Source organism: Zingiber officinale, chromosome 2B (genome assembly GCF_018446385.1).
Source record: "Zingiber officinale cultivar Zhangliang chromosome 2B, Zo_v1.1, whole genome shotgun sequence".
NCBI lineage: Eukaryota > Viridiplantae > Streptophyta > Magnoliopsida > Zingiberales > Zingiberaceae > Zingiber > Zingiber officinale.
In genome coordinates, this window is record NC_055989.1 from 137,259,247 (window position 1) to 137,403,425 (window position 144,179).

Consider the following 144,179-nt stretch of genomic DNA (forward strand, 5'->3'; position numbering starts at 1 on the left):
CTCTTCCGGAAGACCTACCTTTTCCTTCCGCTGCTTCTTCTTCCACAGAATCTTCTTAATGACGTTAAAGGACAAAGATATGACTCTTCAATCAAGTTATTTGTCATTATGTTTATATATTATTTATTTTCTTATGTTGTGTTCTAGATGAAACGAAAATTCATGCTCATATGTTCTTATTTTTCCTATTTGAATTCTTATTTTAGTGGTTTAGAATTCATGCGGCTTAGGTTTTACGAGAACTATCAATTGGTATCAGCGCCAAGTTTCTGTTTCGTCGTTTTTTATTGGCAATTACTCTGTACTGCAGTTAATAATAAGGAAAGCAGAATAAAGAAAGAATTTAAATACTTTCTTACTTGGAGACGGCGAGGATGATGCTGATGTGTGTGTGATGTTGGAGAATGGAACACTGCTCTGATACCAACTGTAACAACCACCCTTCTTACTACTACTCTCTAAGGGTGACCGTTACCTAACTACTACTCTACTCACTAGTGTCACTTATGCTATTATTAGCGGCACTTAGATTTATCACGGCCCTAGAGGAATTCCTACCGAAAAATTTCGACAGAGTCTCCCCTGTACCGGTGACCAAATCAGCAATACAAATAAATAATAAACCATCAGCCACATGCGGCTGGTATATATACTTCACAACCACGCAGTAATAATGTCACAATAACTAAAAAGAAACTATTCTAGCAATAGTAAACAGATAGAACTCCAACGATAAGACATAACAAGCTACAAGTGCGGAATAGACCCAATTACAATCTCAACTTCATCATAGCATTAAGGAGAAAAGAAAAAGGGAACTCTAAACAGGTAAGTTTTGACAACTCCTTAGCAAACTCTTGATCTCTCCATAGTCCAGCCATCACACACCTTCATCACCACCACCTTGTCGCTTTCCTTTCATACTTTAGCTTTTCCTTTATCTGCAGTAGGAGGAAAAAAGAAATCTATAAGCGAAACGCTTAGTAAGTACTAATCTATCTGACAAAAACTCGAAGTGCATAGAAATAATGCAACAATACTAAAACTGAAATGCTAAAAGAAAAGCTGCATGTACTCATCTAATAGCAAAGTTCTCATGGTGTACAAAAATAAAACTGAACACTGAAAATAATACTAAAGTAACTGCTCATGTGTAAACTGATAGCAGAGAAAAACTAAGGAATCTACTCATGTAATTCTAATAGCTAATCATGTTGCTCATCTAATAGGTAAACATGAAAAACTACTCATCTACTAGATAAACATGGTAGAATAAAGAACTAAACTTAATGATTTTTAGAACTATATGAAACTTATTTCATTTGTTCTAAACTTAATCTTTAATACTTTATGTTTATATAAAACTCGTTTTACTTGTTCAAAAACTTATACTTATAATACTTCAAAATAATAATCAACTTCTTCTTGGGCCCAGGCTTAGTACCATCTTATACGCGTTCCCTAATAGGTTGGGGTAGCGAGCCACCAATCCTAAAAGAGCAGACCTTGGTCTACCAGGGCCAAGACCTTGGAATTGGACACCTGGATTTGTTTAACGACAACCTTGTGAAGTCGGGTACTAGCCTCTTCTTAAAAGTAAAATACTTATAATCTTAATTACTTCTTCTTTAAATGCCTTGGCATTTTAATAAGCACCTTGTGTGCATGAATCCCTAAAGTCTTGACTTTGGGATCTACTTAAGGCCTTGACCTTTTTCTTTCTTGTAGTTACCCATAATCCTCAAAAGGTTTAGTAGGGCACATAATCATACCACTAAAATACATGACTGCTCATGCTTGTTAAAATAGCAAATTAACACTAGAAAATCTGCATATATGACTAATAAAAATCTACACATATGACTAATAAAAATCTGCACACATAACTAATAAAAATCTGCATTTAAGCTATAAGAAATCTGCATGCCATGCTAAACTGAAGTGCCTAAAAATAACATGGTACAACACTTAAAACCTCATGATCAAGAAAACCAAGAAGCTAACACTATATACTTAAATAAAGGTTGTTCTTGCCTTTTTGAGTAGCAAGGAAAATGCTAACTGCATGCTTAAATAACAAAGGTTATTCATGTTCAAAAACATGGAAATCCAAGGCTAAGATACTAAACTTAAAACTAATCATGTGCATGGAATTAGCAAAGAGGTCTAGTCATGCTCAACTAATAAATAAAAGCTGTACATGCTCATTTAATAACAATGAATGCTACTAGTGCTCAACTGATCGCAATAAAAGCTGTACATGTCCAACTAATAGCAAATAAAAGCTACTGTTAAGGAACTACATACTGGAATTCTGCATTCAATAGAAAAACTAAAAACTGCACTTAAAAAGAATGCATTGTTCTAAGCTCCAATGGAACTGTTTGTTGTTCCCATAAAAAAAATCTGCATTTACTAAGGTAAAAACACATCTAATTCTGCACCCATTTCATGGCACAAACCCAAATCCGAACAGCAAGCTTAAGGATTTGTTTATGCCCATCTTTCCTAACATCTAACTGGTTGGCACAGCAAGATTACAAACCCAGATTACTCCACAATGGGGTGATCTCTTATTCAACCTAGAATATTCGGAATTTATAGTCATGGCAGCAACTAACACCATACAACCCGAAATCTAAAATCATGCTTCATTAGATTGGCAAGAAAACAATCAAAACCTTGGATCTATTCTAGAATCCCTAACATCAGAATTCACTACAGGTTCAATTCCGAAAACACAACGGAAGCAAATTCTTCCCGGAATAGTGGCACGGCAGAAAAAACTTGAACACATCCATGTTCCTTCTTTGAAGGTCACGGCAGATTCGAAACAAGGAGAAACAAAACCGAAAACAACTCCTACCACAGGTGAGTAGTACTTACCGCGGTTTGCTTGAACTTACAACCGAAATCGGCTTCTACTGCTTCTAGGGTTTCGGGTGAGATGAAGATCCCAGTGATCTCTTCCTATCTTCTTGTTCTCCTTGGCGAGAGGAGCTCGAATCCACAAGGTTCACCGAAAGAAGACCTTCGTCGGAGACGAAGCTAGGGCTTCGTATTTCTTCGCTCGGCAGAAACGGTGCCGTCGCATGCGAGAAGCAGAGAAGAAGAGGAGAAAGGTTTTCGGGTTTGGGAAAACACTTAGGGGAGTGTATTCAATCAAGAGATTGAATGACTTTCATTGACTTTTTTTTAATGATAGACTTTTGTGGAGTTGATTGATTTTTATTGACTTGTATAAAATCTCGCGTAATTGTGAAAAGAATTCTATGGAGTTCTATAGACTATTTTGCAAGACTTTTACAGACATTTATAAACTTTTTCATGGAAACTTGTGGATTTATGAGAAAGAAAAATTCGTTTCGTTATTGCCAATATGATAAACATCGCTCCACATTCGATCCGCTATTGTATCTCTCCATGCATTGACATTTGCTCGTTGTTCTTCTTGAGTATCAAATAATTGATCAAAGCAATCGACACCATGAACTTGTTCTGGTAAGGATGATGAAACTTCATTATCTGGTTCAACTAGAAATTCATCAGAACGACACTCCTTGCGAAGAAAATTATGTAATCCGGCACAAACCAAATTTTTTGTAATAAAAATTTTATTTTAAAAAAGACCGTAAACTTTAAAAAAAATTAAAGAAAAATTAAAAACGGTAAACTAATAAAAAAACATAAACTAAAAAAATAGTAAACTTAAAAAAAAATGTAAAGAAAAAAAACATAAACTTTAAAAAAAACTTAAACTAAAAAAACGTAAAGTCAAAACTTTAAAAAATCCCTAAACTAAAAAAAACATAAATTTAAAAAAAACGTAAACTTTAAAAACAAAAAAAAATAGAGAAAAGCATAAAATTCAAAATAATAATAATAATAAAGTTAAAAAAAAACATGTATAGTTAGTTTTGTAATAGAGGGTAACACACCCCTAAAGTAATCTCTATGGTAGACCGCCGACGTGATCAAGGTGGTGAAGGAATAACATCGAGAACAGTGTTAAATTTGATCAAGGTGGTGAAGATTCTTTGTTGAATATGCGTCAAGTTGGATTGTATACTATTGTATTGGTAGGCTCTGGACGGGGCTCAAAGAAATAATCAAAATCGAGGAGCGGAAAGAGAAAGGACTTATTCGTAAAAAATTAAAATAATTTGAAGTCTATAGAAATCTCAAGGGTGAGGAGAAGACTTTTTATTTTATATTTAAACTTGTACCAAGTATTTTGGAGAGCTCTCATTGGTTAAAATTTATATCCAAGGAATTCTAAAAGAATTCATGAAAATCTATTAAAATTTTGGATACCAAAAGATTTTCATGGAGTTTTAAAAAGTCGAGTTTGAATACCACATGACTTTTTAAAACTCTATAAAAATCCAATTTGGATACCATTAGATTTCTATAGAGTTTATAAAAGTCTAGATTGAATACATCTAGACTTTTAAAATCCATAAAAGTCATTCAAAGTAATTAAAAGTCCAACATTGAATACACCCCCCTTAAGCTTTCTTTTAAATCTAGGGTTTCCATTATAACTATACTTTATATATATCTCGCTTCATACTTATTAACAAACCACGCGTAGCCCAGTTGGTTGGCTGTGTCCGGTTGGGTCAAGTTCGGCTGGAGGTTTTGGGTTCGAATCTCACCTTCAACATTTTTGGTCAAAACTTTTTTCTTTTTGTAAACATACTAAACGACCTTCAAAAATTACGTAAAAATACTCTAAAAATTCCTAAAAATCTCTAGAATATTTTAAAAACATTTCCAAATATTTTTATGAACTTTTAGAACTTGAAATAGGGAAAATTGGGTCGTTACAATCCCCCATACCTTATAAAAAGTTCGTCCTCGAACTTAGAATAGTTCTGAATATTTCTGTCTTATACTGTTCTCACGCTCCCAAGTAACTTCCTCGTGCTTCTGGTTCTGCCAGATAACGTTCACTAGTGGTACTTCTTTATTTCTTAGTCTCTTGACTGCTCTATCCACTATCCGTGTAGATCTACTCTTATAACTAAGATCCTCTTGGATCTGCAATGACTGAGGCTGAATCACTTGGCTTGGGTCGTGGAGACACTTTTTTAGCATGAAGACATGAAATACATTGTGTATTGCTGACATATCTTGTGGTAAGTCCAGCTTGTAAGCTACTTTCCCAATCCTCTCTATGATCAGGTAAGGTCCTATATAGCGAGGACTTAATTTGCCCTTCTTGCCAAATCTCATCACTCCTCTCATAGGAGCAACCTTGGGAAGGGTTGAATCTCTTACTTGGAATTCCAATGACCTACGACGTATGTCAGCATAACTCTTCTGTCTGCTCTGGGCAGTCTCAATTCTCTGTCTGATTTTCTGGATCGCTTGAGTAGTCTCATCAATCAGCTCTGTCTGAATCCCCAGCTCTACTTCCATTTCTTTTCTCTCACCTGCTTCTTGCCAGCATATGGGTGATTTGCACTTTCTGCCATACAGTGCCTCATAAGGTGTCATCTTGATGGTGGCCTGATAACTATTGTTGTAGGCAAATTCAGCTAAGCACAAATGCTTGCACCAACTTCCCTTGAAATCTAGTGCACAAGCTCTGAGCATATCTTCTAGAATCTGATTTACTCGCTCTGTCTGTCCATCAGTCTGAGGATGGAAGGCTGTGCTGAACTTGAGTTTGGTGCCTAGTGCAGTCTGAACACACTCCCAAATGTGTGAGGTGAAGTACCCATCTCTATCAGAAACGATAGATTTAGGAACTCCGTGAAGTCTGATTACCTCCTTAACATATAGCTGTGTCAACTGCTCTATGGAGTGGGACACCTTGATGGCTAGAAAATGAGCTGACTTAGTCAATCTGTCCACTACTACCCATATTGCGTCATATCCATTTGTAGTTCTTGGAAGACCTGTTATGAAGTCCATGGATATATCTTCCCACTTCCACTCTGGTATAGAAAGAGGCTATAGAACTCCTCCTGGCCTCTGGTGTTCTGCTTTGACTCTCTGGCATGTCAGGCAGGTACGGACATATTTAGCCACGTCTCTTTTGAGTCCAGACCACCAGAACCTCTGTTTCACGTCTTGGTACATCTTGGTGGAACCAAGATGCATGGAGTAGGGTGTACTATGAGCTTCCTCTAAAATTTTCTTTCTCAGCTCTTCATCAATGGGAACACAAAGGCGGCTCCCCTGATAAAGAATTCCACTGTCTGATACTCGAAACTCCGAATTTTCTTCTTTCTGTATCCCTTGCTTGATCCTCTGGATGTCTGGATCTTCACTTTGCTTTCTCTGTATATCCTCAAGCAAGGTAGACTCTAAGGTCGATACAAAGAGTTGCCCATAAATAATTTCGAGTCCAAAATCTGACAACTCCTTCTGCAGTGGCAGGGCTAATGATGACGGAAACATCAGGGATGCACTGGACTTTCTGCTTAGTGCATCTGCCACTTTGTTTGCTTTGCCTGGGTGGTAGAGGATTTCACAGTCATAATCTTTGACCAACTCTAGCCACCTACGCTGTCTCATGTTTAAGTCCTTCTGAGTGAAAAAGTACTTAAGACTCTGATGGTCTGTGAAAATTCTGCACTGAACACCATACAAATAATGTCGCCAAAGTTTTAGTGCAAAGACCACAGCTGCCAGCTCAAGATCATGAGTGGGGTAGTTCTTTTCATAATCTTTGAGTTGTCTGGAAGCATAAGCTATAACTTTTCCTTCTTGCATGAGTACAGCTCCTAGGCCCATCTTGAAAGCATCACTGTAGATGTCAAAACTCTTGTCACTCTCTGGGACTGTCAGAATGGGAGCACTGATCAGTCTCTTCTTTAGCTCATGGAAACTCTGCTCACACTTATCTGACCATTCAAACTTCTTGTTCCTCCTGGTTAAGGCCGTTTGTGGAGAAACTATCCTGGAAAAATCCTCCACAAACTTCCTGTAATACCCAGCTAAACCAAGGAAGCTTCTGATCTCCCTGACGTTCTTGGGTCTACTCCAGTTGTTGACCACTTCTATTTTGGCTGGATCCACTTGAATGCCTTCTCTAGAAATAATGTGACCTAGAAATTCCACCTGATCTAACCAGAATTCGTACTTTAAGAATTTAGCATAAAGTTGTTTCTGCTGTAGAGTCTGCGGTACTATTCTCAAGTGCGTGTCATGCTCCTCTGGAGTCCTTGAATAGACTAGAATGTCGTCGATGAACACAATGACAAATTTGTCAAGGTATTCTCTGAACACTCTGTTCATCAAGTCCATGAAGACCGCTGGTGCATTAGTCACACCAAAAGGCATGACTACAAACTCGTAGTGTCCGTATCTGGTCCTGAAAGCTGTTCTGGGTATGTCTCTTTCTTTCACTTTTAGCTGATGGTACCCAGAGCGCAGGTCTATCTTTGAGAATACTGTCGCCCCTCTCAACTGATCAAATAAGTCGTCGATCCTGGGGAGGGGGTACTTGTTCTTGATTGTCACTTTGTTCAGCGCTCTATAATCTATGCACATTCGCATAGATCCGTCCTTCTTCTTGACAAACAACATAGGAGCTCCCCAAGGTGAGTGACTAGGGCGAATGAAGCCTTTGTCAAGTAACTCCTGTAGTTGTGCTTGTAACTCTTTCAACTCTGCTGGAGACATGCGATACGGAGCTTTTAAAATTGGACCGGTACCAGGAACCAATTCAGTCTCAAACTCCACTTCTCCGTTGGGAGGTAGTCCAGGTAGCCCTTCTGGAAATACCTTTGGATACTCACAGACTACTCGAACATCTTTCTGCTTGAGTCTTTCTTGTTATCTTTGTCCTTCCAGTTCTGATTACTTGACTGGGGTCCCTGTTTCACCACTATTTTATCTTCTATCTTGACTGACTTGTGTTACATTTGTTGTGCCTTGTTGCTGTTCAGATAGTGCTTACTAATGCCCTGCTGACCAGTTCTTCACCAATCTATGGTTGGTGAGTTTCACTACTCACTTTAGGTGTTATTTCTGGTCTCAGCATTAGGAGCGTCAGTCTGACTCGTTCTTTCACTGTACTTACTAATTCTAGGCACAGGTGAGCTAGCCTGTTAAATCTTTTGACCGCTTTTTCTACTGGTAGGTCACCTTGTCTAAATTCCATAAGCTCCTCATACTATTTATTGGTGATCCGTTGACGGAAGACTTTTTCGTAAAACTCTATCTCGAAGTCAACCCAGCTCATCTGGTTGACTGCTCTCTTACTCTCCACTCCCTCCCACCACATACAAGCATCTCCAGATAGGCAGAAAGAGGCACACTTAACCTTCTCGACTCCTGGTCAGTCAAGAAGCTCCATTGTGCTCTCAAGTGTCTTGAACCAAACCTGCGCATCTCAGGGCTCAATCGTGCCTAAGAAGCTCTCTGGTTTCAGTTTCAGCCACTGTATCAGGTAGACTTCTTGTCTCTGAGGTGTTGTGACGACTCCCAGGGCAGCTGGTGGAACCTCGGTTACCCCTGGAGTCTCCACAGTTACTGTTGGAGGAGTGGGAGGAACTGGTTGCTGATTTACCATCAGATTGGCAATCACTTGTTGCTGCTTTGCTATTTGTCTCTGAAGTTGAGCAACAACTTCAGAGAGATTGGGCTCAGTTGATCTAAGATGTTCGTTCTCTTGATCTTGGTTCTCAGTACGAACGGTACGGGGACGTCCTCTTCTTGACGTCTAATTATGCAAAGAAAGAGACTTGCTATCTTCTCTATCCTTCCTAAACATACATATATATGGATCAAGAAAGGAGAAACAATAATTTCTATCTTATTTAAGTACTCATAAGCAATTACTCTGTACCGCAGTTAATAATAAGGAAAGCAGAATAAAGAAAGAATTTAAATACTTTCTTACTTGGAGACGGCGAGGATGATGCTGATGTGTGTGTGATGTTGGAGAATGGAACACTGCTCTGATACCAACTGTAACAACCACCCTTCTTACTACTACTTTCTAAGGGTGACCGTTACCTAACTACTACTCTACTCACTAGTGTCACTTATGCTATTATTAGCGACACTTAGATTTATCACGACCCTAGAGGAATTCCTACCGAAAAATTTCGACAGAGTCTCCCCTGTACCGGTGACCAAATCAGCAATACAAATAAATAATAAACCATCAGCCACATGCGGCTAGTATATATACTTCACAACCACGCAGTAATAATATCACAATAACTAAAAAGAAACTATTCTAGCAATAGTAAACAGATAGAACTCCAACGATAAGACATAACAAGCTACAAGTGCGGAATAGACCCAATTACAATCTCAACGTCATCATAGCATTAAGGAGAAAAGAAAAAGGGAACTCTAAACAGGTAAGTTTTGACAATTCCTTAGCAAACTCTTGATCTCTCCATAGTCCAGCCATCACACACCTTCATCACCACCACCTTGTCGCCTTCCTTTCATACTTTAGCTTTTCCTTTATCTGCAGTAGGAGGAAAAAAGAAATCTATAAGCGAAACGCTTAGTAAGTACTAATCTATCTCACAAAAACTCGAAGTGCATAGAAATAATTCAACAATACTAAAACTGAAATGCTAAAAGAAAAGCTGCATGTACTCATCTAATAGCAAAGTTCTCATGGTGTACAAAAATAAAATTAAACACTGGAAATAATACTAAAGGAACTGCTCATGTGTAAACTGATAGCAGAGAAAAACTAAGGAATCTACTCATGTAATTCTAATAGCTAATCATGCTGCTCATCTAATAGGTAAACATGAAAAACTACTCATCTACTAGATAAACATGGTAGAATAAAGAACTAAATTTAATGATTTTTAGAACTATATGAAACTTATTTCATTTGTTCTAAACTTAATCTTTAATACTTTATGTTTATATAAAACTCGTTTTACTTGTTCAAAGACGTATACTTATAATACTTCAAAATAATAATCAACTTCTTCTTGGGCCCAGGCTTAGTACCATCTTATGCACGTTCCCTAATAGGTTGGGGTAGCGAGCCACCAATCCTAAAAGAGCAGACCTTGGTCTACCAGGGCCAAGACATTGGAATTGGACACCTGGATTTGTTTAACGACAACCTTGTGAAGTCGGGTACTAGCCTCTTCTTAAAAGTAAAATACTTATAATCTTAATTACTTCTTCTTTAAATGCCTTGGCATTTTAATAAGCACCTTGTGTGCATGAATCCCTAAAGTCTTGACTTTGGGATCTACTTAAGGCCTTGGCCTTTTTCTTTCTTGTAGTTACCCATAATCCTCAAAAGGTTTAGTAGGGCACATAATCATACCACTAAAATACATGACTGCTCATGCTTGTTAAAATAGCAAATTAACACTAGAAAATCTGCATATATGACTAATAAAAATCTACACATATGACTAATAAAAATCTGCACACATAACTAATAAAAATCTGCATTTAAGCTATAAGAAATCTGCATGCCATACTAAACTGAAGTGCCTAAAAATAACATGGTACAACACTTAAAACCTCATGATCAAGAAAACCAAGAAGCTAACACTACATACTTAAATAAAGGCTGTTCTTGCCTTTTTGAGTAGCAAGGAAAATGCTAACTGCATGCTTAAATAACAAAGGTTATCCATGTTCAAAAACATGGAAATCCAAGGCTAAGATACTAAACTTAAAAGTAATCATGTGCATGGAATTAGCAAAGAGGTCTAGTCATGCTCAACTAATAAATAAAAGTTGTACATGCTCATTTAATAACAATGAATGCTACTAGTGCTCAACTGATCGCAATAAAAGTTGTACATGTCCAACTAATAGCAAATAAAAGCTACTGTTAAGGAACTACATACTGGAATTCTGCATTCAATGGAAAAACTAAAAACTGTACTTAAAAAGAATGCATTGTTCTAAGCTCCAATGGAACTGTTTGTTGTTCCCATAAAAAAATCTGCATTTACTAAGGTAAAAACACATCTAATTCTGCACCCATTTCATGGCACAAACCCAAATCCGAACAGCAAGCTTAAGGATTTGTTTATGCCCATCTTTCCTAACATCTAACTGGTTGGCACAGCAAGATTACAAACCCAGATTACTCCACAATGGGGTGATCTCTTATTCAACCTAGAATATTCGGAATTTATAGTCATGGCAGCAACTAACACCATACAACCCGAAATCTAAAATCATGCTTCATTAGATTGGCAAGAAAACAATCAAAACCTTGGATCTATTCTAGAATCCCTAACATCAGAATTCACTACAGGTTCAATTCCGAAAACACAACGGAAGCAAATTCTTCCCGGAATAGTGGCACGGCAGAAAAAACTTGAACACATCCATGTTCCTTCTTTGAAGGTCACGGCAGATTCGAAACAAGGAGAAACAAAATCGAAAACAACTCCTACCACAGGTGAGTAGTACTTACCGCGGTTTGCTTGAACTTACAACCGAAATCGGCTTCTACTGCTTCTAGGGTTTCGGGTGAGATGAAGATCCCAGTGATCTCTTCCTAACTTCTTGTTCTCCTTGGCGAGAGGAGCTCGAATCCACAAGGTTCATCGAAAGAAGACCTTCGCCGGAGACGAAGCTAGGGCTTCGTATTTCTTCGCTCGGCAGAAACGACGTCGTCGCACGCGAGAAGCAGAGAAGAAGAGGAGAAAGGTTTTCGGGTTTGGGAAAACACTTAGGGGGCGTTTGGTACGCGCGTTTTCCATTTTCATTTTCTAGAAAACGCGCGTTTTCTGAAAAACGGTATTTGATTTGCATTTTTCGCGCGCGTTTTCTAAAAAATTGGCTATCGTTTTCTAGAAAAATAGAGAATGACAAAAAGTCATTTTCTGTTTTCTAGAAAACGCGCGTTTTCTATAAAATGAAAATGAAAACGATGCAAACCAAACGCACCCTTAAGCTTTCTTATAAATCTAGGGTTTCCATTATAACTAAACTTTATATATATCTCGCTTCATACTTATTAACAAACCACGCGTAGCCCAGTTGGTTGGCTGTGTCCGGTTGGGTGAGGTTCGGCCGGAGGTCTTGGGTTCGAATCTCACCTTCAACATTTTGGTCAAAACTTCTTTCTTTTTTTAAACATACTAAACGACCTCCAAAAATTACGTAAAAATACTATAAAAATTCCTAAAAATCTCTAGAATATTTTAAAAGCATTTCCAAATATTTTTATGAACTTTTAGAACTTGAAATAGGGAAAATTGGGTCGTTACACTTCTGGCTCTATATTCTTGGAGAAGTTGGAATGTTCCAAACATTGTCTATTAAATATTGTTGGATAATATCAAGTTGTCTCCATAACGAACATTGAAAAGTATCTTCTCGTCTGAAATATTGAGAGAGTTCTTGAGCTCCAAATTTCATAGTCTTTTGGTGCCCATAAGTTTCAACTCTTTTCTGTTTATCCATTGTTGCACAAGTATATGTTTAAGTTAAAAGGCGAGATAAAGTATCAGCAAGTGAGTTGCTTATGCCTTTAATATGTTTCCAATGAATTCTTAATCCTCTATTAAGGATAGCATCTGTAAATTTTATCCAACGTTTGTATCCAAGTCCTTTTCTAACTTCTTTTGTTTGTTGACTATATTTGACTATGGTCTCACAATCGGTTCTAAGGGAAATTTCAAGTTTGCCACAAATGAATAACATAAAGACTTTTAGACAATAAATAACTACAATGATTTCATAATCTAATGAAGTCTTCCAATTTCTTTGTATTTGCCTGAAGCATATCGACAAAGTGTTTTGGAAGTCTTTGGCTCGTATTTTGATTTTTTTTACTAAATAGGGCTCCACCCTAATCAGTTTCACAGCCATCTGTTTCTATAACAAGATAATCAAATCTAAAGGAAGTGTTAATTGCGGAATCTGGTATACCATTAATTTGATTTGTCTCACCAGCTCAATATCTTGCTGATTAAAATATTTCTGTCATGTTTGGGATGTTTTATTGTATAAGGGCCCACTAATTTTTTCAATATCTTTCAGATATGGTCAGACATAATTAAGTAATCCTAGAAAAGATCGAAGTGTTTTTATGTCTTCCATTTTATCTGGAAACTCTAATAATTTGCTCGTTATATGAGCTTGTAGAGTTATTTTTCCTTGGCCAATAAGACTGCCTAGGAATTCAATATGAGTTACGGCTAATTTCATTTTTTTTCTAGACACAATTAACCCATATTTTTCGAATAAGTTAAACATTATATGTAAATGAGCATAGTGTTCCTCTTTAGTATGAGAGAATATTAAAATGTCATCTATATATATATATATATAGATCTATATATATATATATATATATATATACACGTAAAGTTTGTCACAGGTCTAAAAATATCATCCATTTTTCGTTAAAATATTTGAGGTGCGACCTTAAGTCCGAAAGGCATTACTAACCATTCAAAGTATCATTCAGGACTGGAGAAAGTTGTCCATAGAACAGACTCCGGATGCATACGTACTTGCCAAAATCCTGATTTCATGTCAAATTTGGAATACCATTTAGACTTTTGGATTTTATTAAGAAGTTGATCTTTATCTGGTATTTTATATCCATCTTCATGACAATTGTCATTAAGACGTTTATAGTTGAACACCATCCTAGATTGTCTATATTTGTGTTCTGCTCCTTTATTTATAATAAAAGCAGGACTTCTGTGTCTAGAGTCTGATCATTGTATAGCTTTTAATGCCAAGAGTTGAGTAATATGCATTTTACATTCTTCTGTCTCCCAATTTGTATATTTTAAGTCTTGTGCCTTAACGGTTAAGTCTAGATTAATAATATTAAATTTACAATATACTTTATCCTTTTCCCGATGCTATTGTCAACCTGAACTTATGAGAAAAGGTGATCAGATTCAAGTACAACAAAATAACACTATCATAGCCCTACTTACTTCATTACATTACAGATTAACGTTACTCGAAACAAAACTTCTCCAAGTAGAACAACATACATCGGGAGGATTTTACTCAAGTGCTTTTCAAGATGCCTTTGCCAAAATAAATAAAATTTTAAGTCAATTATCTTTAGGAAAATCTATTTTGAAAACTCCACCAATTACTTCCAAATTTTTACTTATAAACAACCAGACAAGTCTCATAAAAGCTTAAGCTTTTACTGGTCCTTCCCATTTAATTTGTTCTACAGAAACTAATACCACTTATTGGCTAGATTCGTTAACCAAATGAAATAGTACTTCAGCATTAGGACCTCATCGTTTTGAAGAAATTATAGATGTGAATAAAGATTTAACAATCTTTTCCAATGAACAATTAAATACTTTAAATCTTGAAATTATACAGTCAAGGGATTCTTCATTTTTCTATTTCTATCTATAGACATCACAGACAAGAAGCTCTTCATATTCCTGCCAGTTTAATGACTGAAGAGGTGGCGAAAGCACTCTATATGTGAAAACACAATTATATCCATTTGGGATTAATTGTATTTAGCCTATGAGGACTTACACAAGCCAACTTAGGAGGAAAAGTATTACTTGTCTTACATGATACGCGGTTCTCTGATACGGGAAAAGCTATTATAGGACTGATTGAAGTAGACATGAATGCCAACTTAGGTATTATTTACTTATGTCCCAATTTTAATATAACGATTAGAGACTTTGTCAAACACATCCAAATCCATATTCAAGATAAAGGATATGGACAATTCTAAGGAGATAATCTGCAACTTCATATAGTATTTCTGGGTAAAACTATGAATCATATGCACAACCATTTTAAAGTATCTGTCACAGATATGATAGAAGCTTTAACAACAAAAGGAATACATTTTCTAAAATCGAGAGAATGCAATTCTAAACTTTTAGCTGGAATGGAATGGAATATTAATCTACAAAATACAGACACCACATTACAACCAACTTCGTCACTCATGTATAAAGATACAAATAATCAACTTTATATGAGATTCTCTGGATATTAACTAATGGCTTTAACACCTAAAATAGAAATAGAAGAACAGTTAGCTACTCAACTTAACTTAATGCTTCAAACTATAGATAATATGCAAACTCTTAGACTGTTGGCTTATAAACATCTACAACTCACCAAGAACTTACCCAATAATGTAAATCTTATGAATCCTGCAGAATCATCAGCGACTTCTAAGCCATATGAAGTAAGGTTCCAGCGAGTACAATGAAAACTATGGACTATGGTTAAAGACATCCACCTAGGACTAGAATAGTACCATATACTAATAATAATCTCCTAGTTAGAACCATAGGAAAACGAAGACCACCAGAAATGACTTTCTTTGGAAAAGATGCAGTTTTACTAAATATAACTAAATGTGATTCCCAATTATATGATGCGTATTTAGAACAATGGATAGTCTCAGTAAAACGAGACTATCGGGCTAAACATGAAAATAGGCATAGAAACTGGAGAGGCTTTGATCAGAGTAGGTGAAAATTACTTAGGCGACATAGCTAGAGCAGCTTGGGAAGATTTTAAACTTCATTTTCCTGAAGAAGTAACTAGGATTGCCTCACAAGGTAATAATGTACTTAATTTCTGTTATGCCATACATAAACTGTTAACGACTATAAACTATTAACAGCTAGGGATGTTAATACTGGTTTGGACATTAGGCAAAAAGAAGCCATGCGAGATTTAGAACAACTCCAATTATTTAATTGGAATTATATTAAACCTTTCTATAGAGACATCTTAGCTCTTATAGCAGTCTCAGAAAATTATTGTAATCCAGCTTTAGGAGAAAGACTTTTTAGTAAATTATCAGGGGAATTAGGAAAAAAATACATAAAACTTGGACAGATTTACAAGTACCACCATTGTATGACAACATAGGAGTCTGAATTCAACACATACTGACAACACTTAAAGCCAAATGCACTTACATCCAAATTCAAAAGCAACATAAAAACCAACATTATGATTTTTGTAGTCAAATTTATACCCCTCAGCAATATGAAAGTAAACAAAACTAGATCAGATATGATAGACGACGATAGATAGTACCTACACCAAAATCCAAGTTTACACCCAAAAAGACTTATTATCTTAGAAAAAGTAAAGAACGGAAATCGTATCTTAATAAGAAAAACATGTTAAGAGATTTAAACCAAAGAAAAATTATACTAACACTATCACTTGTTTTGCTTGCCATGAGCCTGGACGCCTTTCCTCTACTTGCCCTAAAAGAACAAACTTATTTAGTCATGAAGCGGAAGTTGTGGGCAATACAAACTTTGTACAATCAGATTTATCTAATACTTCTTCAATTTATTCAATTCTTTCTATACTTGATCTAAAAGAATTACCTCCAGAGGTTAGAAAAGATTATTCTTTGATTAATTCCTTTTTAGACCCACATAATGATGATTCTGTAGGATCGAAACGCGCTAGAGGGGGGTGAATAGTACTCGTGGCTATTTCGTTCATTTTAAGTAAATATGCAGCGGAATAATGAAAGAAAAGAAAACACAACAATGCTAACAAGTCCAAGATTTTACTTGGTTCGGAGCCTGTAGCGACTTCTACTCCAAGGCCCGCACGTAAGAGTGTTTTCGATGGACAATCACTAATCAATTCGAAATAATACAAAATGATTACAGTTGTAGTACAAGTAAGGGGGCGTTTGGTTTAGGGGAATAGGAGTGGGGAATGGGAATGGGAATCATTGATTACCATTGTTAATATTTGGATTATAGGAATAGGAATACAAATAAGGGAATGAATCCTTGAAATTGGGTAATGACTCATTCCCATGTACCTCCCCTTCAATGAGTCATTACCCTATTTTCATCAATCAAAATATTTCTTTATTCCAAAAATACCCTTGACCTAAAACTAAAATTTTCTCTTTTAATATCAAATATCAAAATATATTTATTTATTTTTTCTTTCATATCACTTCTCTCTCCTTGTTCTCTCTCATCATATTTTCTCTCTCATCATTTTATCACACACTTTCTCTCTCATCATACTTTCTCTCTCCTCAATCTCTTCCATCGCACTCTCTTCCTTTTTTTTTTTTTCTCATCATACTTTCTCTCTCCTCAATCTCTCCCATCACACTCTTTTTTTTGTCATCACACTTTCTCTCTCCTCAATCTCTCTTGCCATAGTTCCTCCTTTTTTTTCATCAACACACTTTCTCTTTCATCATATTTTCACCCTATCATACTTTCTCTCTCCTCAATCTCTCACATCACACTCACTGTTCTCTTTTTTCTCATCACACTTTCTCTCTCATCATACTTTCTCTCTCACCATATTTTCTCCCTCCTCAATCTCTCTCATCACACTCTCTCTCCTCTTTTTTCTCATTACATTTTATCTCTCTTCATCCTCTCACATCATATTTTCTCTCTCATCTTCTCTCATCATGCTCTCTCCTATCACACTCTCTTTTCTCATTTTCTCTCATCACACTTTCTCTCTCATCATACTTTCTCTCTCATCATTCTCTTTCATCATATTTTTCTTTTATTTTACTTTAAGGGTAAAAAAGGAAATTTTGATTTATTCCGATAGAAAATATTCAAGTAACCAAACATTGCTTTTAAGAGTGATATCCATGCTCATACCCATTCCTATTCCATAATACAATGATTCTCATTCTGATTCCTATTCCTAGGAAAGAACCAAACGCCCCCTAACTTTTAAATAAAACAATACTGACAACTTCGTATGAGGAAATCTCTAGAAGAATCATCGTTGGAGCTTTCGGGAGTCGTGGAAGCGTTTTCTGAGTAGCTCGAAGAAGCGAAAGTCGTTCGCTGTATTGTTCTGAAGCTCCTGGTCGAAACTGCTTTTATAGGTTATTCCGGACGCCAGGAACCTCCGGGCGCCTAGACGACGTGGCTCGGCCACTCCGTGCGCACCACATCAACTAGGCGATAACTTTTGAGTTCCGAGCGCCTTGACCGACTCCGGGCGCCTGGACTAGCTCAAGGCGCTCGGACCCCTTTCGAGCACCCAGACCAGCTTTTTCCAGCCCCTTATTTTCTGCAAAATAAAGTTAATCCAGGCATAAAACAATATATATAAACTGAAATTTGACAGTCTTTGACTACCCGGTTCTGACTTTGAGTTTCGTCGAAACTCTAGGTCGAATCGACACCTACTGTTTCCTCTTCGAAGAACGCGTACTCACCTACTTCTCTCAAGGGAAGTTACCTGTTGCTAGATTGATCCTTCAGACTAATTGGACTTTTACTCAGCGTCCGAAGCTTCCGATCTTCATGCTGGACGTACGCTCCATGACCCGCCCAGACTTCCACCCAGTTTGCGACACCAGGATTTCAACCTAGAGTCCTCGACTCTAGGATTTTGCCCGAAGCTCTCGACCCGCCAAGACTTTCCACCTAGGATTACCACCCCTAGGACTTTCCACCTGCTTAATCGCAACTAGGACTTTTACCTAAGGACCCTTAGGACTTTCCTGTAATCTCATTCAAACTTGTTAGACCACAAATAATCTTAACTTTGAACCCTTTGTCATTATCAAAATTCAGGTTCGATCGTCGGATGCTTCCCGCACCAACAATCTCCTCATTTTTTATTATGGCAACACGGTTTAAAGTTAAGTAAAACATAACAATAAATAAAAAAATTTAAGCATGAGTATAAATATAATAATTTGTAAAAAACTCCCTTATGCTCCCTCTTTCATAAAACTTATATTTAAATTCTTAACTTTGACTTTTCTCTCCCCCTTTAACATAAATAAAAAATAATACTAAGTAGAGAGAAGGTTATTTGCATGTAAAGATAGAAAATATTTATTATATTTAACTTTAAGCTCCCCTGAAAGGTAGCACTTAAAAACTTAGCTAATTTTTAAACATTTGAAAGTGAGTCTTAAAAAATTTAGCTAAACTTAGTTTTTGAAAATAATTGTTAAAAAATCTTAGCTAAATTAGAAATGCTTTAAAAATACTTTAAATTTTTTCAACAAAAACTTAGATAAACTTAAGTTTTAAAAATTACTTAGTTGAAAAAATTGATAAAAGCTCAGTTAAGTGCACAACTTAAAAAGCTTTTGTAAAAAAATACTTTAGCTTTTAAAAGTATTTTGATAAAATCTTAAAAAACTTAGCTTACAAATGATTTTGATTAATTAAAGCTTAGTTAAGTACTTAGCTAAAAAATAATTCATAAAAGCTTAGCTTTAAAAAGATTTTGATAAACACTTAGCTTTTAAAAATATTAAAAACATAGCTAAGTAAAAGATTTTTTTTTGAAAAATACTTTATCAAGTACTTAGTTTTTTCTTCAAAAAATAGTAATTTATTTTTCTTTTCAAAAATAGTTTTAAAATTTCACCTCCTCTTTCACTCCCCCTTAATTAATGGCAAAAAAAAATTTAATTAAGTAATTTTGGTTTGGGAATCCTAGAGTCTAAGCATGTAAATCAAAAACATAAAGATTATTATTTATTTTCCTAATTTTTCATCTCACTCATTTTATGTTATCAAACATGTTCAACTTATGAGTGTGTGTGAGACTGAGTTAAGTTGTTTTAACTTTGAAAAATATTTATGATATTGAAGTATATTTTAAAAATAATTTAAGTTAAATTTGGATTAAGTTTGAATTTAAGGATTTTTAATATTTTTAATTAAACACTTAGATTTTGAAAATGTGACTAAGTACCCAGAGTCACATAACTGACAAATGCTAAGTAAGTTAAAATTCAATTTATCAACCAATAGTACTTTTCGAATAATAAAATCGGAACTCAGTTCGATATTACCTGTTCCGATTACTTTAAGTTTTTCGTCATTGCCAAACGTAATTGACCCTAAGTTCTTGAGTTGTAGCTTAGTGAATTTCAATTTGTCTCCAGTCATATGTCTGGAGCATCTACTATCTAACATCCATTGATCCAATCTTTATGTTCTTATACATAAAGTATTTGATTTAATTCAATTTGACGGATCAAAAGATAGTTTAATTGAAATAAACTCCCTAATATTTCTTCTCACCCATTCTAAAAAATGATTAACCAAGTTGGGTAACGTCGAGCCTGAGGTGACCGACTCGACTCCATGGAAGTTTCCCACCGGCCACCAGGGTAAATCGGGAAGCGGTCGCAGCGGGTAGCCCAAGAGCCCAACATCATTTAGTTACGTGCCCCATTTGGAGGAAAAATTTCTACAAATTCGCTATAGTTGGGGCTCGAATCACGGGTCTCTGGGTGACAACTTGGATGCCCTACCACTGCACCATAGCCCCGGGGGCCCATCTCACCCACTCTAGATTGATAAACATGTTATTCATATGGGTGACTGTGAGATGGTTTCGTGTTTAATTAAATTTATTAAGTTATGAATGGGTTAAATTGATTAGTTTGAATAAGATTTATTAATTACGATTTATTTATTGCTTAATTAAGATTTATAAATTGGTTAATTAAGATTTATTAAATAATTAATTAAGATTTATTAAATGATTAATTAAGATTAATTAATTAGGATTTATTAAGATTAATTAATTAGGATTTATTAATTGATTAATTAAGATTTATTAATTGATTAATTCTAAATTTTACCTAGGTCCATCTCATCCTTTTCTAAATTATCAATCAGGGGACCTTATAGATTTTTGTGAGATGGTTAATTTTATTTTTGATTTAGATTATCATCTAAGGATTGATTTACATTTGAGTTAGACTCAGATTTTACAAACAGTCAATTAAATATTCATTTCAATGATTGGCTTCCAAGCTGTGGCAAGGCACTAGGCCTTCTTGGGTATGAGATTATCCACCACTTCTAGACAAAGCCTTTCAAAAAAATTGGATATTTAATTTCCTTTCTGAAACTCCTAGGTCTAACTAGTCAAGTGTAAATCACGCTTAGGTCCTTATCTATCATAGTCTAAGCATGCATAATGAAAGTAGTAAGGTAAGCACCAAACAAATCTATTTATTGATAAAAATAATTTTTCTATTGGCTCCTCCTGGATCATAGCCTCGATAGGGTCTATCAATGTAATAGATTTGATCCTTGGGGACCCAATATTGACCAAGTCCAACTTGATTAATCAAGTTTGACTTGGGGACCCATGCTTGGACTAATTTTCTATTTACAAGCGATAAATACAATTTATATTTTTGTTTAATCTTAAATCTAAGTTCGGATCGGTTGTAGACGACTCTTTGTTTTCCAAGAATCAGATCAAGAATTTTGGAACCCAAGGTGAACCGTTCCAACGTGTCCTTAAGTTCTTTAACTTGAGTTTTTAAATTGGAATTTTCATCCTGAACTTGCTTAGTCAAAGAACTTAGGTTAGTCTCCTCCTTGAGGATCATTATCTCCTTTTGGAGTGACATGACCCGGACGTTGGATTTGGTCAATTTCTTTAATAAATATGAAACTAAATTTTATAAATCATCTATGTTAGAACTAGAAATTAAAAAGCTTACTATGTGATTAGGCCATTCGGAAATGAATATGGATCCGTGGCTTCTCTCAAACTCGGTTTCCAATTCGCTCTCGATATCAAACTCGAACTCGGTTTTGGCAATGTATGCTTGGACCGGTATAGCAAGGTAGCTTGATTTCTTGTGTTCTTCTTCGTCTGACTCTTCCGATGACTTGTCCCATATTACCTTTAACACCTTCCTTTTTTTCTTACTTTTGATTTGGACAGTCAGGCTTGTAGTGTCCCTTCTGGTTGCAGCCATAGCAAATAACCCCAGACTTGGCCTTCGTGTTCGATTAAGTGACCTTCTTCTTTTTACACATTTTTCATACCAATTTTTCGAGCTCAACGATTATCTCGTCATCTTTTGAGTCTGATTTACCTTTGGACTCGGGTTTGATTTTGTGCTTTGCTTTTGATTCCCGCGTTCTGCTTATTCCTACGATTAGAGCTATACCTTTCTCGGTCGAACGTGCATTAGTCTGTTCGTGCAATTCAAATTCTAAAAACAATCCGTCTAGCCTAATTATCGAGAGATCCTTAGATACCTTGTAATCATCTACCATTGATGCCCACAATGGATTCCTCGGAAAAACGTTCAGTGCATACCTTATGACGTTACAGTTCTCCACCTTTTAACCGATTACGTGGAAGCCATTGAGAAGGTCTTGTATGCGAGCATATAGCTGGCTTGCTGACTCACCTTCCTGTATTTTTATATTATATAATTTATTTAAAATTAAATCCCTTTTACTTACCTTAGTATCGGAGGTGCCCTCGTGCAACTCAATCAATTTTTCCCACAACTCCTTTGCAATGTTGAAGGGACCAACCTGGTTAAGCTCTTCTTTGGTTAGACCGCATTGAAGAGTTTGTGTTACTTTTACATTGACTTCAATTTTCTTACGAGTTGGTGCATCCCATTTATCGTAGGGGACAAGTGCTCCGGTGCTGTCGACTGGTAGGGAGAAACTCATTTGAATGATGTTCCACATCTCTACCTCTGTCTTCAGGTAGTACTCCATTCTACCCTTCCAGTAGCGGAAGTCTTCACCGGAGAAAAGAGGCGGACGAGCTATGCTGTAGCCTTCTTGGTGGGCCATTAAAACAAGAATCTCGCACACACACAACAAAAATAATAACAAATGTTCCAAGACTTGGTATTGGATTAATAGTGTGGGAGAAAATTAAAAATGATAATTCACTAATTTCGAGAAAAAATAATAAAATATTATTACAAATTTTGGAGAATACAATATTTTGCTAATACTTACCAATGGTGAAAAGATGAAAATGAATTTTTTAAAAATAATTTTGGAGGAAAAAAATGAAAGGCCTAAGAATTTATTTTTTGAAAAAACGGACGAAAAAACAAAAATTGCTCGAACGGTAGTTGTATTGATTCAAAGCGGCTCCACTCTGATACTAATTGTAGAATCGAAACACGCTATAGGAGGGTGAATAGTGCTCGTGGCTATTTCATTCGTTTTAAGTACATACACAGCGGAATAACGAAAGAAAAGAAAACACAGCAATGTTAACAAGTCCAAGATTTTACTTGGTTCGAAGCTTGTGGCGACTCCTACTCCAAGGCCCACACGTAAGAGTACTTTCGATGGGCAATCACTAATCAATCCGAAACAATACAAAATGATTACAGTTGTAGTACAAGTAACTTTTAAATAAAATAATACCGATAACTTCGTATGAGGAAATCTCTAGAAGAATCGTCGTCAGAGCTTTCGGGCATTGTGGAAGTGTTTTCTGAGCAACTCTAAGAAGCAAAAGTCGTTCGTTGTGTTGTTCTGAAGCTCCTGGTCGAAGATGCTTTTATAGGCTGTTTCGGGTGCCCGGAACCCCTCCGGGTGCCTGGATCACGTGACTCGGCCACTCTGCGCGCGCCACATCACTTGGCGATAACTTTTGAATTCCGAGCGCCTGGACCGACTTCGGGAGCCTGGACCAGCACGGGGCGCCTGTACCCCTTCAGGTCGCCCAGACCAGTTTTTTCCAGCCTCTTATTTCCTGAAAAATAAAGTTAGTCCAGACATAAAATAATATATATAAACAAAAATTTGACAGCCTTTGACTATCCGGTTTTAACTTTGAGTTTCGTCGAAACTCTAGGTCGAATCGACTCCTACTGTTCCCTCTTCGGGGAACACGTCCTCATCTACTTCTCTCAGGAGAAGTTACCTGTTGTCAGATTGATCCTCCAAACCAACTGAACTTTTGCTCAGCGTTTGAAGCTTCCGGTCTTCATGCTAGACGTCCGCTCCACGACCCACCCAGACTTCCACCTGGTTTGCGACACTAGGATTTCAATCTAGAGTCCTCGACTCTAAGATTTTGCCCGAAGCTCTCGACCCACCAAGACTTTCCGCCTAGGGTTACCACCCCTAGGACTTTCCACCTGCCTAACCGCAACTAGGACTTTTGCCTAAAGACCTTTAGGACTTTCCTACAATCTCATTCAAACTTGTTAGACCACAAATAACCTTAACTTTAAACCCTTTGTCATTATCAAAACTCAGGTTCGATCGTCGGATACTTCTCGCACCAACAGATTCTGAGGAAGATGAGTTTACAGATCCCATGTTTGACCAAACATTACATGACTTTCAAACCTTATCCTTAATGTATCACCAATTCATCCCTCAAAACTTAATGGATCTCCGTTTAGACCACAGAACTTGTCCTCATGAGTGGACATTAAAAGAAGGATTTGAGAATATTCCTTGTTTCACATGTGGTTATTATCCTTCCATACTCAATAGAGGCACATGTAAACTGTGTAACAAATAATGTAGCAATCTTTGTCTCAATACTCTATTCCATATCATGATTCCTCAAACTCATACTGTTAAACGTAGTACACATAACACACTATTAGAATCTTGAGTAGCGATTCTAGAAACACAACTTAATTTATTAGAAACAGAACTTAATCTATTATGAGAAGGCACTCCTCTGCAATATACTCAACCTAGTCCTTCTTCCTTCTCTCCTGAGCTCACAATAGGTGATAAAGGACAAGGTCTCATGCCCTCTTCGAATGACTTTCAGTCACCCCATGACCCCAATGATACTGAGTTTGTTTTTATACAAACTCCTAGTATCTATAATTCAGGTATAACATTAGATATACGTGTTCAATGTATTCTCAACATTTAAGGACATGAATTAACTCTACATGCTTTCTTGGATAGTGGTGCTACCACTTCTACTATTGATGAATCCTTACTCACTTCTTTTATTCCACCCACACTGATTAAAACCAACAATACTCCTCTTTTGAGTATCCAATTTGATGGCCAATAACTTAGTTGCAATAAATTTATCAAAAATATCCATTTATGGTTCTTTACTAATTGCGGTGTTTTTAGTTCTCCCTTACTTCTTTCCCAGTTATGGACTCGGCCTATGCCACATAAAATTATTCTGCTCATTTTAGGCCTTAACTTTCTTATCTCCCTTAACCGGGTCTTTTTACTTACTAAGAACTATGCTATTTTCCTTTCTACCCCTATTATTTCTGCCATTCTTTCTGCCTATCCGTCTGAAGTTAGCGCTCTGAAGCATGGTGAACCCTCTCCCGTTGAATCCTGTAAAGTATTTAATTGTTCGTTGGAAAAGATTGTTAAATCTTTATCCACATCTATAATTTCTTCTAAACGATGAGGTCCTAATGCTGAAGTACTATTTCGTTTGGTTAATGAATCTAGCCAAGAAGTGGTATTAGTTTCTGTATAACAAATTGAATGTGAAGGACCAGTAAAAGCTTCAGTTTTTATGAGATTTATCTGGTTGTTTATAAGTTAAAAATTTAGAAATAATTGGTGTAGTTTTCGGAATAGATTTTCCTAAATATAACTGACTTAAATCTTTATTTATTTTGGCAAAGACATCTTGAAAAGCACTTGAGTGAAATCCTCCCAATGTATGTTGTTCTACTTGGAAAAGTTCTATTTCGAGTAAAATTAATCTGTAATGTAATAAAGTAAATAGGATTATTATAGTGTTATTTTGTTGTACTTGAATCTGATAACTTTTTCTCATAAGTTCAGGTTGACAATAGTCGTCTTTCCTTTATAGTAGAAAATTATTTTGTATATTCTATGACTTCTTCGTAATGAGAATTTTCATATTTGAGTTTGTTAATTTATATTTCAATTCTTCAAGTAATTGATGTAACATATCTAATTTTTCATATAATTGAGTTTTGTTACTTACTGTGACTTCTTTTGACTACAGTAATAATTGTTTAAACTCAGTTTCAAACTTCTTGGTTTCCTTAGAGGATTGTGTGACTAAGTTTTAGGATGCTTTTAAGTAGTCTAAGATTCACAGTATTTCTGATAACACTTGTTGATGTTGAAGTTATTTTGTAAGTAAACTTTCTATGCTTACCAATAGCTTAAGGAAGTGTGATTCCAAAGATAAGTTTTGTCTTATAAGTATATCAGTGAGAATATTTAATCCTTGAAGTTGTGTATTGAGTCGTCCGGTAGTCTTCGGAACTAGCGCCACGTCGAGCCGGAGAGAGTAGTGAGAAAGACTCAGCACTTCACTCCATCTGTATACTGGTGCAGCGTTGCTTCATTATCGAACCTATCCAGATGAACATCTGGATCAGTTGATTCGTTGTATGTCCTGATTGCCAGCGGGATATAGTGTCTGGGCAGAGGGTCTTGTAAGATCTCCTCGGAGAACTGCTGATTGATCCGTTCGGGTGACACGTTACCTCGTGACGCCTTGTCTTTTCGTGCATCCCGAACGAGAGCATCATCTGAAGACAATCCCCCTTTTTGATTCGCCTAGGCTATTTCTGAGGGGGTTTAGAACAAGGCGCGATGAAAGGAGATCGGCACGGGCGGCGCTTCCCCCTGTGTGTTGGTCAGCCTTCTATTCTGCCCCCATATAGAGATTTGCTCCGCTCGGTCTTCCTGCCCCACTCGTCTCCCAACCACCGATGTTACAGGCTGCGATGTTTACCGATTGGCTAACGTTTGTTGTTGCTGCTGCTTGCTCAACTTTGCCGCTCGATCTTGCATGAGCATGTCGAGCTCTTCCTGGGTGAGCGTCACGGTGGTGAGTCGTCCATCATCCTCCATCTTCTCGGCTCGGATGCAAGTGACATTCCCACTAACGGTGCCAAATATGATCTTGTCCGAAAATCGAAGAGATGGAAAGCCGGGGATGTGGCGCTCCCACTGACCGCTTGTAGACTCCGCTCAGACCCGCAACACAAACTATGTCAGGTTGAGCCATGGAAGGGGGTCCCCGACATTGACCCTCCGATGCTCAAGTCAGTCATCGGAGATAAAGCAGAAGGCGGAGCAAAAATGAACAGTAGGGAGCACAATGTCTCACGTATTGTGTACCTCCGCCGATGCTTGGATCCCCCTTTATATAGAGTTTCTGTAGCGTGCGTGCACGCTTCCCAAGGTGAGCATGCTTCTCAAAGTTTTCTTTGAAAAGACTTGTCAGTAAAGTGTCCCTGACACAATATCTTAACGGGCCGAGCATATCTCTGAAGTGATAGTGGAAGCTTCTGCCGTACGATCTTCTGGCTGTCCATACCCGATGTCGACGACACCAACTCCCAAAAGGATGTTGATGGATATCAAAGGGAGTGTACTGGTAGGCCGAGCAGGTTGACCACTCAACTGGGATTCGCCGCTCAGGTGTCCCGTCCGGTCAGCCAGAACCTCGCTACTCTTGTGCGTGTGTCCACTCGACTGAAGTTCCACTCTGCCATTGCGGAGACCTGCTGTCAGGCCGAGCGGGGTAGCCACTCAGCTAAAGTTGAACTCTACCAATGTCAAGCTCTGTTGTCTGGCCAAGCGGGGAAGACGGTCGACCCAGCTTCTGCACCTCGTCTTTTCCTCCGTTCGGCGTCCAATAATCCATTGAGCGTCAGTCGTTGGACTCCTCCCCCTTGTCGAAGGTGGCGACGGATCGGGACCTTCTTCCCTGGTCGGGGCATGTTTCGCCCGATCGACCGATGCTATCTGCGCGTTGGCCGCCTTGACTTTGACCTTTACCGTTGCCGCGAGGTGGGGCTCCTCATCATCACCGCATCATGTACCTACATTCATATACAAAAATAATTTAAAAATTAACAATATGGATTCTATAGTCAAATTTACACCTCTCAACAATATGGTCTTTCTCAATCCAAAACATGAACTAACAATAGACACATTCCACCAAGAGCATCAAAACACTTTGTAACAAACTATAAAACAGTAAGACCTAAGAAAACATACTATGTTAGAAAAAGTAGAGAAAAAAATTATACCTCAATAAAGATAAACATGTGAGAAAATTCAAATCAAAGAAAACTTGTGCTAATGCTATTACTTGTTTTGCTTGTAATGAACCTATTTTATTGTGGGAAAAAGAAGAAAAACAATGCAAGAGAAGCCCAGGAGTGAGGCGACGGTGTCTACCCTGATAGCCCATAGCAAGGGATCAGCAAAGGTAGATCATCCGGGTTAGCTCTGGCATTATATAAAAGATAGCTAGTGGGTGACATTATGTATATTCCTTGAAGCGGTAAACCTTGAGAGTTGTGAATAAAGTAAAATACTATGTTTCTTCTTTCTTGCATATGATTTTTATTCTAATATGTGTGTGACTTTTGTTAAGTATTTAACAAGAGATATTTTTTTTTTAAAATTGCAAGTACTTTATTCATCCTCTTCAGCCATTCTAAGTGTCCATTTTAATATGAGTTGTCCTTTCAAGATGGACAGTTGGCTAGCATATAGTGATATTATTATCATGAAGTTTGGAAGTCAAATTTTGGTTAGTAGCCTGATGCTTGCCCTCACTTATGCGCTATTTAACTATCCAAGGTTAGTAATTTATCCCTTCCATATTGACATGGAAATGAGTTGACGAAGGCGCTGGGACGAATAAATTACCTTTTACCACCATTACAATATGTGTCACATCTCCCGAGCACCCTACTGAGGTCCTTCATGAATCGACTACTACTCCTAAACAAGTAATCCTAGTCCCTACCTTCCCCTCTTGCATTCCCTCTACAACAACCTCCTCTCCCCAAAGGTGACACCTTACTTCTCTTCAGAAGTTTCCCTTGTCGAGCTTAATCCTATGCCACAAGATTCATCGATCAATCACCTAGATGCTCTGATTTCTTCATCATGAGAACCTAGGCTCCTCCCTCAAACAAATTTGTCATGTCCTGAATTTGGTAAGAATGAGCATTCATCGCTACTGTCCAGCTTCCTTCGCAATGTCCTAACCCCTCCATGTGTTTAATAGGGTCTTGATTTGGCACCACCAAGATATGATCCATCGCTCAAGGGCCAACAAAGTCAGAGCCGCCGCAACAAGGGAAGCATCACTCCATTCTCATTTAGCTCGTTTGACCGTTCAATTATCTTATTGACAATTGACGAAAGAGGAGTGGCTAGATGATAAATGTTGGTTTTGGGGGACAGAATGAAAGAATTATCTTTTATCAATCTTTTGCCATATAGATGATACAAATTGTCAACAGTAACTCTTTGTTTGAATGAAGTGAGAGAAGGTTCATTAACGAAAGGGGAATGAAGGGGGCATAAAGTATTTAATTTTTCCTTATTTGGGAGGGAGGGAAGGTTCATTAACCTAATATGTGTTACTTTGTTTGGGAGAAAAGGAAGGGGAATGAAGGTTAAATAGATAAAGTTACAAAATAACCTTACTTTTTAAATTAGATATTTTTCATAATATTAATATTTATTTTTAAATTTAAATTAGATATTTTTAATAATAAAATTAATTTTTTATATTATCATTTAAATTAGTTATTTTTTTAATTAAAAATAACCCTTTTATACTATTGATAACAAAATAATGAATTATCGATAGGGGCTATATCCCAGCTTTTTTTCAAAATTATTTGTATTAATTTTATTAAGTATTAAATTTTTTTAAGTACGAAATGAAGATACATTTAAAATTAGATTGAGATCGAATAAAATTCACCAGATAGACACTAAAATAAAAAATATGTTGATCTAAATTGGGATTGATTTAGATTTGATTTGATTAAATTATGATCACGGATCCAGAAATTTAAACATGGAGGAACGATTATTATGTAGAATAAGAGACAATATCTATCTCTATCGATAGAATCCCATAATACTAGGGATTTCTTAGCCGATAGAGGGGGCGACCGTTGATACCGTCCTCCGCTGGATCCGCCCTGATTATGAACTAGTTTAACTGGATCAAATCGATTTAAAAAGAGTTCTGGAATTTTTGAAAAAAATCTATTCTCTCTGTGTTTTTTTTCAATTTTTTATGATCTTGCATGCAGTCTCGCTCCCAGTATTTCATGTGCAAATCTTTCCATGCTCAATTTTTTTTTTTTTTTTTTTTGTTTATGCCTTAGGTTTTTTTTTTTTTTCCATTTTAATCATAACTTAGTTATTTTTCTCATTGTCTTCGACAACAACAAATCTCATTTCTTTTTCTAATTCTCAAGAGCGACAGTCCTTCTACTTCTGCCCTTTGTTATTTTTCAACTGACCAGCTCTCTTATTTATTTAGAAGCACTCTCTTATTTATTTATTTATTTTTGTGTTGTTGGAATTAGTTGAGATTCTGAAAAAAAAAGGTAAGACTTTCGTTTCTTCTTTTCATTTTTTTGAACGATATAATATAATGTAATGATTTTTTATTATATATAATTTATTATATATATTTTTAATAATAATATATAATTTATTACATTGAGTTCATATCTATCTAAATATTAGTTCGGGGTTGAGACGAACCCTAGTAGGATTTTCAAGTTAGGTCTTATTTATTATCGATCATTAGAAAAAAAAAATAAGAAGGGTTCACATACTCATAAATTTACTGTTCTTAAATTAATTATTCATTAAAAAAATTTATCCGTTAATTTATTAAAATTATAACTAAGTTCTTTAGATGTCTTACAAATGATGAAGGTCGCTGAATCATTGTACAGTATAGGTATTGACATCATTATTTTATAAAGGGAGGAGAACAGTGAAATATTATCTCTTGTTTTTTTTTTTTTTTCCCGAAGGACGTATCTCTTCCATCTGCATCCCTTTGATTTATGCAACTGTCGCGCAATCATGAAATCTAAAGCCGACACATATTTGAACACTCCCACTCAAGTTCGGGTAGCCGACCCATTCGATAATCTCAACATATTCGTTGAGTGATGTGAACACGTCCCGCTGACGATCAGAGCCGATTTTAAGATTGCTTAGGGCCTCCTATTTTAGAGGCCTCTATTATTCATATGTAATATTTTTATATTTAATAAAAAATTATTATATAAGACTTTTATCTGAAAATTAACCTAAAGACCTCTAATTTTCTGGAGACTGGCCATTTTCTGGAGACTGGCCATGGACTAGATATTGATGAAGATGGATTAGACTCTATTAAAAGATTTTATAAATTTTTGTGCTTTTGAAAAACAAAAAGGAAACAATTATCACAAGAGAGTCTTATTTAACTTAGAAAAAGCCGGCCCCTCCAGGTAAAAAAAATATAATAATATCATTTGCTAGGTATAATATCTAACAATTGCAGCCAAAAAAAAATTAAAATTAAGAAATGGGCTGCCAAATGTATTTTTTTAATGAGGATAATTTTTCTATTTAAAATTTTATAAAAATATATTTTTTATTTTTCTTTCGATGAAAAATATTGCGGAGACGAGAATTTTTTAAAAGAAAATTGCTAGAAAATAATAAAAATAGACGCTAAACGAAAACAATCCCGTCTCTCCATCGCCTAAAAGGAGATAGAACACCCGCCTTCTACGTCTTCTCCCTTCCGCGCCCTCCGTCCCCGCCTCCGATCATATCCGAAACCCTAGAGAAGTGAGGAATCCTGGAATGGCTCCATGATCCCACATTACTCTAATCCTTGACTTGAAGATGGATCAGGAGAATTAATTATTAATATGAGAGCCGGGTGCAGAGATGAGGCATGCTAGGTTCTTTTGATCACTTGCATTTCGGAGGATTAGATGCCTCACGGCCCTAACCCCATTGACCATCCTCTACGAGATTACGCGATCGCGTTGAGTCCTGTTCATCCCTATCGACATGCTGGAGACCGTCCATGAGATCGCCATTTACATTCATCGCTTCCATAACCTCGATCTCTTTCAGCAGGGGTAATCTTCTAGTTCCTTCTTCCTGTTTACATTCAATGGCAGGAGGGGAAAAAAAACGAGCTGGATCATCTTGGTTTTGAGTCAATTTTACTTGATGCTAATTTATTTGAAAAAGCAGATGGTATCAAATAAAGATAAGTGCGATGAGAGAAGATTCCGCCCTGCATTCTTATGGGACTCCATCTAGAGTTATTCAATATGAAGGTACAATTTTGTTTTTAGTTTTTGTCAGGAAAGGAGACGGTCAGGCCCTCCTTGTCTTGAGAAACTGTCCTTATAGTTTGTTCTCTATATTCTTTAGGATTTTAGTTGTTTTTAGCATAACTTTCTTTTTTTGACAAGGCTTGCAATGGTTGAATGGTGCTGAACTTGTTTGTGTTTGACAATAACTTAGTGAATATTTTTCCTAAAAGAGTTTGTATTCAGTTCGAGTTTCTGATTGAGATGGAAGATATGCTCCCATTGAATTACCTCATGTTTTGTTGTGTCATTGTAATGGGAAAATTACGACAAATATAGAAGTCTACCAATCACTTTTGTTGGCTTGAACCTTGGTTAGGGACCAAGATGTGAGGAGCTTGGCTGAAGCAAGATCAGTGTTTGAGTAATCTCAGCTGAACTGCAAGAAGCTCAATTAAAGTGGAATGAGGTTGACCAAGGTGTATATAACTCGGTCAAGGTGAGAGTGATGCAACAAAATAAGAGAGATTGAATGTTGAAAGGTTTGTGGAGTAGGAATTTGAAATTAAGTGGTAAGAAGTGTAGAAAGATTATAGAAACTTAGGTATCACACCTAAGGGCTCCCAGGCATCACATCATAAGGGGATTGCATCACACAACCTAAAGAGAATTTTCAAAAACTCAATTTCTATTCCATGTCCTAGCAATATAACTGTAGGATCGGGATGCCAGTGTGGTAGAGGAGGGTGCATATCAAAACTCGCTAGTGTTATATATAAATTAATGAGCAACAAAAGTAAGAACACAACTAGAAAATCAAACCAGAGTGACACCTTTAATTTACGTGGTTCATAGCCCTTAGGCTGGTATGTCCATGACCTATGCTCACAATATCCACTATCTTTTCCCTTTTTAGTAAATCACCGGAGGTGGAGAAACCTCTTACAATTAGTCAATAATAAATTGACAAATACAAGTAGAATGAAAGACAGTGAAGGTTTAAGAAAATTGAGCGTGGGTGTGATTTTCAAATCAATGCTTTGTATTCTTGCAGCCCCCCCAAGTCCTACGTATAACCTTTAGTTTGAATCTTTCTGTTGGATGATCTGGTGTTGATTGCTTGCTTCTCATTAGTTGATTGATCTTGAAATCTTATCCACATCATATGGTTGATCTTTTCATCTTCGGCTTTATTTGAATTGATTGTTGCAATGTCAACTGGTCTGAACCATAAGTTAACTCGTGGACATTTTGTGGTCTTCCAATGAGATTCAGTAGACTGCTCTAGTTGACTAAGAATCATTCTTGTTTCTTCAAACGAACCTCAGTCGACTTGGCTAGTCAACTATCCAACCTTCTATTCATTTGATAGGTCTGATAATCAATAGTCGGTTGATCCTTATCCATTAGTCGATTGATTCAACCATAATACCCCAAACAAACCTAACTTGGGGTATATGAATATTTCGATTACCAGTTAACTGAATCTCATTATCAGTAGATTGACATCTTGACTAGTTCTAAGATTGAATCCACCTAAAATTACTAGTTTACCCTTCATCCCATGTATACTGGCCACTTCACTTATCTTACATGGAGTATTTTCAAACCTTGAGGTCTTCTACCATCAAGTTGCATCCCTCGGATGCTCTGAGCCCGTAGTGTCTCCTTAGTCATCCTTCTCGCCTTTGCTTACATATATTTCCTCCTCTACTTGCCATTCTCCAATGCTTCTTGTTTTGCAGTCCCTCGGATACGCCATCCTTCTTCGATCTTATGGACCTTGAGCCATTGAGTCCTTAACCTCGTCAAGTCAACCTGTATACCTATTAGGTCTGCACAACTTATCACACAAGTAAGATAAACACAAAGCTAAATTAACCCTTCACCAAGTCAACCTGTATTGTTAGGACTACCACCTAAACTGTTCCAAGATTATAAATCCGTGAAAAACATTTAGATCATGTCATACTTGCCACTTTAAAATCATGTTGAAATTCAATTTGGAAACAATTAAAAACTATCTTGTGTAATAAATTTTCAAATCATGAATTTTATAGCAATATTTTTGAGAATATTTTTCATACTTATGCCATGTCAAACATACAATGATTAGCAGATGTGTTCCAATATGGTTGACTGGGTCATTTACTGATTAAGTATAGATTTTGATACCCAATACATGTTGGGTCCAACAGGGTTAATCAGATACTGCTTAGGTATCCATTTCTTTGCTATTGTTCTAAGTGTGCCATGTCTTCTACTAAAAATAGGTCTTTTCTTTCTTGTATCCTTTAAATTATAGGCCATTTTTGCTATAGTTATCTCTTTGACTACCAATTAGCAATTTTAATGATTGTGATCCTATAGTAAACTTTTCTAAGACTAATTTTAGAGATTCATTTTGGCTTCTTAGAGTTTCATTCTCTACCTCCAATTCCTTAATCCTAGTCTCATGCATTTCATCACTACTGGACGGAATCCAAACCAATAATAGCCTTATAAAAAAGATCTTACACACAAAGATGAAAGTATCTCATACAGAGATTAAACAAAGAGTATTACATGGAAAGATGATAGACACTAAAAGTGACCTCTTTTATAGACTTCAATCCTAACAACCTACTGAATAATAAAATGTAAATTATGAAATCCACATAACTAAACTCTTACCAAAACTATTCTACCTTCTAAATTAAAACTTACAAAAACTTCTTAACACTCTAAAATAAAAAAGTTATCAATTTTATTTTTTCCTTAAAACAATTTCTCCTAAAGAGGAGATCATCCCAAAGCAATCTCTTCTAAAATCTAGAACTTAATTCTTCTTGTATGCATTATTAACAAGATTTGTTTTATTTTTGAAAGAGGACATTTTTCTTAGATACATTTTCAACTTGCTTTTCTTAACATTATGATTATAAGTTTGGAGCTAGTTTGCTTGAACTACATTACATGTCCTAAGGTATACCTGTGAATTCATATTTGCTTCTTGCTGAGTGGAGTCTGCTGTCGTATACGATAGCACTATCACTTTTGCATAGAAATCGCCATCGAACCTAAGACCATAAAAGGTGATTCTCTTGTTTTTGTCCTCAAGATGGTTTTGGACAACCTAGGTACTCATGAAAACGCCTTCACTCAACTAGTTGGGAAGTCAACTATCCTTTTTTTAAAGCATCTAACAAGCAACAATTTGTTGGCTTCCTCTATCTGTCATTATTTTGCAAATATATTACTTAGGAGAACCTCAAGCCAATTTCATATTCCAAACATTTCTTGAACTTGACACTACTAAACCAAGTCCCATTGTCAGTTACTAGTATCTTGGGTAGCTCAAAGATTGTTATGATGTTTTCCACATAAAATTCTCTATCCTCCATCTGTTTTTGTTGTAATACTCTTGGCTAGGTTGCCTCAACCCACTTAGAAAAATAATCAACTCCCATAATTAGAAACATCTTTTGTCTTTTTCCCCATGGAAAAGGATCTGAAATGTAGCTCTCCACCGGTGAAAATGCCAAATACAATCTAAAGATGACAACTCTAATACTGTATGGTGGATTACCTTATTAAACTTCTGACAAAACTCACATTTTTAACAAATTGGTTGCTTCAGAATGTAGTGCCATAAGTGTCCTGTATTCTTGAAGATGTATTTGCACTGCACACATGGAAATAAATCCAAATTTTTTTCAGGCGATATGGACGAATAGTGGAAATCCTTAAACCACTTGCAAAGTTCTTGTTCTTGTTGTATGACATCACAACAATGCAAAATTCTTTAGCGAAAGCATCAGAGCATGGAGTTTATACTTGTTTTTGTTCACCAGAAGCTTTTCTTTGTAGCTAAATGCCTCATCTTATTTATGCTGAGAATTCTTCTGACAGTAAATTTCTGAGTTCAGAGAAAGTCCTTTGGCTCATCATCAGTTTCCCTCATAATGGGTGGTTCATACCAACTTTTTGCTGCCTTCTCACACGGGGATAAGAATTATTTTGGAGTAGCATGCCATGAACAGGAAATCAACCTCACACAAATGAAGGTCTCACAGAGAATAGAACAGAACTCTTGTTAATTGAAAACTGGATATTATATATAGAGTCAACAACTTTTAAAGACTATCCTGACTAAAATAGGAAAAATACGTCTGCTATCAAATTAAGATAACTAACCAAACACAATAATTGCCAAACAACTTAAAAATCAGAATTTTAAATTCAAAACATGAATCTTTTTCTTGCATCATATTTCCTCTATATCATCAAACTGTTTAAGTCTCTGGAGAAAAATTTCTGCTGATTTTGCAGTTTGATATCCCTATAAAATTTTGCCACTGTTGGATATGAGGGGATCTGAAGGTTCATATGAATGGAATTAGAAACAAAACCATTTAATCTTGTGCACCAAAAAAACTGACTTCAGTTTGCTTCATTGGAGTCATTTTAATGTTAACATCTACTTTTGGAGTACAGTTTAGAAAATGCAAACCAAATAGGTTTCATATGTACTTTCCATCAAACACTGTGACCTTAGTGATGTGTTTCAACATCTTTATAGTATATCCTTACAATTTTGATATTTACATATTTATAGTATATCCTTAAAGTCCTGATATTTATATACTCTTCTTTTGCTGCATGCTCTGTGAATATTTATGGGCATCACTTTTTAACATCCTAAGTCAACTGTACAGCCCCAAATATAGTACCAGACAATATATTTCCTGTTTGGAGGATTGACGATACAGAGCACAGCTTCAGCACCCAGTCATTCATAGTTAAATATTCTAGACAGGATGTTCATCTATCGGTCATGGTGTCTTTTAACTTTGCAATAGGGAAAGATGAGGTTAGCCTCCTTTTTAACCTGCACATTTTTAGGGAATATTTAATTTGTCAATACCATCATCTTTTGCTTTTAATGTCCAGAGACCGCTAAACACTGCAATAGTTTTGAAGTTTGAACTTATGTATGCTCCATTATTGGAAAATTGGTAAGCAAACATTTTTCACTCTATAAAAACTCTTGTGCCATTGATCACTTGGTTTTTTGTTCTTGATGATTTTTTATGACTATTTTTTATCTTTTATCTTTTCTTCTACAGTCAAGATATTCAAGCCCCTTTAGTTATGCTTCCAACTTCAGTCCATGAATTCAGAATCCCTCCTAAGGCACTTCTTGGTCTTCATGCATATTGTCCTGTTCATTTTGATGCTTTTAACTCGGTGCTTATTGATTTAAGTATCCATATTGTTTTCCTGAAATCTGCTACCAGCATACGTGAGAAGGTGCCAAGGTTTATAAAAGCCTCAATTTCTTTCTCTTTCCTTATTTTGCTAAAATTAACTAGTGTTCTTGACATTTGAGTTTTTATATATTAGCAAGTCTCCAAAGGTGGACACACTTGCTCAAGAATGTTACGATGAAGCTGATCAGGTAAGTGTTTGTAAAGTTTGAACAATAAATTCATATTTTCATGTGATCTTTCAATTTACTTGCAGATCATTATGTCCTCACTGTTCCTATTAGCATAAATTTTCCTTAAATTCTACACTACTTGGTGGAAGTGCAACCCTTTATCTTTATTTCCTTGTATGCCAAATTTATCTTCACACTGTTTGTATTTATAGACTTTTCACTTGCTTATTAGTTTTCTGTAAACTGCCAAATTATCTTTATTTCCTTGTATGCAAAATTTATCTTTTTTTTCTACTGGTATACAGATCAAGGAGTATTTGTTTCTCAATTGTGTAGTCTCTGTATATCAATAGCATTATTTTGAAGACTATTTGTGTAGCTTATACAACCAGATTTTATTTTGTACACTTACAGCAGCATAAGAATTATGCATGCTTAACTAATTCGAGCCAAGCATGTCCAAGTTTGTGATGACTTGGGAAATGCCACCATGCATAAGGAGGTACCCCTCCCAGCGATAATTCACTAGAAAGCCATAACAGTAAGCATGACAGGAAAGGAGAAAAAAAATATATATCAACATATGACTGACAAGGCAATTATGCATTGTATTCATATGTCAATGTAACATAATAGGGTTCAAGTATAAGAAAGAATATCTCATATAAGAAATAAAATTGTTGTAAGAAAAATATCATTTCGTATATATATGAAAGATACACTAAATCATGTGTAAATAAACTGCTAAAACAAATGTAAATGGACGAAATCATCATTTGACAAAATCCATTTTTATTTTTAGAACATATTTCTGAACAACTCTAACTTTGGCTGAAGTCGACTAGGACCCTAAATGCTTGTCCTCCTACGAAAATGGAGGCTAAGCAAACACAAAGTGAGCATAAAATTATAGAAAACAGAGTGAACACAAAATCACTAAGTAGGTGAACAGAAAAGACACACATAAATTATAATTGATCATTGATGTCATTTTTTAATTTAGCATAGATCGTACATCAATTTTATTGTTTATTTGGTTGATCTTAAGTAAAACCCCCTAAAATTAGGGATTGATGATGCATTTATGAAAAGCAAACTCAGTTTGAATTCTCCTTGATGTTTTGTGCATAAGTTTCTCTATGTACTTGAATTGATGTGATTTTTGATGCTACGGAGAGCTAAGAGATAGGGTTTTATGCAAGCGTCTCAAGTTTGTTTGGTTGTTTAAAGGTACAAAAACATACTACAAGATGGTTTATGACTTAGATTCATCAAGTGTTTTTCACCACCCTAGAACCGTAAAAAATATCCATAAAAGAGGAATTCAACAACAATTAGAGGGAGAATTCAATGTGGAGTAAGGCAAAATAGTGTGAAATTTGGCAAGGGATTAAATAAGTTTTCAATTGATGAAACTTATCATTGAGTTTATTTTTACTTCTTTTTGTCAATGCAATTAGTTTTGATATTGGCAAAAGGTTAAGTCAGAAAATGCGCTTGATTAGCTTGTGACGAGTGTATGCAGGAGTAGGTCACAAACTAAAGGGTGATTGGATGTCCTGATAGATCAAGGGTGATCAAATAGTTGGTTAGAATAAGTCTCAACAGATCAATGATGATCAAATACTTGGCAAGACAAAGTCTTGGCTGATGGAAGGATTGGCAAGGCGAAGAAGATTCCATATAAGGTCCTTTAGAAGGGTTCTCTCTAGTGGCTTGACAATTTTTATTTATGCAACAATGAATGGAGTGAACATGTAATTATAGGGAATCGAGAGCTAGATTAGGCATGAACAAAGTTTTAGAATTGACTTGGTCACTACTCTAGTCGACTGAATTGAAATTATTAGTCAAGATTGTTAAGTGCAGACAAGTCGGAAATATTCTATTTGTTTTAAACATTCTATTTGGTCGTCCCTTGAAAAGCAATTGACTGATGATCACTTGAATCGATTGAAATAGTAGTTAATTTGTTGTAATGGAACGATTAATTTATTGTAACAATAGATAAGCGTTGATAACACTCAACTAATGATAGAAGCAGTCGATTGATAGAAGTTGGATGGTTATAATGAAATGGTTAATTTGATATAATGAATGTTTCAAGAAGGCAACCGACTGATGGAGGAAACAGTTGACCGTTGGAGTGGCTTTAGACACTTCTTGGGAGTTGTTGACTAAATTGAACTATCTCCAACTCCTCAAAAATCCACTAACTCGTCGTGACACGTTTAAATTGAACTATCCATATTTAGAAATTTATTTGGCTCTAAAGTGACAAAAATAAATTTAAATCGACCCAGATTGAAACCCACATGGTTCTAATCATTACAACTACTCAATGAGTTTATTTTAAACCCAATTCGATTTCAACTTGATGCTAAAAATTTAATTTGTTTGTTTGATACAACTTATTTTGTAATTGAGTTTGATTCAATTTGCTATTAGAGCCTTTTTGTACTACATTAATTTCTTATCATAGTGTTCTTGTATTACATCACCCTTCTATATACATTATGCAGTGACTGAACCATAAACCTTCTGGATGTTGTTTCTTTTTTTTTTTTAAATTGTGATTCCAACTTGAAGGGGAGCTTTGACACATCAGTAAGGTTGTTGTTTTGTGACCTAAAGGTCACGGGTTCGAATCATGGAAACAACATCTTGCAAAAAGCAGGATAAGACTGCGTATAATGGATCCTTCTCCGGACCCCGCATGGTGAGAGCTTCGTGCATCGGGCTACCCTTTTTTTTGTTCCAACTTGCCCCCCTTATTCTATGCACTAATGAGATGGTGATTGATTGGATTTATTGATACTGAATGTCCCTAGCACATAAGGAACATTTTAAAATTCAAATATAGGATGTCTTTTGTATCTCTCCTGTGCACCAATGAGTAGTGATTCAATGATTCATTGGATGGATACTAGGGATGCCTCCCAATAAATGACATTCTTAAAATCCTGATTCTAAAAATTGGATGGTGTTTCTGTTGCTTCTGTTCTTGATAATATCAATGAAGTAATTAAAATTTTGGCCACTTATCCTCCTGAATCTGCAGTTGATGCATACCTAGTGAAATTTAACTTGCCTTTTTTTTTCAACCAATTATGTTGGATTAGACATTCAATTTGTATTTAATGATGTGTTATTCCTGAGCATTGCAGATCTCTCTCACTTGTTGATATTTTGTTGCATATTTATGTTTATGAAGTTGATGAGATATCTTGATTATTATTCCATGCACTGATCAATAAATTAGAATAACCTCATGCACTACTGAATTAACTTGATCTTATACCTGTTATGCTGTCAACCTTTTACATATAGCTAATTTTTTATGACATGTCAGTTATTAGGTCATGGTTGGTGCTCAATAGCCATTGAGACTGTGAAGTCCCTGTTTGTTTCTCGTGAGATGATTTTGGAAGAAATGAAAAACTTGAGCAGCACAATAGGTCAACCTATTGATGATTTTCATGATGCTGACCTGAATCTTGGTAGATTTGAGTTTGTTGGTTCTTCATTGAAAACTGATTTATCTACCGGTGATGGGGGCCTTTATAGGTCAAAGATGGGTGTTGGACATTTGGCTGGGATGCTACAAAATATTTTGGAGGTACTTGTTCAGCTTGTTCTTATGTAGTGAATTTCCTTGTGAATTTTGGAATTTTGGTCATTTAACCAACATAATTTATCATTTAAGGTTCGTTTACAATTGATGCTTGTAATTGATTATGCAGAAATCAGACAATACAGCTGATTTTGGAAATGATGTCAAGCTCTGCTCTCTGTCAAAGGAAGAACTGTTGAATGTATGTTTCACTTTGGGTAGCCATCTGTCTTTCCTATGGAGTACGTTTTTGAAATTCCATAGGTATGGGTTTTCTTCTCCTCATGAATTAATATAGTGAGTATTACATTCTGATCTTTGGAATGATTGTGGAGGTATGAATTTGATGATGTAAATGCCTTTCATTGATAATGTTCTCTGTTCACCTATGTAAGCAAGCAATGTAGTTTTTTTTTTTGAGTAATTTAAGGTATGAATTACAGAATATTGCATGTCCTGAATGAAATGATCCAACACATTTTTGGATTTTGCATTTTTATAATTGTCATGAATATGCTATTTGAAAATGCTCAGTGGTAAGTAAGATTTGAAAGTTACAATGGTGTTGAACAATAGTGGTGAACATGTGTAAACATCATTATTAGCAAAGATGATAACTCTGTGATACTTACAGATTCTATAGCATGTAGAAAGTAAGAAAAAATTTCAAATGGATAATTGGTAGTCTAAATTTATTTTAATGATTAGATTATGAAGTTAATCTTCACCAATTTATATTGCATGTTGCCTGGAAATATGATGTGACATTACAATGGGTACTCTGTTAACTATGGTTGCTACATTAAGTCAGCAAATAAGGTAGTTTTCTTTTGACTCTTAGGAAAAATAGATTTTCCATACTTGAACATCTCCATGATACTTGGGCTATGGGACGCAAGGCTGAATGGTCAATATGGATGGTTCATCTGAAAACTCAAGTTCCCCACCGTTACTTGAAAAGTGGAGCTGATGATTCTTCTCACCATAATGGACCTGGAAATGTTGGTCCAAGAAAGTCCAGTGATGAAGTATGCTTTTCAATGTCAATTTAACTTGATCAGACTTGTATAACATGCAGATTATTTTGTAGAAATATTTTTAAACTACAAAGGAAAATAAGTTTTCCTTTTCCATTATGTGCAGCCAACTCAAATTGCAGTGGCACGTGCGGAACTTCACCGGAAAAGTATCAACCAAATGAAAGTGAGATATCATAATTGTTTAATTGGTAATATGATAACTTTTACCTGAATTTTCTAAATTTCATAGGTCGTGTGCAGATCAATGGCCTATATATTCAAGACATGCAAATTTTTCGTGATCCTTCACGAGTACCTGTTGTTCTTGTAGAACAGCATGTTATTAACTTTCCCAACAATTCATCACAGCTTTCTTTGGATCAGAATGATGCCACAGTAACTGAGGAAGAAAATTTAGTGCCCAAGTTCAGCATGGGAAATAAGAGCAGCCATATACTACATGCAGTTGTCTTTGTCCATGGTTTTCAGGTTTATCCTCGATTACATTGCCTGTTAATTCCTTGCATTCTTTTGATATTAAGAGTCAATAAGGTATGTTACATATAAAGTTATAAACCATTATTTATATAAACTTGTTTATACGACTCCCCCTCCCCCTCAAGACACTTGGAATATATTGTAGAACCTAACTTCTTAAAAATACACTCAACTAACTCTATACCTTTTAAAGATTTGGTCAATAGGTCCACTAGCTAATCATTAGAGTTGACAAATAAAGTAATGATTTCCTTTGTTTGCACCATCTATCTTATGATTTTACAATCAATGTATATGGTTTTGCACCCGTGAACACTTGGTCAAGAGCCTATGTGCGTAGTTGCTTGATTGTTACAATAAACCCTATTGGTGTCTACCCTATCTTAGTCATTAGCTGCATAACTTAAATAATTACACATGTTGCTATTGTTGTGGGGATATACTCTACCTCCACATTTTATCTAGCAACAAGAGTTTATTTCTTGCTAGATTGCTTTCCAAGAATATACAAATTTTAAATAATTATAAAAATTAATAAAATATTTTATAAAATAATTTAAATTTTTTAATATATATTGAATTTAATGTAAATTTAAAATAATATATATATATATATATATATATATATATATATATATATATATTCAAAATATAATTTTTAAATATTTCAAATAAATTAAAAAAAATTAAAAATTTACATATACATTTAAAAAAATAATTTAAGGCCTTCAAATAATTTTATAATTATCTTTAAGCCTTTCAAATGATTTTATAATTTTAAATTTAGTTTTGAATTTTGAGAATTATTTTTATTTTTAAAATAATTTTTATAAAAATTTAATAGACATTATCTTATGTAAAAATATTAAAATATGAACTCAACATCTCAAAATATAACATCAATAGTGAGCATATTTAATAATTAAATATTAATAAAATTTATATACACTTATATTTAACAAAGTATCGAAACTGTATCGGCACGACACGATACAATACCGAAACTGTATCCTTCCGGTTTGAGGCCAAGGCTCTGGCATGGGTCGAAATTTTAAACCATGTTTATGACTCAATTTTTTTCTTCTATGTCATGGTCAAGTTTTAAATTTCATTTTGTTGGACCTTATATTGTATATGAAATTCATTATTTTTCTTTCTTTTTATATTAATTTAGTCTAATTTATAGTTTTTACACAATTTGAATTTTTATTTCTTTTTATTGGTTAAATTTAACTTTTAATGTTTTTTTTAATTTTAGAATTGCATAAAATAAGATTCATTTCAAATGGTATTGAATTGAATTATCATAATTCTTTTCATTTTTTATTCATATGTAGGAACTATATCTATCATATGATATAAATCATAAATCGTATGATTCTAACAACTAAGGTAGAAGTAACTCGATTTAAACCCTAAATATTCAATTAAACTAAAGCAAAGTGTGGTTATGAACACTATTAGAGACGGATTATTAATTTTATTTTGTTGACGACTCACATTTAAGAGCTTAAAGATTAGGTTATGAACTATGTCAACATTAACAAAGAAATGACTAAAATGACTACAAATATGGAGCGGGGAAAGTGTAGGTAAGAACACTTAAAACATTAGAGGTTCATTCAGGTAAAGCCTATAAAACTCGTGCTTGATGCTAATTGCCTAATATCCTCAAACCTTGAAAAGAAATATAAGTAATAAAACAATCAAATGATAATCAATAAGTTCAATGAAAACTATATAAAATATCAAAGGCAAACCCAACATAAGTGAAAAAAATCTCCAATGCTTTTAATTGATGAATAAGATCGATTACTAGATATTAGTAGGATGTATGAGTAGTGTAAGAGTAGAGAAAGAGGATATACTACTAGAAATATGTTCACACAATCCAGAGTTTAAGATTTAGGGAGATCATCCAAAAGTTGTAAAAGTACCTCTATTGGTAAGTAAGGTGGCCACTTGGGGTGAAGTACTAATAATTGTTAAATTATAGATTCATAATTTGTAGCACACAATATGGTTCCCATATAAAATAACAAGAGTTTTACATATGAATTGGAAGTGAAAAGGACCATGATGAGTTGAATCAACTTAGTACAATTTAATACAAACATTATGAAAAGTAAGAAAGTAAAACTATTAAATTCTAAATTTAATAACTGAAAGTAAATTTAACCTATTAAAAAAATTAACTTCCAAACATTCTAGAAATTAAATTTTATTTATCATAAAATAAGATAAAATGATGAATTTTATGTTATAGAATAGAAGCTAAATAATGAAACAAAGTGAAATCTCAAAGTTAAGATGGCATTAACGAAAAATTCACAGAGTTGATGATAAATTATGTGAGTTCGACACCTAACAATTATTGAGAAGAATAGGCCTTATCAAATTAACACATGGAATAATAGTAAGGGCGACATCGAAGCCACATCATGCCTAAGTTATCTATTTATTGACAATAACTTTCCTTTCTAAAAGCATTTGATTAGAAAGCTTCATCAATCCTTAATAGAATAAAATACTTAACTTCATTTATTTCTATTATGCTATTAAATAAAATTATTATATTATTTTACACACTTTTAGCTATTAAAATATTCTAAATAAAGTAGATTTGTTTTTAACATATTTTATAATTTTTTATTAAAATATTGTTAATCACAATTCGATATGATTCACAATTCAATAATTTACCAGTATGGTTCATGATACATTATATGAATCTCAATTTGATCACCCAACAATAACCTAAAACCAAAGGAGACTTGAGTGGTCTGCTTGATCAACAATGAGGGAACTGAATTAGGCTACATGTACCTAAGAGATGGGCTACCTTAAGCTTCTAGATCTCACTGTTAGCTCCCTTGGGAAGTTGACATTCTTAGGTGACAAGTTACAAAAGAAAGTGTTGACCCAATATAGTGGGTTGGATCTACGACTATGAAGACACTTGGGCTAGGCTCAATATGAGCTGTTATGGTGAATTGAGTTGGCTATTGGTTCTTTGGGATACAACCTGTGGCAGAAGAGGCACTCAACCTATGAGCGCCTTGAGAGAGACAAGGTGGCACTCACTTTCCTTTAGATCATAGATAAGACAATTGACAACAATTTTGACTCAGGTGATGAAAGATGATGTTGCTGATTAAAGAAATTAGGGGTGAACAGTCAATCCGCCAAACCAACCAACCCGCTTATACCGACCCGAACCGAATCGAAAAAAAAATCCGCCGGATATAGGGCTGGATGTAGGGTCCTGATATTGCATTATCCGATCTAGTAGGGCCGGATAATTTTTTATCCCAATAACTGAACCAACCCGATCTGCGATCACCCCTACTTGTAGCAATTACTATCGATAAGTTGCTACATGTTGTAGTAGTTACTGCCGATAAGCTGCTACACGTTGTAGCAGCTATTGGCGATTAGCTGCTACAACGTATAATGAATAATGTCTATTATCATTTTAAAATATTTTATTTTTTTGTTGTTTTATATTATATTTTATATTTCATTGGATATAGGGTCGGATATCTAAATAACTGACAACTCGTCGGATATCTGATACATAATAACCTCCGGATAGAGGACCAGATATAGGTCTTGATATTGTATTATCTGATCTAGTAGGGCTGGATAATTTTTTACCCTAATAACTGAACCAACCTGATCCGCGATCACCCCTAAAAGAAATCACAAGCTAAAAGGTGCCAAATGAAGAGCTCACATGTTGCTAACCAAAGGAAGCAATTTGGACTCTAGAGAATGATTTAACATAGTCGGACCTAGGTGGAGCTGACATTAGAGAAATTCTTGCCTTGAAACTCAAAGACGCATGGTACATGAGCCCTCCTAGATGATCATCTTGAAGATTGTGGTGGCCTTAGGGCCTCAAACAAAGGACACAGGGGAGATGGGAGGGCGGTGATTGTGGAAGATCCTGGGATAGTCGCTGGAGGACTTAGCACAGGAGAAGTGTGCTGACTGAACACAACTACAGAATGGCACGTGTAAAAAGAAATGAGCAAACATCAACCTCAACAAAGGTTTGAAACCCCTCGGAACTAGCACACAGTGAAGAGATGGATTGAAACTTCCTTTGACTCTTATATCAGGTTAATTTAAGGGTGGAATTATTTCTCACAATATCCTAGGTAGTTCCCCCTGTACCTATACACATGTTATTATTAATTGATTAGGTAATTTTGCATATAATATAGATGTGTATTTCAGATTGATCTATAACAGTTTGCCTGTAATAGAAATTTAAAATATTAAGTAAAGCTTTTATAGGCTGTCATTTTATCCATTCCTAGTAGATATGTCCTTACATGCTTGTATATGGAGTTGGTTTTGTGTGTGTATGAAACTAACACTGAACATATGGTCATAGAGATGTGTGCTTATTAGAGTGCTATGCTGGATTGACCACATGAAAGATACAACAACAATCACCACCACCAAATCTTATCCCACTAGATGGGGTCGACTAACATGAAAGATACAAGAAAGAATATTTTCTGATTGCTATAAGCAATTCCCTTGTAATTACACTTCTTTACTCTCCTCTGCAATCAGTGCTCACGAATAAGGGTTGTCTTTCTGCATGTTAATTTTGTAGTTATAGTATAAAAGTAACTTGTACTCTATACTTTTGCATTTGGGAAAACTAGAATTGGCGAATTAGGCTGACATAATCCATACTCCATTGTTGAAATCATGATTGTTATCAATATGGATACTAGGATCAAGTGGTTAAAATCTAAATAATGATTAACTGCATCAGTGAAATCTAATCAGATAAAAAGATTAAAAAGAAAAAACAATATAAAGAAATTCATATATCAGGATTAGTGAAATCTAATCAGATACCAAATTAAAAAAAGAAAAAAATAATATAAAGGAATTCATATATTAGAATGTTCAAGGATCACAAGGATTGCATATACTTGACATAATATCATCATTGCATCTACATTATCAATGATACATAATGTAATAATCACTAACAGAATTAATAAAATTAGATCAGTAGCACATAATATATTGACATAATATCTATTTATTATCAGATTAGTAATATCTTATACTAGTAATTTGTTTATAAAAGATAAATTATATGGAAAATTTAGAAAAGAGAGGTGTTAGCGTAACATATATTGAACTAATTAAGGATATGTATGAGGATGTAATGATCAAAGTGAAGGCTTCAGGCGGATTAATCGAAACATTTCCAATAAAGATCGGTTACACAAAGATCAGCTTTAAGTTCCTATCTTTCAACATTTATCATGGACGAACTCAGTGGACACCTTTAAAGCATAGTATTGTGGCGCATGTTATTTGAAACACTAGAAGTGAAAGGTTTTAAGTTTAGTAGAGTAAAGATAAAATATATAGAATTTAAATTTAGTAATATTAGATGTAATGAAATAATTGTTAAGATAGGAGATGACAAATTATCTAAACTGAGAGTTTTAAGTATTTATGATCATTTTTACAAAATGATGTCTTCCATAAAATACAAGCAGGATGATTGAAATGGAGGAGAGCGTCGGGTATTTTATGTGATCGTAAAATACTTCTAAAACTTAAAGGAAAGTTCTACAAAACGGCAGTTAGATCTACTATGTTATATAACGTTGAATATTAGCCAACGACTCGAACATATGAGCAGAAGATGAGAGTTGCAGAGATGAAGATGTTAAGGTGGATGTGTGGACTTATGAGGATGTGCAAAATAAGAAATGAGAGCATTAGAGAGAAAGTCAGAATTGCATCTATTGAGGGAAAATTTTGATAGACACATTTAAGATAGTACAGACATGTATTTAGATGATCAATAAATGCTCTGATTAGGCAAGATGAAACTATGACAAATATGCACATCAAACAAGGAAGACCAAAAAACACTTGGTTAGCAATAATAAAACAAGATAAAATTTATTAAAGTATAGATGATATACTAGGGGATAGAGCCCAATGACGTAGAAGAATCCATATAACCGACCCTACTTAGTGGGATAATACTTGGTTGTTGTTGTTGTTGCTGTTGTAGTATTTTGTTTATAAAACTATATTATAACTTCAGAATTTCATATGTATTATGTTATTGATAAATAAATTGTACTCTTCATCAATTTAGAATCTTTAATAACCAATGTAGATTATTAATAATGTTAAAAACATATTTATTAATACCATTATAGAATAATACATGTTCATTTAATTTTGTTTTGATAAAATCATGCTATTTTTCGATTAACTATGTTATGATATTGCTTGTTTGATCATCATTTACATCCTAATCAAATTTTATTTGAAGAAGTTTAAGAAATTGTTGATTGAGAGAAGTTATTGCGCTCTCTCTTGATCAATAGTGTGCGAGAAAGATGGGTGATGTGTGGGGTATGATCAAAGACGGGTGAGGTGTGGGGTATAGTACACAGGTTGAATGACCAATCCTTGAGCATGTTTTTTTTTTCATGCGTCGAAATCATTACTAAAACGTATAATTTCCTTTTTTTTCTCTATGTTTTAAAATGCGATACTAGTGACTCATAATAAATGAATTAAAGGTGCTTAGACATAAAATAAAGTTTAGAGATGCTGCCGCCCCCACAAACTAAAACACCAAACCCCTTCCATCCACCTAGACCCGACCCCGGGCCGGGTCTGGCCCGGACCCGGCCCGGGCCCGTAACCGGGTCAACGGGCCGGTTGCCCGTTGACCCGGTTCGCCGGGTCGAACCGGAACCGGCCCGGCAAGTTGCCGGGCCGGTTCCGGTTCACGAACCGCCGGTTAATCGGCGGTTCATAGCCGTTGGAACCGCCGGTTAACCGGCGGTTCGTAGCCGTTGGGAGGGTTTTTTAGGTATTTTTTTCAACGGTTAGGATCATTTGACCGTTTTTTGATCAATGGCTATGATTTAGTGTCCGTTACTATCAAAACTCTATAAATAGAGAGCTTATTTCATCATTTTTCACACACATCTTCTCTACTCTTAATCTCATTTTCGTATTCTCTAATCTCTACACGCTTTCGTTTTCAATTTTCAATTACAATGGAAGGAGGCCGCGGAGGTGCATCATCTCGAGCTGGGAAAGCAAATAATGAATCCAGGGAGGAGGACCCCAACATTCAATCCACCGATGATGAGATCGAGCATCTTCCGAATCCGACACCCGACACACAAGGAAGTACCGATGCAATTACTTCTAAGGTTCGGGAACTTCCTCCTCTAAAATCTTCTATTTTTACTAAACATTTTGAGAATGTAAGTACTGCAATGCTTCCTACAAATTCCAAGCTGGCGACGGCTATGGGTCGTTGAAACGATATGTAGAAACGAAGCACCCGACGGAATATGGACTCGACCGTTCTCAAACACAATTATCAAGATTTTCTTCAACTAGCGGTAGTACCGATTCTGATTTATTTTTATATTCGGATAATAAATTAAGAGAATCATTAGCTAAATTTGTTTCCGTAGAACATCTTTCTTTTAGTTTTGGATCTAAATGCACATTTGAAGATTTTTTGTAAAGAATCTCTTAATCCATGTGCTAAACGTGTTCCTAGGACTACACTTACTCGTACAATTAAAAAATTAGTAAAACAAGGAAAAAAGAATTTAATTGATGAATTTAGTAAATTAGATAATAAAGTTTCTTTATGTTCCGATATTTGGAGTGATCATTGGCAAACACATTCGTATATGGGTGTGACTTGCCATTGGATCGATAACTCTTGGAACCTCCAAAAAAGATTATTAGCTTATAGAGTTTTTGATGAATCACATAATGCTCATAATATCGCACAATTATTATGTTTAATTTTAGAAGAATATGGTTTAACTCATAAAATATTTTCAATATCATTAGATAATGCTAGTTCTAATACCGCTTGTATAGATGATCTAAAATTTGTTTGTCAACCTATTATTGGAGGTTTATTTTTTCATATTCGTTGTGTATGCCATGTTTTAAATTTATGTGTTCAAGATGGTTTAAAATTTTTAGAAAGTTATATTAAACCAATTAGAATTGCAATTTCTTATTTATGGTCTCATTCATCTATAATGAAACAATGAGATAAATTTTATAAAAATAATAGAATAAGACCTAAAAAATTTCCACGTGATATACCAACACGTTGGAATTCAACATATCAATTATTACCAGATTTATTTTAATATAAATAATTATTATGTTTATTTTTTTACACAAAACACTAATGCTAATATATATTTATTTTCACAACAATGGAATATTTGTAGTAGTATTTGTGAAAATTTAAAATTATTTAATGATGCAACCGAATAACTTTCCGGTCACTGCTCAATTAGTTTTAGAAAATTTTTCTAATATAGTATTAGTTTTAAACGAACATATTAATAATGAATCTTTATCTCCTTGCATCTTAGCTATGAAAATTAAATGGAAAAAATATTTTTATTTAATTCCTGAAATTTATTTAATTGCATTTGCTTTAGATCCAAGATTTAAATTAGAAGTTTTACAAGAAATGTTAACTTTATATTATGACGCTTTAATTCCAATTAAAGATTCTTCTTCTCCTGATTCAGTTAATATTATATATAATGTTAGAATTTATTTATATGATATTTATAATCAATATTATGCAAAATATGGAACACAAATTAATATTTCTGAAATTCAACAAACTACTAGTAGTAATTTAAAACTTACAAAAGCACAACTCTTATTAAAAGAACGGACAAAACGTCCACGGGGATCCTCAAGTTCCACACAGGAACTTGAGAATTATTTTACGACTTCTTTTGATTTTAATGAAGCAGATAGCGAAAACTTCGATATCTTAAAGTGGTGGTCACAGAAGGCTCAAAGCTTTCCCGTTCTCTCCGTGATCGCAAAAGAAATTTTAGCTTGTCCAGTGTCAACTGTTGCTGTGGAGCAGACGTTCAGTGCCGACGGCAACATATTAGATGAACGACGATCAACTTTGTCTCCCGACTCATTGGAAGCCCAAGCATTACTGGACGATTGGACCAGAGCGGAGAAAAGAATCCAAGGAATGCAACTTTCAGATGACGAAGTTGAAGATTTTGATACTGAAGGAACAAATACGACAGGAACAGGAAATGGAAGTGAATGAAAATGTAAAAGGATAAAAATGTAAAAGAACTACGTGGGCTTTGATTCCCCTAAAGGGATACGTAGGCAACTTAAATAAGTGCAAGCCCTTTTTTTAATAAATTTTAATTTCTAATTTTTAATGTTTAATGTTTAATTTTTAATTTTTAATTTTTATTAACATATTAATCTTGAACCGTGACGAACCGTGACGAACCGTGAACCGAACCGTGAACCGGCGGTTCTGAACCGTGAACCGTAACCGTCTTGGGCGGTTAAGGTTAAGGGTCGACCTGCCTGGAACCGTCGAACCGGCGGTTCCGAACCGTCGGTTCCGAACCGTCGTCAGGTCTACATCCACCTCTAAACGTACCCATATAGCCCAAACCTCCATTCCGGACTTTAAAACCTCGTCTCGAGACCTCTTACTAGCACCTCAAACTGCTGTCCTAGAACTGATTCAACTCCTCCCATCTCCCACGGCAACCTCTAAACCCGATATAGTAAATCTTCACTCGAATCTCTTTCTAGCCCTTGACTCAACCATCGACCAACCCCTTCCCGACCCTTGACTCACGAACAAACCACTAGACCGAACCTCTCCGACTCCATCCCTTTTTCCTCACCACAACATCACTTCATCAGCCCCTTAAACACCCTTCCAACGTCCCTAAGGCAACAACAACTCCTGATTATTTTCAGCAACAAATTTTGAATCACAAGGTCAATATATATATATATATATTGATGCTACAGTAACACCATGCAACATTATCTCTAAAGTATGCAGAAACTGAAATATGGCCTTACAGTAGTTACACTCTTCTGACAGGTTTTAATATAAATTTTATCTCATTATGATCTATCTTGTGTAAATGGTCAGTCTGCTAGGTTTGGTGCAGAATCTACTTTGCATTGATTTATTGACAAAATCAAAAGAGTGCCCTATTAATATTTTCTACCTAAAATACCCTCCACAACCCACCTTCGAACTGCTTTGTACAAAACAACGTAACCTTGAGCTGTTTTGATCAAAGCAGCTCCACCTTGGAGAAGCAGCTACAACCTTGGAGCTTTGACCAAAGTAGCTCTAAGGTGATTTTTCTATTTTTTTTTGTTTTCTGTATTTTTATTAAAATTTTCTATCTCACTCTTTTCTTTCCTTTCTTTGTTGTCTTTTTTACTTTTGTTTCATTTTTAGTAATTAGATATTAAAAAATAGAAATTTTATTAAGATTTTCTGTTGTATTATTTTTTCCTTTTCTTTTGTTTTCTTTTCCTTATCTTTCCTTTTTTTTCTCTTCTATTTAGTATATTAAAAAAATAAAAAAAAAATAAAAAACCAGAAAATAAGATGGAGTTGCTTTGACCAAAATAGCTCCAAGGTAAATCACAAAGGGTTATTTTGGATAAATTTTTATGGGTGAGATGCTGTTATGATAATTTTTTAAAAAGGGTGCCCTTTTGATGATATGTATAAAAGGGACACTCTTGTGATTTTCAGTCTAATTTCTTTCTTTCATAGATTCTAGTTTGGCTGACTGTTTCTAGCTACATTCATGCTACAACAGGGACACCATCTGGACTTACGACTTGTTCGGAATCAATGGCTTTTGCTAGATCCTAGAGCTGAATGTCTCATGTCAGAAGCTAATGAAGAGAAGACTACAGGAGATTTTAGAGAAATGGGCAATAGGTTAGCTACAGAAGTGATTCTCTTCCTTAGAAAGAAGATGGATAAGCTTTCAAGATATGGAGGCTGTAAAGGCATAAAGCTTAGTTTTGTTGGACATTCTATTGGAAACATTATCATAAGAAGCGCCTTAACACGTAATTTTCAAATACTTTTTAGTCTTTTTTGTTCCATTAAATTTCTTTCCCTAATACCTATGATCTTTTGCAGAGAGTATAATGGAACCATTTCTAAAGCACCTGCAAACGTATATGTCGATATCTGGACCACATTTAGGGTACTTGTATAGCTCAAACTCTTTGTTCAATTCAGGAATGTGGCTTCTGAAGAAACTAAAGGGTGCCCAATGCATTCATCAATTGACTTCTACTGATGATCCAGATCTCCAGAATACCTTCTTTTACAAGCTTTCTATGGTAAAACTGGACTGCAATTATTAATATACCTTAAATTGCTGCATAATACAAAAATTAGGCTAACAAGCTTATATATCTAGAAGTTGAAAATTTTGGTACAAGAGTTATTATTTTATTAGAAGGTAATGGTTTGTTATTCTTATGTCATCTGTTAGAGTCTTGTTCATAGTTAGTTGAAGAAGTAAAAAAGGAATTTCAATATATGGTAGCTCTCCCTATTTCCAATACAAACTTTTGGTTATTCTAGTTTATTTCACTATTTTGTGAGGTATTTTGTTGTAACAGATGTATATAGTCATTATGCATGTTTGGGGTTGTTGATCCAAAATACATGATCTGCTCCATAGGGTATATTAACGAGTTCCCTTTGCATTGCTTGTGAACATGGTAGCCATATAATTAGTTATATTTAGATGAGAAAGGATAAGTGTAGTGTTTCTGCATTAGTGAGAAGTGACACATTTTAGGTGCAACATGCTTTTGTAAAACACAATTATCGTTAGCATGAAAGTGAATGCATTAAGACATGGATTGAAGTGTTGAACTTTGCCATGTAGAATTTACTCTTCCCATCAATCGACATGAGAAATTCTTTGCCATCAACACCGGAGCGGTGGTTTGTGGTAGAAATAGGAGAGAAAAGAGATAAGAGAAAGGAGAGGGGAGAAGATACTAGAGAGAGGAAGATTATCTTAGGACAGGTGACGTCTGTTATGGGCAACCAAGAGGGTTCGAGGGAGGAGAGTGAGGGCTCTGGCAAGAGAAAAATGAAGGGGAAATAAATAATTTTTAACATTTTAAAAATATCATTATTCTAATTAAATAAAATTGAATTAGATTGTCCTATATATATACACACACAACAACAACCAAGCCTTATCCCATTTGGTGGGGTCGACTATATGGATCCTTTTACGCATTGAGCTCTATCTCCTACTATATCATCATCTATACTTAAATAAAATTTATCTTATTTTATTGTTACTAACCAAGTCTTTTTTGATCTTCCCCTTCTTCGTTTGATATGTGTGTTTGTCATAATTTCACATCGCCTAACTAGAGCAATTATTGGTCATCTAAGTACATTCCTGTACCATTTTAAACGTGTCTTTCGGAGTTTTCCCTCAATAGCTACGCTACAACTCCGACTTTCTCTCTATGCTCTCATTTCTTATTTTGTCCATCCTTGTATGTTCACACATTCATTTTAACATTCTCATCTTTGTAACTCTCATCTTTTGCTCATGTGCTTAAGTCATAACTCAACATTCAGCTCCATATAACCTAGTAGGTCTAATTGCGGTTTTGTAGAACTTTCCTTTAAGTTTTAGAGGTACTTTATGGTTACATAAAACACAAGATGCTCTCCTCCATTTTAACCATCCTACTTGTATTCTATATAAAACATCTCTCTCAATTCCTCCATTGTTTTGCAAAAATGATCTTAAATATTTAAAGCTCTCGGTTTCGGGTAACTCGTCATCTCCTATCTTAAAAATTATCTTATTGCATCTAATATTGCTAAACTTAAATTCCATATATTCTGTTTTTATTCTACTGAGCCTAAAATTTCCCTTCTAGTGTTTCCTGTCAAGATTCTAGTTTAGCATTTACTCCTTCATGTGTTTCATCTACCAAAATAATATCATCTGTAAACAACATGCACCACCGTACTGTGTCTTGAATGTGTGTAGTGAGTTTGTCCATAATTAGTATAAAAAGATAGGGACTTAGAGCTGATCCTTGATGTAACCCTATCATTATTGGAAATACTTTAGTTACTCCACCTGAAGTCTTTACTCTTGTCATTACATTCTCGTACATATCCTTAATTATTTCAATATATGTTATGCTAACCTCTCTTTTCTAGAATTCTCTATATGATTCCTTTTAGGACTCTATCATTAATTTTTTCTAAGTCATGAATACCATGCATAGATCTTGTTCTTGCTCTTAGTATTTTTCAATTAATTGTCTAAGAAGATGTATAACTTCTATTGTCGACCTTCTAGGCATAAACTTAAATTGATTTTCGGTCAGCGTGGACTCCTTAATCTTTTTTCTATTACTTTCTTCCAAAGTTTCATGGTATGACTCATTAGTTTAATACCCGTTTGCATAATTTTGTACATCTCCCTTATTCTTATATAAGAGAACTAGAGTACTTATCCTCTATTGATCAGACTTTTTTTCATTTTCAATATCATATTAAATAATTTTATAAGCCATTAAATACCTTGTTTCTCTAGGCACTTCCATACCTCTATCGGAATATCATCTGGTCCAACGACTTTTTCATTGTGCATCCCATTTAAAACTTATTCTACTTCTGAAGTTTGAATTCTACGATAAAAATTTAAACTTCTATACTCATTTGATCTACTTAAATTATTAGGACCAAAGGAATTTAGATATTTTCACAATGATATGATATTGTCCACTTTGGGCCTAAACCCTCGTGGTTTTGTTTTTGTGCTCTATCCAAAAGACTTCATACCAATGAAGATATCTTTTCCTTATAAGTTTATGATCCTTTCTATGTGTTTTAAATGTGAGACTTTATTTGCCACCATTGCAACCAAATAATCCCGGCCCCCCCCCCCCCCGCAACGAAGGACCATCGCCTTAAGCCTATCCGCTTGATGTCATCCGATCCTTGACCCACCAGGACTTTCCTACCTCTCGGTCTAATTTACCTACTAGGGTTTCCTTGCCCCTTAGTCCACCCGACCTATTAGGACTTCTTTGCCTAGCCGTAACTAGGACTTCTCTGCCTGGTGTCGGGTCATCTTGATCTAGACATGAGAGCCCCCACTTCCTTCGTTAGAGGTCAATATTTCACCCACATGACTCTATTGGGCCATGCCTCTTGTGCACAGTCAATTGTTAGTCCTTCTGGCAATCCGGGCGCTGATACTAATTGTTAGGACCAAAAGAATTTAGATATCTCCATAATGATATGATATTGTCGACTTTGGGCTTAAGCCTTCATGGTTTTATTTTTGAACTTCACCCAAAAGGTCTTTATATCAATGGAGATATCTTCTATGATCCTTTCTATGTGTTTTTAATGTGGGATTTTGTTTTCAACCATTGCAACCCAACATACCTAAGTTAAGTTGGTCACTTAAACCTTCATTAAAAAGTTGATAAAATATCTCTTCCACCGTTCTTTTATTTCTCCATCATTTACTAGTACACTATTACATTCATCTTTAATACATTTTATTTGGATAATATTTCTTGTCTTCCTTTCTCTCATTTTAGCTATTCTATTAATGTCCCTTTTCCTATCTTTTGTATTCAATTTTTGATATAATCGTTTAAAATTTTCATTTTTTGCTTTATTCATTACTTTCTTAGCATTTTTCTTGGCTATTGTATATTTTTTTTAAATTTTCTCGTTCTTACAAATATATAATTTCTTATAAGCCGTTCGTTTTTTCCTTCACTTTCTTTTGTATTTCTCGTTCCATCAAGATTCCTTACTTAGTGGTCCTTTGACACATCGAGTACACTTTTAACTACTATTTTTAACTTTGATATCATCTTATTTGTCGTATTAGAGTCACCATATATTTCACTTAATACTTGTACTTCTACTTTCTCCTTAAATATATTTTGCTTCTCATCCTGTAACTTCCACCATTTAATTCAAGGAGTCATATATATTTTCTTTCTATTGATACTATGCTTGAGGCGTATATCCAACACTACTATAAGAAAACCAATTTGCGATTTATTATTCCCACTTTTGAATGTGACTATATGTTCTTCTCTTTTCTTAAAATATGTATTAGCTAATATAAAGTCATATGCTATCACAAAATCTAATATAATTTTCCTTTTTTCATTTCTCGTTCCAAACCCATAACCCCTATGTACCCTCTTATATTTTTCATTTTTCACTCTGACATGCCCATTTAGATCACCTCTTATTAAAATCATTTCATTTGGTGGAATATTTTATAATACTGCATCTAAGTCACCCCAAAACCTTAATTTGGTAACTTCTAATCCTCCTTGCGGTGCCTATACGCTAATTATGCTCATAGTTTCTGTCGTCACTATTATTTTAAGGGCTATAATTCTATCCTCTTTTTTAACTATTCCTACAACTTTATCCTTTAACGACTTCATCCTTTAATGAACTATCTACAACAATACCCACTCTATTTCTTATTTTACTCTTTCCTATGTACCATAATTTAAAACCCAAGTTTTCTATTATCTTTGCCTTCTCGTCTATCCATTTGGTCTCTTGTACACACAAAATATTAATTCTTCTCCTAATCATCGTATTTACTACCTCTATTGATTTGCCTCTGAGAGTTTTTATGTTCCATGTTTGAAATCTTAGACTATTAGTTTTCCTATCATATTTGTTCTTATCTAACCTATTGTGTGAGAACTCTTACCTATTTTTAACTACACCCAAGTTCTCATGGAGATATAGCAGTCCTTGCCGATATGTTACAGTCGGATCCTGTAACACGAACTATTACATATTTAGCACTACACCCGAGTTCTGGAGATGTAGCAGTCATTGTCGAAATGTTACAGTGGCCCCTGCAACGCGTTTATTCCGAGGAATAACCTAGTATTAATACAATATTTTAATGGATCAATTCATTCAGGCTTGGGACCGACCTTGACTGGTTCATCATATATATATATATATATATACACTTAAAATATTTATTTGATTGACGATTAGTTATTTATTTTTTTAAAAAATAATTTAAAATGGAAAGTTTTAAATAAATAAAATTAGGTATCTAACATCAATATTTTTTTCTATTCTAACTTTTGTGACATTGGGAGAGAACAAAGGAGTATATGTAAACAAGCAAAGAAAAATAGGATTCAACAAGATTATGTGGAGCTTCTCCTTCTCCTTATTTGTGTTTTTTTCTCAGCTTTGGTTTGAGCGTCAAGGAAATAGGGAAGAAATAGTTTTCAACTTGAATCGAGTTCAGATTTATTTATTTTTATTTTTTAGAATTGTTATGATATAAAATTAATTACAAAATTCTAAATCTAATTTAAAACTAAAATATAATATTTTACATCCTAAAATTTGAACATCTTAGTATTTGTTGTCCACTCTAATAGTTGTAGTTACATAAAAAAAGGAAGTTAAAACTAGATGACAAATTCGAACTGATTTATTGTAGGCTGTAGCTAATAGTTCTATTTAGATTTTATCAAATAAAATATAATAAGTGATATTTAATGCATGATTTTTTTTCTTCCAAATTCTCTTGAATAAATTTCAAACAAAATTGCATAAACCTATAAAAATATATGTTCATTTTAAATAAAATTAAATTCTTAATAATGAAAATCTCTTGGGTCTTCAAATATGAAATTGTTCCAATGTTGCAGAGTTCTAAAGAACAGGGAACGCCTCATTTTTTTCATTGCCCATTTCACTATTTTATTTGCAAAAGAATAGATTATAAATGATTCATTATGAAATTGAACAAGTTTACAATTTATAACTGACTGAAGCTAAAAATTAGAATTAATTACTTTAATTAAAACTTATAACTTATATTAAGTAAAATTAATTATGTTATTAATTATAATTCAATTAAATATGTGTAAAAACTATAAGGACATAACATGATTTGGTATTGAAACTGTAAATCAGAAACTGAAACTTCAACATAGCTCAGAGATTTAGAACCTTGCATTAAGATACTTGATAGCTTATCTTCACAACAATGACAGTAAAATGTAAAGTGCATGGCTAGGCTTCAACTAGGTCAGACATTTTAAGTATCATATTTATTTGTTCCAATGTGTCTTTCCTGCTCCTGGAATAAATAATGAATACAAATAATATTATAATTTTTTCTGTTAAGACCACTTGTGTCTTTGTTTCATTGTGTGACTTTCCTGGTTCTCATATTGTTCATTATTTAATTGCTAATGGTTAGAAACCTTTGTATTTTTTCTATCTTTATTACACGAATTGAGTTTCATGTATGCTTTCTTATTCTTTTTCACAGAAGAAGACACTGGAATATTTCAAGAACATCATCCTCCTGTCCTCCCCACAGGTATCATGTTTAAAGCTCTATCTGCAAGAATTTTAAGTTGAAGCCCATGGATACAAAGTCATTGTTCATGATGCAAACTATGTTCTTTCCAGGGCAGTTGCTTCTACTTTTAGTCTATCACAGGACATATTTTCACAAAGTTTAAGCAAAAGAATAGATTGTTAGTTGTGTTTTCATTTTTGCCATAAATACTTATAATGATTAAACACAAGGTTATAAAAAGTGCATGTAGGTGGTATATAATCAGCACATTTGCAGGGTGCATACGAGTTGGCATATGCGTTTGGTATTAAATTCTTAAAAATGTATATACTATATACTAATAAAAATGATTAATGTATACACAAAAAGTATATTAATAAATGTACGCAATTCATATCCATACATAATGATGAAAAACATTAAATATAAGAATAATATTAATCAACAATATTGACTAAACGTGGTATGCAACTCTGATGAAGTGTTGAAAACCATGATTAAACATTCAAAAGATAATGTGGGTTTCATTGTTCATTTTAAAGGTCTAAAAGTTAAACCTGTTTTATTTTGACAAAATCAAAACAAATAGTATTATCAAACATGTTAATTCATAGTTCCTAGAACTGGTTCATCTTATCTCTTTTGTTGGAGAAAAAAGAATAAATGAAAATTGCAAAACTCTGCTGTGATTTCAATTTGGCTTAATTAGCATAATTGGCTTTCAATTTCTTCTCTTGCATGATCCCTAGTTTAATCAATGGATAAATATTGTTGTTACTAATTGTTATGCATGATGATCATTCATTTTTTATTTTCATTGGTAAAATTACCATTGTAAGCAAGCCGACACTTGCATGTTTTTAGTCATCTAATGCCTATTTGGGAACCACCGCAACAACCAAGTCTTTATCCTTAAGTGGGATCAGCTATATGGATCCTTCTATGCGATTAGGCTCGATCCTCTATTATATTCTCATCTATATTTAAATAAATTTTATTCTATTTTATTATTGCTAATCCAGTATTCTTTGATCTTCCTCTTTCTCGATTAATATGCGTATTTGTTATGGTCTCACATCGTCTAATTAAGACATTCATTGATTGCCTAAGTACATGTCTATACAATCTTAAATGCTTCTCTTAGAGTTTTCCTCCCTTAACTGATGCAACCCCAATTTTCTCTCTGACATTTTCATTTCTTATTATGTACATCTTTGAATGTTCGCATATTCACCTTAATATCCTTATCTTTACGACTCTTATTTTCTGCTCGTGTGCTTGACCAACATTCACATTCAGTTTCATATAAGACAAAACGTCTAACTACCATTTTATAAAAATTTTGTTGGGAACTATTTTTTAACCATCTTGTTGGGAACTATTTTTAAAATTTTTATTCTAGTATAAATAAAAAATAAATTTTGAAAATATGATTGGCATTAACTATCAAACTAGAAAAATATTTAATTTTTTTTCCAATTCTTCAATTCTAATAACTACTTGAAAACATTAAAACAAACTAGTTCTTGTTTTAAAAATTCTTCAAAAGATATTTATCATGATACAATTACCTTGGAACTTTTGATAATTAATTCTTTTATTTGCTTTTACAGTTTTGAGTATTGATAAATATATGTTCGGAAAACAAATTAACAAAAATTGCATGAAAGAAAGTTTAATCGTTTGCTTATTTTTTATGGATATAGTTAGATGTATTAGGGTATTGAGTTATGTATGGCTTGGTCTCACATATTAGTGCTTTTGGTTTCGTGTTTGTCTTACATATACTATATAATAGGTAATTTTTTTTACAAGCAATACAACATTTATTTTTGTAACATTTCTTGTTATGGAGGCCCACGAGAAGGTTCTCTCGTAAGTAAGGCCATGAGCATGGTTGTGGTAGATGACGTTGTTGGCATCCTTGATGTTGGGTTAGTGTGGGCTTTGGTCCGATTAAGGCTTATGTTTTGAATTCAACAATTGCACTAGGCTTTAGTGTAACCTAAGAACAAGGGAGGATATAGGTGATCGGGAGGTGATTGTCCCACATGCTCAACAGAGCCCATGCAAACCCTCGATAGTCAATCTTGGGATGGCTTTACAACACTTTGATTGATTGGATCATCTATGCTTCTTCATCTAAGCACACAAATTAGATAACTAAATGCAGAGAGGGGAGGGGAATGGATATAGTGGGACAAATGCGCGATGTAGAATGGGATGAGTTGGATGCAAAGAGGGAGAGAGGGATGGGATGGGATGGGATGGGCATATAGAAGATTCAAGGTAATGGAGATTGGGAAAATGAGGACTCTAGGTGAGGGCAATCAAATAGGATAGGTTAGATGCGTACAAATGGAGAGGAACACAATAAAGTGGGTATGAGAGAATTCTAAGGGTGTGATGGCATTCAATAGGTTGGGCATGGAGAGGGGGAGGGTGATGATAGGACTCATGGTGAGGCTAGCTCTAATGAATTCTATTGTGTTATGTGGAACTTAGAGAGCACAAAAAACTTAGCTACACTTAGATTAAATTTTCTCAAGAACAATTGGAAGGGGTTGGCTATCAATTTCAACAAAGACTTCCCCTTATCCATAATGTGGCAATTAAGTTTTTTTTTTCCTTCGCTTGAGTCTAGTGACATAGTTCCTTTTGCACACCTCTACCCCTACTTCGACCTTGTTGTCTTGATTGCATTAGCAACATCCACTCATTATTGTCCTTTATCCTACTCTTAGACAGAACATCATTTAGTTTGTCAGCATCTTCCTTCCCTTTCTTTTTAGAATTGGTACATTTTGATAGGATTGATGTGGCCGGGGGTAGAGGGGGAGTGAATATCAATCGTCAACCTGCAAATCTGATTCTAGACTACTCTTGCTCTTGATAGCAAGGTCACAATAACAATTAGTAGCGGATATAAATCATTCAAATAATCACACGTACTATAATTGCTAACACATTTGTTTAACATGGTCAGTCTTCAAACTCCTACTTTATGGCCTATGATCCGTTAGTGGATCACTCTCGAAAAGTCACTAACTTTCTCCTTCTCGAAACTCTACAAGGGAGAAGCTCTAATAAGACTTAACCAATCTTATTTTCGCTAACCTTAAAGCCTCTAATGAGCTCTCATTTTACAACCTTCAATCTTTTAACATCTCTTGTAGCAATTGACACACCATCTAATCTTCGAGATCTGACCATTAGCTATAGCAATGACTCATTTTTGCTTTCCACATCAACAACCAACCAACTGATAACTTACTAGTAGTTGACTACTTACCATTAGTCGACTCAGCTACAAATAAAAACTTTTTTGTTTGTCGACTCTTTAGACTCATTTGATTGCCCAGTCAATTGGTGTCCATCATTAGTTAACTACTCCACAAGTCAATTGATGCCCATCATGAATCAAGTGCTTAAACTATAAACTCCTAATCACTTTATGGTATTGGATTTCTCAACCCCCAGTCACTGATCGCCAATACTAGTCCACTTGTCACCCTCATTAGGACCACCAAGGTTGAGTCCACTTATGTTGAGTTCTACACTTCGTCCCCATGGATACAAATAACTCAATATTAAACTCTCCAAAGTCTCACCCTTTGCAGCCTTGACTTCGTCGTTTGGCCATCTCCAGATAGTCTAGTCCCTCATATGCACATGAGTAGTGGTGTAATCGAGCCGAGCTGAGCCGAACTCTTGAATGTTTGAGTTTGACTCGTTTATAATTGAGCCGAGCTCGAGCTTTATTTAACGAATATATTCATGGCTCATGAGCTTATTCGAGCTTTTATCGAGCCTAAACGAGCTTAATAAATATAAATTATAAATTTATATATTCATTAAAAACTAAATTATATATTTAGAGAAAATTATAATATTCTTATTAAAATTTATAATTTTATTCTAATAAATTTTTTTTTTTATATTTGTCTGTATGTTTCATAAGTAGAGTGTAAAATCTATAAATTCAATATCAAAACTATTATTTTTTTACTTAAAAGTTGATTTATGAGTTTAACGAACATGTTCACGAGCTAACGAGCCGAATATTGTGAAGCTTGAGCTTGGTTTGTTTATCTTAACGAACCTCATTAAACGAGCTCAAACCAACTTTTATCGAATCGAGATTCGAATAGCTCATGAGCGACTTGATTCATTTACACCCCTACACATACGCCATAAGCTTCTCCACATACCATCCCTCTTTAGCTATGTAGTTTGCCTCCATAAGCTATAGTCCTCGCCAAGGTTTAGAATCTTGACCTGTGCTGAGATTTCGGTCTAGATCAGAACGATACGGTTTCAGTATCGTATCCTACCGTGCCAATACCGTTTCAGTATTTTTTTTATTCATATATAGTAATTATTAGATAAATATGTTTATTGTGTATAATTTTAAAAAAAATTGTATATTAATTTTATATAAGTTCTCAATTATTGAACAACTTAATATTGTCAAAAAAGATAATTAAATATATTTTTCTTAAAGAAAATTAATCTATCAATAACTCGAATTAAAATTAATACATCATAATATATTACCTTACTAATACCAAAAGGAGTGGTGTGAATTAGATAGAAGCATTGACTCTTGTAACATTCTGCTTATATTAACTCTATAGTTTTCTAACTTCCAGATTAAATAATCATTCCATGACATGCAATATTGATATTGTTTTCTCCACATGTCTATCAGAGTGTCTCGATTCATCACTAGAAGTTGGATTTGAACTAACATCGTTGAAAGTGGAATGGGTACAGGAAGGATAAGGATAAACTTATGTCCCTGAGCTCTCACCATATGATGCATCAGAGTTATAATAAGAAAGCTAAGAGTATGATGAACTTCGACCAAAACTAATCTCAGCTAAACTCTCTCATATATCTTGATAATTATAGTTTTTTTTTGTCACCCTTATATCAACATTGATATTGAATAGTTCTAACTCCATGATTATAATCTTGAGTTACATGTGTGTAATCTATCTCACATGTCCATGACTTCGGTGCTGGATTAGGGGGAACATAATTTTTACCAACAGATTTATCACCACTATCATCACTTCCATGAGTACTTGCACTGCTATCAACATCACTATCCTCATTTCGAACTTCTTGTTGGACAACAATGTTAAAAGGTGATGATGTTTTATCACTGTCATCATGTTCTTGCTCATCAATTGCATCAAGTAGATTTTCACTAATCCTCAATTGACCCCTTCCGGTAAAAGCAGGAAGTTTGCCTTTTTCTTTCTTTTTAGTAAAAATTGCAGGAGCTTTGCCTTTGCTTTTACCTTTATCAATGGACTTTGGTTGGGTTTGGAGTTGGGATGTTTGAGAACGTCTAAACTGAGATTCAGAAAATCAAAATTCTTGATCAAAAGCTTCATCCTAATCTTCTTCCTCATCGATATCTTCTCTAGCTTATATTTTTTCAATCGTAGTGGGTCTCTTGTTTTATCAAGTAATGGATTCTCAGCCTCAACGGTGCTCCACCAATCTATCATTGGATCATTCTTAATTTGGACAAATCCAATATCAAATGGTTTTACATCATAGATACTTGTTCTTCCTTCTCTTCAGTTATTGCTCTTAGTTGAAGACGTATATTATAATGAATGTAGGGCATCTTCTTCAAGCGATGATAAGAAAGACGATTTCATACTTTTGTATGAATGAGGGAGAAAGTTGACCAATTTCTTTCACAACTACTTGAAAACGTTGTTTGTGAGAAAATTCATATTGCAATCAGAAAAATGCAAACCTCCTTGTTGCCACTAGGAGGTTTACCTTTTTCTTTCTTTTTAGTAAAAATTGCAGGAACTTTGCCTTTGCTTTTACTTTTATCTATGAACTTTGGTTGGGTTTGGGTTGGGATGTTTGAGAATGTCTAGACTGAAATCTAGAAAATCGAAATTCTTAATCAAAAGCTTCATTATAATCTTTTTCCTCACCGATATCTCCTCTAGCTTGTATTTTTTCAATCTGTTAATTAAAAAAATTGAGATGGTCGTGGTGGGTCACTTGCTTCATCAAGTAATGAATTCTTAGCCTCAACAACGCTCCACTAATCTATCATTAGATCATTCTCAATTTAGACAAATCTAATATCATATGGGCTATATCACTAGACTCTTGTTCTTCCTTCTCGTTTGTTATTGCTCTTAGTTGAAGACATATTATACTGAACGTAGGCCATCTTCTCCAAGCGGCAATAAGAAAGATGATTCGTACTTTTGTATGAATGAGGGAGAAACTTGACTAATTTCTTTCACAACCACTTGAAGACGTTTGCAATCTTTTTTAAATTTGGAGTTGATCCTCCATATTATAACCATCACTCAGTTGTAAGATAAATAAGAATAAAATTAAAATAATATTTATATTTGTTGACAATAATTAGTAATAATTTTTACTATATTTACCTATATCCAGTTTATATCATATGACATTGCAATATGATTGCTAAAAGAACCATATGTCTCTCGAAATAATCGACTTTCATTAATAGTCTTAGCAATTGATTCTCTATTTATTTGTAGTCTTGATATTACATTTCTGAGGGCCACTAATAAATCATCATTTGTGTCAAGATTATAACGATATTGATATGCCGGATTAAGATAATAAATTATAATAATTAAACATATATAATTTTCAATAACAGTATTAAAAATTATTTATCATTAAAAAATACGTACCTACCAAATGAATATATTTTCCCATTTGATTGTTCAATCTTGTAGTGATTATATCAATATAATCTTGATTCTTGGTTGGTGATTGTAGATGTCTCTTAATTTCCTCTTTTGCTTCATGAATTAGGCGGTAAATGTTGCCCATTTGTGGCTTCTTGTCCATGTCGACTTTACGTAGAATAATGTATAAGAGTTCTACTGCTATAAGAATATCTACGATATAGTTCCAAAACCTCATAAATATAATAATTTTTATAATTCCTTATCTTTGGTCATGTTAGAATATCGAGAGACTTCCCTATTCTCATAAGTGATTCAACGATTTTAATTGGAGAAAGTGAGTGACAAACCTAGTTGCTCCTAGTCTCAGAATTTCACCATCAATAAATTTCCTCATTAATTCATAAACCTAATGATGATTATAGAGGAATTTTGTTAAAGATTAACCTTTTTCACTACCTTCTTCACTATATCGAGTTTACCAATATTTGTCAATATCAAATCGATACAGTGTGCTGCGTATGATGTCAAAAATTTCCTCCAATAACTCTCCAACCCTCTTAAAGTTGACACCATTATTGTAATCACTTGCACTATATTTTTTTGCACCTATCTCTTAAACTATACTATCCATCAAATGATATATGTCGGTGCACCATGGTAGTCTGTAGTTGCATCAATAGATTTATGAAATATCACCTTTCTATTGCAGCATAGTAGAAAGTCGATAATACTCATCCGTGTAGGTCTTGTCTAGCCATCACATATTAACGTAACCCCATATATGCTCCATTGCTTCTTGCATGATAGGATCCAAGTCTTGATCTCCTCCACTTGTTCATCTAAATATGGACCGACAATTTCATATGCAGTTAGAGGTTGAATACCAGGACTAGATTTTTAGATGTTGGACATTATGCTACGGTAGTATGTGTTTGCTGCATAGGGGGAATATGATTAAAATGAAAAAAATTTAACAATAGGTTGCCATAACGACCGGTCATGGCCGGTCCCAAGCCCGGAGCAAGGAGAAGGGTTGCGTTAGGTTGCCAGCCAGCATCAAAACTATGGCAAATATTCAATGAATGGATCTATTAAACTATTGTGCTAATGCTAGGTTGTTCCCCGGAAGGAACGCGTTGCAGGGTCCGATTGTAACGTCTCGGCAATGATTGCTACATCTCCAGAACTCGGGTGTAGTGCTAAATATGCAAGGGTTCGCGTTACAGGGTTCGACTATAACGTCTCAGCAAGGACCGCTACATCTCCATGAGAACTTGGGTGTAGTGTTACATAGACAAGAGTTCTCACACCATAGGTTGGATAAGAACAAATATGATCGGAAAACTAATAATCTAATATTTAGAACATGGAACATAGGAACTCTCACTGGTAAATAAATGGAGGTAGTATATATGCTGATTAGGAGAAAAATTTGTATTTTGTGTATACAAGAGACAAAATGGGCAGACGAGAAGGCAAAGATGATAGAGAACTCAGGGTTTAAGTTATGGTACACTGGAAAGAGTAAAGCAAGAAATGGAGTGGGTATTATTGTAGATAGTTTGTTAAAGGATGAAGTTGTAGGAGTAGTTAGAAATAGGGATAGAATTATAGCCCTTAAGATAATAGTGGCGAAAAAAATTATAAACATAATTAGCGTATATACACCAGAGGTAGGATTAGATGAAGCAGGATTAGATGAAGCTACCAAATCAAGGTTTTGGGAGGATTTAGATGAAATATTACAAAATATTCCACCAAATGAAATGATTTTAATAGGAGGTGATCTAAATGGGCATGTCAGAGTGAAAAATGAGGAATATGAGAGAGTACATGGAAGTTATGGGTTTGGAACAAGGAATGAGGAAGAGAAAACTATATTAGATTTTGCGATAGCATATGACCTTATATTAGCTAATACGTTTTTTAAGAAAAGAAAAGAACACTTAGTCATATTCAAAAGTGGGAATAATAAATCGCAAATTGACTTTCTTATGGTTAGGAAGAAGGATAGAAAGATTTGTAAATATTGCAAAGTCATCCCTGGAGAAATCTTAACTATCCAACATAGTATCAATAAAAAGAAAATATATACGATTCCTAGAATTAAGTGGTGGAAGTTAAAGGATGGGAAGCAAAATATATTTAAGGAGAAGGTAGAAGCATAAGCATTAGGTGAAATATATGATGACTCTAATACAACATGGGATAAGATGATATTAAAGTTGAAAATAGTAGCTAAGAGTGTACTCGGTGAGTCAAAGGGACATGCACTAAGTAAAGAATCTTGGTGGTGGAATGAGAAAGTACAAGAGAAAGTGAAGGAAAAGCGAATAGCTTATAAGGAATTATATATTTGTAAAAATGAGAAAAACTTAAAAAAATATACAATAGTCAAGAAAGAAGTTAAGAAAGTAGTGAGTGAAGCAAAAATGAAACTTTTGAACGATTATATCAAAAATTGGATACAAAAGAAGGGGAAAAAGACATTTATAGAATAGCTAAAGTGAGAGAAAGGAAAATAAGAAATCTTAGCCAAATAAAATGTATTAAAGATGAATGTAATATTGTATTAGTAAACGATGGAGAAATAAAAGAGCGGTGGAAGAGGTATTTTCATCAATTTTTTAATGAAGGTTTAGGTGACCAACTTAACTTAGGTACTTTAAGTAGGTCAAATGAGCATAGAAATTTTAATTTTTATCGTAGAATTCAAACTTCAGGAGTAAAACAAACTTTAAATGAGATGCACAATGGAAAAGCCGTTGGACCAGATAATATTCCGATAGAGGTATGAAAGTGCTTAGGGAAATAATGTATTGAACGACTTACAAAATTATTTAACATGATATTGAAAACGAAAAAAATGTCTGATTAATGGAGGATAAGTACTCTAGTTCCTTTATATAAGAACAAGGAAGATGTACAAAGTTGTACAAACTATAAGGGTATTAAACTAATGAGTCATACTATGAAACTTTGGAAAAAAGTAATAGAAAAAGATTAAGGAAGGAGACCACAGTGACAAAAAATCAATTTGGGTTTATGCATGGAAGGTCGACAATAGAAGTTATACATCTTCTTAGACAATTAATTGAAAAATATCGGGAGCAAAAACAAGATCTACACATGATATTCATTGACTTAGAAAAAGCTTATGATAGAGTCTAAAGAGAAATTATATAGAGAATTTTAGAAAATAGAGGTGTTAGTGTAACATATATTGAACTAATTAAGGATATGTATGAGGATGTAACGCCCAGAGTCAAGACTTTAGGCGGAGTAACTGAAGCATTCCAATAAAGATAGGGTTACATCAAGGATCAGCTCTAAGTCCCTATCTTTTTATACTAATTATGGACGAACTCACTACGCATATTCAAGACACAGTACCGTGGTGCATGTTGTTTGCAGATGATATTATTTTGGTAGATGAAACATGTGAAGGAGTAAATGCTAAACTAAAATCTTGGAGGGAAACACTAGAAGGGAAATGTTTTAAACTTAGTAGATTAAAGACAGAATACATGAAATTTAAGTTTAACAATATTAGAAGTATTGAAACAAATATTAAGATAGAAGAGGACGAGTTGCCCGGATCCGAGAGATTTAAATATTTAAAATCATTTTTGCAAACGATGGAGGGATTGAGAGAGATGTCTTATATAGAATACAAGCAGGATTGGTGAAATGGAGGGGAGTGTCGAGTGTTTTATGTGACCGTAAAGTACCTCTTCAACTTAAAGGTAAGTTCTATAAAACCGCAGTTAGACCTGCTATGTTATATGGAGCTGAATGTTGGGCTATGACGCGAGCACATGAGCAGAAAATGAGAGTTGCAGAGATGAGGATGTTAAGGTGGATGTGTGGATATACGAGGATGGACAAAATAAGAAATGAAAGCATTAGAGAGAAAGTCGGAGTTGCATCTATTGAGGAAAAACTCCGAGAGACGCGTTTAAGATGATACGGACATGTACTTAGACGACCAGTTAGACGATGTGAAATTATGATAAACATGCATATCAAACGAGAAAGAGGAAGACAAAAAAAGACTTGGTTAGCAACAATAAAACAAGATAAAATTTATTTAAATATAGATGATGATATAATAGAAGATAGAGCTTAATGGCGTAAAAGGATTCATACAGCCGACCCCACCTAGTAGAAAAAAGTTTGGTTGGTGTTGTTGTTGTTTGATTGATTTATTTTTTCTCTTTTGTTTATGCATTATCAATCCTAATCTGTTTACTAGCTTGTTATGTGAATGTAGTGGATTAATATTAGCAATATCAACTGCACGTCTTCGTCCTATAGAAGGGAAAAAATGATCAATACTACCTTGTGTTGAAGTAATACCAACATTTGCACTCCTTCTTAATGCTGCTACAGTGGTTGAGCCACTTCCACTAGCACCAGCTTGACAAAATAAACAAAGGAGAATTTCTAAAAATATTTTTTGTCTGTATTCACTAAACGAATTACAATATATAGACCTTAGGGGATTATCAAATCCCTTAATTCTAGGGTCTAACATAGGAAGCAGTATAACAATAATTACAACTATAATATCCATTGATGCTAGGGTCTACTATAGGAAGGAATATAAGTAATTATAACAATTATATCCCTTAATCTTAGTGTCTAATATAGGAAGAAGTATCTCTCTAATTACAACAATAATTAGAGCGATAATCAAGGGATATAAAAACCAAATAAGGAAAGAAGAATATCTTGATATCTCGACATTCCCTCTTAAAATGATGCGAGTAAGTCTATCAGCATCAATTTACTATTGAGCAACTTGTGGAGTTGTCTTTTCAATGCTTTTGTAAAGACATCAACTTTTTGAAGATTAATAGTAAGATGAGGAAGAGAAGGGGAGCCTTGGCGCAACGGTAAAATTATTGACATGTCACCAAAAAGGCCACGGGTTCGAATCCTAGAAACAACTTTTTGTAAAAAGCAGGATAAGGCTGCGTACAATGGATCCTTCTCCGGACCCCGCATGACGGGAGCTTCGTGCACCGGGCTGCCTTTTTTTTTTAGTAGTAAGATGAGGAAGAGTGATCACTCCTCGAATAAAGGCCTCCCTAATGTAATGATAGTCCACTTCTCTGTGCTTTGTGCGTTCATGATGTACTGGATTTTCAGCTATTTGAATAACACTAATATTATCACCATGAAGTGGAGTAGGAGTAGGTGGAGGAAATCCAAGTTTGGAGAGAAAGACCATGTAACCACACAATTTTAGAACAAGTCGCAGACATGACTCTATACTCAGCCTCCGTGGAAGATTTAGAGACATAATCCTGCTTCTTACACTTCCAAGAAATCAAGGCATCTCCAAGAAAAATGCACCAACTTGTTGTAGACTTTCTAGTATCCGGGCAGCCAACCCAATCTACATCACTGTATGCAATCAATTGAAGAGCATATTTTGTTGGAAAAAACAACCTACGAGCAGATGACTCAATTAAGTATCGAATAATGTGACAAACTGCAACAACATGAAGATGTCGTGGTGATTGTATAAATCTGCTAACTATATGGACAACATATGAGATACTAGGCCTTGTGATTGTTAGGTAGATAAGACTATGAACAAGTTGCCTATATAAAAAAGGATTAGGCAAAAGCTAGTCTTCATCTTTTCGATATTTCACATTTACCTCCATTAGCGTATCAACAATAGTAGCATCCTTTAAACCAGCTAACTCAATAAGATTTTGGATGTATTTATGTTGATTTAAGAACAAACTATGATCTTGAGAGTGAACTTCCAGCCTTAACAAATGCGAGATGCCCAAGATCTTTCATTTTAAATATACTATGCAACATATTTTAAAGCTTAATGATCAGTCCATTATCATTACTAGTGATAATAATATCGTCAACATAGACCAAGAGAAAAATCATACCAATATTTGTCTTGTAAAAGAAAAGTGACGAATCATACTGACTTGGTGTGAAAGAGAAGGTGAGAAGAGTGGTGCTAAACTCCTCAAGCCATGCTCTAAGTGCTTGCTTTAACCCATACAAAGAGTGTCTTAGCTTGCAAACTTCATGTGATGTTGTCATTGACATATCAGATGGAAGTGTTATGCAAAGCTCCTCTTTAAGATCCCCATTCAAGGAGATATTTTTAACATCCATCTGATGTAAAGACCAAGATTTAGATGATGCAATAGCAAGAATGGTTCTCATAACTGGTGCGAAAGTTTCTTCATAGTCAAGGTTATATTCTTGTTTATTGGCAAGAGCAACCAATCGAGCTTTGTATCTATCCAAAGATCCATCAGACTTGAGTTTCACGGTATAGGTCACTTACTACCAATAGGTTTAACATTTGGAGGACCAGAAACAATGTCCCAACTATAGTTTTCTTGAAGTGCTTTGAGTTCTGCTTCTATTGTTTGTTGCCAACACTCATGTTTCATAGCTTGTTTATAACAAGTGAGAATGGAAATAAAAGACAAAATACTAGACATAGTTACAAAATTTGAAAAACCACATCTTTTAGGAGGTTTGTGAGGTCTAGAGCTTCTTCGAAGAGGTGGATCATTGAAAACGGGATCAAATGTCGCAAGAAGATGTGAAGGAACTTTAGTGAGACCTATAGGAGGATTAGGTGCAGCAGGAGTACACCTACAATAAATATAACTAGGTTAAAACCTTGGAACTAGTGTTGGTGAATCAGGAAAATGTGGTGAAGTAGATAGGGAAGCGAATTCTCAGGTCTGTTGTGTACTAAACAAGGGTTGTTTTCTTTTTTTTTTAAAAAAGACATTCCTAGAGACACGAGTTCGACGAGTATGAGGATCATAGCAAAGAAATCATTTTTGGGTTCTAGCATACCCTAAGAAAGCACACTTGATAAATTGGGCAGTAAGTTTATTTCTTTCATGTGCAGGAAGGTGAACAAAATAAACACATCCAAATATATGAAGATTGGAATAATTTGGTACATGCCCAAACAAACAAAAGTAGGAAGAATCATTACTCAAGTTGGGAGATGGTAATCTATTAATCAAATAAACAGCAGTAGATAAAGCTTCACACCAAAAATGTGAGAGGAAACATAAGACTCAATTAGAAGAATGTGAACATCAAGAAGATGATGATTTTTTCTTTCAACCACATCATTTTGTTGTAGAGTGAAAGGAGAAGAATGTTGTGATATGATCCCATGACTTTGAAGAAAAAATTGAAATTCATTTGACATATATTCACCACCTGAATCAGATTGCAGGATTTTGATTCGGGTAGAAAATTGTGTTTCAACTAAAGCATGAAAGACTTTAAACACAGAGAACATCTCACTTTTAGACCGAAGAAAATATACCCAAGTAAAATGAGTGAAATCATCAATAAATGTAACAAAGTATTTGTAATGTTCATGAGACATTGCAGGGGCAATACCCCATACATCGGTATGTACGAGTTTAAAAGGTTTGGTGGTACCGTTTTTATGCAATGGAAAAGGATGTGTTTTGCTTTTGCCAAGTTTGCAAGATGCACAATCAACAATATCAGTATTGGAACAAGAGGTCGAATCTTTATTTCCAAGTAAACCAGATTTAAGCAAGACTCGAAGCACATGAGAATTAGGGTGTCCTAAACGTCTTTGCCACACTTGGTTATCACATTGAACAACATTAAAAGCAACATTATTTGACATCAGAAAGAGAGATTGAAACAAAGGAAAGAGACGTCCCACTTTAGGTTCTCTTCGTGATCATCTTCTCAGATACTTGATCTTGCACAAAACAACCATAATTTGAAAATTGAACAATACAATTGTTGTCAACCAATTGACCGACAAATATCAGATTAGCAGATAGCTTTAGAGATACAAAAATAGTATTTAAAGAGGGTGAAATATCACCAACAGTTGTGATAGGTAAGGAATTACCATCGGGCATCAACAGTATGAATATGAAGATCTCCTTCATATTTTTTTAACATTATTTAAAGGCAAGGGAGTGTTGGTCATGTGATTTGAAGTACCAAAATCAAAATACCAAGACTTAGGATTAGAATTTTTATTACCTGAAAGGCTTAAAGTAGAAAGGGCAGAGACTATCATTTGTTGGACTATTTCAGGAGTAATAGAAGACTGACCATGACTAGGGGCATTTGAGGAACCAACTGAGATATTGTAGGCAGTTTCAAATTTCTTTGGAGACCGAGTGGAACAATCTTTGATGATATGCCTTGATTTCTTACAATAATTACATAATTTTTTAGTACAATTAGTGGCAATGTGCCTGAATCTTTTGCAATTATAGCACTGAACATTAGTCATTCTTGGTTTCCTTTAAACCTCCCTTGAGTAGCGTAGGCAACCTGAATTGGAGTAGAATATTGAACTTTTTGCTCCAAGACAACCTATGTAATAAGTCGTTCTTCCTTGAGAAACTCTCCTACACAAATGTTCAATAAAGGAACTGGTTCTCCATTCATCAGATTGGACCTAATTGCTTCAGACTCCCACCTTAACTTCATTAAAAACTAAGCGTGCCTGGTCTCATGTATATTTGGGATAGCAATGAGTCCTTCAGGAGGCACACTTGCATACACAATATCGGTGTACTTGGCCCAAAGATTTCCAAACGAAGAATAAAACTCTTGGATTGACATACTCCCTTGATTGAGCTAACCAACTCGAGTTCCAATTGAAACCTTCGTGCTGTATTATTTTGGTTGTAAATTTTCTTCAAGTAGTCCCACATTTCTCTAGAGGTCTTATAAGGTTTGAGATTGAGAAGTATGGAGGGTTCCACACTTCCAAGGATCCAAGACATAATCTGAGCATCCTTCACTTCCCATTTCACATATTCCTCCTTCTCGCTATTAGGTGCAGGATTTGTCCTATCAATATGACTCCACAACTCCTTTCTCTTGACAAAGATTTGAAATTGGAATGCCCAAGCAGAATAGTTCTTGCCATTAAATTGAACAAGAAAATGTTCAGATCATTCTAAAGACATGATTTCAATTTAAACTAGTACTAAGAGATCTGTTCTAAGAAAACAAACTTGAAGAACACGAAAAAAAGAACAAATCACTAAGATCTTGGAGCTCGACAAGAAACCAGACACAAGAATTGATCTCAAAGTTTTGGCTATGATACCATGACAAAATAAACAAAGGAGAATTTCAAAAAATATTTTTGTCTATATTCTCTAAAAAAATTATAATATATAAACCTTGAGGGGATTATCAAATCCCTTAATTCTAGGGTCTAATATAGGAAGAAGTATAACAATAATTATAACAATAATATCCCTTGATTCCAAAGACTAATATAGGAAGGAACATAACAATAATTATAACAATTATATCCCTTAATCTTAGGGTCTAATATAGGAAGAAGTATCTCTCTAATTACAATAATAATTAGAGAGATAATCAAGGGATATAAAAACCAAATAAGGAAAGAAGAATATATTAATATCTTGACATAGCTGAGCCACTTTTGTGACATATTTTGCTCATATTTATATTAAGTTCGAGAGGTACTGAGAGCTACTAAAAAATCTTTGTTATTTGGAATTTCACCATGACCTTCAAATTCATCATAGATTGATTCTTTAGACCTTCAGCTATCAATAAGTTCATGTTGTCATTGTCGTTTATACTTTAATGTTTTTTTTACCATCAAGTTTCTCTTTCATTGCACGACGAATTTTTTGAAAAACTTTTGGATAATTAGAAACATCCAGATATTCACTAGTAAGATGTTTTAGGCGTGTGACTCTACCACCGTGCCCAATCATATCGCAATGTAAACATTGCCAATGGAATCGATTCTCTAATCGACGTGCTTGTCTCCAAGCTGAATCATAAGATTGTTGTTTTCGTGTCATTACGTATGCATTATAAAAAATTAAGAATAATATATATTTCCAGGTAATGGTCATCATTTTATAACGTGAAGAATGTTTTTATCATTGTAAACTTACAAATTAAGTATATAAAGAGCAACTTCTTGAAAGCAATCTTTTATAACACATTTTTATAAAGTAAACTTGAAACAATTTCCTAAGAATATTAATTCAACTTTTTCAATTTAGATTGATTAGAAGTGCACAGGATTATAAATGCTTTTTTAGGAATTATAAACTTACTTGTATCAAAACTTCTAAAATAAAGGATAGATAATATTTCCTAGGCAGATTAGGTAGAGACATTTTAAGATAAAAATATATGTTTCATTTACTTAGGGAACCAGAATCCTAAAAGTAAAAACCTAAATATGTTAATATTCATAGATCCAAATTTCATATTGATTCTAAAAAAAAATATTATCTCTAATAAGTATATAAATTAACACAAAGATGTTACTTTATATATAATAATTATATAAATTTACTATTTATTCATTTAATCAATTATTAATTTAAATAACATGTATTTAAAATAGTAAAAAAATATCGGGATATCAATTAAACAGTAAAATAGTAGAATAAATACAAAATAATAAAAAATATATTAGAATATAAATCTGATTTATTATAATTTTTTAAAGATTTTTTAAATAAAATTTGAAACAGTTAAAAAGGAATTTTTCAAAATATTAAAAAAGGGCAATCCGGTGCACGAAGCTCCAGCTATGCAGGTCCCAGGGAAGGATACATTGTACGCAGCCTTACCCTGTTTTTTGTAAGAGGCTATTTCTAGGATTCGAACCCGTGACCTTTTGGTCATAAAGCAACAACTTTACAGTTACGCCAAGACTCCCCTTCAATTTTTCAGAATATCAATTAATAAATTATCTTAATAAAATATATAAAAACTATATTTAAAATTTTTATTAATTTTTCATAATATCAATTAATAAAAATTTTAAATATAGTTTTTATATATTTTATTAAGATAATTTAATTAGGATTTATGAAAATCTATTGCAAATATCACACTTAAGTTGGGAATTATTTGAATTAATTAAATCACAGGTTTAATTTTCTATTCAAATAGAAACAGGAAAGGCATTGCTTGTGTCTGACAGGACATGGTACTTTTGCGAAGAGTGGTCGGAGGCGTCCGGGACGCCTTCGGGACACCTTGGGCTTTTACGAATAGCGGAGGCACCTTCGGGACCCCTGCGACACTTCCGACAGCGTCGGAGGCATCCCGCAAGGCGGCAACACGGGCGGTGACCACTCTCCGGATAGAAGGAATTTATTTGATTCCTTCTGTCGTAATTCCTTCTGTCGTGCGTATGTCGCAATTCCTTTCATCGCGCGGCTCGTGCACTGGATTCCTTCTGTTGCATGACGCACGCGATGACGCATTCAAAATTGTTGTGCGTGTGGTGCCGGTTTCACTTCCTATCAGAATGGTAAAAACCGTCTGTGCCACCCACACAGAACGGTATTTCAATCCTTGGTCCTTGCTGTCTCTATGCTCCTCATCCTACGACCTTTTGGCATGCCTCATGCAACTTTCCATTGAGCTACCAACCTGACCGTGCCAGGTCATCACTCCAAAGCTGGTCCAGCACCACCTTAGTGCTCCACGTCTTGTTGTCCAGATATCTCATATCATCCTTTTCTAATATCAATGGACCTCCCTCCAATCTCAATAGACCTCCAGGCCATTGAACATGCCACCTTGGTCACACTAAGCCAACACACTCTCCAAGCTCCACTTGTGTTTCTATAAGTCCCTCTGCACTCAAACACACATGTCAAATTCACAGGGCAAAGTCTAACTTAAATCCTTTATCAAAACATCAAAATTCAAGATCACACCGGACAACTTGGGGCTTGAATGCATAGACACATTATATGATTGTTAGAATTATGATGTCTTTTTATAGACATTTGTTACTGTCATTACTTTTTCTATCGGAGTTTCTCGATATTATATTATCTTTATTGATTACTTTTACATGGATCTATTTCTTAAATTCTCACTCTCTGATCTTGTTACTACTTACATTGAATTATCTACCATTAAAATGCAATTTCCAACTTCAAATAAAAATCTACATCACACTGGTGGAGAAAAACATGTCAAGGAATTTGAGTGTTTATTTTGCATCTCAAGGTGCTCTCTCACAATTATCTTGTGATGAAACTCTATAACAAAATAGTGTTTTCAAATGAAACTATTGTGATATTGTTGGACTACTTGTAGTCTCCTTTCATCATATGTTATTTCAAAGATCTATTGTGGTTTGAATCAGGGATTAAAATATCGTGCTGTACCGGTCGAAACGGGCAAAACATCTTGTTCCGCCCACCGCCCGGCACGACCTCGGTACTAGGCCTCGCGGCAGCAAAGGTGTCGCGTGATACAACTGCCGTCGTGAAGGGTCGCGCGACCTCATGACCGCGTGGAAGGGTCACGCGACCCGGGCGTTTGCAGCGAGGTGTTGTGCAACCCCACATCCGCCGTGAATGGGGGGTGCGACCCCCGTGTCTACCGCCAAGGGGTCGTGCGACCCCCGCGTCCAGCGCGGAGGGGTCGTCGACCCCCGCGTCTGCAGCAAAGAGGTCGCCGACCCCCGTGTCTGCCGCGAAGGGGTCGCGCGATCCCTGCGTCCGCGGTGGAGGGGTCGCGCGATCCCTGCGTCCACGGTGGAGGGGTCGCGCGATCCCTGCGTCCACGGTGGAGGGGTCGCGCAACTCTGCGTCCACGGCAGAGGGGTCGCGAGACCTCGCGGACGTGGCGGATGGGTCGCACGACCATTGCGTCCGAGGTGGAGGGGTCACAAGACCGCCGCGACTGCGCTTGAGTCGCGCAAACCCAGCGGCCACGTAGTCACGCGATTTTCTCGTCTCACGCAGGGAGTGGCAGGGTGTTTTTTAAATTAAAACTTAGATAAATTACTTTAATCAACTCCTAGCTATGATTGAGATAATATAAAGAGACTTTATTAAACCCTAATAAAATTATCTAATTAATTTATTTTAATTTTACAAAATTATAATAAAATTTTCATTTATTTATTTATCTATTTTCATATTTATTTCCAGATTATTTTATTTTTAATTAATATATTATATATTTAAAAATACCGAAACTATATCGGCACGACACGATACGATACCGAAACCGTATCGTTCCGGTCCAGGACCGAAACCTCGGCACGGGTCGAGATTTTAAACCATGGTTTGAATACTATCATCTATTTCATAAATCATCTCAACTCAAGTTCTCAATCAATATTCTACATTTGCTCACACTTCACTAAACTGTAGTCACTTTTTAATTTTAGATGCACTTGTTTTATTCCAGTTTAAAAACAAGAGCATGGTAAGTTAACTCTAAAAAAATCATGTGTTCTTGGGAAATGACATTCATCAAAAAGAGTATAGGTGTCATTATCCTAAATCACAAAAACCTTGCATCTCTCAACATGTCACCTTCTAGGAAAAGATTCCCTTCTTTTCGTTGCCTTTCCATCAATTTCCTAGTTCTCCACCTATTCTCAATCCATTTCCATCCACTACAACAACAATACAAAACATCCAAAACAGTGATGATTAGCTGGCCAAGGAGAAGAAAATAGTGATGTTTAATGTGCCCACACATGATGAGCCTACTCATTGTTATCCAATATGTTCAACTCACAATAACCCTCCTACTTATTGTCCTGAACCTCTCACATATTGTGAAGCTATTTTTAGTCCTTTATGGCAAAAAGCTCTAGAAGAGAAACTTATCACTTTTGAGAAAACTACCACATGGGGTCTCGTCACCCTTCCTTCTTGCAAGTCAACAATTAGATGAAAATGAATTTGTAAGGTGAAGACTAAAGTCGATAGAAGCATGATTTTTATAAGGTTTGTCTTGTAGTAAAAGGCTTTGCTCAAGATTATAAAATAGATTATAAAAAAACTTTTGCACCATTTGCTCATAGGATATCCATTAATACTGTCATAGAAGTTGTTACATCTTAGAAGTGACATCTTGATAGGCTAGATGTTAAGAATGCCTTTCTTCATAAACGCCTAGCTAAAGAAGTTTATATGATCTCGCCATAATTCTAATTAAATATGTAAAATATGAGTGCAGAAGCACTAATGATTGCTAGAGGGGGAGGGGGTGAATAGCATACTTGCAAATTAAATGCTTCCTTTTCTCTTCCTAATTGCATAGCAAAGCCACACGTACATTAATCAAATAAATAACAAACATAATAGAAGGGGCATGAGGATTTACTTGGTTCACAATCCCCTAGAATTGCTACATCCAAGGCTTATGAACAGATTCGTCAATTCACTATCCTTCTTCTCTTCAGTAAGGTGTTGGATGTGGAGAAACCACTTACATGGATTAGAAGTATAAGGAGGAAGAAGAATGGAAACAATACAACACAATTAATTCGAATACAGTGTTGTGGGTGTGTGGTATCTCAAACGTGAGCTCCTCGCCTCTTTTATAGACTTTGGTCAAGTGTTGACATGGCACGCCCGGTTGATCGAAAATCTCTATTCGGTCGACCAGAAACTACTGATGTGGCAGATTTATCTCATCCATGAAGAGGTCTTCACTCATTACCGTTGCTGACATGGCATCCTTCTGATCGCCCGAACTACTTGGTAAGCTCAAAACTCTATTCTGGTTCGCATCCCACATGGTATTCAATAGCTTGATCCTGTTCATCGATTGCCTGATATCGCTTACATCGGATTTACACTGATGGATCAACTTCCATGTGGCTTCTGTTTGCCCATTCATGATATTTGGTGGTCTGATTCGAATCTTGCGATATAGATAATGGATATTTACTGTGCACCAATTGATCGGACTTGCTGGTTCGGTCAACCGGAAGATCTGATCAATTAAAATCCTTATTTCAGTAACCCGAACTTCCTAACTTCATTAATTATGCTTGGGTTAGCCTAAGGTTGAGTCACCTTGTCTCGAGTATAGGTCACTCAAGTCATCTCATTAGCTTATCTCGTGCAGACTTCCTGTCGGCTTCTTATCTCTCGGATGCATCGAGACCTTCTAACTCATATCCCATGTGTTATTCTTGCTCCATCGGAGTACTCTTCCACAATTCCTTGTATCGTCATCTTCTACCAAGATATTGTTATCCCCGATTCTCCTCATCCTTTTCGGTCCCTCAGGTGTCCCATACCATCCTTCACCGTACTCCATTGGATTCTAAGTCATCAAGTATCTGAGTGTTCGCCTAAGTCCCTACACACTTAGACATACACATCAATATAGAGAGCAAGATCTAACTTAAACTAATTTTATAAAACATCAAAACAATCATGGTTCATACCACTTGGGGTTATAGAGATCTCCATCTCAATCGCTCAAGGAACTAACATAAAGTAATGATGAGCTTTGTATGGTCTTACCAAAGTCATTTGAAAATTTCTTTAATTATGTTGCGATGTACTTATACACAAGTATGAGTCTGAAATATTTGTTTGAACTTTTTTTTAATAGTTTTGTACTTGTTTTATATGTTGATGACATAATTACTATAGACGATTGCCCTGAAGGGATTTAACCCTAAGAACGTTCCCTCCTTCAAATTGAAAGATGTTGATTCACTTTGTTACTTTTTGGCAATAGAAATTATGTAAAGTACTTCTTTCTAAGGCTAAATATGCTTCTAAGCTATTATCTTGAGCAAATATTTATGATAATAAAATTGTGGATACACCCATGAAATTCAATGCCAAGCTTTACTCTATTAATAGGACTCTTCTTTCTAATCATTCTTGATATAGACAGTTGGTAAGTCAGTTACCTCACAATTACTCAGCATTTAATCAGTTATGCCATACATATTGTAAGCTAATTTAGTGCTGCACTAAGTCCTCTCACTATGCAGTTGTGTTGCATATTCTTTAATGTATCAAAGGATGATACACTAAGGGTTGCAATATAGAGCATCTCCGCTTGATTTACATACTCTAAAGTCAGACTGAGTAGATGACATTGATGATAAGTTCACCACAATTTTTTGCATTTGCTTAGGGTCTTCTCTCATTTCTTGAAAGAGAAAAAAAGATCTATTATATCTGGATCTAATGCCAAAGCTAAATATTATGTCTTAACTCATACCTCAACTAAAGTTGTTTGTCTTTGTAATGTTTAGTAGACGTGAGAGTTAGACTTTCTAAATCAACTCTATTCTGATAATAAAAGTGCAATTGAGATCTGTTGCAATGATGTGATTCATGAGAGGATTAAGCATATTAAGATTGACTATCATTTTATATGACTTAAACAAAGATTATTGATCTTCCTTATATTACAACTATGGAATAGATAGTTGATCTACTCACCAAGACTCATGCAAAGGAATGATTCCTTTATCTTCAGTCTAAACTACATATATAATAAGCAACTTGAGTTTGAGACAGGTATTAAATTTTAGACTTGTTCTGTACTAGATGGTTTATTCATATCTCGTATAAAACATTATTAAAACTTACTATTAACATGACCAATATATGATCGAGGTGATAAGACCAGTACAACTATTAGAACAGTTTTGATGTCATCCTATAGGTGAAAAGGCACATGATTATATATCGATCCATTATGGAAATCCATATCTGCTAGAAATTCATCCAAATTTAGATTATGCCCTATTAGCCTCGGACACTGAATCTAACTATTTGCCTCATAAATATGCACCAACAGCATGGTTTCAAATCTCGTTTTGTTTCACCTGATATGGATGAGACATCTTGTTCCACCCACGGATTGGTACCAGCACAACCCCGACATGCCGCGACGAGTCGTGAGGGCCCGACGATGTTTCCAGAAGCATTGTGCGAGCCCAACGACGTGTCTAGATGCGTCGTGTGAGCTTGACGACTAGTCTAGACACTCACGTGAGCCTAGTGACGAGTTCGGAAGCGTCGCATGAGCCTGGCGATGTATCCGGACATGTTGTGCGAGCTCTGCGACGTGTCCAGAGCGTCGCGCGAGCCAGACGACGCATCCGAATGTGTCGCACGAGCTCACCAATGCTTCCAGACTCGTCGCTAAGTCAGACGACGAGTTTGGAAGCATCACACGATCTCGATGATGCGTCCGGATGTGTTGTCGGGTTCGCGTGACACGTCTGACAATGCGTTGTTGGGCTCGTGCGACGCATCCAAGCGACACGTCCGACGACGAATTGCTCGCGCTCGACCCTGGCAATGCATTTGGACATGTCACCCGGCCTTGGCGACGCGTCCAGACACATTGCCCGACCCTGACGATGCGTTCGGACACATTGCCCAGGCCCGGCGACAAGTTCGGACGCGACGTGCAGGCTAACGTGCTCGTGGTCGTCGGAGAACAAGGACGACGAAAGCAATTTAACTTGGGCTCAATAATAAATTTAGCCTTTAATAATTTTAATCAACTAGCTAAACTAGGATAATTTAAATAAGCCTAATAAAATTATCATATTAATTTTATATATATATATATTTATAATATTATTTTTTATATCTTTTATTTTTAAATATTTAGATTATATTTTTTATTTTTAATTAATATATTTTATATTTAAAAAAAATACAAAAACTATGTTGACAATGTTCGAGATTTTAAACCATGACCAACATAAATGATTTAGATTATTCTAATGCATCAGAATAAATAAACTATTACATTATTGCCTATGGAACCACATCAAATGCAACAACAAATACAATGGTTACATAATCACCATAAAAGGAATGTGTACATCTTAACTTACCTGATGGCATAATCAAAGGGTAATAAATTGAGTCCAACAAAATAACATAAGCAAAAGCAAGCTACTTAAAATTCTTCATTGGGTTAGGTGCGTCGAGCATTTACTACAATTACCCTTATGACTATTCCCAAAGAAGAACCTACCCGCATGCATTATGATAATTTTAAAGGCCAAATAGATTGCTAAAGTTGGAGAAGATTGCTTCCTCACTACTACTGACATCAATTCTCACTCAAGAGCTGCTAGGGAAAAAGGCAAGTGAGGGTACATTTAACAACCTCTATATATAGCAAAGTAAGAACTGCACAAAATAAGACTTTACATGGTGAGTAAGGCCAACCTTTTACTATTGGGAACACAAACTTGTTGCCAAAGGACAAAGAAGATAGGAGGGATAAAGGTGTCCTTTTATTGCTTCTGCAGAAAGAGAGGAGGAAGAGGGGTTTGTCTATTGGGTGTTGATGTTGGCATTCAGTGATGGTCATGCGGTGAGCAACACAAGCAATGCACAACATAGGCAGACTGTGAGCTCTTAGATGAGCATTGGGCAAGCATGTAGGAGTGAGGGGAAACACTTGTGATAAGCTTTGAGTGGCATGACAATACTTGAGCTCCAAGCGATGTGCATTGAATAGAGACAAGAAGGATCACGAGGGAGAGAGTTTGGGGCATGCTTTGAACTGAGGGTAGTGGAGAAGCTTCACATGATTGGGAGAATGAAGAGGAGGAATGGATTCTAATACCAAAAATCCAACTTAAAATTGATCATTGTGAACCAAGTAACCTAGTCTATAATTCACTGGTCAAACTAGTCCAGCATTAATTCAACTCTCACTCAACCAAATTAGATTTTGATTTGAGCTTAAATTGAGCCAAATGCTAACCCAATTTTATCTCCACCTAAGTTATATTAAATAACTAATCTAACCTCAAAACCACTAAAATAGTCTTTAAAAGCCTTAATTCACCATCACATCATTCAATTCAAGCATTAAAACTCAATTTAACCCCTAATTAATCCTAAATATGACACTGCATAGTTGACTACTTCCAAATGGTTTTGTGAATTCTTGTCACTTCTTTCTTCTTCATGTTAAATTACGTGATAAAAAATCTTTCTAGTGAGGAACTTGTCCTTTTATTTCTCATTGCATTCATCTTTGGCCCTCTGCTAAATGGGTAGAGTTTGCTTATGCTATCATATAGTATTTTTCACCTTTAATTAAACATTATTGCATTTGATTCATAGAAATAGTTTGCTATTCCTTATGTATTGTCATGAGATAAATATGTTATAATCAATTTTAAAAATACAATAATCATCCACTCTTAGCTATTTCTTTAATCGATTCAAATGAATACTTGTTGCTGCTCTATTTTATTTTTCCAAAGAATGTATATTGCTACTTTGTTTAATTCTGTAAAAATATATATTTTGAACATGCTGAATTGATTGAGTGAACCATATGGAGGTGAATGGGTTGCGTGGATTGAATTGTTCAAATGGGCCTAACATGTTTAACCAGTCAAGTAGACTGGGGGCTTGCTGGACATCAAGGTGAAGTGGATTGGACAAGCAAAGGGAGCTTGTGTGGTCTGAGTGTCAGGCCATGTTGATTAGGTGGGGTTAGGTTGTTAGGACCTGATAGCTGAGCTATAGGGGTGAAAAGCGATCATTAGTGATTTTATCGACTTTTGCTCTAGCAATGTCACAAAAATGATTAGCGCAGTGGAAATTAGTGCAATGGAAATGTGAACATAAAAACACTTACCACAATCATTAAGAGTTTGTTTAACATGGTTGAGCAGCCCCAGGCCCCTACTCTATAGATTATGATGTGTTGGTAGATCACTCTCGGAAAGCCACTACTTTGTCCTTCTTGGTAAACTACTAGAGTTGGAGAAAACTCTTATATGCACATGTACTAGTATTACAAAGATCACAAGAGAGAAAAGCTAAGAGAATTACAATGCTTCTAATAACGTTTGACCAACTATATTTCGTTAACCTTGAATCCACCCCAAAACCATCCTTTTATAGCCTTTGAAACCTTACTGTAAGTCTATCTGCTGCCTAGTGCATCATCAATCAACTGCTCCGTTGTGATCCAAGCGTTGTTGCACACTAATTGCTCCTTTTTGCTTTCCACATCAACTAGCAGTTCACTCTTCACTTACCATCATTCAACTGTAGGTATTAGTTGACTGCTCAATCGATTCAACTACGAACAAAATCATTCTTTTCGTTGGCTTCTTAGAGCCAATCAATTACCCTAGTCATTGATGTACATCATCAATTGACTCTTCAAACCATAAACCTTAGAACACCTTGAAGTATTGAGTTTTCTAGACACCAATAACTCCAACCACTTCTAAGATTGAGTCTACCTATGTTGATTTCTACCCTCGTCCCTATAGATATATGTCACTCAATGCTTAATTCACCAGAGTCTTACTTGTTGTAGCTTGACTTCACCCTCGATCATCTCCTATTAGCTTATATATCCCTCAAATGCATCTGACCCCATGGCTTCTCCACATGCCATCCTTCATGCCTCATACCTACGTAGTTCGCCTCTAATGGTTATTATCTTCGTTGCCTCTATGCTCCTCGTTTTGTGGTCCTTCAGTCTACTACATGTAACCTTCCATGATCTCTACGGATCTCAAGCCATCAAGTTGCTAACCTAGTCGTGCCAAGTCATCATTGTAGAGTTGTTGCAACACCACCTCAGTGCTCTTGGTCATATGGTCCATTGGATGTCTTATACTAACCTTCTCTGATCTCTTCAAGCCTCCAATCCATTGAGATTGCTACCTTGACCACACCAAGTTATCAACCATATGCTCAACCTTTTCGAGCCACGAGTTGTCCAAGTTTCATGTGTTCCTGCAAGTTTTTGCACACTTAAATACATGTATCAAATACATAGGGCATGAGTTAAACCATTTGCCTAAATATCAAAACTTAAGGTCACACCAAACCACTTGGGGCACAATTGCACCAACAATCTCTTTAGATGTTTGACAATCCATTTAAGTTAAAAAAACCAAAACAACAACATCAAAATGCTCATGCACATGCCATGAACACAATATTATGCACTGAGGCCTACTCCTAGGCTTCCCCTTCACCTAAGCTCTCCTTAGAGCTAGGAAATTTTCAAATCCATCATTAGAGGAGAACAAGGTTCCCATAACCTTTTCTCTCTTCTCCCTCAAAGTTTCAAATCAGGTTCCTCTTAGTCCCAACTTAAGAGAATCTAGAATAAGATTTACCGCTTAAACTTTGTCTTTATTCTCCCCCTTGCCATATATCAAAAAGATGCACTAATATGTCCTAATTAGTGATCTCATGTATAATGATCCTCAACTTGAATTGAAATACCCTAAATGGCTTCCTTACATGAATCATAAGTTCCATGGCCATTTCCCTATGTTGAAACTCTATATTCATCTTTTTAGCACCAAGCTTTGGAGGTATACATCCTCCTATGCTTTTCTAATTAACTAGTTTCTAAATAGGGTTTCTATAAAATTCAACCATACCATTGTTAGAAACTCTATAAATTATACAAACCTCCGAAAATTCTTAAATTTTGCGAAGAAGTTTTTCTAACCCATATCCACTTGGAAAATGAATTTTCTCCAAAAATCCTTACTATCTCAAATTAGAAATAAAACCCAAAACTAGTTAAATTATTTAAATGAGCCTTGATCTAGAATTGTATATTTTGGCTTTCATCCATTGTATCTACCAAACCCAAACTGAAATACGGCCATTGCATCAATTAATTTGGCATACCATAAATTGGATCTCAATTTCATACTTCATGAGCATTTGTCATATGTTCCATGGATGAAACTCCCCTTTAATGTGCCAATCTCCAAGGATTGGGATTTTTATTTATCTCCAAACCCATTGACACATCTTATGGAGTCTTTCTAGTATCCCAAGTATCCTTGTTTGGGATCTAAAGACCTAGAGAGCTACCAACGTTAGCCATCCTTTTAGATCCAAATGTCATTGTGGCATGGTTCTCTCTAAACAATCTCCTAACCATAATCGAATACCACGATCAAAATGCCAAACTCGATCTATCATGCTTGGGCCTTTGTCTTCCAAGCATTACATCTAAGATTTTAGGCCCATTAACAAACTTCTCTAGGCTAGGTCCACAAGATTTTCCCTTAAGGTATGGTTTGTCAATTCTAGTTTTCTCATCCTAGAATTGTCGTGTGCCTCTTAGATGTTCCTAGAACTATTCCTAAGCATGTGTCTACCCTTCTTTAGTTATCTGCCTAGGTTCTTCTCTACCTTCCTAATATTAGGTAAGGTAACCCCTATCATGAAAATTCTTTCTAGAGTTATCAAGAATTCTAACCCTAGACCTATCATGATATTTGAAACCAGAGTTTTGTGTATGTAAATGGCTAAAATTATTTAAAGTTCAAGTTAGGGATTGCCTCCCCTTTTACTTTTGGTGCTCCCCCTTAACATGAGCATCTATCCTTCTGACTCCTCATTTTCTTCGTCTTCACCTCTCCTTCCTTAGGCATTTCATATGTTAGTGTCCTCTTTCTCCACACATGAAACAAATGATATATGCTTGTTCTTGGTTTCCTTTTTCCTACAACTTGGATTTAAATGAAACATGATTCAATTTACCAACTTTAGGAATTATCTCCTTTACTTTTCTTGCCTTATTGGCAATCGGTCACCTATTCTTATAGGTTACATTTTTGGTTGCACTCAAAATATACAATATGGCCTCTTGTCTCTGTACTGGTGGTGTTCAAATCTCCAGCTTCTCCTTGACAATATGGACTTTTCTTCAACTTTTGGAGAGGTGGATGGTTCCCCACTTGATCCATCCAATGTAGAAAGTCTATAACTTTTATTTTATTCCTCTTCTACCACTTGTGGAATTTCGGATTCCTCGTCACTTTCCTACGCTTTCTTAATTGGCTCATGGTGGACTTTCCCCTTTCTCTCGGGCCTTTAAAGAATATGCACAATTTCCTTTTACAAATCTCTTGCATCTTTACAAACTTCGTCTATCTCGTCCAAGTTCTTCCTCTTGGGCACCACCAACATTAGAAAATTCTAAATGATCTTATTCTTGTCATATGACTTCAATTGGCACTCAGTGTTGGAGCAATCTGGGTACCCTAAATTTTGATGTTTGGGCAAAGGTTTAAGTTAGGTTTATTGTTGTATTTAATACGCATTGTGAGTGTGTAGGATATAGGTACAACAAGGAAAGTCCAAGTGTGATCTTGGCAAAGGAGGAAAGTCCAAGGATGAGTCTTGGCGGTGTAAGTCCAAGCATGTAGTCTTGGCAACGTAAGTCCAAGTGTGACTTGACAATGGATGAAGTCCTGGAGGTGCGACGTCTTGACAAAGGAAGACCCGACAACAATGACAAGGCCGATGAAAGCTCCAGAAGGCAAGACGTGAAGGATGGGGAGACATCCGAGGGACGCAAGCCTGATGGAGGAGGCTAGAAGGCTAGGTCTAGATTGGTCGGGCGAGGACGAGTACTGAGTGAATGTACTCGGGGGTAAAATCCTAGGATTAGGGTTACTGTAGAAGTACTGTAGTGTTATTGTAGCAGTCGACTGGTGTAGTCGACTGGAAGCGAACAGAGGGTTGGTATCGAGCCGTTGGGCTGTAACGATCGAATTTCCATAGAGGGCAGTCGACTGATGGTTTTGGCAGTCGACTGGTAAGCGGGATTTTCCAACCTGTGACCTATATAACCAAGACTTGGGAGCTTGGTTGAGGTTGACGAAATAGACTTGGTTAAAGCCTATTAGAGTCTCCCAATCCCTCGTGTGATCGGTGTGCTTGTATTCAAGTGTTTGTGGTGAGGTTTCTCCACCGACAAGGAGCTTGAGCTAGCCAAAGGTTTTCCGGGGAGTCATCCACCAACGGATCGGGATCGTCCACCTTACGGACAGCCGTGGAGTAGGAGCCCTAATCTCCGAACCACGTTAAATGATCGTGTAGCTTGGTTTGCATTTCTTGTCTTGTATTTAGATTAGCTTTCTACGTGTTTGTTTGTATTTCCGCTGTGTAACTAACAAGTGTAGGAAGAAGCGATCGATTTGGGTGAGACGCTATTCACCCCCCCTCTAGCGAGCGTCAAGGTCCCAACACTCAGTTCTATCTTTTCTCTTAATTTTGATGCCCTCTTCATCTCTAGGTCATGTATACCTCCAAAGCATGGTGGAACTTTTTCCACAGTTGATTGAAAACCAATGCTCCACTCAATCCTTCTAAAATCCAAAATTTTTATGGTATGGTGGGATTTCATAGTCTTCGGCGCATGATGGAAGTTTCCTTGCCTTTTAGCCAACTTAAATCTGCCTTTCTGGCGATTAGTCTAATAAAGAGCACTATGCTTTGATACCACTTGTTAAGAATGAATGATCAACTAGAGGGGGTGAATAGTGAACGTTAACCTATAACTGCTATTCTATCTACTTTTGCATTGATAGCAAGGTCACGAAAAGGATTAGCGTAACAGGTATGAAAACATAAACGCACACTTACCACAATCGCTAACACATTGTTTAACTTGGTTCGACAACTCTTAAGCTCCTACTCCATGATTTATGATCCGTTAGTAGATTACTCCCAGAAAGTCAATTACTAGAGGAGGATTACAAAAATTACAAGAGAGGAAGGCTAAGAGAATTACAAAGCTTCAAATATGGTTTAACTAACTCTATTTCGCCAACCTTGAAGTCACTATTTCCTATGACTTCTAGTTGGGGGTTATTCTTGATAACCTTGGTTATCTATCCAAGGTTATCAACGAAAATCCTGTTTAGTTTAGGTAATCAGCGATTCCTGAGTAATGATCCATGCTCGACACATCAACAAAAGGGGCATGCAACCTGAAATCGGAAAACCTCAGAAAAGTAAGGTTTTTCTTGATTTGGGTTTAACGAAATTTTTTAACCAAAAATACTCCTAAAACCTTTTATACCGAAAATTTTATTTTAAAGTAAAAAACAACGTAAACTTAAATAATAATAATAATAAAAGAGAAAAACGTAAATTAAAAAAAGAAAAAAAAGAAAAACGTAAACTAAACAAAATGTAAAAAAAAATAAAAAAATGTAAACTAAAAAGAGAAAAATGAACTTAAAAAAATTAAAAGAAGGAAAAAAATGAAAAACATAAACTTATAAAAAACGAACATCAAAAACAAAAACAAAAAAAGGAGAAAATCGTAAAGTTAAAAAGAATAATAATAAAGTTAAAAAAACATAACCAAGTTATATATTAAAACCTTCAAACAAACAAGTTTTCGTTACATTACCTAAGTTAAACCAAACAATATTAGGTTATATTTTATTCACCATAATCTTAGTTATGTGATTACCAAGTATTCACATAACCAAGGTTTGGTAATCACATAACCAAGGTTATACATGACAACTTGAACCAAACACACCCCTAGTGTCATCCTTCATGCCTCATGCCTCATGCCTCATGCCTCATGCCTCATGCCTATGTAGTCCACCCCCAATGGCTGTCATCCTCATTATCTCGATGTTCCTCATCTACAGTAACTCGATCTACCTCATATAACCTTCTCCGAACTCTACAAACTTCAATCCATTGAACTATCAATCAGGTCATGACTCTAATCTCAGATGTCCCAAACCATCTTTCTCTAATCTCTTTGGACCTTCAAGCCATTGAGTGTGCCACATTGGTCACACCAAGCCATCATCCATATACTTACCTCGTTGAGCCATGAGATCTCTAAATATTGAAACACACATATCAAATACCTAGGGAAAAACCTAACTTAAATCTTTTGCTCAAACATCAAAACTTTTGATCATAGCAAACCACTTGGTGCACGATTGCACCAACAGAGGGGCTTCATAAAGTAAACTGGGTGAATTGTATGGGTTCCAACTTATATTGGTGAATTGATTAGAAAAGATGGCTGAGCGAGTAAGTGCATGTAGCTTGTTGAAATATTTTATCATCAAAGAGAAAAACTTTCTACAAATTAAACACTGGGATGAAAAATGATCCATTTATTCCATTTTGTTTACCAAATTGAAAAAATATGTATTTCAATCACTTATTCTACCAATTAATTCCAAGGAATTGTATTCATTTTCAATTTCATTTCATGAACCAAACATAAGGTTAGTTTATTCTAAAGCTGTTGACTTTTAATGCTCAAGCGCTTACTATTTTCTTCTTCTGCTGCATTTTTAACTATAAAAAGTTTTACACAATGAATGTTTTCTGAGCTGATTGTATGGTTTTGGTGCTTCTTCCAGGATGGTTACGTTCCTTATCATTCTGCCAGAATCGAATTGTGCCCGGCAGCCTCCTTGGATCAATCAAAGAAGGCACATATTTTCATGGAAATGCTCAACAATTGCTTGGATCAGATACGCGCTCCCTCCCATGAAAGGCGAGTGTTTATGCGGTGTGATGTGAATTTTGACACATCTTCTCAAGCAAAAAACTTGAACACCTACATTGGCCGTGCTGCACACATAGAATTTCTTGAGTCTGACATATTTGCAAAATTCATCATGTGGTCTTTCCCGGAGTACTTTCTTTGACATTCTCCTTTTAGCCAACCATTTCCATGCAACTTACTGTTAGCCTACTTTGCAAGTGTCAACTGTCAAGCTGAAATGGAACCTACACGAGCATGTTGAAAATTATCCGGAGCTATTCCTTTTCCTCCCTTGATTACAATTATTTGGGACTTTCTAATAGATGTATTTGTCTTTATAATTATGTCCATGATGTGACACGGTCAATTGCTGTGTTGATCAAATTTTATGTACCTTACTCTCTCGATAACATTATTAAAACATTACAACAAGCATGGTTCTGTTGATTTGTCATTAATGGCAGAGCAAGCGGAACTCAGTAATTTGAAACTATGGTGGAAATTGATGATAAACTTCAATTGTAGGATAAAGTTGCACCAATTTCGTGGGCTACTTGATGAATTTTCTCTTGTATTCTACCGCACCAACTGGTTTTAGAGAAACTTCAATTGCAACAACGGGCATTATCGAGTGCAAGTTATGGTATTGAACAAAGGATGCATGTGGCGTGTCACAGCAGTTAAAAGTAATCAATGCATGAGATCCATTTGTTTTATGTCAACGGCATCAACCAAACATCATACGCTTCTACGGTTGGAATTTAAATGAGAGGCGCCCTTTTCCTTTATAGTAGTTATTTCATCTTAAATTTATTGACACAGTAGATACGTAAAAAAAAAAAAGTTGAAAAGTCACAAAAAAGGATCCAGAAAATTATAAAATGAACTTCTAACATTCTCAAAAATTCAAAAAATTATTTTTTAAAAATATGTTAAATATTTTATTATTTTGAAATTACAAAACACTTTTAAAATTATCAAAATTCATAGATGATTTTTTTTGTTTAAAAAACTTGAGAAATTCAACAGTTCAGCTTGGTCACACCCAATGCATTTTGGTACTCTTTCATTGTTGACAAATAGAAGGGATGAACATTTTGACATATGGTTGTTGGTTAGATTGATCAAGAGTTGTATTTTGATGACTTACTATCTTTGTTCCCTTGGCAAAGATGGCGAGGAATAGGCAGTCAGGACGGAGACGAGACGGGCTGCAACAACCCAACCACCAAAGCAAACAAGACAATCGGCTGCAAACCAAAACTTGGGGGGGTGGGGGGTCAATGAACAAAATAAGTGGATAAACCTATTCTCATCAAACATGTTATTTGATCAAGAGAACGCTTTACAATTTATGCAACAAACTATTGTGCGGGTTGCCTTGGAGATGAACGATGTATACACAATTAAGGCTATGGTGGGTGATTGTTAGGGGTGATCATGGATCGACTTGGTTTAATTATTGGGGTAAAAAATTATTCGGCCCTATTAGATCAGATAATGTAATATCGTCTTATATATGAAGATTCTTATGTATCAAATATCTGACGGGTTGCCAGTTATTTGGATATCCGACCCTATATCCAATGAAATATAAAATATAAATATAAGTACAACAAAAAAAATAAAATATTTAAAAATGATAATAGACATTACTCATTATACGTTGTAGCAGCTAATCGGAAATAACTACTATAACATGTAGCAGCTTATCGGCAGTAGCTGCTACAACGTGTAGCAGCTTATTAATAGTAGTTGCTACAAATAGGGGTGATCACGGATCGGGTTGGTTCAGTTATTGGGATAAAAAATTATCCGACCCTACTAGATCAGATAATGCAATATCAGAACCCTACATTTGGGCCTATATCCGGTGGATTATTTTTTTTTGGTTCGGTTCGGATCGGTATAAATGGGTTGGTCGATTTGACGAGTTGATTGCACACCCCTAATGATTGCTTTGTTGGTCGCTTTGTAGCACGATTCCCCAGGTGGAGGCCATCAATGCTATGGTAGGATGATTCCCTAGGTGGCGGGCCATCAATGCCATGGCAAAGTGGTGGAAGTAGGGTTGGAATCGGGTAGGGACCCGTCCCGTAACAATCTTACCCAATTCCCGTCCCGATAAAAATTGGGAATCAATTTTTTCTCCCGATCCCGTACCCGACAAGTGTCGGGACCCGAATGTTCGGGATCCCGTCGGGTAGGGAGATGATATCCCGAATGTTCAAATATTTTCTCTATACAGCAGTATTTTGAGTCTGTATCAGTACTGAGATATTATCAAACTACCAGAAATATTGTAAATCTACCAGTATAAACCAAAAGAAGTGTAATTTTGGAAGAAGAGGATCCTGCTGTTATACTGCAGGAAGCAGAGAAAATCCATAATGAAGAAGAAATCTGTTTAAATCAAATCTGGAACTGAAGCTCACGCGAAGCTTCAGCAAACCGAGAGCTCAGCAAAGCTCAAGAGGAAGAAGAAGAATTAGCAGAAGCAGCTCTTCCAGTGTTTTTTTTCGTTCTTCACTGTAGAGGCCTTATATCATCTGGTATCTCCCTGCAACCTGCGAAGAAGAACAGACGAAAACAGATGAAGCAGAGATAGCCGTTGTGTCGCAACGGCTAGGCCTGGACCGATCAGGCTCCATCCTGATCGGTCCGGGAATCTCCTGATCGGTCTGTGGACCGATCAGTCCCTAGGCTGATCGGTCCCCAGACCGATCCCCAACTCCCAGATCGCCTTGCTTCCTTCTGTTTCATTACTGATCGATCACCAGACCGATCAGATATCCCACAGAAACATTCTGTGTGGTTATTGATCGGTCACCAGACCGATCAGATAGCCTTGGCGTCACTGGATCGGTCTGTTGACCGATCCAGACAACCTGGATCGGTCTGCAGACCGATCCAGATACCCACAGCCAGGAGATCATTGGTCCAATGAAGTCCAAGACAACTTACTATCAATCAAATCCACAGAACTAGAAAATCAAAAATAAACAAATAGATAAACCTCCAAAATAACTACAAGCAAACAACATAAGTTTTATAACAACATTGATGGAGAAAATGTTCATTGATGGAGATAGCAACACTGCAACAGTCAGAAATAAAAAGATACAAATGTTCATAAATGAGGATAACTAAGTAGATGTCTTAAAGATCATCATTCACAAAACACTACTGCTGATGATATTCATATTCTTCAATATCTGCCTTTATTGGTAAGCAAGAGCATCCACAATTAAGTAATGAGGGTACCTACAAACAACAAATATCATATAAGCATAATTTATATTCTATAGTCTATAGTCTCTATACCAAGATAAGCAAGTTAAATATTGACTTACTTGTGACCACTTCTTCACAATCCTTATAAAAGTTGAATTCATCTTCTGTCAGCTCCTTGTATAAGTTAATTTCTTCACCTCTAAGCCAGTTACTAGTGCATACAAGTGCCTCCACCATTTTGGGATGCAATGATGCCCTAAATGGATCTACAACCCTCCTCCCAAGGCTAAAAACATTCTCACTAGCAACAGTAGATGAAGGGATTGAAAAAATATCCTTGGCAATCTTAGACAAGACTGGAAATGTCGTTGTATTTCCTTTCCACCATTCCAAAATATCGAAGTTTGAGCTCCATTTCACAAAAGGATCCGAGAAGTACTTGTCCACCTCATTGGTTATTTCTACTTGCTTTTGAGCTTTTCTTAGTTGAGCCATTTTCATATGATAGTTTAGTTTAATGGGATCATTCTTATACATTTTCATCAAATCTTTATCTACATCGCCATCATCAATCCCATTAATATGATCCAATGATGAATTCCTTTTATATGCATGATACAACTCCATTAGACAATTCTTTAAATTGTCAACAAAGGATTGTATTTTATTAGCATCCAATTTCATATCTCCCAAATGGATCCCAATCATTTGAAGTTTATAACGAGGATCTAGAATGTGACCTAGGAAAATAAGCTTGTTCACCTTCTCAAGATTACCCCAATACTTATTGAACTTACTCTCCATTCTCTTAGCAACTTCTTGTAATGAAGGATCAGTAGTGTCAAGTATTGTCTCATCAATGATCATCCTCATTGCAACTATTTCCTCCCAAATCAAGGGTGATGTAGTTTTCTTGGTAGCACTAAGTTGCAATGTAGTATCATGAAACCTCTTGAGAAAATTCACAAAGACTTGTGCCTTCTCCCAATCTTTTTCCATAGGAGGCCCCACTCTCTTTTTCTTCTCCGAACCATCTACCTCTTCAAAGTATTCAACAAATTGAACATTCTCTGCCATCCTACCAAACACTTTTTTAAACTTGTATGCAACAAAAAGCATTGTATATGTGGAATTCCATCTCGTAGGCACATCCATTGGAACGGTTGACATTTTATCCATCTTCAATAGGATAGCACACTCCCTAAATTGGTCCAACCGTGCCCCAGAAGAGTGAATATATTTCACACAGTTTCTAATGGACTCAACTGACTCATTAAGAAACTTCAACCCACTCTTGACAATTAAATTTATAATATGACAACAACATCTCAAATGCAATTATTTACCATCAAATAATAGAGTGCCCATTTCCTTTAATCTCTTTCCCATGTACTCCACCACTTTATCATTTGTGCTAGCATTATCAACTGTGATAGTGAAAACTTTATCTATCCCCCAATCGCTCAAGCACGCTTCTAAAACTTTGCCAATGTTATCTCCTTTGTGAGAGGTAATCTTGGTGAAATTTATTATTCGCTTATGCAACTTCCAATCATTGTCCAAGAAATGAGCTGTGATTACCATGTAATTGATATTCTGAATTGAGGTCCAAGTATCGGTCGTGATACTTACCCTTTGATCACCAATGACACTCTTTATCTTAGCCATCTCCAGTGCATATAAATCTCATACAAGAGATGCAATTTTCTTTCTGTTGGGAATCTTGAATCGAGGTTGAGCTTCCTTCATCATCTCTACAAACCCTGCCCCTTCCACTACCCTGAATGGCATCTCATCTTTAACAACAAATGCAACAACCTTATCTTCAAGCTTTTTTTGGCAAAAGATGTGGGGCGTCAAAGCATTATTCATGGACGACTGTGTTAAGATTGGTTGAGAAGAACCTGACTTCGCCGCATTATGAGGATTCTTTTTGCATTTCTTCACATGCCCATCAATGCCATTATTCCCATGTGTTTTGCTATGGGCAGGAACTTCAGTTTTGCAATAATTGCAAATAGCAACAACAGCAATGATCTCATTTTTGTCATTTCTCCTTATAATTTTCTTGACGTGTGACCATACATCTGCTACTTTTTTCCTTTTGCCTCCAATATCTACTACTTCCTCATGAATGATTGATGTTTTGGATGGAGATACTGTTGGAGGTTGAGTGATGGAAGGAGAGCTACCACTTCCGCTAGATACATCCATGAATGAACTTACGAACGATTTCAATAATATGAATATCGTTCGGAATCAGATAGCTGCACAGTTAGAACTTAGAAACATTCAAATATTACTAAAAAGAGAATGCTAGGTGAGCAAGATTTAAGAAAAATAGATATTGACAATTTGACATCATGTTAACTTGAACACTAGTTATGATCGTAAGCTATGATCGTAACCATGTAATACTCATGCTAATAACTTGAACACTAGTTATACAATAACAAAAAAGAAAAAAAATTGACCTGGAACGGAGGAGGCAGCGTGGCTTCGACTGTTGTTAGGGGCGCTGTAGCCGAACACGCAGAGAAATGGAAGAGAGATAAGAGAGCTCCCAAATGGGCAGGCGGAAGCAGCGGATCGAAAAGGAGCTGTGCTTGTGTGGGAGTGGGTTAGGGTTCCAGTGGAATAAGTTGGCGAACGGCGAAGGGCGAAGGGCGAGGGCGAGGGCGAGGGCGAGACCACGAGGGCGAGGGCGGAGGGCGAACGGCGAAGGGCGAACGGCGAATGGCGTGATTCGAGTGTTGTCGGCGGCGTGAAATGAAGTAGTGAACACTGAACAGGAGTGAATGAGAATTTTGGATGCGTAAGGCATAACAACGTAAGTCCCCTAGTTAATTAATTTACCACCTTACTGTTTACTTACTTCTCTTATTTTCTTTTTGTGTTTTTTAAAATCAAACTTCAGTAATTCAGTTTGCTATATTATTTTTTTTTTAAAAAAGTTGAATTAAAAATTATTATTAATATATTCGGGTCGGGTCGGGAATCCCGTCAGGTAAAACTTGTGTCCCCGATCCTTTTCCCGATTTTGGTCGGGTCGGGAAAAATCCCGACCACTCGGGTCGGGAAAAATTCGTGACGGGAGCGGGTTGGGAGTCGGGAAGGGTCGGGAATTTTGTCAAAAAATCCAGCCCTAGGTGGAAGTAGAGTATGATGTTCGGGCTCATCAGATAATGTGACTCATGTTCAAATTCAAAAATGGTGAGAATTATGAACAAGTCCCACTTGGTGGTCTGTATATTGCGCTTGGATATCCACTATATCTTAAACACTTGCCGAATGAGTTCTTGTTTCAAAGGGAGGCGCTTCAATGTCTACCAGTTTAGGTGCAAATTTCTAACCTCCCATTGGAGTGTTGGACGATTCATGTGTTGAGCAACTATGCAAGAGTTCTCATGGAGGTGGCCATTACAAAGAAACCACCAATCGTCATCCCTATAACTCTTCCTGGAGGCATAAAGGTAGGTCTTCCCCTTCACTATGAATCTTAATTCAAATTTTGTTTAACCTGCCGACGCATGAGGCACTACCATTTGCATTGCGTTGTCACGAACAATCAACTTTTAGGGCAAGATTCTCAGCTCTTGGTTCCACAACCGATGCCAAAATAACCTGTTGATCATAGTTTATAGAGGATGGATCATGGATGAGATTGAATTAGCCACTTCTATTGAACCTACACGTGAGGATGATGCAATTGCTCCGTATTGCCGAAGGGCAACCAATCATTAAGGTGGGGGAAGGAGTTGATGTCCCACTCGGTGTATGTTGCTACTAACTCTTATAAAAAAAGAGAAATTTCAATTATACTATTCACCCTAGTGTCGAACAAGATCTTATAATTTGGCATCAGAGCGAGAGACTCTTCACTAGTCTAACCGCCCGAGGAGCAAGCTAGAGGTTTGCGATTAAAGTTATTATTATTATTATTTTCTTTTTTATACAAAAGAACAAAAAAGCTGGAGTACAAAGGAAAGCTTGACTGATGCATCTACGAACCTCCACTATATGAGACGAAGAATTTCGAGAATTGGAGGTCGACGATGGAAAACTTCGTCCTAATGAGCGACTTCAACAGTTGGGTCACAATGAAGCAATCTTCTCATGCATATTTTAATTAATTGCAATATGTCATGTCTCATACTATACATTTTATCCATGATATTAATTGCTTATCTCAGAATGGATAGATAGGACAAATATAGAACAACAGATATAGGCTTGATTGATACTTGCCTAACATAGTACTAGGGTGGAGCGAGATGATAATATGTTAGGAAAATTTAGTCTAGGTAGTTAGGTGGGATAAGGAGTATCATACTTGGTCTGCTTAGCTAAGTGAAATTGACTGAAGCTATCTCACCACATCCTAGACTAGTTAAACTAGGATTCAATAGATTAGTTAAGTGTTTGATTTCTCGAATCAGCTTTGTCTAAGAAAGTGGTCGTTACTCCAATACCCAAGAATGCCACTATGCTTCACTATGATTTGGAAGTTGAAACCTGAAATGAGCACTTAATTGATCGATGGTTAAGCTTTAATCTAATGTAAGGTTCAATAATCCTTAGAACTCAACCTAAATCAATAAAATTGGAATAATCATCTTATAAAACATATAAGATTATCGTATTTGTATGTATTGAGACACAATGGGTGAGATGTTAAGATAACTTAAATTGAAAATATTTTGGAAAAGGTTTTCAAAAATTTATAGGAATATTTTATTTATTTTTTTAAAAAAAATAGTGATTCACATAATGATGTTGAATGATATTTCATGTTTGATTGAGCGTATTATATCTATATTTTAAAAATCTATACATCTTCGAAATGATTGTTGTTGACTTACACTTAGCTGCTAGATCCTTAGGTCAACCATAATACACCTAAACTTCTAAGAAACATAGAATGACTTCCTTGTCGTTACCAAGGATGTCGTAAGGGATGTCAGGTCATGGAGGAGGCTCTCTTGAAAGACCAAGTTTTTAAATGATTTTTTTTTACAAAATATAGTGTTGAAACCAATTTTACAAATTTATTTGTTTTTTTTAAATAACTTTGAAAATATGCTTAAAAATTATACCTTACAAAATTTTCAAATCTTTCTGAAAAATACTTGTAAAAATTTCTTTTTCAACAGAATTTGAAACTACACTTCAAAATCTTTCCTTCAGTTTTTTTTTCAAAATATTTGTTTTTGAAAACATTTCCAAAAAGATGCTTTCAACTTGATGGTTTCTCCTTATTTTCAAAATGTTTTTCAAATTATCCTTCTATTTCAAAAATTGTAAAGCCATTTTCAAATTTCAAAATTCCTTTCTTGTTAGAAAAATTCTTAAATTCATTTTAGAAAATCATACAATATATTTTTTGAAAATGACTTTGCATGGTCGTCTTTCAAGATGGGTTAAGGGGATATACTTTAACTATGGTTTACCAAACTCAACTGTTAGTGCAACACCTAAGGTACCCTTAAGAGTTTACATTGTTTTGATGTGTACTAAAGGAGGAGAAAAGAGTATTAACCTAAAATTCTCTAATTTTTCATAAATGAAAAATGTTAGGCTAAGTAATTTAGCCTAACTTAAACATATTGTCGAATATCAAAAGGGGAAAATTGTTGGTGTAATCGATCTCCAAAATTTTGAGTGTTTGTTTGAACAATATGTTTAAGGAAATTTGATAAAGGGTGATCACATAACTTATCATGATTGATCAAGTTAAGTAAATAGTCCAAACAAAGTCAAGGTTGACTTGAAAGTTGGAAATGAGTGAGAAGTCCAAGTAGGACTTGATATTTAGTAGTGACTAAGTTCTAGTGGATCTAAGCAACTGAAGTCTTGATTAGGAATCATGTAGAAGCTAAATCTTGGTTAAGAACCAATCAAGAAAAGTTATAGTTGGGAGTTAGGTGAATCAAGTCTAAGTGGAGTTAGCTAGGAGTTGATTGCTTTACAAACAAGTTTAAGTTGGGTCAGCTAGGAGTTGATTACTTAGCAAAGAGAAAAGTCTTGTAGGAGTAAACTCTAAGCAAATGAACCTAGTAGGTTAGATAAACCAAGTACTAGGTTTTGCTTGTTTTCTTTTTTTTTTTTAGGAAACAACAGCTGGATGAAGGTTTGGGTAGGATTAGTTGGGAATTGGTTTGGGTCACCAAACTCATGGTCCAATCAATTGGAAGGTAGTCCAGTTGATCGAAATGTCCAATCGACCAGAAGTTGACCTGATTGAGTTCGAATGAGTTTGGTCTCAGCTAAGTTTTAGTTGATCACGGGGAAAATGGAGTGTGTCCGGTCGACCGGGTGGTTAAAAACTTATTTTGAAGATGATCATGTTTGAGCTACTTCAATAGCTTCCGGCCTCTGGTCGACTGAGGAAGTGACGATCAAGTTGTACAAAAGGGGAGTCAAGGCAATGTTTTCCAGTAACTCTTGTAAATGTCCATTTTTGTGCTAGTGTTCAGAAAGTGCTCCAAATTTTGCTCGTGTGCACCGAGAAGCGCTAGGAGGAGTGTCTCGACACTTAGGGCTTTAGATCCAATCCTACGGGTTTTGTTTCACTTGTTTTGTTATTATATCGCATATTATTTCTATCTTATTTGTGATTGAGCCTTACAAATCTATAAAAAGTTTCTCCGCCTTTGGAAGAGCTTTGAAAAGGAGATATGTACTAACTCTAGGGGTTGAGAACCAAGTAAAAATATTGTGTTTTCCTTTTCTGTTTATTCTTTATTGTTTCCATTGTGTTTTTAACTATCTCTAATAGAAAAAGGAGAAATTTCTATTACACTATTCACCCCCTCTAGCATTGAACAAGATTCTACAAATGGATTTTTATAGAGCTTGGCAAACTTGCTCTATAGATCACTTGCATCCTTGTATTTGTCTAATTTTAATAAGACAACATCAGACGTCAAATTAATCAAAATCTTGATTACCTTTTCATGTGTCTCGGATTTCATGACGTGATCCTTCATTTGCTCCTTTTGAGCGATCTTCCTCGTTTATCTTTTGGAGCTTCAAATCTCTCTATTAGATCAAACCACTCCTCTATATTCATTTAGAAAAATATCTCCATTTTTGCATACCATTGAGCAAATCTCCTAATCCAAAGGGCAGTGGAACTCAATTTTCATATTCAAATCCATCTATATGGTTCATTTGTCTTGTCTTATTCCTCTAATACCATTTGCTAGGTATATAAGGACTCAAAGTCTCACCTCTTTCTTTTTCCTCTAATGTTGTACTCCTTTGCCAGTCAGTTCAATGAAGAGAAGCCTCGCTATGATACCATTTATTAGGGTTGATGACATTGCACAGGGGAAGGGGGGGGGGGGGGGGGAAGCAATGAGGTTCTTGCAATTTTGTTGATCATGTGCTCATCTACAAGCTGTTAATACAGTGAGAGAATATAAAAACAAACATAAATACACAACCCCTTGATTTTATGTGGTTCAAAACTAGAGCTGTCAAACTGGTCAACCCACAGCTGGGTGGGTCGGCCCATGTCGGATTGATCATTTGGCATGGTTGGGCGTGCCAACCCGTCATCTTGGTGGATTGAAAAATCTCTAATCCAACCTAATTTAAGACGGGTCATGGGCTTGATGAGCCAACCCATGAGAAAAATAAAAAAGTAAAATACATATAGAAAAGATTAATGTTTTTAAGTTTGGATTACAAATTAAGCAGGTCAAACCCACGAGCCCATTGAATTTTTTATTTTAGTTTTAAGTTTTGAAGCAAATTTTTTTTTTCTCAACGTGTGGGCCAATCCAAGCCTGCCGCGGGCTGACCCGCACAAGTCGCGAGCCTAGGCGGATTAGCCCACTTTGACCTACCTTTAAATGAGTCGATAAAATTTTAACCCAACCTACTTAAATTGTTTGGCGGGGTGAGCCAACTCGACGACCCCAACTCAAATTGATGACTCTATTCAAAACCCTCAATTCCTACTCCATAACCTAGCCTCCTAGCGGTATCACCACTAACTTTATCCTTCCCAAATATCTTCCAATGACAGAGAAATCTCTTACAAACCTATTCTTATATAAGCATCACAAATAAAATATAAAGATAAAGATGAAAAATGAAATACAATATGAATAATAATTTACACAATTGATCTTTACTTTGCTTGTTATTTGATTGGTTTGGATTGCTTTTTGAAGGTTTGAATTGCAACAACAATTCCCCTTAAAGTATTCAAGAATCAGCATCGAATCCTCTAGGAAATCTTCCTTTATAGGCTTCAAGTGGTGGCTATTTTTCACCCATCAATCAATTGCTCCCTCGAAATTTGACTTTTTTGCTTGCAGAATGCTCTTTCCAATTCAACTTTGACCAAAATAGTCAACTACTCATTACCATCAATCAACTTTTGATAGAAAAAAATCGAGTGTCATAATCAAGTTCAAAATATTTTATTTGCTACGACAATGTCATCAATTGACTAATAATACCTATCAATCTATTGATGATAAATTAAGTTGATCAACCAAATTCTGGATATTTTATTTGTTGCAATAGTATTATCAATCGATTGCTCATATACCTAACAGTCAACTGATCTACAACAAATCCCTTCAAACCCCATCAAACCCAAAACTCGAGGTTTAAGGGCTCATAAGTCTACTGACACACCTATATTAGTAGACTACAAAACATTATAGTTTCAGGTTGAAAGATACTATTATAGAAAATATTATTCATAGTAATTGATTGATGAACTACTCACAATGATGAAAACACTTTTAACATTGAATTCGCTTATGCCAAGAAATCCCCATGTTTCTGAAACGTCTTCATATGATTAATATAGGTCAACCTTAATTTACTAGGGCTTCATCCTTGCCTAGTATCCAATTGAGTTCAACCTACTTGGATTTTACCTACTTAAAATCTAGTTAATTTGACTTATTAGGACTTCACCTGCCTAGCATCTAGTCAGTTTGACTTGCTAAAACTTCTTTTCTCATGCCTAACATCCAACTAATCTTGACTTGCGAAGACTTTTTTATTTCTAAACATCTGTTCCTCCTCTTTAATTTGTTTGAACTTCCCTCATTGTGCATAACATTTGATACTCTATGATCTGTTAAGACTTCCATCATTGTCAAATGTCAAGTCATCTTGAACTTCACTTTGCCAACTCCCTATTAGATTTTCAACGATCAAGTGTCTAATCAACTATGATTCACTTGGACTTTACCAACTCCCTATTTGATATCTCCACATTGACATGATATTGTCCACTTTGAGTTTAGGCCCTCATGGTTTTGCTCTTAGGCTTTACCCAAAAGGCCTCATACCAATGGAGATACCCACCAAGTTTGAACATAGGAGCCCTTAATTTCTTTGTTCGAGGTCAATATTGTATCCACATGACTTAATCAGACCATAGCTCTTGTGCAGAGTCGACGGTTAAACCTAGGATCGAAAAGAATTTAGATATCTTCATAATGACATGATATTGTCCACTTTGGGTCTAGGCCCTCATGGTTTTGCTCTTGGACTCTACCCAAAAGGTCTCATACCAATGGAGATATCTTTCTCTTATAAATCCATGATTTTTTTCATGTGTTTTCAATGTGGGACTATTTTTGTGATCTTGCAACCCCAACATTCTCCACTTTCGAACTCCTTGTTGGATTTTTGACTGTCGTCTGATCAATCATGACTCACTTGGATTTTTTATTCAGCCAAACTAAATCAATCTAGGTCAATTTGACCTGAGCACCAACAATCTCCCTCTTCAACAAACTCTTCTTCTAATTAATGTCTTGCTGTCGTCAACAAACATATTGCTCAAATATCGAAACTCAACTCGAACTAAGTCGAACTTGACCAAAGGTTGATTGCACTAATAGTGCCAAGAAAGATTATTAGCAATTGACGCAGGACAGGATAGCAATTAGGCTAACGAGAAGAGGAGAAGACAAGAGGAGATAATATCGTCCTCAAGTTGTCCCCCCCCCCCCCCAAACAAAAATAATAATAATAAAAAAAAAAAAAAATATTATTAAGAATAGAGGAGTTATCCCTTTAACAACTAAATATATGCTTATATATATACTCTAGATCTTAATACCCAATAAAGGAAATAAATCCTAACATATAGATGTCAATTTCCTAATTTGTAAAAGAAGAAAAGGAGTCCTAATAAAAAGTAAAAAGACTCGTAATTCTAAAATTATTAAATGGACTCAAAATATAAAAAATAAATTATCAAAAATATCTAAAATGCTAAAAAATCTAAACTACCAAAAATACCTTAAATACTAAAAAGGTGAAAATTACTAAAAATATTTAAAATAATAATAATAATAATAATAATAATCCTCCATTAGCTATCTAGCTTAATTTCCACTTTGGTCAAACTAAAAAGGGGCCAAAATTAAATAATAATCATAATATAGAAAATAAGAAAAAAAATAAAATTAAATTAGGTAAAAATTAAAGTAGTGACTCTAATTATGAGATCGTCGAGAGGGTGTATTTTTATTTTTAAATAAAAATAGTGCCACATCATATATCTCATTTTAAAAATATCTTTATTCTAGCATGGTTGTAGAACCGTCAAGAGAGTGTCTTTTTAAAATAAAAAAAATGGTGCCACATTATATATCTCATTTTAAAAATATCTTTATTCTAGCATGGTTGTAGAACCGTCAAGAGAATGCCTTTTTAAAATAAAAAAATAGTGCCACGTTATATATTTCATTTTAAAAATATCTTTATTCAACGTTGTTAAATTCTATAATATGTTAAAATATATCAATTCAATATTTTTTAGTTCAACTAAGTTAAAAGTCAGACAAGCAAAAAAAAAAAAAAAAAAAAAAAAAATATGAGAGTCAAGTAAATGAGAATATTAAAGTAGATGTAAAAATATATGAGGATAAATAAAATAAAAATGAGAATATTAGAAAAAATTGAAGTTATACCTATTGAAAAAAATTATACGAGACACATTTAAGATGATATAATCATATACTTAGACAATTATTAAATATCTCACTTAAATGATATGAGACTCTCATAGATACATATATTAATTAAGAAAAAGAGAGACAAAAGAATTCTGGACTAATAGTGATAAAATATGATTAAATTTATTTAATTATAAATTTTATAAATAAATATATAGTAGAGGATGAATCTTAATAACATAAAAAAATTCATATAGCCGATCATGTTGAGTGAGATAAATGTTTGATTATTGTTGTTCTTATTGTTTAACTTAATTTAAAAATAATCCTTAGAGCTACGGTGCAACGGTTAGACCCTCCAAATGGTTAACCAGATATTTGAGGTTCAATTATAGAGATTTTTATCTAGTGGTACGACAAACTTAAGTACGCTAGCCGATTGGATGAACCTCCACAAATACTTCAAGATTTATTTTAGTGGTCGATCAAAATATCCGTATGATTAGATCGATCATTTTCAGAATTATTTGATTTGAAGAGCTGAATACTTAGATTATTTAAAAAAAAAAATTAAAAAAAATACTATATATGAAACACTTTTATATAAAATTATTTTCTTATCATCAACTTTATTAAAATTACTCGAATTTGATCGAAACTATTTCAACTTGGATGAAATCATTTTTAAAGCTGTTGTAGCACCAATAGTCTCTTATTTAGATTTTGATCAGCGTAAAATTTTTAATTGAGTAATTTTAATAAACTTCGTATAGCTTTTAATATAATAATATTTTATATATAATAATTTTAATTAAATTGAGTTAGTGTAAATTACGAAGATAATCAACGGCCCATCAATCCTAAATTTATTGACAATAACAATTTTATATAAATCAATTTGCCAGCCCGGGCTATAGCTGGGTGAATCTTGTCAAGGTGGACTGACCTGGCCACTCCAAAGAAAAAAAAATTGCTTTTTCGTCTTCTGTCTGAATCTCTTCTATTTTTCGTCTGTCCCGTCCGATCCATGAACCACTCAATTCTATTCTCGTCAGATTTTTGACTTGAATGAATCTTCGCCATCTTCGCAGGCAGGGCATCCTCCCCCAAAGGCCAAAGATCGCTCCCCAACCTGTCCATGAATTGCTACCAAGGTTAGGGTTTTGTTGGTGATGTCTTGTGGCTCCTCAGACCCACCTACATACTGCTCAGCTGCTTCTCCTGAGCTGAAGCTCTACCAGGCCTTCATCTTCTCTGTTCCGGTCTTCTTCACCTTTGTCCTCCTGCTTTTGTTCTATCTGTCCTACTTGCAGCGCCGCCGGGCGCATTGGCAATCCCTCAGATTGAGGGCCGCCCAGCTCAGTCGAGGAGAAACATCGAGAGTATGTTATTATCTTTTAACATCGGCGTGGGTTCTGCCGAACCCTCCTGTTCTAGTTGCTTTCATTCTTTAAATTTGTCACTTTATGTGTGCATCCAGCGGCCGGGGTCGGGCATAAAGAAGGAGCTGAGAGAGATGCTTCCGGTAGTTGTGTTCAAAGAGAGCTTCTTGATCAGAGAGACACAGTGAGTGGTTATCATGGCTAATTCAACGAATTTTGCGATTCCCTATTATATTGATGCGATGAGTTTTACAACCTTTGGGCATATCATAGATTGTTGAAAATGATGTGCACATACTATTCCCTAAACTTATGATAAATACTTGACTATCTTCCTTGCGTGGAATAGGATCTTCTGAATCCACCAGCAAAGCAACACAATTGTGGCTTGCCAATTCAGTGTTTTGTTGAGTAGGAAAGCAATGTGAGGTCTTGGCAGGCAGATTTCTCCACCATTAATCAGAAGAGAAGTTATGATATATTGCTCTGATATCAATATTGAAATAAAAAATGAAATAGATTTTGTGAATTTCTCTATCAGCTGATTCTGCAGCTTCTATTGTTGTCCTAAGAAGATATCACCAATATGGAAAATCTTCTTGGATTCAGAATCTCAGTATCTTCTCTTGTTGACATCATAGGAAGAAGATGAAGTTAATGGGAAGGAGAATGTTTTTTCATTTGGATGCCTAATAGGTATATCACACAAACCTGAAATAACTACCATGTACTTATTGTGAGGATTGGTAATGTATCCATGTTTATCCATCATGGACAAATCTGACCTGATCCATTTATTTCTTCAAAGGAAACCTCTCTTCTTTCTTGTCGCACTGTTTTTCCTTTTTCTGATTAAGCCACAGGGAGGAGAGGGGATGCAAAGCACTTCTATATCTCTGCAATTATCCCTGCCATAAAAAATCCTATGCACAATTTCTTTGTTCTTTCATCTTCCTTCAACAATTATTCAAAAGAATTAACTTTTTGTTTCATCTTTCTTAACTGATTACCTAATCTAGTTCTAAGTTTATTTTCACGATGACTCACCATTTCAATTTTGGAAAATAACTATTTTTTGTTCTTGAACATGGAGTGTGCAATTGTGGGTTAAGATGCATGTTAGTGTTCAGATCAGCGTCAATCCAGTTGTATGTTTTTGCAGAATTCTACCCTTAGAGAAGACTGCTCTTTTGCCTGTTTGGCAAGTAATTTGCCAATATTTTCTTCTAAGTTCTCCAGGATGTCCAATATAGTCTGTAATTCTGTATGGATCTAAGATTGTCTTCTGTATTTGAGTGTTTTGATTCCAAGGTCCTTACACCAAATATCTACTTCTCTCACAATGATGGTGTTATTTTTTTCTCATCGTCGAGGAGAAAGTTGCTACAAGTAATGTTGATTATAAAAATAAAATTGCACAATAAACTAGAGCTTCGTGATTTCTTTAATAATAAGGTTTGGTGCAGTTTTACTAGAAATGTTCATTAAATGCTACTAGCCAATAGAAAAAGACAAAAGTGATTTCAAAAGGTAGTGAGTGTACTAAAATTATGTTGACATGTCTTGTTAAAGTTGTCATGCATCCAGATCTTGATGTATTGGGTGTAGATTTATACTCAGTGGACTGCAAAATTATTCTCCTTGTAAGTTATAGAATTGTTTTTTCTCCTTTCATCATTTGTTTTTTCTCTCTTAAGTTATAGAATTGTTGTTACATGGATTGCGAACACTATTTTGGCAAGGGATCCCAACAATTATATATAATTGGTCTACAAATGATGTTAGTTCCTGACTATTCTTGGGAATTTAATTTGGTAGGGATTGATATTTTTTTTGGATAAGAAGAGCCAATTGATTGATTTAGAGAGAGATTTGCTAGCACGCTTGAGAAGAAGGGGGGAAGAGAAGTATGGCAAATAAGATAGAAAAGTAGAGAAATGATGTTAAATCTTGACCGTAGACTATCTAGGGTGGACTTGTTTACTAGTGATGAGACAATCCAGATTTTTGGATTGGCGTGAAGTTGAGCATCAATGGACACGGTGTCTCAATCAACAAGGAAGCAAAAATGTGATTTCGCTCACCCCAAGTGGCCAAGTATCTTCGGTCCCACAACGAGATACAGGCAGGTAAATTAGGTACACAGCAGGCCTCCAAGGAGGGTATTATGCGGCTGTCATCCTCGTTATTCGAACCCGTGCCCAAGGAAGCAATTCTACCTTATGGGAACCACGCCTTGGGGCAATGTCTCAATCAACAAGCTCATAGGGTGGCATGCTGTAGTCAGGGATATCTTGAGGGAGGAGAGAGATAACATCAAAATAGAAAATTGTGTTAATAATTGAATGATATAACAATGAGGTACAACTTCTCTTATAATCTTTACATGTCATTGCTTGCCCCCGGGGCTACGGTGCAGCGGTAGGATACCAAGTTGTCACCCAAATACTCACGGTTTGATCCCAACGACCTTGCATTTGTAGGGATTTTTCCTCTAAATGGGACGTGCAACCACAGGATGTTGGGCTTCTAAGTTGTTTGCCGTGAGCGCTTCTCGATTTATCCTAACGGCCGGTGGAAAATTTTTGTGGGGACGAGCCGATCGTCCTAGATTCGGTGTTACCCGGTTCATCATTTTTTTTACATGTTATTGCTGAGATAAAATAGAAAGAAAATAGGCTAGGTGTACTGAAAATAGTTAAAGTAGCAATAACAAAATTGTTATCTTAAAAATTTGTATCTTGGATCAAATACTATAGAAGTTGTAATTTAGGCCCAATTCTGACTAATCACTGGACCAACTTATTTTAAATGATTATTTTATTTGCATCACTTGTGTGTTAAATGATGCTCCCACACAACAAGAGTTAAACACATTCCTCCTATCAAGGGTTGCTGCAGGTTCAGCGTCTAAATATAGACTAGTCACCTTTTCCCTTCTCTATCATTGTGTTCATTAAAGAAACATAAAGATTATGTTACTCTCATGCCGAGATCATATATCGTCAAGTTAGTTGACAAAAGTCAATGGGAGTGAAGCATTCATTAAAGGAGATTTTGGTGGAAACAAACTTAAAGTGTTTGGAGAAGATAATAAGGGTTGTTATATTGAGTAACTTGAGTTTGTGCACTTGTTAACTCAGTAATTGTCATAAATTTTGAATAATGTAAATACTATAATAAACCACGGCCAATGTGATTGCTTCATACCTAAAAATATACGGTACATTACATAACTGATGGTGCATACCAGTTCAAGCCAGAAATGAACCATCTAATCTCTACTAAGTGGGAAGATGCGGGTTGCGTAAAGGGTATTCCGATATTTTCTCTTTCCTAAAGATTTCATTTAAATTAGAACAAATTAATCTGATGAACTATTCAGCTTTTCAATAGGATATTACTTAACTTATGCCGCATGCTTTAAGAAATGTTAGTTGTTTTTTTATTTGCCTAGATGCTCTGTGTGCTTGGGGGAGTATCAGTCGGATGATCGCCTTCAGAGAATACCTCATTGTGGCCACACTTTTCATGTCGACTGCATTGATCATTGGCTTGCATCCAACACAACGTGTCCTCTCTGTCGAGTTTCGCTTCTTCCTACAACCAAATTCACATCTAGCATTTCAGATCACACGGCCATAGCGATGGAACATGGGGTCTTGGACCCCCAACCATTGGAGAGGCCGACTAATTCAAGACTTGTCAGCTCCGAAAATGAAGCATTTGATGCACAAAATGGTGTCGATGGATTTGCAGGTTCCAGGAGAGAGGTTGAAGTACATACAAATGTTCAGCAAGGGTCAGTGGCAATTGTAATTGAGGCCAGTGGAAGTGTTTGAGAAAAGTGCTAGCGCCTAATCTTCCACGAATGTTATTTAAAATAATGTGGCATCTCAGGATGTATCAATAATTTCAATTATCATGCGAATGCTTTCTGCAAGTAGTTGAGTCTGATAAGAGTTTGATCGAATGAGGTTGGAGTTATGCCACTTGCAGTAAACATGTACTTTAAAATACCAAATGTTGTAAACATTTAACTGTTCAATGACTGATAATGCAGTAGCTATTGTTTTCGTAGCCATGTTTTCCAGAGGTTTTGTTGTCATGTATTTGTTGAAACATAAATGACACAGGTGCTACATGAACATGTGGTTTTTTAGATTTCTATGTAAATGTATTAATACCATCTCTTAAGTTTTATCTCATCACCTCTCAAGGAAACACTGAGGCCAACTTATGAAGCTCAACCGGTGTCCTTCGGGTAAAGAATAGATCAAAGGAATAAAATAGACAAACACAATTGGCGAAGGCAACTTTCTTTTTATCTCGACGACTCTGGAGTAGAATCCTTGAATCACTAATGTTGTGGGAAGTAATATTTTGTTTTTCTTTGGATATTTATGAAATAATTATTTTATAGTTTACCATAAGATAAATTTAAGATATGTAATATTTTGTTTAGAGTTGTTTTCTTTCATGATCTTTCTTAACTAATTTTCAATAAAATAATTTTAACAAGCCAAATGTAAAATAGAAAGGTGGAGCAACATGGATATGAGAAATGAGTCGAGTAGGAAAACTATGTCCACTGGTTTGAATGGGACAAGTAGGTTCAGTAGGTTTACAAGTGAGACTAACAAGCCAAGACAAATCAAATAGTTAAAGAAAGAGAGGCTAATAGGTGAGCAAGATGAATAGGTTGAGGGGTTTAGGCAGGATGAATACACTTGGCTTGAACAAGATGTATTGGGGGTTGAACACAGAATAAATTAGGTAAGATAGTGATGTAGCAAAAATTATTGAATCATTTGATTCGAAGACTAACATCGAAAATAATCTTTTAAAGACATGATGATCATATCAGGAAATAGACATTCAAAACACACAGTTTAAAAAAAAAGAATATAGAAAATATTAGACATGATGATCATATCAGGAATTAGACATTCAAAACACACCGTTTAAAAAAAAAAGAATGATAGAAAATATTATTGATGTTCAAAAACGGTCCTAAAATCAGCTAAACAAATGGTTTTATTATTCTCAAAATTCTAACTTTATAAAAGATGCAAATAACTTGAACTATAAACCCTAAAAGATAATAAAAGGATTAAAATTCTTCCGAATTTTTGAAAAGACTTTAAACGATATTTTTTAAACTTAAGGCTGAGCCATTATAAGTAAACTTAGTAACAAATATAGATCTTTAAATGAGTTTTGATTTGATATATTATGGATCTATACTTCGACCCGTGTTAAGAGTTATGACTCTCAAAACTTATCCACCCACGATCGTCAATTAAAATGGTTCCAAAACTATAGACTCTATGTTGTTTCGCATGAGCTAATTGAACTAGATAAATTAAGTGAGATGATGGACTATGTGAAATATAATGAATTAGGCGTACTAAATAAGCTTGGGTACTTTTTTATTGCATATATTGTATAATTACCAAGACTAATGCTTGGACTTTCCTATAATCCCAATAGTACTATCTACATTTCATTTCATTTTTTATGAATAACAATTCTATTTTATTTGATCAAAATTCCATTTGATTTGATGTAGTGAAGACAATGTGCATGGCCTGAATATAATAAAGAATCTGATAGCATCATGGTCTTAACTTTATGGAAATCAAGCTGGATGTTATGCTCTAAAACTTTAATGTAATTTAAATAAATATTAATAAGAGTTAAATAGAATTTAGTAGATTGAAGACAAATATTTTTATGAAGCATGTAGTTTAAAAGTTGATTTAGTGGTTTTAAATTAATTTTTGAGATACTTTTGAGGATCCAGGAATAAAAGTTTAGGTGGACTTGAACTTAATATAACAATTTATATGTATAAAAAAAATCATTACTCTACATGTTCAAAAAAATAATTACAAGGATAAAATGAAAAAAAAAAGAACAAAAGTCTTATCCTCCTTTCCAATGGTCTTGACTAGTTATGAGGAAGAAAAGGAAAAATAAGAGTTGCTCTTATTGAAGAAGAAAGAGTAGAGTTATTGTTGGTCGGCTGGAAAACAATAAAAGAAGGGAAGAAGGAAGGTTGTTGCTCTTGAGAAGAGGAAGAAGAAGCGAGAGCTGCCATGGGAGAAGGAGAAGAGAAAAATAACTAAGCTATTGTTGAGAAGGAAGGTTCGACTTAATCACTTAAAGATCAAATAAAGCTTGAACTAGGATAAGCTCAAATTTAAATCAAATGTTTTATGTATAAACTAGTGCAACCCAAGTTGAATCAATTTAGTTAACTAAGTTTAATTGAATTAAGCCTTAGGTATGATTAATATCTCTTATTTCCTCATCTCTCTCATCCTTAATCACATAAAGCTCGCCCCTCTCATTTGACAACGTAACAAGGCAAAAACCTAAGTTACTATAGAGTTCTTCCACCTTTTTGTTGTACAATTCATTTTTATGTTTTGATAAAGGATAAAGTCATATTATGTATTTGATTATTTGTGTCAAGTGTGTAGGTATATGACATTTGATGGTGAGTATTGCAGGTGAAATATAGGAAATTAATCTCGATAAATTAAGGTTGATTAGATGCTTAACAAGTCAAAATCTTAACAGTGCAAAATTGATTAAATGGTTGAAAAAAAGAGGAAGACCTCAAGGTAACATGGGTTTTGGAGAATGGTATTCTCTAAACTTGGTGGATTTCCTTTTGCGAAAAGATGAGTTTGAGTGCACATGTAACTTAGGCCAATCAAGGGTTAAATTAAACTCTGACTAAAGCATTAGAAGTGGCTTAGTTAGTGCTTTAAATGAACTTAGGCAAATGGAAAAGGAACAAAAGCTTCCTTTTCCCCTTTGCTCATGTGCTAGTCAACTAGTGAGTCGACAAATATTGTGTCAATCAATTGATGGTACCATGAGTTGATTGAAGAAATGATTGTTTGTGCTAGGATCCATGAAGCAGGTAGAGCAAGAGGGTGAATACATACTCGCTTTGATCAGTCATGTTTGTTCATCTCTTTAAGAGTTAGTGAGCAATGGAAAAAAAATACAAAACCAAGTCAAAACATAAATACAACAATAACCAATATAAGGTGGTTAGTTTTCCCTTGGACCCCTACTCCATAGCTATGATCCTTATTCCTTAAGGTGGATCACTCCATAAATGTACTTTCCACCTGTGTATCTGCATTTACCTCCCTCCATATCCATGGGACCGGCTCTAGGGGCCGCTGATGTGACGATTCCACATTTTTCTTAAGGTGGATCACTAACCCTCTATATTTTCACCTGCTCAAATGCTTCTCAGAGGCAGCAAATTCTCTTACAACACATATTGCTCAAATATAAAAGGGAGTACAAAATTACAAGCAATAATGAAAAAAATACAAGAAACGGAGATTGCAACAATGAGATCTTTATTTTTCTTGCTTTCTCTTGCTTTGAATTGCTCAAAGAAGTTCAAGCATGAAACAACACTTGCCCAAAGATAATCTATGAACCTTTGCCAAAAAATCCCCAAACTTCCTCCTGATATATATATATATATATATATATATATATATATACAGAAATGATATGCTGCGGACAAAGCCCGAGCGGACCGCTGCGGACATGCCTTCCTGATCGGTCACCAGACCGATCAGGGAACCGATCATTTTCTGATCGGTCACTAGACCGATCAGGAGGTTCCCTGATCGGTCCAGAGACCGATCAGGAGGTTCCCTGATCGGTCTGGTGACCGATCAGGAAGGCAAGTCCGCAGCGGTTCGCACGGCTTTGTCCGCAGCATATCATTTCTGTATATATATATATATATATATATATATATATATATATATATATATATAAAGTAGATCCACTATCTTAACGACCCCTAGTGCCGGCCAGAGCTGTACCTGTGTACGACGGGGCCTGAAGCGTATACTAAAAAAGTGACTCTTCTGTTACGATAAATAATAATAAAGTTCAATTTATAAATAACATATATATTAAATATATAAATAAATTAAAAATAAATATATTACATCAAAAAAAATAATAAATATTTAAAATACTTATATAAACACTATTCGTATAGCTGTTTTAGAGATAAAAACAATTATCAAATCTGCATAATTCAATTGTCGAACTCTTTCTTTCTCAATAGATAACATTGGTAGCCCATTTAGTGTATCCTATAATACTGATACCAATGCGGTAACCACAGGCAGTAGCAAGAAGACAAGTAGTAACCACCATGCAATTAGGTCGCAGTTTGCACAAGCGACTGAGGTAGCGTGTGACAGCCCCGTGCTATGCAATTAAGTCACGCGAACAAAGGCCAACTGCTAACCCGCGTCAAGTGAGATAGCCACTGTGAGAATCGACGCGATTAGGTCACACAAATTAACGATCCTTGTTGCATGATTAGGTTACAATTAGTGTCATGTGTTGCAAGACGAAGAAGATGGTCGAAGAAGAAGATTATGATTACCTTTTGTTCTGTGGATCCATGCCTTAGTAGAAAGAACGCCGAAGAAGAAATCACGTGCAAAGAAGAGCAACACCGAAGAATAAATTATGTGCAAATAAGAGTCATACGTCAGTGTGTGCCTCGGAACCGTGAGAATAGGTTTAACGACCATTTATGGTCCATATCTCTCATTTTTTTAATAAAAAAATGGGCCCTTCATTGGGCTGGGCCCTGAGGCGATCGCCTCTCTGGCCTCATGGAAGTTACGGCCCTGGTGCCGACCCTATGAATATGAAAGGAGATAAATGCAGGTACATAGGTGTTAGGCACATGGTGAGGTAAATCTCAAATCGTCAATCCCTGAGAATTGACCCCTGACCATTACGTCAGAGATATCATGCGTCCATCGTCTAAGCTACGCTTTGGGGGCAATGTTGGATTCCACAAGTAGTCGACTATTGTGCATAATCATTCGATTAGATCACTATAGTAGTTGGGAATTCTACTATTTACAACAACTTTTTTGTTTAGTGACTCATTTATGGCTTCCACATACAACATCAGTTGACTTTTTAACAATACCAGTTGACTACCTAGTTGGCTGGTACTCAAATACAAACATTTTATTCATTGGCATTTTAGGTTGAGTGAATTATCAGTCGACTACTATCAATTGACTACAAAATATGGTTCAAACCACTCTCGTTGAATTCGTGTCATACCAGGATATCCTATGTATTCTGGACTTTCTAGCCTAGTAAATCTCGCCCTTATTTTATCAAGACTTCATCCTTATTTAATATTCAATTGACCTCAACCTACTAAGAGTTTCCATATCCAAAGACTTCTTACCTCTTGAACTTCTTTCATTTTCTAATATCTAGTCAACCTTGACGTTACAAGACTTCTTCTTTCCCATCGTAGGCTAACCTTGTCATTTAGGACTTCTAATGCCAATGACCAATTCTTTGAGACTTCTAATGCCTAGAGTCCAATTCTCGATTACTTCATTTGGTGCTTAATTAGTGTCAACAAACCTTGACTCATTAGGTCTTCCAATCCTTAGAGTTCACTTCTCTAGGACTTTAACCTTATTTGGCATCCAATCAATCATGACCTACGAAGACTTCATCACTCGCCAAGCATAGAGTCTACAATGACCTTCATAAACTGCCACTTAACTAGAGTTCACTCTCTTTTGGAACTTTATCACTTACCAAATATCTAGTGGACCATGACATGTTTGGATTTTCACTACCTAGAGTCCACTCCTCTTGGACTTCATAACTAACAGAGATCCAATTCTTTTATAGCCTACCTAGACTTCTTCTTGGATCACTGGATGTCGATGTGATAGAGAGGGGTGAATACTACTCTTTGCATGTAGTGTTAGTTTTCTAGAGACAATAAAGGAGATTGTTTAGTGAGCTTCAACTTCCTTGGGTTAACAATCCCCTAATTGTAAATCAAGTAACCCTTTTGTGTCTCTTCTTTTTAAACAGTTTCTTATTTCTTTTATGCAAGTGTTTAGTTTAATAAAGTTGTAAAGTTTGAGAAAGGTTCATTTTTTTTTGTAGGCATTTACCCTCCTCTAGCCGACCGCCAAGGGACCTACAAATTGGTATAACAGCACAACAGCTTTAGGAGGACTAACAGCCAAACAAAGCATAAGAGATGGTCGGACCGAGCATCAACCCATCGAAGTTCAAGGGAGAATTCGCGAGCTGGAAGAAAAAGATAGAGGTATTCTTTAAGACATATTTCGATTTACTATTAATCATGAAATTTTGTTTTGTAGCACCAGAGGGTAAAGACTAAAGAAGAATACCAATGGACAAAGAAAGAGCAAACCTACTTCGTGGCAAATGACAAAGCAGAGTTTCATCTGCTTAGCATCTTACCACCTTAAGAAGTCATCCGGATCGGAGGCTATGAGTTAGCAAAGGAGCTTTGAGAGAAATTCTTAGAACTACACGAAGGGACCTCAGGAATCAGATCGGCAACATTAAATTAGAGAAAGGTGAAACCGTTGCACACCTTCACTCAAGAATAAAGGAACTCATCATCGGACTCATGAATCTCAGAAAAAAGATAACCAATCGAGATTCGCTAAGGTACACGTTTAACATATTTCCTAGGACTACTGAATGGACATCATTAGTAGATGCTTATTATATCTCAAAGGATCTAGAAGTAAGTACTTTAGAAGAGTTATTTTCAACTTTTGAAGTTCATAAAACAAGATGTTCAGATCTGAAGAAGGAGCCTAAGCACAACATTACCTTAAAGGCAAAAATGGACGAACCAAATTCTGGATCTTCTCTCTCGATGATGAAACGATATTCATAGTAAGAAAATTTAAAAAATTATTTAAAACTAATAAATTTAATCAAGTGCAGGGTAATAGAAGGAAAAGAAAGATAAGATGCTACCACTACAATGAAGAAGGGTACGTGAAAGATAACTGCCCTAAATTGAAAAGCAAGGACAAGAACAAGGATAAGGAGAAGAACAAGATGCCAGCTCAGACCAAGTATAATCTAAAGGCGACGTGGGATGAAACGTCATCCGAGTCAAAAATCAAAGCCATCGCTAGACTTGCATTAGTGGCAAGCCACCAAGAAGATGAAGACAAAGTAAGCTCATTCTCAATGAGCATCGATGAAGGGGGAGCAGCATCAGAAGAAAGCAGCACTTCAGGGGAGTTTTAGACCACAAGATCGACAAGGTAAGTTAGGTACGGTCCCTACCTCCTAATAAATTATTTCTCATTATAAAAATGTTATCAAAAATTTCTTACAAATTAGAAATAGAAAATAAAAAATTATTAAAAGGAAATAATGAGTTAAAAGGAACTCTAGCAACGACTTGTCGATTAGAGGATTTTGATAAACTAAAATTAGAAAATAAAAATTTAAAGGAACAAATACAAAATTTGAAAATTTTTGCATGTTCCACTTAAATTTCTTCAAAATTTAGAAATAATTTAGGACTTAAGTGGCATCTTAGATATCACATAGACTAAATTAAAAAAAAATCACAGAATTATATCCCTAAGAAATTTTTAATTAACCTAGTAGGTAGGAACTTATATTGGATTCTAAAACATGCTTAGATTAAATTATTATGTTTTAAAGTTAGACCTAGGGTTTTCAGAAAGAAAATTAAATGTTTAATTTTTTTAAAAGGCTTTGTCTAGAAGTGGTTATTGTTTCAATAACCAAGAAGACTTAGTACCTGTCACAGCTTAGAAGCCAATTACTGAAATGAATATTTAATTGACTAACTGTTAAGCATGTAATTAAAAATGATCTAATGCTTTCAAACAAATTGTTTGTTAAAATTTCTGTCAGAAATTATTATCCCGAGACTAACGATGATGAAATAAACGAGTTGGCTTTGATACGTTACTCACAACAACCTGATTTTCGTCGAGGTCTAATCAAAGGATCCTTACGCGCTCAAAGACGTAAAACAGTTATTTGGAACACATTCCAAGCATATGTAAATTCTCCGCTTTTTTTTTGATCGAGTAGAAAACATATTTTTTTTTTCTCTTTTAAACAAGATCAATCAAAATATTAAGTCTATTTTTAGGAATTTTGCGAAGAAAAAACCAAAAATGGAATTAAAAATTGACGATTTTGAGAAAGAAAAGATGAAGAAAACTCTGAAGGCTCTCGATGAAAACGAAAAGAAGAGAGAAGAAGAAAATGAACGAATGGCAATAGCAGAAATTTGGGATAGCATTATATTTGCTCAAGCAATAAGAAGTTTGATACTCCTGATCCACGCTTTTCTTAGAAAAAACATTATATTGCCTTCATTGATAATAGCTAAAAATGTTGGACGTATGTTATTATTCCAATACCCCGAGTGGTATGAGGATTTTAAGGACTGGAAGAGTGAAATGCATGTTAAATGTACGTATAATGGTATTTAATTTTTTAGCTGTACAAAAATTTTAAAATGTTTTCTATTAAATTTTTTTTTGCAGAGCTATTTTCAAACTTTATTTTTCTGTGAAAAATTATCATCTTTCTAGAAAAGATTTTTTTTTGAAAAAATTTATGTCTACTCAACCCTTAGTAAAAATTTTAATTTTTTTTTTTCAAATTTCGTTATAAGATTTCATATTTTTTAAAAAAATTTAATTTTCTAGAAAATAGTGTTTCCCTTAGACTTTGTTTTAGATTTATTTTTTAAAGGATTTATAAGTACCCCATTTTTTATGCGATCAAAAAGGGAGAAGTGAAGATTAAGTCTAGGGGAAGGGTATCAACCAAGTTAGTACCCCCAAGGTAGTTTGAATGTGATCAACCAAGTCAGGTTAGGTCATGTTGGTATTTAGCCTCTATGTCTAAGTGTGCAGAAACTTAGGAGCATAAAAAGTTGAACGAAAGATGTAGCTAGCGAGAAGGACGACACGGGAGAAAACCGACAGGCTCGGTGCGTGAGGGACGAGGTGTTGCGGAAGAGTACGCTGGCATACGAGAAGGAGGCACGCGGTGTTTCCGAGGGACGAGAAGCCAGAGCGAAAGACTGCTCGAAGGCTGAAAAATAGGTTCAGGTGAGCCCTATTTCGGATGGCCAAAATCACTGAAGCAAGTGGAACTGGAGTGAAAGACCCGAACCAATGCGAGCGGAATCGCAGTGGAAAACCTGGGCCGAAAGTAAACAGGAAGTTAACTTTCTCGGTTCGGGCGCCCGGGCTAGGAACTTCATCTAAACACGACGTGGTGCGTTCTGTTGCGACAGGGATAAAAGTTTATCCCCTTTCAAGCGCCTAGAACCCTTCCAGGTATAATTAAGTTTATCCCCCTCCAGGTTTACAATACTTGTAAACGATTTCTTTTTAGTTTTGTTCTATAATTAAGTACTTCAACTGAGGCTTCTTTGCTTGAATAAAATTGTTTAGTGAATTTCAACTTTTTTGGATTAACAGTCTCCTGATTACAAACCAAGTAACCTTTTTGTGCCTCTTCTTTTTAAATAATTTCTTATTTATTTTTATGCAAGTGTTTAGTTTAATAAAGTTGTATAGTTCGAGAAAGGTTCAGTTTTTTATTGTACAGTCCACGATTCAAAATTTTATTCCATGTCAGGCGAAACGGGCAAAACTTACTGTTCTGCCTGCACACCGAAATCAACACCAGGCCAGCGACGATTTCATCACGTCATCGAGTGCACCAGGAAGAATCGCACGCACACAACAACATGGGTAGCATCGTGGGTCGACTAAAGCGTCACAGGCCCCAGAGGCGTCACGACGCAACGTTTCTAGCGTTGTTGAAAGCGTCGTTGGACACCTCTGGTGTCGCCGGATGCCTCCAGCACAATCAGAGGCAACCGTGGGGTCGCGAGTGCATTGCAGTTGCTGTCGTGGGAACTAGCACGTCACGGTTGCGGGTGGGCGTGTCGTGGGGCGGTGCGTTTCTATGTAATTCCCAATTCTCACTTAACTGTGATATTTTAAAGAGGTTTCCATAAACTCTAATTAAATTATCCTAATAAAATATAAAAAATATATTTAAAATTTCTAAAAAATTAATAAATTTTATTAAATAATATTCTGAAATTTTTTACTATTTTAAATTTTATTTAAAAATTCTAAAAATATATAAAAATTCTAATAAATCAAATTTATATTCTTATATATTTTTTAATTATTTTGTATTATTTTTACTATTTTAATGTTTAATTGATATTCTAATTTTTTTTACTATTTTAAATATATATTATTTAAATTATTAAATAAATAAATAAATAGTTAATTTATATGATTATTATATATAAAATAGTATTTTGTATTAATTTATATAATTATAATTATTTAATCTGGACATTGGAGAACTATAAAGGTTATCTAAGCCAAATATTACAAGAACTCTTCGATTTGATTAATGTAACTTCTTTTAGTATTAGTAATGTAACATATTATGATATTATGATGTATCAATTTTAATTTGAGTTATTGATAGATCAAATTTTTTTAAAGAAAACTATATTTAATTATTTTTTCTAATAATATTAAGTTGTTTAATAATGGAGAACTTATATAAAATCAATATATAACTTATTTTTAAATTATACACAATAAATTTATTTATCTAATAATTACTATATATAAATAAAAAATATTGAAACTGTATCAGTACGACACGATATGATACTGAAATTGTATCGTTCCGATCTGGGACTGAAACCTAGACACGGGTCGAGATTTTAAACTTTAGTGCAGGCTATTCACCCCCTCTAGCCGACACGGGCCAAGGGACCTACGTACATATCCTTCTCAAAACTTTGAATTGAAATTAGACAAGCACTTAATCAAATTAGAATGAAATAAAAAGAGAGTACAAGACAACTAAGTTTGCTTGGTTTGTAATCAGAAGATTGCTACTCTAAAACAAAGAAATCTCACTACTATATCCTTCTATGAGCAAATCCTTGGAGGTGGAGAAGTCTCGTATAAGCATTGAAGAACAATAATGAAAGTACAGAGTATGGAAATAAAAGTACAGTAAGTGTTGTGTTAAAACTAAGTGAACTAGGACTCTATTTATAGTGCTCTAGTCAAGTTTATCTGTTGCTGACGCGGGGGGCTCTAGTCGCCTGGATGGTGATCTGGACACCTCTAGTAATGCAAACTCTATCTCCACGCAATGGCTGGAAGATATAATTTTTTCATGTTCGGGCGCTTGGACCGTTGCTGATGTGGACTTGAAAAGTGATCCACTACGACAAGACGCCTGTTTAACACCCTAGTGGTCTGGGCACCTGAACTAGATGGTTCATGCTCCTAGACTAGATAGTCCGGGCGCCCAGACTAGTCAGCTAGGTGCTGACTATCCAACGCCTTCTCCAGTCGTTGGCTTCTTCTCCCGTCGCTTGGGTGATACTCCGACCTTTCAGAGTTGAGCTCACTTAAATGTAACTTAGGTCATCTCCTCGAGCAGTCTTTCGCTCTGACTTCTCATCTCTTAGATGCGTCACACACATTCTTCTCGCTCCACCGGTGTACTCCTCTGTATCTTTTCGTCCCTCGAATGCACCAAGTTCGTTGACTCAATTCTCGTGTCATCCTTCTCGTCCCTACATCTTTCGCTCGACTTCTTGCATTCCTAAATACTTGCACACTCAGACGTAAGACATAAATACATAAAGTCTAACTTAACTTGGTTGATGATATCAAAATCCATGATACTTTTATGAGATTATGAGATTGATCCATCGATAAAGTAGAGATCATGGAGTAGAAATCGACAAACTATGTTATATGATTTGTCTGGTATTCTTCTTTTGTGTTTTTATTTGTTTTTTATTCTATTGTGCAAATTCATTATAGACGAGAACAAAGATGAACCAAATTGTGTTTGCCTATTTATCCCCTCTAGTCAGCACTCAATGGTCTCAACATTAATGTAGTAATACAAATTTAGAATAAAATTTATCTTGATGCTAACAGAGATGCATTGTTGAGTTGGTGGCATGCCTATGGTGTTGGCGATGCTTACATGATGAATTATGAGGATTAAAAGATTATTATAAAGTACATAAGAAAATAATTTGAGAAATCAATAGGAAAATTCAAGAGAAATACAAGTGGAGAGAATGAGGGGATAAGAAAATATAAGTTGAAAGAGTGAGAATGAGAGAATGCAAGTTGTTTGGATGAGAGATGAGTGATAGAATTAGGAGCTATATTTTACAGGAACATTTTAAAAATTCTTTGAATTTATTTAGGCCTATTTGGTAACTTTAGACTAAAATTAACAAGAACACCTCATTTTCATTTGAAATAAAGGACAGACTAATTTTAGCCTTTTTTTAGGGTTTTTGAAGATTGGTCTAGGCCAAGCTTGAGAAGGCCCAATTTTTTATAAGCACACGACCCAATCTGTTTGACACCATCCACTTGCACGCTATAAATATTGGTCCAAGTTAGGGTTTCTTCCGCATGCCCCCCACCCAACACCAAGCCACGCCACTTCTTCGACAGCCCTTTTTTCTCTTCTTCCCAAGGCCGCCATTTTAAGTGTAAAAACAAGCTCTTGTTTTGTTTTTCAGTTGGTTTCTTGTGATGCTCTTCCGTTCAGATCGCCATGAACACGAGAAGCGCCATTCATATTTCTCTCTCTTATGGTTTTGGATTATTTCTTTTTTTTTTCCACTCTTAATTACAATTGAAGTGCGAAACTTGATGATGAGAATGGATATTTACATCTCACGACGGTCATCTGAGACGCTTCTGTGTCAATGTCGATGCATATCCAAACTCTGATAGCTTCTCTTCACCTTTTATGTTATAGCTTCAGCAGTAATTTTTTTTTTTTATAATCCAAGTGTCAGGATTTTGATAAACAACCTTCTTCTCTAATTCGCATAAATCTGAAAATAAATCTGAGGCATAATTTAATTATGCACACTCAGAAAGCCGACCTTCTGAAGGATGTACGGGTTTCACATATCGATCTCTTTATTCTAGTCACCGAATTACTATTTTATTTTGCAAGTTATCAGTTCAAAATGTTAATTCATGTTATATTGCGGGTATTATTAATTATAATATATTCTTACTTAAGAAACTACTTTGGATTTGAAAAATATATAATTGAAAATATAAAACATGGAGATAATAATCGTCTTTATTTTTTTTTTAAAAAAAAGAAACAATGATATCATTTTTAATGTTTTAAATAATAAAAAATTAATTATTTAATATATTAAAATTATTTATGAGTAGTAAAATCTATTAATATCGATTTCTGTATTGATTTATAAATTTTATAAACTAATTTAATATCTTTTTATTTATATGATTTTTATAGTTAAAGAATAGTCATCGTTTTTTTAATTATGTAAAATTATATATAAAGTACTAAATTTATAATTAATCATATAAAATACAGTAAATTATATCTTACAGCTTCTTGTAATGTATTTATATGATTCATTAGGATGAAATGTTAAATTATTTTTTAATTTGATTAAAGGAATTTTAAAAAAATTAGCTCATAACTAATTTTTATATCATTTGATTTATATTGCATGTTTAACATTAATAATCATTACTTTTGATTAATAGTCTCAAATTTAAAAAGAAAACATATTTATTTATTTTATGCAGTTATATGTATATTTGATAACTTTTGTAGATGATTATTGACAATATATGTATCTCTAGTTGTTTCTTACTAAGAACAAAGCATACGAAGCTTTTAATGTAATTAAGGTTGAACTAGAAAAAGCAAATTAAGATCGCTTGTATTATGGTAGATACATTGAAGATGGGATTGTTAGAATTGCAAGACATCATACATGAAAAGGATGCATCTATATTAAGATCTTGCTATTATCAATCTCTAAAACACAATGGAAAACTAAAACAATAGCTAGCACAAGCCGATTCGAATCCATCACAAAGCTATTGCTTCTTACTTGTCGCGGGTGTTCTTGCTAGTGTGGAATAATCTTGTATAGGAGTGGGCGGCGGCAATCCTTAGTTCTTTCTCAATTGGGAAGAAAGGAGATTGAACAAGTTATAGAATGTGCCTTAATTTATGAGCATCTTCCTTTATATACCATATTCACCTTAAAGTTGATGCGGTCATCAATGTTAATGAACCGGGTTATTGGATCTACATATTAAATCCATATCAAATTTATTCAAACTCTCTTTATATACATTAAAATTTGAAGCATTAGATCACTTAATTGAGTTTAGTTACTTTAATGACAATTAGATGTGTGTGTTAATCAAGTGTTAGCTCATCTTATGAAGATTAACTTTATCCATATGGACTCAATTGGATTTAGTCCGCTCATATAGATTTAATCTTACAATCTTTCACTTGGGCTATATTTAATTCGTTATACACCACACAATCCCTTAATTAAGCTCAACATGTCAAACTTTATGAGTTAAATACTTCTTTAAACAATCTCATCCATCAATTAGTATAAGACTAAAGAAGTCATAACTACTATAACTGTAATAAGATCACATTAATCATAGTATTAATATCATTAACGACATAGATCAAATGTGGATGTGTAGTATAAGAATGACACGAAATGTGATATACAAGTATCTATTCTCAATAAGTTCTCTTTATGACCTAAATCAGGTCTGAATTATATTTACTAAAACCTTAATTATGCTAAACTATAGTGGTAAATCATGATTTAACTTTATGAGTCCAACTGGAGTCCACATCATATTTACAACAAGTGAATGTAAAATCGCAACAGTAAATATGATATTTATATGTCAAAGAAAGTCAAAATTATGCACATATATAGAAAAACTGTAATATATATAATGAGTCAAAAAATATATGTTCATGAACATAGAGCATCACACAAAACACAGATTTCTACATAATGAGTACTTCATCAAAAGGAAGAACTCTCATATTCAGCACATGCTGATGAAACACCTCGGGTGACAAATCTTTGATGAGTGGATTCGCTAACATGGAATCTGTTCATATATGCTCTATCATTATTTGATCATTCTAAATTCTTTCTTTAACCGTCAAAAACTTTATGTCAATGTGTTTAAACTTTGACGAATTATGATTATTCTTGGAATACAATTCTGTAGCTTTGTTACCACAGTTGATCCTTAATAACCAGTCAATGCCCCCAATAATCTGTAACCCTATGATAAAGTTCTGCATCCATATTCCATTGTTGAAAGCTTCATAGCAAGTTATAAACTATGCCTCCATAGTGAAAGTGGCTATTAGCATTTGTTTTATGCTTTTCCACGATATAGGATCTTTCGTCAATATGAAGACATACCATAAGGTGGATCTCCTGCTATCTAAGTATCCAGCAAAATCAGAATCTGAATATCTAATGATCTCCAGATGATCTGATCTTAGATATGTGAGCATGTAATCTTTCGTTCTTTGCAAATACAGCATAACCCTCTTTACAGTTTTCTAATGCTTTGGTCTATGGTTACTTAAATATTTGTCCAACATCCCCACAATGTATGCAAGATCTGATCGTGTACATACCTGAGCATACATCAAACTCCCTACTGCTGCTGCATAGGGGAATTGCTATATTTTCTTGATCTCAAGTTCATGATGTAGACATTGTTGCAAGCTAAATCCATCACCCTTTGCCACCGGAGTGTCATCGGGAGCATAATTCTGCATGTCATACTGAATGAGCACCTTTTCTATATAGACATTTTGTCATAGTCTAAGTGTATACCTTGAATGATCACGAACAATCTGTATGCCTAAGACAAAAGATGCTTCAGCAAGATTTAAATTTACCAGATAGAAATGACTTGGTTTCTAACAGCTGACTCATATCATTGCATGCAAGTAATATATCATCCATGTAGAAAACAAGTATAATAAACTTACTCCCACTGAACTTGATATACAAATATTGATTAATTGGATTCTCCTTGAAACCATATGAAGAAACCATTTGAATCAAACTTCCAGTACCATTGACAAGATGACTGTTTCAAACCATAAAATCGACTTCCTTAGTTTACATACTAGGTGCTTTGAATCATCCGACTCAAAGTTCTCCAGTTGCACCATGTATATAGTTTCTTCAATGTTTTCATTGAGAAACGTAATCTTAATGTCCATTTGGTATAGTTCTATGTCATAATTAGCTACAAGTGCGATGATTATCCTAAGAGAGTCTTTTATCAAAACTAGCAAAAAAGTCTCCTTATAATCAATGTATTCCTTTTGAGTGAATCTCTTGGTGATTGATAAATCTAATTTTGTTGTGAAATATGTACAAATAAAATACTAAACCCCTAACTACACTAATGCAGTAGAGTGTGACCCAAGTCGTATCTCACAAAGAATGTAGTCGATGCATGATAATCCTAAGATCAAGTTTATTGGTTTAGGGGTTTGTTTTTTTAAGCAATAAATAGAAAAGCTGAATAATGAAAAACAACCTATTTAACCTAAACTATGAATTCCATTAACCTAAGAAGCACAAAGCATGTAATGAAACTTAAGCATTTACGAAATCTAACTACTAGTTGCATAAGAGAGAAAATAAAGGAAATGATACTACACATGCAATCAAATCATGAAATTGGAAAGAAATAAGGCATTCAAACTAATCCTAACTACTACAATGCAGAAATTTAACATGAACAACAATATTAAAGAACACCAAAATGCAAATCAACATAACCAAACCAACACTAAGGTGCAAAATCTAAGTATCATTCAGATCTAAATGAAAATTAAACTAATTGAAAATTAAATTAAACAATGTTGAAGAAGGGAATTATTAACCAAATTTGCAACTCACAAGGCAAGCTAGGAAATCCCATAACTTGTGTCATTCGGATCTGAATCGAAAAAGAACAAGCAGCAATGAAGATGAACAAAGGAAACTGATCAAGTCACCAATGATGGATGATTGGAGCTCAAAAGAGTGGTGCTAGTTGAAGGGCGGAGACACTCATGAAACCAACTAGGGTTTCCCCTTGGCTTGTATCAATCTGGATCAGATCTATGGTGAAGAAGAGGAAACTCCTCTGTTGCACTGTAAGGAAGGTGGAACTAAAGATGGGATGGTGATCTGAACATGTAGATGTAGAATTCAGAAGGTGATGGAAAAAAAAATCCCTATCTCCCTTGTAACTATGACGATTAACTCAGCTCAGATCGGTGGTGCGATGTTGTTTGATGTCGAAAGAAATGGTGATGAGATTGTCATGGAATTTGGGGGGGGGGGGGGAGGAGACGTTGAGTGGATCAGATGAGGAAGATGGTGGCCAAACCTTCTGATGAAGATGAGGATGGACGAGGAAGGGAACTCTTGACCTCAGTGGATGAAGGCGAAGCTTCGGTGGTTTGCGATCGATGGAGGAAGAAGGTGAAGTCGCGTGTGTCTCTCCTCTATTTTTTATGCTAATCTCTTGTAGCAAAATCGACGAAGCCCGCACTATAGCTTCTCCCATTTCAAATGATCTCAGATCTGAACGGACGATCCATAATTCTTTAGATCTCAATCAATGGTTGGATCAGTTCATATTTGGAATCAAAGGCTTCAAATCTTAATCGATGGTGGTGATCTACCCTCTCTTTGACTTGGACAGAATGGACCTTTGATGGATGACATAGATCTCCTTAGATCTCGAATGGACGTCCTAGATTACTTTAAAACTTGATCTCCCCAATTAATCTTAGAATTGAGCCCAATTTGGATCGATCCGACTTGAGTTCATGATCCTTTGATGCCTACAAAGATAATATTCAAATATTAGCTTCAAATATCACAAGTATGGGAGAATTTACAATTAAGTCTAAAAATACATACAACTTGTGAAATATGATATAATCATTGATTTATCACACAATCAACTCAAAAACTCAAGTATAGGATCCTAAATAATGTGACAAAATGATGGTTATTAAATCCCTTATACTTATTCTTGCATGTCCCGGGCAAGCAAACAAAATAAAGAAATAACTAGAACTTATCTCCCTAATTTTCTTAGCAATACTTAGAAGATCATAAAAACTAATTAACTAAGACCATTTAAGGATCAAAATAATCTTGAATAAAATCTCTACAATAATCATTGATGATCTTATCCATTTGAAATAACTAAGAAAGTAGCAATCTCACCAGAAAAATGTACCTACTCTAACTCTCACAATCATGTGTATAAGTGGAGCTCACTCAATACAACTCACAACACTTCACTATAATAAGCTTGCTCATTTTCTATTTCTCCATCACTAAAAAAACATAGCATAGCATGAATCAAAAGGATTTATTAAGAGTTGAAATGGAGTAAAAAAGAACTAAATGAAGCAAACAAAATGAAAATATAAAAGAAATCAATGAAGAAAGTAAAAAAAAATGAGAGTATTAGAAGAATAAACCTGATGAGTTGGTTGCAATTAATGTGGGACTGTTTACCACCAAAGGAGCATGCTCTACTTCTTCCCTTTATTGTTTTGCTATCCCATTGAAGATTTTCCATTGTTCCCTTGAAATTCTATCAAGTTTCTTTGAAGTGTCCTCCAAGATACTCTTAGTTTGATGTGAATCTCCTAATTACAGAAGCTAATTCTATCAAGTTTAATGTGAATCTCTGGACAAGCTTCGGGCGCCTGGAAGCCTATTTTTTAGCAATCTTTATCATGCATCACAGGTTAGTCCAAGCAAAAATAATATATAAAGTAAGGTAAATTTTGACAGTTTTCAAACTGTCTGGTCCTAATTTTGAGTTTTACTAAAACTCTTGATCGGACCGACGCATATGGTTTCCTGTTCGGAGAATGTGTCCTCACTTACTCCTTTCAAGAGAGATTACCTTTTGAAGACCATTTGGACTTTTGCTTAACGTCCGAGGCATCAAGACTTTCTGTTGGATGTTAAATCCTCAACCTGTCTAGTCTTCCGCCTAGTATCTGTGACCCCTAGGACTTTCACCTAACATCTTCGACCCTAGAATTTCACCCAATGTCCTCAACCCGTCAAGACTTTGCCCAATCCCCGGACTAGGACTTCATTGCATAATCACAGCTAGGAGTTTCCACCTTTTCCCTGGCCTCAACTAGGACTTTTACTTTGCCTAAGATCACTTAGGACTTTCCTGCACATTTAATTAAACTTGTTGGACCAACAAGAAACCTTAACTTTAACCTTTTATCATAACCAAAACTTAGGTTCCATCATTTGATGCTTCCTGCACCAACACAAATGGAGTCGGTCAAGAGACGATTGAACCATCTCTGCGCCAAGCCAGAGAAGGTCATTAGGAACACTCGGGGTTGGTACAGTCGCATGGCTCAGTCGAGTGGTCTAGCCGATCAGACCTCTTGTTTAATTAGATCCTGAGTCATCCCAGCTCTATGAAATCCTGAGTCAGGTCCTAATTCAACTCAAAACCAAGTGGCATGGTCGCATGGCTCGGTCAAATAATCCAGCCAATCATACCTCTTGTCCGATCGGATCTCCTGAGGAGAGTTAAGTCCTCAAAGGAGAAGAGTCCTCAGAAGACCCGAGTTCTCGAGATGGTCATTATTTCTCAGCCGACCCGACCCCGTCTGTGACAAGGTCCGATCGAATGATCGAGGAGACTCAGTCAACCTACCATTAAAGTACATTAATGGCTCGTCATCCCAATTGCCTAATATTCCTTTTTGCCATTTTGTGTAACAATTGTTAGAGAATCAAAGGAATATTCCCTGTGCAATATGTATGACAGAAGCATCTACCATGCAAAATAATCAGTCCTTTTTTGGAAATACATTGATATTCGTACACACAGGAACAATTACACTATATAAGGGGTTTTCTCTTAAAAGTGCAGGTACGCAACATTACACACTTAAAGTCCTCTGTTCATTTTCTATTATTCATCATCTTTTATCACTTATTTGACTTGAGCATCAGAGTGCTTGCTCCAGGAACCATCCCTGGCCCGATTGCTGAAGTTCTCTTCCCTCTATGTTCTTTTTTGACATGCAGGATCGTTCGTTGTCCTTTTCGTCTAGCTTAAAGTCTTCTTACGACACCAAATTTATGACTTAGATCCACCATCTTTTGGTATAGGGACACACTAACCACCCAGAACTCACGAAGTAAGGAGAAGTTAAGGTAAGGCACACAAAAGGAATATATGATAGTGAAGAAAGTTTACCCTTGTGACATTCTCTGAAAAGTGATCGACCAGCTCCTCTGGGGAGCTCTCGGTTGTGTGTGCCCGAGAGTTAGCCAAAGTTTGAGCCGACGGACCTTGTATCTTTATTAGGTGTTGGGGAGCAAGAGACTCTAAGGGGTTGGTGGAGAGCCACTCTTGTAAGGCAACCTAAGCATGATGCTAACTTTTTTTTTTTGCTTGTTGTGCCCACTCGGCCTTGTAACTTGGACTTTGATTTGGGAGTGGAGCGTAACTTGGAGTGAGACTTTGATGGTTTGGTCGGTGGAGGCAATAAATAGGAGATCAGCAGCACAACAATCGCTCTAGTTAGCAGTGCAAGGTTTGATAGCGTCTGCTCAGACGACACAGGAGTTGGACGATCAACTCCAAGCTTAGGAGGAATGGAAGAGAGTGAACTCTCTCCCCGTTTGGACAACGGATGTGGAGCTAGCACTTCGGTGGAAACTTGTTGTATGGGTGTAGCCGATCAACGCCTCTTGCATCGTTAACATTGGAGCAGAGGTTTGTCGGAAGTGGTAGACTCAGATAGAATCTCCACGGCCATCAGGGAAGGCCGGGGAGGCGGTAGTTCCTCAATATTAGTGATTGCATCACTCCTCATGACTTGACTGGTGCCCTCTTCTCCGATCGGATCCTTAGTTAAGCTAATCGGCGTGAGCCCATGGGTTGCCAGCTCAGCCTCACCACGTGCATCCATTTCCTTATCATCCAACTTGATGAAATCCTTAGTCAAGCTTTCTGTTGGTGCAGTTGACATCAATAATCAAACCTAAATTTTGATGAATGACAAGTGGATTAAAGTTAGATGTATTATTATCTAACATTTTTATCAAGTATGCAGGACTTGACTGGTCTGACATCAGGCTGAAATCCAACTAGGTATGGAGGACCTGATAGCTGGTGTAGAAGTTTAGATAGATCAAGGAGTAACCCGATATCTAACGAAAAGTCCAGCCGGGTCCGTGAGACCTGACAGCTGGCCAAAGTTCAGTTGGATTTGCAAACCTAACAATTGGCAGGAAGACTTAGTGGACCATAAAGAAGTCAAATGATTATGTACGTTAAGTAAGGTAAGTCACTGGAGGAGAGTGTTTCAGTGAGGATGAGTCCCAATTAGGGATTTTAGGTGCAAATCCAATTTAGGTTCATTTTAGAAACCTAAATTGAGACAGTGACTAGATTCTGGTCTCGAGAAGACAGGATCTAATTAATAATATTATTTTATTATTGTGCTAACTCCGTTTTACAGGTTATACTTTATTTTTAGACTAACATATTTTTACAAGAGTTAAAGAGAAAAATCAACCTTGGTGAACAGTGCTCAAGACGCCTCTTGGTTGATTGGAGACACCTTAGACAGTGGTGCAAAGGCACCTCCTATGCGAGTGGAGGTGCCTCGAATGCTAGTCGAAGACTCCGCACGGGAGGGTACAAAGGTGCCTCGTATGCCTTTGAGGCACCTTAAATTTGTTGCTAGAGGCGCCTTGGAAGAGTTTTGAAGGTGTCCTCCAAAGGATAAAAACTAAAGGAAGCAGAGCTTATCATGGCCGAGGTTTTAGAGATTGATTTTGCACTTTGAGGCGCCCTAGACAAGGCTTGGAAGTGCCCTAAATAGCCTATAAAAGAAGGGTTCGTGCAAGCATTCTATACAACTCACTTATATGTTCAATACGCAACCCTTCGAGTTTTTGGCTACTCCAACTTCGTTCGTCTGCTGTGCTGCAATGTTGTTACGCTTGACTACTGCTAAGAAGCCTTCCAACACCGAGCTCAATCCGATCTTCATCAGAGTGTTGGGTAACAAAGTTTTCTTTAGTACTTAATTTCTACATAAAGGAAAGTATAGCTTGTTACACTTGTCCTCATTTTTCTATTGTACTTGATTCCCTCTTCCAGTGATTTCAGAAAAGGATTATAGTGGATTGCCCATCGATATGGTCTGAAAGATCTTGGGTCATGGTGTAGGAGTTGCCAAAGACTCTGAACCAATTAACTCCTCGAGTTATTGTGTTCTTGTTTTTTTCGATTTCTATTTTATTTCTGTTGTGTACTCATTTTTAAAACTAAATAAAGGTTAAGTTTTTAAAATCATATGATTCTATAGGTTCGAAAAGAGCTAGAGGGGGGCAGAAGCGCTCGTGTCTTTTGTCACTCGTTTCAGAAAATACAGAATAAACGCAGCGGAATAGAGACAAAAGCAATCACAAACACAAGTAGGATTTATTTAGTTCGGAGCCTGTGACGACTCCTACTCCAAAGCCCGCAATCGACAATCTCTTTTGTTGGGAAATCACTATATATTCGGAAATTAGTACAAGGATGTATTACAATGAAAGTATTAAATTAAGTGCAACAATTAAGTATACCGACTACTTTTGAGGATCTGGAAGGTAGTACTTTCGGTCGTCGGAGTCGAGTCACATAGTCGTAGGATTGTTTTTCAGAGAAACGCACCGTAGAATGATCGCAAGAGTAAGTTATATTAAGGCACTACTCGAACCTGCCTTAAATAGGCTGTTGAAGGCGCCTTCAGCCTCCATGGAAGGCGCCTCCAACTAAGACTTTATCCCCGTAGCTTCAGTCGTCGATAAGGTCCGCTTTCTGCGAACTCTATCTCTCCAAATGTGCCTTCAAGCTCCATGAAAGGAACCTTGAACACTGTTCACCGGAGGCGCCTTCAAGTTCCATGGAAGGCATCTTGAACACTATTCACCCGAGACTCTTTTGTGCTTTCCACTTCCTGTAAGGCATATTAGTCCAAATATAAAATATACCTTGCAAAATAGAGTTAGCACAATAAAATATGAAATAATAAATTATTTTGACAGTCTCCAGACTGTCCAGTTCTAACTTCGAGTTTTGCTAAAACTCTAGGTCGAACTGACGCCTACTGTTCTCTCGTCGGAGAAGGCATCCTCACATACTCCTCTCAGGAGAGTTTACCTTTTGTCATACCGATCCTCCAGACCGATTGGATTTTTGCTCAGTGTCTGAGTCTTCAAGACTTTTCCAATGGATGTTCGATCCCCGACCCGTCCAGTCTTCCACCTGGTTCGCGACCACCAGAATTTTCACCTAGAGTCCTTGACTCTAGGGTTTCACCCAAAGTGCTTGACCTGCCAAGACTTTCCGCCTAGGGTTACCACCCCCTAGGACCTAGAGTTTGTAGGACCGTTGGGCCGGCTAGAGGGGTTGGTAAATAACCTGTCAATTAAAAACAGACAACCCTTCCTCGAACGATTAAGCTAACACTTGTAAAATGAATTAAGCAGATAAATAAAAGCATAAAAGAAAAAACGAGGCACCAGATGTTTACTTGGTTACAATCGATGTGGTTGTTAATCCAAGGAAGATTAAGCTCAAAAACTCCTTCAGGCGGAGAAGCCTCTTACAGCATTTAGGCACAGAAAATAGAAGCTTAACTACAACTAAAGCATACAAGTGTTTGGAAATAGAATGATCGTGATTGTTGAAAAGCTTTTGGACCAAGGCTATATTTATAGCCTTGGTCGGGGCGCCTGGAAGGGTTCCGGGCTCCCCCAACGGTTAGATCGAGTCAAAGCTCGATCCTGTGAAAAAGTCACTTCCGGGCGCCCCGGACAGCTCCGGGCGCCCCGGACAGTTCCGGGCGCCCTGGAGCCAAAAGTCAACCCAATTGACTTTTGGTCCGTGCTCTCTTCTCCGGTTCAGCTCGCCTCTGGTCCGGGTCTTTCTGCTCCGGCTCCGCTTGCTTGGGTGATCTCTGACATCCGGAATAGGGCTCACTCGAACCCATCTTCCGGTCTTCTCGAGCGTGCTTCCCTCCGGCTTCTCGTCCCTCGGAATTACCGCGTGTCCCTTCTCGTCCACCAGCGTACTCATCCGCAGACTTCGTCCCTCGGTCGCACCCCGTGCCGACTTTCGCGCTAGCTGCGTCTCTTGCTCCCCGAGCAATCTTCCGCTCCGACTTTCGTACCTCGGAACCACCGCGCGCACTTCCTTCTCGTCCGCCGGTGTACTCTTCCGCAGCACCTCGTCCCTCGGATGTACAGCGTGTCGTCCTTCTCGCTAGCTGCGTCTTCCGCTCGAGTACCTGTGCTCCTAAGCTCCTGCACACTTAGACACAAGGTTAGAAACAACGCAGGACCTAACTTAACTTGTTGATCACACCAAAACAACCTTGGGGTTCCAACAATCTCCTCCTTTTTGGTGTGATCAACCCAAGTTAAGCTAGGGTCAACAATAGATATGAAATTAAACAGTTTATTGCAATAACATGCAACATGATAGAAAAAATTAAATTTTAATTTTCAATTTTCTACCTCCCCCTAGACTTATACTTTCCTTCTCCCCCTTTGATCACAATAAAAATGGGGAACAACTAAAATCTAAGGGTTGACATTAAAAAAAATTTGAAAATATATTTCAATAATTTTCAGGGAAATATTTCTAAGTCAAGACAAATTTCTAAGAAGAGAAATAATTTTTTTTTAAAAAAAAATTTCAAGTATTCGTCATCAATAATTAAAAACTTTCTAAGCCGAAAAATTTATGCAAGAAAATTTTAAGAGAATTGATAACATTAAAAGAAATTTTCTATATATTTATTTATTTATATATTCTAATGCTTTTATCAGAAAATTTTAAATTTTCATTTTAATTTATCATAATTTCTTAACTTTGAAGCAAGAAATTTTGAGCATGTAGAAATTTGTGCAAATTGTAACATGTCATTTTGAGTTCCTAATTTGCAAAGATATTTCGATAATATAAACTTGATAAAGTTTTTCGACAATACTTCTGATTTGCAAACTTCGTTCGACAAAATATTTTGTAATTTGCAAAAGTATTTTGACAACATAAATTTGCAACAATCTGTGGATAATAGATTTACTACTCCGAAAAACTCTTTCGATAATATCTCTAATTTGCAAACTTTGTTTAAAAAAATGTTTCGTAATCCGAACAAATTTTTAGATCCGAAAAAAGTTTTCGATAATATTTCTAAGTTGCATAATACTTTCGTAAAAATATTTTGTAATTTGTAACAATTATTCGACCGAAGATTTTCTAATCCGAAAAGTTCTTTCGATAATTCAAATTTTGGTTTGCAAAAATCTTCAGGTAATTTGATTAATTGAACCAGTTGTTCAGAGGGTAGAGGCCATACCTTACTTACCTCGTCGACCGTTGGTTCTCCCCTTGTTAAATTAATTTCTTCTGAAGATTCTCCCCCTTCATCGATCTCGGGATGTACTTCAACTGTTGGGGCTGTCTTGGTAATTTCTTCCGTCTCGGATTCTTCTGATGATGGCTCGATGTCTATCGAGGAGACGACTTCAACCGATTCTTCGTAGAGCATTAAGAACTTTTCCCAAAGTTCTTTCGCACTTTTGTACTCTCCGACTCTGTCGAAATCTTTAGTTGGTATTGCGCTTAGAATGTGAAACTCTGCCCGAGCATTCGCCATGGACTCTTCACGTTGCTTCTCGTTCCAGAGGCGTATGCCGATTTTCTCTCCGTTCGTGTCTTTCGGTGCTTCATAACCTGTTTTCATTATTAGAGAAATACCAATATCAGAGTTAAGGAATACCTTCATTTGTTGTTTCCATGAAGAAAGCTCCCCCTCGAATGCTGGTGGGTAGTCGCTAGCTCCGGCCATTGTTTTGTTGCTTCAGACGACGGTTAGTCCTTCTGAGGCGTACTCGGCTCTGATATCACTTGTAGGACCGTTGGGCCGGCTAGAGGGGTTGGTAAATAACCTGTCAATTAAAAACAGACAACCCTTCCTCGAACGATTAAGCTAACACTTGTAAAATGAATTAAGCAGATAAATAAAAGCATAAAAGAAAAAACGAGGCACCAGATGTTTACTTGGTTACAACCGATGTGGTTGTTAATCCAAGGAAGATTAAGCTCAAAAACTCCTTCAGGCGGAGAAGCCTCTTACAGCATTTAGGCACAGAAAATAGAAGCTTAACTACAACTAAAGCATACAAGTGTTTGGAAATAGAATGATCGTGATTGTTGAAAAGCTTTTGGACCAAGGCTATATTTATAGCCTTGGTCGGGGCGCCTGGAAGGGTTCCGGGCGCCCTGGGGGGGATAAAATTTATCCCCCAATGGTTGGATCGAGTCAAAGTTCAATCCTGTGAAAAAGTCACTTCCGGGCGCCCCGGACAGCACAGGGCGCCTCGGACAGCTCCGGGCGCCCCGAACAGCTCCGGGCGCCCCGGACAGTTCCGGGCGCCCTGGAGCCAAAAGTCAACCCAGTTGACTTTTGGTCCGTGCTCTCTTCTCTGGTTCAGCTTGCCTCTGGTCTGGGTCTTTCTGCTCCGGCTCCGCTTTCTTGGGTGATCTCTGACATCCGGAGTAGGGCTCACCCGAACCCATCTTCCGGTCTTCTCGAGCGTGCTTCCCTCCGGCTTCTCGTCCCTCGGAATTACCGCGTGTCCCTTCTCGTTCACCAGCGTACTCATCCGCAGACTTCGTCCCTCGGTCGCACCCCGTGCCGACCTTCGCGCTAGCTGCGTCTCTTGCTCCTCGAGCAATCTTCCGCTCCGGCTTTCGTACCTCGGAACCACCGCGCGCACTTCCTTCTCGTCCGCCGGTGTACTCTTCCGCAGCACCTCGTCCCTCGGATGCACAGCGTGCTGTCCTTCTCGCTAGCTGCGTCTTCCGCTCGAGTACCTGTGCTCCTAAGCTCCTGCACACTTAGACACAAGGTTAGAAACAACGCAGGACCTAACTTAACTTATTGATCACACCAAAACAACCTTGGGGTTCCAACAGAGTTATCATCCCCTGGGGTTTTCTACCTGCCTAGAATCACTAGGACTTTTGCCTAAGTACACTTAGGACTTTCCTGCATACTTGGTTCAACACTTATTAGATCACAAAACAACTTAACTTTGAACCCTTTGTCATAATCAAAACACAGATTTGATCGTCTGTTGCTACCCACACCAACAGATTCACCTCCCCTCTCACATGTGCTACAGTCCTATAAGTGGTATCAGAGTTCTATAAGCTCTGAATTGGTGCAACTACCAATCAAGCAAGGGGTTTAATTGTTTGTTTCTTTTACACTTTATTTTTCTTCAAATTTTAGTTTTTTAAATCTATTTGAATTGGTATAATTATCTCTTCGAATAAATCCTTTTTCATTTCGATTTTGCTCAAGTTGGTGCAACACCACTTGAATTTTTCGTCTTATTCCTTTCTTTCTACCACACTACTTACCCCAAAACAAAGTTTTAATATCTATTTAGATTTTTCTATTTTAGCAATCACATGGCCCATCAAAGGATGCAGTACCGCTCATCCTCTGTTATTCAAGAGCGATGACTTCTCATACTGAAAGAAGTGGATCGAGGTATACCTCAAGACTGACATCGACTAGTGGTTCACTATTCGACAAGGTTACAAGATGCTAATGGATGAAGTTACTATTGGTGTAGAAATCACCAGATGATTAAACCTAAATTTTGATTATGGCAAAGAGTTCAAAGTTAAAGTTTCTTGCTGTATAACAAGGTTGACTGAGTTTGCAAGAAAATCCTAAGTGATCTCAGATAAAAGAAAGTCCTAGTTGATACTAAGTAGGTGAAAAGTCCTAGCTGCTGTTAGGCAACAAAGTCTTAGGTGGACTGGGTGAAGTCTTGGCGGGTTGAGGACTTTGGGCAAAATCCTAGAGTCGAGGACTCTAGGTGAAAATCCTGGGAGTCGCGGATACCAAGTGGAAGACTGGATGGGTCATGGATTGGACGTTCAGCATGAAGTCCTGAAGTCTCGAACGCTAACCAAAAGTCCAGATAGTCTGAAAGATCGTTCTGACAAAAGATAATTTCTCTTAAGAGGAGTAGGTGAGGATGCGTTCCTCGTCGAGGGAATAGTATGTGTCAGTTAGACCTAGAGTTTTCGAGAAATCCAAAAGTTAAAATACGACAGTCCAAAGATTGTCAAGTAGTTTTAATATTCATATTTTTTTTGTGCTAACTTTTTTTGTAGGGTATGTTTAGTATTTTGGACTAATGTATCTTGCAGGAAGTGAAAAGCACATTTCAAGCTCGGATGGACAGTGTTCAAGGCGCCTCCAAGGCGGTTAGAGGCGCCTCAGGTGTCTTGGCTGAAGATCCACGCAGAGAGGTGCGAAGGAGGCTTCCATGCACCTGAAGGTGCCTTGGAGACTGGATGGAAGGCTCCTTCCATGAGTTTGAAGGCACCTTCAAAGGGATAAACTTCACAGATTACGGAAGTTATTGTCTCCGATGCTACGGGGAAAAGTTGCACCACTGGAGGTGCCTTCAATGGGGTTGAAGGCACCTCCAGCAGTTTATACAGGTCTTGTTCGAGCAGTGGTTGAAACACAACTGATCTTCGCAATATTTCTCCTGCGCGTTGCTCCAAAGACGATCCAATGAAGCCATAACTCGACTCCGACAATCGGAAGTCCAAAATTTCTCATTCTTAGTTGTCAATATAATTTTAATTATTGTAGTTAAATTATTGTACTTGTAATTCACTGATTTATTAGTGAATTATCCAAAGTAAACACTCAACGAGTGTGTGCCTTGGAGTAGGAGTCATCATAGGCTTCGAACCAAGTAAAATCAACTTGTGCCACTGGTTTTTTTACTTGCTCTTATTCTGCTACATTTTATTCTGATTGATTTTAAACAAAAGTGAAAGTCGCGAGTGCAATTCACCCCCCCTCTAGCACGTCTCGATCATACATTTACAAAAACACCCCTTGACCCAAAAAATTGGAACCCTGAGATGAAAAAGAAGGCTCAAATCAAGATCAAAGTCATTAACTCCCTTCAATGCAGACTCACAAAGGAAGAACTGAACCATGTCAGCTGTAATGACCCGCCTTCTACAAACTAAGCTGTAAGACCGATCGTCACATTATGCTGTGCTAACTATTCCCTGACCATCATTGAATCTAGATGCGGAAGCTGTGCTGATTAAAAATTTTGCTGAACTATTATCTTTTCTCTATTCTACTGGTGCTAAGGGGTATAATCTGAGCTATTTATGTCGTTATTACCTCCCCCCATGGTCAAGGAGCCTAACTGAAGGTTTCTGGCTGATGTCAGGCTTCCCAATCGATCCACGGATCGATTGATGGGATTGGATCGATCCAGTGATCGATCCAGCCAGCTACTGTATGGTGAACTTGAGTTGGATCGATCCAGTGATCGATCCAGCACATTACTGTGCTCGGGGCGATATTCTGGATCGATCGGCTGATCGATCCAGGCTGTTCAATCGATCCAGTGATCGATCCCCGACCCTTCTGTTCGCGACAGAAGACATCCGGATCGATCCAGTGATCGATTCCAGACTTCTCTGTTTGCGACAGAATGCGTCTGGATCGATCGGCTGATCGATCCAGAAGCTTACTGTTCGCGTACGAACTTCTCAATCGATCGGCTGATCGATTGAGAATCCTCCAATCGATCGGTCGATCGATTGGGGTTTCTGATTTCGTACTGGAACTCTGATTTCAGCACTTGTTCGTGCCAAAACTACTTATGACATTTCTAAACTAAATTCCAAACATTCTAACATCACAAAGACGGTATTCTAAACATAATAGGATGCATGATTAACTAATTCATAACATTTAACCTGCTACGGTGCAAAATAACAAAATGCTCAAAGGTTCTAGTACTTAAACAAGCTTGTTGAAATTTCCTAAGATCTTTCATTCCAAGTTCCATCCACACACATCTTCATCGCATTGCCCTCCAGCCTCCGCTAGTCCATCTTTCCTTTACCTTTATCTGCAGTATAAGGAAGAAGTATCTGTAAGCTTTCGCTTAGTAAGAAACCATCTACCTCACAAAACATGCAAACGATGCAATTCATGCTTTGAAAATATGCTATTTAAAACATGTACTGATTGAACTAAAACATGGCATGCTATCATACAAAACATAGCAATCAAAAGCTAGTCATGGCATACTATCATCTAAAGCATGTGTAACATAAACTGAACATAGAGCTATCATACAAAATCATAAGAGTGAGCTGAGCTGAAGTATGAACTGAGCCAAACTAAGCTAAGCTAGTATTGAAGTTAAACTGTATACACCACTAATTGTGAGTTTTGAAAACTACTTATCATAATAGGTGAAAATACATAATCAGGTTGCTAATGGGCCCGACAACTGTACGTGCTATGCGCGCATCCCTAACTAGACCCGGGTTTGCAAGTCCCAAATTTAGTGGGGTTACTAGGTTATCTGAACCTAGGGACGACTGTGGGAGCCCAACCCAATGGATATCTAATCCAGTACAGTGCCACTGAAAAGTAAAATACTGAACATAAGCTAATAAATCCTTGTCTTGCTCTTACTAGGTTGTCTAAACCCAGAACTAGGTTATCTAAACCTAGAGGCGACTGTGGGAGCCCACCCATTGGACATCTAGTCCTAAAAAAACTGGAGCAAGACTAAATAAGCTATAAAATACTTCTATTGCATTTATTTAAGCTACTAAAATGCCTAAGTTGCACTTTTCTGTGCTAAATAATTTAATCGAACACTTGGTATGCGCTAATTCACATCCTTTGTGTCGATAGTCTACATATTTCTAAACTAATACATGGAATTCACACGAAAGCTACTTATACTGCAGGTGAGGGGTTTCTTACCTCGTGTTCAGATTTTCTTACAAATCTAATCGCTAGATTTTTGGAGAAGAAGATTCCTCCGTCGATTTCCTCGCGTCCACGTGCTCTTCTCGCGGGGAGGAACGTTCTCGTAGCCGAGATATCACCGGAAGGTGTTCCCCTTGCCCTTGGGACGGAAACCCTAGGTTTCTTGAGGTTGGCGCCGAGAGGTGAGGGAGAAAAGAAGAGGGCGACGTGACTAGGGTGAGGGAAAGGTTTTTCTCCTTTAAGAAAAAAATAACAATTCCTCACTTAAATATTTATTTATATTAAATGGGTAACTCGGCCCAACTCAAATATAAATATAATTGATTCCCTTTCTTTTCAGCACGGCCCTGCTGGGTTCAACTGGTTACTAGAATTATCCGTAAACCATAGGTCTCGGGTTCAATTCCCGCTTAGGCCGTTTTCGTTTTCTATTTGTTTTTGCTTCTTCCGCTACTCTAAAAATTAAGTAAAAATATCCTAAAATTCCAGAAAAATCATAGAATATTTCTAAAATAGTTTTGAGAATTTTCGGGTGTTACAATCCCCCATACCTTATAAAAAGTTCATCCTCGAACTTAGAATAATTCTGGGTACTTCTGTCTCATGCTGGCTTTTGTCTCCCAAGTTGTCTCTTCTGCTGTGTGATTTCGCCAAATAACATTTACTAATGGTACTTCCTTATTCCGTAATTTCCTAACTGCTCAATCTACTATCTGAGTAGGCCGACTGTCATAGCTGAGGTCTTCGCGGATCTGTACCGACTGGGGCTCAATCACCTGGGTGGCATCTGGGGTATGCTTCTTCAGCATAGAGACATGAAATACATTGTGGACAGCTGACATTTCCTGGGGCAGCTCTAGCTCATATGCTACCTTGCCCACTCTTCTGCTGATGAGGTATGGTCCCACATATCTGGGACTTAGCTTGCCCTTCTTTCCAAAACGCATTACTCCCTTCATAGGAGCTACTCTGAGGAACACTAAATCTCCAACTGAGAACTCTAAAGGTCTGCGCCATGTATCAGCATAGCTTTTCTGGCGGCTCTGAGCTGTCTCTTTTCTGCTACTAGATCTGTCTGAAGTTCTAGTTCTTTCTGTTCACCACTCTCATACCAGCAGATTGGAGATCTACACCTCCGCCCATAGAGAGCCTCGTAAGGTGCCATACCGATAGTGGCCTGATAGCTGTTGTTGTATGCAAATTCTGCTAGACTCAGATATTTGCACCAACTTCCTTTGAAATCTAGGGCACATGCTCGGAGCATATCTTCGAGTACCTGATTTACCCGCTCCGTCTGTGCTAAACTTTAACTTCGTGCCCAAAGCTGACTGTACACACTCCCAGAAGTGTGACGTGAATCTACTATCTCTGTCTGAAATAATGGTTCGTGGGACTCCAT

At 35.8% G+C, this 144,179-nt stretch overlaps 2 protein-coding genes and 1 non-coding gene across 3 annotated transcripts; all 3 read left to right on the top strand.

Moving 5' to 3' along the window:
* Nucleotides 1–31,186: 31,186 nt before the first annotated feature.
* On the top strand, nt 31,187–92,889 carry LOC122047414 (protein FAM135B-like). The gene is made up of 15 exons (XM_042608698.1): nt 31,187–31,591; nt 31,710–31,795; nt 36,469–36,623; nt 36,704–36,768; nt 36,880–37,071; nt 37,157–37,211; nt 40,546–40,812; nt 40,937–41,070; nt 41,648–41,834; nt 41,950–42,009; nt 42,087–42,314; nt 53,021–53,279; nt 53,353–53,558; nt 59,576–59,626; nt 92,330–92,889. The coding sequence occupies exons 1-15, from the start codon at nt 31,521–31,523 to the stop codon at nt 92,618–92,620; spliced, it is 2,307 nt and encodes a 768-aa protein (XP_042464632.1). The 5' UTR covers nt 31,187–31,520; the 3' UTR covers nt 92,621–92,889.
* Nucleotides 92,890–107,553: 14,664 nt separating this feature from the next.
* Nucleotides 107,554–112,096, top strand: LOC122047415 (RING-H2 finger protein ATL58-like). The gene is made up of 3 exons (XM_042608699.1): nt 107,554–108,016; nt 108,115–108,200; nt 111,474–112,096. Exons 1-3 carry the CDS (start codon nt 107,807–107,809, stop codon nt 111,856–111,858), a joined length of 681 nt encoding a protein of 226 aa, XP_042464633.1. The 5' UTR covers nt 107,554–107,806; the 3' UTR covers nt 111,859–112,096.
* A 12,545-nt stretch (nt 112,097–124,641) lies between these two features.
* LOC122050002 lies at nt 124,642–124,733 on the top strand. The gene has a single exon (XR_006131227.1). It is a non-coding gene; the product is annotated as a small nucleolar RNA Z161/Z228 (small nucleolar RNA).
* Nucleotides 124,734–144,179: the final 19,446 nt, after the last annotated feature.

Coding starts and splice junctions, on each gene's coding strand:
- LOC122047414 (XM_042608698.1), top strand. CDS start 31,521: ATGCTGGAGACCGTCCATGAGATCGCCATTTACATTCATCGCTTCCAT. Junction 36,769..36,879: donor GCTCCATTATTGGAAAATTG/GTAAGCAAACAT, acceptor TTTCTTCTACAG/TCAAGATATTCAAGCCCCTT. Junction 53,280..53,352: donor CATAAGAAGCGCCTTAACAC/GTAATTTTCAAA, acceptor GATCTTTTGCAG/AGAGTATAATGGAACCATTT.
- LOC122047415 (XM_042608699.1), top strand. CDS start 107,807: ATGTCTTGTGGCTCCTCAGACCCACCTACATACTGCTCAGCTGCTTCT. Junction 108,017..108,114: donor GTCGAGGAGAAACATCGAGA/GTATGTTATTAT, acceptor GTGTGCATCCAG/CGGCCGGGGTCGGGCATAAA. Junction 108,201..111,473: donor TTCTTGATCAGAGAGACACA/GTGAGTGGTTAT, acceptor TTATTTGCCTAG/ATGCTCTGTGTGCTTGGGGG.